The sequence below is a fragment of the Prionailurus bengalensis genome, chromosome B2 (assembly GCF_016509475.1).
Source record: "Prionailurus bengalensis isolate Pbe53 chromosome B2, Fcat_Pben_1.1_paternal_pri, whole genome shotgun sequence".
Taxonomy (NCBI): domain Eukaryota; kingdom Metazoa; phylum Chordata; class Mammalia; order Carnivora; family Felidae; genus Prionailurus; species Prionailurus bengalensis.
In genome coordinates this window covers 43,289,840-43,434,018 of record NC_057349.1, presented here as the reverse complement: position 1 = coordinate 43,434,018, position 144,179 = coordinate 43,289,840, and the positions used below count along the sequence as shown (strand labels likewise).

Sequence of the window (144,179 nt, the reverse complement as noted above, 5' to 3'; positions counted from 1 at the left end):
CGCAGTCGGTTAAGCGTCCGACTTCAGCCAGGTCACGATCTCGCGGTCCGGGAGTTCGAGCCCCGCATCAGGCTCTGGGCTGATGGCTCAGAGCCTGGAGCCTGTTTCCGATTCTGTGTCTCCCTCTTTCTCTGCCCCTCCCCCGTTCATGCTCTGTCTCTCTCTGTACCAAAAATAAATGAACGTTGAAAAAAAAAAATTTAAACAGAGGGGAAGTCCGTTCAAGTTTATATTTTTTGAGTTTATTATTATCCTTCCAAAAATGAGGCAGAAATCAATAAAAAGGAGCATTATTGTCTCCTAGACAACAGAGAAACAGAATGTCACAAATTACCTGATCTAATGCTCCATTGTATAGATGAAGAAGCTGGTAACCCAGAACTTTTATATTTAATCCAGAGTTCTTGATAATTTCTGGAAGAGTACTTAGACTAGTAAGAGCAATGCTAATATTCAGTGTAAATAACAATGAATATGAACTCATTATGAATCAAGCATCCTGCCATGTTTTGCGGGGAGTATCTCATTTAACCCTTGCAATAGCTCAATGAGTTCATTACCATTGTTATTTTCCCTTTTACAGCCGGAGAAATGGAGGCACGGAGGAGTCAAGTAACTACCCCCAAGTTTACAGCTTATCAATACTCCCGGGCCTTTCATACACAACCACAAATCTATCCCACATTCAAATTCGTAGATATACACTCAAATAGATGCCGCTAAGCTTTTTAGGACTCTGTGTTTCGTTTTGAAACAGAACATTATTTTTGTTCCGAAAGCTCTCCCTGACCATTGTGAAGACAAAATGAGTCACAGAGAGGTGGGAGGAGCCCTAAAAGATGGGTGGTAAATGGGGCCCAAGGAGGGGATGGGAGATGGCTGACCTTGGAATTGATCAGTTAGGGGCCAGCACTTTGGAGTGAGGTATAGCTTCAAGTTCCATCATAATCTTTCATAAAAATTAAGGGTCCATTAAGCAAGTATATATATAAAAGGAAAAAGCTGAATGCAGGTCGAATCTTTACAAAACTCTATGCACATGTGTTTATCATTTCTTCTGTTCTTTGGTAAAAGCACACAAACACACACTGACTATCCACACACAGTTCTGTGCTGTTCTAACACAATTTTTTTCATATGCATATTTCCTCATGTTTCGCTTTAAATAGCTACTTGATATTCCATTATCTTGACGTATCATGATTTGCTTAGTCACCTCCCTATTGTTGACGCTTTGGATTGTTCCCAGTTATAAATAGCATCGCTATACCATTTCCAGAGCAATTTTAAATTAGGGATTTTTTTTTTTCCGATCCATATTCCCAAGGGTTTAATTCCTGTGTCAAAGTGCACAATATATCGGCTCTTGCTGTATCTTGCTAGGCTGCTTTCTGGGAAGGTTAAAAGATAAATTACAAGTCCATATAGCATTGAATCTTTAGCATTCCGTTTTGCTGATTTATCTACCAAACAATGTCATTAATCATTTTAAGTGTTTTTACCACATCGCTGCCACCACCCCTGCCCCCCTGACATCATGACCACTCCCATTATCGTTACCTTTGCCCAGACAACCAAAAGCAGCACCATTAGTCATCAGCTACCTTCACCATCAATACCATCCCCATCGTCATCATCCACCCCCACTGTCACCATCACCTTCAAAATGCCACCACAACACTGTCACTGACATCACGGTCACTCTCATCTACAAAACGGCCACCCATACCTCCATCACTCACTACCGCCATTACTTTTATAACCGCTGCCTTCCCCATGACCAGCTATTGTCACCATCATCGTCCCTTCCCCATGATCAGCTATTGTCACCATCATCGTCCCCATCATCACTATATGCCACCACCATTACTAAAGACATCGAGCATGTGCCACATGCCGTCCTGAGTGTTTACTTACACTAACCGTTCCGGGCTCACAATAACCCTTCTAGGTGTATAATGGCCCCTTGTTGCCGACTGCAAAACTGACGCTGAGAAATTAAGACTTTTGGTCCAGGATACTGCTGGACCATGGCAAAGCCGAGATCCGTATCTGTATTAGTCAGACTCCAAAGCCCATTCTCTGTAGCGCCAATGCCTGCACTTACTTTAATTGACGTTCTGTGGTCTTTCAAAGTCCTTTCGTCTACATCTCTTTAGTTGCTATTCAGCCTGAGCGTTTTTCCATATGGTGCTTTATTGTCTACATTTCCTTGTGTGTAAACCTTCCTATGACCTCATTTTACATGAAAGCTGAATATTGACCTCAAATGATTAGATCAATTCCTGATTTTTTTTCCGATGGTAAAACTTTTCTTTAACATTTATAACATATACGCTTCCCCCCCCCACACACACATATTTTTTTTTATTTTAGGGAGCAAGTGCAAGTGGGGGGGGAGGGGGACAGAGAGAAAGAGAGATCAAAGCGGTGCTCAATCCCAGGACCCTGGGATCATGACCTGAGCTGAAATCAAGAGTCAGATGCTCAACCGACTGAGCCACCCAGGTGCCCCTTCTCACTTATATTTTATCTTTTAAGCTCTTTTGGTGTTTGGATGTTATAACATCTATTTTATGTCTAATTATAACATTAGAGAAGCAGAAGTGTTTCTCCCTTTTTTAGTTGGAAAGAATATGCTTATGTTCTCCTAGTTTTCTTATGTTCATCATTTTGTTTCGACCAAAATTTATTATAAGTATATGATATGAGGTATGAATCTAATATATTCTCTGTACTGTGATTCGATTGTGCCCACGTACTGAATTATGATTATTTCCTGCATTGTATTTTTTTTTCATGTAGTAAGTTCTTATAATGGTTTTAATTTACTTTTAAAATAGGGGCACCTGGGTGGCTCAGTCAGTTGAGCGTCCGACTTCGGCTCGGGTCACGATCTCGCGGTCCGTGAGTTCGAGCCCTGCGTCAGGCTCTGGGCTGATGGCTCAGAGCCTGGAGCCTGCTTCCGATTCTGTGTCTCCCTCTCTCTCTGCGCCTCCCCTGTTCATCCTCTGTCTCTCTCTGTCCCAAAAATAAATAAACGTTTAAAAAAAATTTTTTAAATATATACTCTATCTCATCATTTCTTCCTTGCTTTTAATCTAATATCACATAGTTTTGGTAATTGTCACTTGTTTTAAAATCTAGAAAATAAATCTTTCACTAAGCCTTTTGGAAAAACTTTTTGGTTATTTTTTCCTGCTTGTTTTTCTGGAGAAATCTTAAAATCAGATTTTATAAAACATACTATGGAGACTTTAATTGTTATCATATGAACAGAGAGTTTGTTAACTTTAAGAATATTCGATTTTGCATTCATGAATAAGATTTAATTTCCCATTATTCATAGTATTATTTTTCCTTTCAAAATCATTTTATTATTTGGAGCTAAATTATTATCTAAGCAGTTAATTGTATTTTTATCATAAGGGTATATAGATTTTACAGCAATATGAAGTGATTCATCACCTAAGTATCAGGATACAAGTAATTTTAGTGAATTTATCTTTTCCAGTGCATCAGGTTTTGCGGTAACTGCAAAATCTAAGATAAACAGTTCAGATACCATAACAATTTTTTCTGCCACTTGAAAAGCAACATCCAAATTAGTAAAAACAATGACATGTTCTTTAAAGCCAAAATGTTTCAGAAAGGCAGGGCCTCCAGACCAACTAATCTGGGAAAAACAGAGTCTCCCGGCACATGGATATCCATGAATGTAAACCAACTTTGGACGAGCACGGTAGGGCTGAGTTTCTGGAAAACTGTCATGTGAAGTGGGATTTTGACGCCACTTAAACTTCCTTTTCTCCAAGTTCTCTCCTTTTCCATTGTCTGGGGCTCCTGTGTGCTGACTTTAGCAGAGAGTAGCAGTCAAGACTGGGGTGTAAGTTGGCAAAATCATCGCAAAGATGGGCCCCTGAGAAGTTTGCTCCCTTTCTTCCAGAAATAGAGCACTGCCCCCAGGCACTAATGGCATCTTGGGGTTTTGAGGACCCACCTGGGTGAGCCTCTCTGAAAGGTAGGGTTATTAAGCTTGGAGATTAGATTTTGCAGTCACAGCAGAAGTAGGTGAGTCCACCACTCATTTACTTCTTCAACAAATATTACTGAGCCATGCAATCCACTAACTGTGGATAAAACATCGTGGTCTCCATTTTTTTAAAAAAAATCTATCAATATGAAAAGGGAGAAATAAAGGCATTGGATCGGGTTTGTTCCTAGGTCCCTTTCACCTTAGAATTAAGATGTTTGCTATCACAAAATAGGTACTTGAGAGGCTGGGTCAATGAGCTTTGCCAAATGAAAAACTGATATTAGTTAGTGAGCCCTATGAGGCCGAAAGGTGCTGGGCTGGGTCTGAAGACCCAGGTCTCGGCCTCTGAGGCTCCTTGTCACTGGGTTAATCTTCTCAATACAATTTCAGTGTCTTCTACCCACGGAATGACTTGCCTTTTGGTGAATCGGTAACCAAATACCCGTCCTTCCTGTGATTCTCCACTTATACGTCCCCTGTACTTTTTTCCACTCAGGGATGACCACATCTTTACTGCACACCCAGGGTAGGCAAGAACTGCTCAGCAAACCAAGGAAGCCCTCGGATGTCAGTGCGGTTCCTTAGATTGTCTATCTGCTTATTTATTCATTCCTTTTGCTTCCATTAATTTCTTACAGAACACTGCTTATGTGCCCACACACACCTTTTCTGCCCCAAAACACAACGGAAGTAATTTGTTCTTCCAAGCTTGCCAATTATCTCATTCAGTGTATAAACTGTGATCAAAAGATTGTGCTTTTGATTTTTTTTTATTTAAAACAAATTTTTTTAATGTTTATTTATTTTTGAGAGAGAGAGAGAGAGAGAGAGAGAGAGAGAGAGAGGGCATGAGCGAGGGAGGGGCAGAGAGAGAGGGAGAGACAGAATCCGAAGCAGGCTCCAGGGTCTGAGCTGTCAGCACAGAGCCCCATGCGGGGCTCGAACTCACGGACCGCGAGATCATGACCTGAGCCGAAGTCAACCGACTGAGCCACCCAGGTGCTTTTGATTTTTGAACCAAAATCAGGTTTTGGATATCCATTGTACTTTTGATTTTTGAGCCAAAATCAAGGTTGGGATATCCATTTGCAGAAGAAGTCCTTAGTACTGTTGTGAGTAAAAGAAGAAATAATTAATAGTCACCAACCTAAATGACAGTGATGATCTTCTTATGGAGGCATTTCTTGAATATTCATGAAGGAAGCAAAAGAGACAAAATATAGCACCTGTAAAAAATGTTAAGACCTTCACAAGATATACAAATATTGAATCATTATACTGTATACCTGAAACTAACATAATGTTACGTATCAATTATATCTCTGAAATTTTTTTTAATGTTAAGAGCTGAGGTTAAATAAGAGTTGTTAAACTAAGGATGGAAAATAATTTTTTTTGGTATTTTTTCCCTGCTTGTTCTTCTGGAGGAGCCTTAAAATCAGTTTTTTCACCTTTTATAGAATATACTATGGAGACCTCAGTTATTGTCTTAGTTGTAATTTTGGAGTAAGGAGACGGACAGAGAATTTGGAAGGCAGGAATGCCCAAGACTAAGATTTCCCGTATTATTTTCAAAACAAGCTTTCGCAACCGTTATCCTGCAAAACCCATAAGGTTTATAAAGGTTGAACACTTGGGAATCCACTAATAAAATAATTGATATTCTGCAAAGCCACTGAGTTTGTTCAACACCCATTCATTTGCTTGACAAATACTTCCTAAGCATGATTCTAGCACTGTCTGTGCCCTGGGAACAAATGAAAAAAGTATGAAACATCGTCCTTAACCTCAAAGACATGGTGGTGCAGTTGAGGAGATAAGATTTACAGAGCGAAAGGACAGGTTTATAAAAGAACACAGCTTAAGATTAAAAAACCAGGGGCGCCTGGGTGGCTCAGTCGGTTAAGCGGCCGACTTCGGCTCAGGTCATGATCTCACGGTCCGTGAGTTCGAGCCCTGCGTCGGGCTCTGGGCTGACGGCTCAGAGCCTGGAGCCCGTTTCAGATTCTGTGTCTCCCTCTCTCTCTGCCCCTCCCCTGTTCATGCTCTGTCTCTCTCTGTCTCAAAAATAAATAAACGTTAAAAAAAAATTAAAAAAAAATTAAAAACCCAGGATGCAAATAAATAAATTGGAAAAAAGTTAAAGTAAGTCCCGAATGAGACAACTAAAAGAGACCGCAAGTTTCAAAAGGAATAAATCACTGTAGGTTGAGAGGGTCAGAAAAGTCTCCCTGGCAAGGTAGGGCTTTAGCATTTGAACACAGGGAGGACATAGGCAAGGCCATGAGTGGGGAAGTTATTGAAAACCCACCCCAGCTATGACACAGCCCCTCCTGGGTCACCTGGGGCCCCAGTCTAATAAGTCACTTGACTAACTATGCAAAATGGCCAGTGACTTCTGCCCAAATGGCCACAGTGAGAGCCAGGGATAGAGGCAGCTTGTGCACAAGCTCGATGCAGATCCACACTAGAGTTTTCAAATGCAGTTCTGAGACATTCAACATCTAGAGGCAAGCAAATCTAACTCGTGGGAGAGACGGAGGCATTGATAGGGGAGCTGAGGCAGTTATGTCATTTAAGAGGAACTGAAGCATGGGAGGATTGCCAGGTAGCCATTAAACAACACGCTTGTGTAAACAATGCATTCTGAAACAAATGGCTACACCTGTCCTTTATCAAAGTGCCTTTTGCTTAAAGGAAAACATCTTCTGCTTCATTAGCTCTTTTTCCTTCTTTTTCTTTTTTAAATGTATAGAGTTCTAATTATGTGGGGTTTTTTTTAAGTTTATTTATTTTGAGAGAGCGAGAGTGAGGGAGTGGGGGAGAGGCAGAGAGAGAGAGGGAGAGACAGAATCCCAAGCAGGCTCCACAATGTCAGCACAGAGCCCAACGCAGGGCTTGAACTCATGAACCGTGAGATCATGACCCAAGCCATAGTCAGATACTTCACCGACTGAGCCACCCAGGCGCCCTTCTTTTTTCTTCTAATATTTGTCAAAGACTCGAAAATTTCTGCTGTCTTTTGAGGAAGAGGTCACAGCACAATATAAAATAGGGAGGAGGAGGTGGCCATTAGGAGCCAAGACACCTGAATTGCTGGCCTGGTCTTGCCCTTGATATTCTTGTCTTACCTTAGGTCTTCCTCAAACATGTCAACGTCACCCTGAAAAAGTAATAACCCCTTGTGTTAACATAGCTTTTATGGCGATGTTTTCTGCTTATTGTTAAAACTGGCTCTGCAGATGTCATTTAAGCATCAATGGCGATTTTTTATAAAGCTTCATTCTTATTAAACAGATATCCTGGCGGTGATCAATCTACTGGTTACAATGATGGTCAGCACAGGAAGGGCAAAGCAGGAAAGACTCTTCCCGGACATAGATCATCTATAGATAGACACATCTATGGGTAGAAATTTTATTTTGCAAAGTGATGCTAGGCTTCCACTCTTTGGTATTTCTTCCCCCTTCTCTATTTGGTGTCTATGTGGAGCTTTCAGAATCAAAACTTAAGTTTCCTAGCCTGATATTGTCAAGGACACCCAGATGTGTGCAGACTAACGGTACAAAGGCTGTGGAGAGCCACAGGAAAGTATCCGGCCCCCAGTTTCCTGGCCCCACCCTCAGATTCAGTGTTTGTGGGAAGGGCCCAGAGAGATGCGTTTTTAAGAAGCTCCCTAAGTGATTGGTTCAGACTGTGCTAGGAAACTCCTCTGGTCCCATACCCTTTGGGACTGCTGGTCTTTGTGTCATCAATGGCCTTCTCCTGGGATGCACTTTTAAAATGCAGAAAAGACTGCAGCCTGACTCACTAAGTTCCTCTCTGTGGGCAGACGTAAGGACAACAGCAGTAGGCAGGTCTCGGTGTGTGTTTATTAAATGGACAAGAGGATGGGGCGCCTGGTGGCTCGGCCGGTTAAGCATCTGACTCTTGATTTGGTCTCAGGTCATGATCTCACGGTTTGTGGGTTCACACCCTGCATCGGGCTCTGTGCTGGTAATGCAGAGCCTGCTCGGGATTCTCAGTCTCCCCCTCTCCCTCTGCCCCTCCTGCACTCTCTCAAAAATAAATAAATAAGCTTAAAAAAATAATAAACGGACAAGAGGAAAGTAAGATCTGCTAGTGTGAGAGTTTGGCGAAGGGATGAGGGTTCTGAATCCAAGGAGTCTCAGGCTTTGCTCAGGTCACGATCTCATGGTTTGTGTGTTCGAGCCCCAAGTAGGGCTTGTGCTAACAGTACAGAGCCTGCTTGGGATTCTGTATCTCCCTCTCTCTGCCCTCGCCCCCCCCCCCCCGCCCCCGCCACTTGCTCTCCTTTTGTCTCTCTCTCAAAATAAATAAAACTTTTAAAAAGGAAAAGAAAAGACACCTGTGGTAAAAAAAAAAAATGCACAAAGTAAAAATTGTAAAAAGTAAAAATTGTAATGTTCTCCCTCCTAATCCAACTATTCCGAAATAACCATTATTCACAGTTTAGGTGTAGCTTTCCAGACAATATATATAAGATTATATATATTTTACAATGAAAACACACATGTACTTTTCCATAATTTGTTTTCTTTTTCATTTAACAATATATCCTGGCATCTTTCCATGTCATGGAAAAGAACTCCGTGTATGTTCTTTTTGTGATATCCTTCATTGTATGGATGTACCCAACGTACCTAATCTATCTTCTGACGGACATTTAGTCCCCTTCTAGTTTTTTCTTATTTCAAACAATGATGCAGTGAACACCTTTGACCCTTTGTTCACTTAAGAGTTTCTTATCAATGGGCCTGTTGAGCCTTCGTATGACCCAACTATGTCTTTAAATTTGACAGATAGCTGGGGCACCTGGGTGGCTCTGTCAGTTAAGCGTCCGGCTTCGGCTCAGGTCATGATCTCACGGTTTGTGAGTTCGAGCCCCGCGTCGGGCTCTGTGCTGACAGCTCAGAGCCTGGGGCCTGCTTCAGATTCTGTGCCTCCCTCTCTCTCTGTCCCTCCCTTACTTTCACTCTGTCTCTCTTTCTCTCTCAGAAATAAATACACGTTAAAAAAATTTTTTTTTTTTTAATTTGATAGATAGCTGACCTCCAAAAGGTTGTACCAATGTAAGGTCCCTACTTGTATGGCATATTTGCTCACAACTTTTTTCATGAGTCCTTAAAAAGTTTTACCAATTAAATAGTGAGAAAATATCCCATCGGTACAATTTCAGTTTTGTAGCTAAGCGGTGTGCTTTTTCAGATCCTTCTTATCCCTGTGTTCCTGTGAATGAACTGTTCATATCGTTTACCATGGAGTCAAGGCTCACTTTTGTGTTGCCAAACACTGTGCTTTCTTATTTTCACCGTGGCATCTGTGGCGAACAGCAAACGGTCATGCGCCACAGAGAGCAAATCCACGGAGCGGGGGAAGAGCGAGGGAGTCATTTTCCACTTACTCAAGATATCAGAACCAGCAGCTTATTAAAAACCACCACGTATATCGTTCGGCGTGTAAACCTTAAGAGCTGGAGCAAAGCACAGTGACTGGAATGAAATCCGATCTCAAGTTATTTCTCAAACAAATGAGTGATTGTCGACAGACAGGCAGATCTAGACACATTCTATGCGTCTGGCTCTGTGCTGGGCACAGGGAAACACACGTAAGAAACACCGGTCCTTCTTTCAAAAAGCTAGAAGATCTGTTGGGCTGTGGCTGCGTAAAGTGATAATTACAATGCTAGAGGTGATTAATGGAGGGATGAGTGGATGTCTTCTGTCCTTGAAGGTCTTAAACCTAGAAGGCAGCAGATTCACAAATAAATAATTTCAAAGTAATAGTACAACAGTAGAGATTTGCATAGGATGTTATTGAGGCGTGAGTTTTTTTAAAAAAAAAATTTTTTTTAATGTTTTATTTATTTTTGAGACAGAGAGAGCATGAACGGGGGAGGGGCAGAGAGAGAGGGAGACACAGAATCGGAAGCAGGCTCCAGGCTCTGAGCCACCAGCCCAGAGCCCGACGCGGGGCTCGAACTCACGGACCGTGAGATCGTGACCTGGCTGAAGTCGGACGCCAACCGACTGCGCCACCCAGGCGCCCCGAGGTGTGAGTTTTAAGGATGAGAGAGAGTTAGCTGAGTGAGGAAACACGAGGAAAGTCAAATAATGGAAACAAAGACATGGAGGTATGGGACAGCAGGGTGTGTACTTAGGAAAGCAAACCATATTAGGATTCCCAGAATCTCTGGCGCCTCGGGCCAGAGGAGTCCCGATAGGCAGATAGGTCACGTCATGCCAGGGAGTGTGATCCATGCTGAGCTGCCGAAGGGTTTCTTGCATGGGCTGGGTGATCTGCCGAGCATGGTAGCTGGCTCACCCTGGCTGCCAGGCGGAAGGTCAATTTGAGGAGCGCGGTGGGTGGCCAAGACAGAACGCAGTCAGGAATGTTCTATGACCATCTGGGCATGAAGCAATGCAGCTGCAGCTTACAAGGATGAAAAGTGGAGACATTTGGGTAGGGACTTGGTAACTAATTGGATTGGGGATGATGAAGGAATTAAACAAAAATATGGGCTTGGTTTTGGTTTGGGTGACTGGAGAGATGACGGTGTCACTGACCGGGAAAGAAAATACAGGGTAAGGAGAGGATGTGGGGAAGAAGGTTATTAGTGTGGCATTTTGGAAATGTTGTCCTTGAGGAAACACCCAAGGGGTATATTCCTCAAATAGTTACATATTGGGATGAGGCTCTCAGGGAACACATGAAGGCTAAAAGTTACAATCTGGGAATGAAGGAATGAATTCTGGATGGCATTGGATTTCAAGGCAGGGGCCTTCATGAGCCTTACCCATAAGTAACTCATAACCAGGCACAACATCAACCTAAATTTATTGTCCCTTCGAGGGCCCATTACAACTGCAGATCTGGATGGATTTGTGTCACCCAGATCCTTGAAGTCCTTTTGATGCTAACAGGAGCAGGGGAGGCCAGCAGTGCATTCTTACTGTTGAGTGAGGATGAGCTACTCACCCATCAGTTGTTAGAGTGTCCTCCCCAGAGATTCATTTCACAGCCCAGAAGCAGCTTGCTTGTTATGGTGGAAGGAAAATGGATTCACTGATATGGGCTGCAAGGTCAAAGCCAAGGACACTCTTCTTTGTGACAAGATGGGTTCCCCCGAGTAACAAGATTGGGGAAAGGGTCTCTTTTAGCCCTTTATCAGCATGAGTTAGTTTCCTGTATAATATTTGTCAGCTTGAATGACCCAGAGCCTAGCTTTCAGGGAGAGACAATGCACCGTATAAAGGCATCAAGGTACATCAGAGAGTCACAGAAGCCCGTGCGGGCACTGCCACTTTTCAGTGCAGAGGACTGGGACAAGTTATTCCTCCTCTCTGAATCTGAGTTCCCTGATCTTGTTAACATGGGGGTAACAAGAAAAATATCTGTTCTACTTTTTATGGCCGTGACAATCGTTAAATAAGAAATATTTCTAGAAGTTTCATGCAAATGCTAAGATTGTTTGAAGATGCCAGACAGAAAGCCTACACTTTGTAGGCCTCCATGTAAACAGTTGTCAAGTGTGTGTGAACTATACTCAAGTTGATTCGCTCATTTATTCAACCCACTTATGGAATAAATGCCCACTGAGTGCCTACTCGGTATGAGATACGAGGGATAAAAAGAGAATGGACACTCTGACTGCCAAGTGATCTCTCAGCACAAGGGCAAGGGGTCTTGGCTAGTCAGGACCCACATGATGGGCACACATACATCTCTATAACAAGAGGGAAGGAGCAGAGGAGTTGGCTTTGACTTGAGAACTTGGCCAGACCACTTTGGCCAGGCTGTTCTGTATCCTCTGCCCTTTAATATAAGGACTTTGACCAGAGAGCTGGTGCCGTGAGTAAGGCAGAGCTTAGGTCAGCAGTTTGACCCTCTGGGCCCTAACATAGGGAGGCTTCATTAAGGTCATTAAGCCTAATGTCTACTGATGGAATTACCCTGTGATGTGTCGAAGGGAGACAAATGATGGACTCCACGTTCAGCTTTTATCATCCTGGGATTTAATTTCTCAAGAGAGGAAAAAGTGACAATGGTTGTGTTTACAAGATTCCAAAAAATCGGGGCGCCTGGGTGGCACAGTCGGTTAAGCGTCCGACTTCAGCCAGGTCACGATCTCGCGGTCCGTGAGTTCGAGCCCGGCATTGGGCTCTGGGCTAATGGCTCAGAGCCTGGAGCCTGTTTCCGATTCTGTGTCTCCTTCTCTCTCTGCCCCACCCCCGTTCATGCTCTGTCTCTCTCTGTCCCAAAAATAAATAAATGTTGAAGATTCCAAAAAAGCAAGGTAAAAAAAAGAATGGATTTTAACGGAATTGAATGGATTTCAATGCAATCTTCTATCATAAAATGACTTAGATAAAACCTCAGCCTTTGGGAGTGGGTTTTGCCATCTTGCAAATGTCTTTGCCTGTCGTAGATGCAGCCAGTGAGCAAAACCAAAGCGTGAGGGACATTGAAGTGAAAAGCATATATTGCAAAGGAGTCTTAGGTTAATGTCTGTCTTTGTACAAGTGTGAATTGCAACCCTTTCCAAAGTGTATTTAACTAAAGAAATTCTGAAGCATTATAGAGCAAGAGAGAGCGTGATTTGCTACCAACTCAGCGTATATTCAGTGGTGCCACCATTATTTCTTTACGATATAACTTTTTCACCGAATGAAAGCCTCTGGGCACATCTTCTCCAAGAGGGTATTAATATTCTAAAAGTTTGTCAATATAATTATGTAGGAAAAGGTAAATCTGGGACCCCACGGCACGGACCCCTAAAGGGATACATGGAGGAATTCAAGCTAGATCTTTAGTTTCTCAAGCATGAAAAACTTTATCCTACCTAAGGGCCCCTCACACATGCTGTTCACTTCTCTTTTCCCTTCTGTCTTCAAATGACCAGCCCCTTTTTATCTTTTAGGTCTGAGCTTAAATGTCACTTCGTTAGATAAGCTTTCCCCATGCATGGCCTAAGCGGGGTTCCCTCATCTTCCACTGTGATTCTTTAGCATTGAAACCCAGATTCCCAGAAAGTATCTATCACATTTTATAAGTATGCATCTATTTATTTGTTCACATGTTTGTCCTATCTCCTACCCTGTATTGCAAGGCCCACCAAGCAAGGGCTATCCACAAGTGTTTTATTCCCCAAGATACACTCAGTGTCTCCAAGAATATTTGGTGTGTAACAGGTGGTCAACAGAAACATGATGTGGAAATGATGAATTACCTCTGACCATCGCTGACTTGGTGGGAGAGGACTCATTTGGGAGGCAGCTGGTGTGGACCCAAGTGTACATCTATCTCCTACTCTGGTTACGAAAATTTTGGCAACGAGCATCTTTTCTCAATACTGTTAGGCTTATTTCAATTCTGTGTTTTTACAAACACGTTGCACCTCTTCAGCTAGAAATGGGGCGAAGAGCAGGAGCACCCCTCTGTTGTAGGCACTGTGAGCTCCTTGCAACAGAGGCTAGGGCTCACTCACACATTTATTCCCCAGCACTGAGCACAGTGCCTGGCATAGAACACGACCAAGGTATGCTTGGCCGAAGTTAGCCAAAATGAGATATTTGAAGTGCTTTCTGCTTTCTCTCCAGGAGAAGGAAATTGAAACAATTCTAGACAAGCCTCTGATTTTCTGTCCATCAAGTTTTGCGGCAGTAAGGCTGATCTTCCTGGGAGATCATGAAAGATTGCACAGTTGGGAAACATATATGACAAAAAATAGAATCAAAGCTTTTTTCCTGAATGTAGATTAAAGAGAGCCACTTGTTACAGTGCTGCAGAGATAAATTTCTTCTGTATCTGCCTAGTTATGACCAACTAATAAGGCATAGAAATGTTGTATTCTGTCTCTCTGAGATCCTAAAATAAGGAGACATATGTATACAAGGAAATAAATGGAAAGAAAAAAAAAGACTAAAATAGAGATATGTTTTTAGACTTCTAGAGGTGCAATGGACATATATAGCTGCCCCTACCTTTAGGATAGGTTATTTTTAAAATAACAATTTGGTGGGACGTCTAAGTGGTTCAGTTGGTTAAGCGTCCAGCTCTTTTTTTTTTAATTTTTTTTAACGTTTTATTTATTTTTGAGACAGGGAGAGACAGCATGAACAGGGGAGGGTCAGAGAGAGGGAGACACAGAATCCGAAACAAGCTCCAGACTCTGAGCTGTCGGCACAGAGCCGGAAGCGGGGCTCGAACTCACAGACCGAGACATCATGACCTGAGCTGAAGTCGGGCACTCAACCGACTGAGCCACCCAGGCGCCCCAAGTGTCCAACTCTTGATTTGGGCTCAGGTCATGGTCTTACGGTTTTTGAGTTTGAGCCCTGCATCCAACTCCACGCTGGCTGACAGTGTGGAGCCTGCTTAGGATTCTCTCTCTGCATATATATATATATACACACACACACACATATATATGTGTGAATATATACATATATATGTGTGTATATATACATACATATGTGTGTGTGTGTGTATATATATATATATATATATATATATATATTCCCCTCACGACCCAATAAATAAATAAACTTTAAAAAAAAAACAATTTGGTTAGATCAATTCTACCCATTTCCAAGAAGGAATTTGCAAGGTTCTCAAAAATATTCTATGCCATTCTGGAAATAATTCCTTATGTAGCTTGAAGAGCTGACATTAGAAGAGGGAGACAGTCAGATAAAGGAGAGAGGCCATCCAGCGTGGTCAGAGTAATGACAACAGGGTATATATTCCATTCTCTACCTGGGGGCATTTCTTATTTTGTCATTTGAATGTTCCAGTAGCTGACCTTCAGCCTTTACTTGGAGCCTTTTGTCTCTCTCTCTCTCTCTCTCTCCCTTTCTTTTTATTCATTTATTTAATTCATTAATAATAAAATAATACTAAATAGTCCTCATTCATTGAGGTCATAAAAGCAGACACTTGGGAGTCAGACCTGGATTAAAATCCCAGCTCTAGAGTTTTCTGGTTAGCTATGCTTACTAACTAATCTGTGTGTATCAGTTTTCTCTTCTGCCCAATGGAGCCATGATAGTAGCTACCTCGTGAATAAGGTTGGAGTGAGGGATTAAGTGAGAAACTACCTCTGAAACACAGTGCTGTCTTACATGCATTTGTGGAGAGGCAGCTCTTTTGTTCTTTCTTTACAGGATAGTCAATATGCTGCATGAATTACACGTATTCATAAATAATATTATTTAAACTTTACATTAACTTCAGGGAAGGTACAGTTACCTCCATTTACAGAAAAAGAAATTGAGGTTTGGAAAAAGAACAAAATAAAAGAAATTGAGGTTTGGGAGGGTTGATCATCAAGGCATAAGGCTAGAAAGTGACAGAAGCCAAGTCTTGAGTTTGGAACTTTTGGATCCAAGTCCTGTGTTCTTTTCACTATATAAGACATTCTCTGTTGAAAAGTAAGATTGATGCGTGGAGTCATAATTTTATGATTGTATCATTTATCTTATTGCTTTAAATTGACACACGGAGCTTCTCTGCAACTCTGCCAATTTCTGGACATATTTTCACTTTCATTTTGTATTTTGGCTTACAAGCCTGGAAAGACTAAATAGTGCCTATATAGAGGGTCTGGAACTTTAAAACTATGACTTATTCATCTTAGGATGCAGCCTCCTTTTTAAAAAGGCATCACTGTGCTGTTGATTCCTATCCACCTTACAAGAGCCCTGAAATCTTTCTTCTATCATGTGGACCACTAGTCACTCAACAAGTCACTCATCTAGTCACTCAAACAAGACATCAGAACTTGGGTTTCCTTTCTCCAGCTTTTGGCCCTCGTTTTCTCTCTGTTGGCTTTACTCTCAATTATACTGTCTTAGCAATGGCTAGATAGCACAGGCAGCTCCAGGACCATATCTTAGTTTCTCCGTAAGTCCAACAGAAGGAAAGACTGACTCTTAGGCACGTTTCTGACAAAAGCCCCAAATCTGAGCAAAGTCTGAGCTGTTTTTATTATGTCGTAATGAGGATTCATATAACGTCTTCTAAGAGTTACAAAGCCTTAACTAGCTTTGCTAGTTAACTAGTTAACTATGTTCTCTTAACTAGAGAACATAATTACAGTTTTAAGACATGATTCTTCACAAACTACACTGTAAATGAGAATGTCATGAACGCAACACTCAGTAGCTTGCTTTGCGAGTCTATTAGAAGACCTTTTTTTTTTTTCCATTTTAAAAACAGAAAATTGGCCCCAAGTTGATCATGTGTCCATTTTGGACGAATCATAGTGCTCACAGGGAGTCAATGCTCCCATTGGCCAATCCAAGTTACCTGCCCAATCAGGAAGCTCCGCTTGAAGCTAATGGGCTGTGAATGGAACAGGTGCAGATTCCAAAGAAAATTCGGGGTTCCTTTAACAAAAGGGCAAATGGATTCTAGTTGTCAATCATTATAACAACTCTTCACTTTTCCTTTCAGAATTCTAATCTGCTTGGTCATGGGCATTTTCCCACTTCCCTCAATTCATTCTGCTCCCACCCATGGACAAGCTGACTTCCACACCACAAGATTCCTTACCTTGCTTCTCTCCAGCCTGGGTCCTCTTTAACACCATGCCCTTTTTTGATCTCTCGTCAATTGTCAAGATGGGCTTGTTGGCCAAAAGAAAATGAGCTGTGTGTATAAAAGTAATATGGGTCAACATATTTTGGGGATTTTGTTACAAATGATGTATTTGAATTATTATTAATTATGTATTTTGAATTATGTATTTATCCTGGATCTGGCCCAAGGTTTTTAAAAATATACTTATGTAATAGTTGTATTTTAATGTGATCTTGCTGTGACTAAAGTATGAACTTTGCCATTAAGTGAGACAATTACCAGAGCAACAAATCTTGCCAAAAATTCATGGTGATGCAACAGAACATGACCTCAGATCACTTTTCCCTGGCCTCTTGTCTCCCACAGCTTTCCTTTCTCTAGGGGCTCCGTATTTTTTTTATTTTTCATGAACCACATTTTGGTCCCTGCCTCTTTTTTCAGCTTGTCTCTGGTGTCTCTTAGGTTAAGCAGAGTGAAGAGGGATTCTAGAATCCCCAAATCTAGCCATTTCTTATCCAAAACCAGTTATTCACTGACTGCAATTCAGGAAGCAATTTCTAAGTCTCTAACATCACCCCAGCCTCCTCCACATCCATCCTGCTTCTCACATACAGTAAAGCATGCTGGTTAATAAAATGGGCTTTCACAATGGAGAGACCCGGGTCAGAATACCAGCTGTGTTGTTTATTATTATCTGTGTGATCTTGGACAAGTTACTTAATCTTTTTAAGTCTTTGCTTCCTCATTTGTGAAATGGGACTGATAGCACCTGTCTCACAGGGTTATTTATAGAGATGAAGAGAGCTCATAAGAGATTCAGAGCTTCAGGCACATGGTGGGCCCTTGGTAAATGTTGACTATTATTATTATTATTACAAACTCTTTTCCATGTTTTACTTCAAAATTAGAATCTTTACAAACCCCCCACACTGTAATGTCCATTTTAGTGATGTCAGCCTTTGAGTTAATATAAGTAAGGGCAGAATCTCTAGTGGAGGAGGAGGCTGTGAAAGAAAGTTCCAGTTATTCATTAATTCATTCCACCAACAACTATTTTCTTGAGCATGTACACTTGTACTTGAATTATCAACAGTTTGTTTGATAAGTGGTTTTTGTTTGTTTAAAAGTGTATAGCAAGGAACTGTTATGTTCTGAGGGTCATGCAAAAGAGACATAAAACTGCATTCCTGTCCTCAAGGGGACTTTACTTTTGTGGAAAAGTCCTGACTCAATCCATGAAGGAATAATGCAGAAACAAAGACTGCTTATCATCAGGAGGTGATGTGCACAATGCGTCTTCTTAGAGGGTTCTAGAAAGCGTATGAGCAGTGCTCCCCAAAACCCTGGTGGAGAGAATGAGTAATGCGTGAATCAGTGGGATGAGTGAAGGTTGTTGACAAGGACCCCTGGCTTCAGTCCAGCCCACTCCCAGGCTCTCCCCGGGAGTCTGTAGGCCGACTTCGGTGGGGACAAAGATTACTGGTAATGTTAGGCACGCCCAAGAGCACGTTAGTTTATAAAGGGATAGATAGAACTAGCAACCCACCCTAATCCCCCTCACAGCCCAACCAGTGACTTCATGGGATTGTAACTCCTCCAGGACTCACCTCCTCTTGTCTACACCCACCTGGTCCTCTCACAGAGACACAATGTAATTGATGCTCCTGCAGCTGCCATCAAAACTTACTTGCCCCCTCAGCTTGAACCTCAAGCTCTTGGGATTGTCTGAGAGATTCTCCGTGAAGAACGTAAGAGTGGAACAATCTAAGTCTCATAGAAGTAGCTGCTACCCTGGGCAGACTGAGTGGGTTCGAGCGAATATCATTAGGTACGTAAAAGTTGGAGCTTGTATCTACTGATGTTCTTCTACTCTGGCACTGGGCAAGGTGAACATTTCTACCAAATCTTCCCCAAAGGATCATCATTATTTCATACTGAATGTCCTTTTACCACATACACACACTCGCTCTCAGTCTAAATATGCTTATTTTGCTGTTTCATTTTTTATTTCAATGAAAGTTCTTTCTATTTTACTGAATGACTATACTTAGGAGCACCAGTCGCATGGAACAGAGAGCCGTTTTATAGATCTGAAGTCAATGGTAAGATGAGATCTGAGACTAAGGATTTGAAGCAAAGAATGCGTGGAAAGGGGATGTAAAAATAAAATCTAGTGGTTTTACCTTTCTCTGCAGTTTTTAAGAATCTTGATCATTTAGGGGCAGCTGGGTGGCTCAGTTGGTTGAGCGTCCTACTTTGGCTCAGGTCATGATCTCACAGTCCGTGAATTCGAGTCCCGCATCCGGCTCTGTGCTGACAGCTCGGAGCCTGGAGCCTGCTTCGGATTCTGTGTCTGCCTCTCTCTCTGCCCCTCCCCTGCTCATGCTCTGTCTCTCTCTCTCTCTCTCTCTCTCTCTCTCTCTCTCTCTCTCTGTCAAAAATAAATAAAAACATTAAAAAAAAAGAGAATCTTGATCATTTAAAAATTTACCTACAGAAAATTCTCTTTTTTGGTTTAGAGCTCTGTATGTTTTCATGCATGCAGAAACATCTATAACCACCACCACGGACAGGATACAGAATAGTTCCATCACCTGAAAATATTCCCTCGTGCTACCCTTTGGTAGTCCCCCACCCCTCTGCAATCCTGTCAGCCATTGATTTGCTCTCCATCACTATAATGTTGCCTTCCCAGAATGTCATATAAATGGGACCGTTCAGTATGCAATCTTTTGAGACTGGCTTCTCTGACTTGGTACATACAGCTGAAATTCATCCGTGTTTTGGAGGTATTCATTCTTTGTAATGGCTAAGTGGTGTATCATTGTATGGATGTACCACAATTTTTTTTTTATTCATTTAGCTATTGAGGGGCATTTAGGTTGTCTCCAGTTTGCCCCAATCATGAATTCTGCTATGCACGTTCGTGTACAGGCTTTTGTGAGAACCGAAGTTTTCATCTCTCTAGGATGATATCCAGGAGACGACGAGTGCGTCTTATGGTTAACATATATTTGACTTTACACGGAATAGCCAAAGTGTTCTGTCAGAACGACTGTACAATTCTGCCTTCTCACTGACAATGTGCAAGAATTCCAGTTGTTCTGTATCCTTGCTACCACGTGAGGTTATCACGTGTATATATTTTTACCATTCTGATAGGTATACTGTGGTTATCATTGTATTTATTTCTATTTCTCTGCTGAATCATGACATTTATCATCTTTTCATGTGCTGATTTGCCATTGGCATGTTCAGATGTCTGTTCATATGTCTGTTCAGATTCTTTTTGCCAAGTAAAAACAACTTTTTTTAAATGTTTATTTATTTTTGAGAATGGAGAACGTGAGTGGGGGAGGGGTAGACAGAGGGGGACATAGGATCTGAAGCGGGCTCTGTGCTGACAGCAGAGAGCCCTATGCGAGATCATGACCTGAGCTGAGGTCGGACACAACCCACTAAGCCACCCAGGTGCCCCTCTTTTTGCCAATTTTTAATTGGGTTGTTTGTTTTCTTATCTTTGAGTTGTGAAAATTCTTTACAAATTCTGGATACAAGTTCTTTATTTCCTCCTTTTCTTCTGGAAAAGATTGTGTAGAATTGCTATGATTTCAGGGCGCCTGAGTGGCTCAGTCGGTTGAGCATCTGACTTCGGCTCAGGTCATGATCTCACAGCTCGTGAGTTCAAGCCCCGTGTCGGGCTCTGTGCTGACAGCTCAGACAGAGCCTGGAGCCTGCTTCAGATTCTGTGTCTCCCTGTCTCTCTGCCCCTAACCCACTTGCATTCTGTCTCTGTCTCTCTCAGAAATAAATAAACATTAAAAAAAAAAAAAGAATCGCTATGATTTCTTTCTTAAAGGTTTGGTTGAATCCATTAATAAAGACATCTGGGCCTGGGAGTTTTTTGAGTTTTGGCAGGGGTTTTTTGGGAAGATTTTCAACTATGAATTCAATATCTTTAGTGTATATGGGACTATTCAGGTTATCTCCTATTTCTTTTTCTTTTTTTTTTTGATTACAATGTTTTTTATTTTATTTATTTTTATTATTATTTTTAAATATAATTTATTGTCAACTTAGCTAACATACAGAGTATATGGTGTGCTCTTGGTTTCGAGAGTAGATTCCCATGATTCATGACTTACATACAATGTCCAGGGCTCATCCCAACAAGTGCCCTCCTCAATGCCCATCACCCATTTTCCCCTCCCGTCCCCACCAATCCTCAGTTTGTTCTCTGTATTTAAGAGTTTCTTATGGTTTAGGGTTCTCGCCTACTTCTTGAATGAGTTTTGTGTCTTTTAAGATTTGGTTCTTTTCATTTAAGTATCTAATTTATATGCAAAAAGTTGCCTATATTGTTCCTTTATTACCTTCTCCTGATTGTGAAGTTTGCATTGCTGTCTGTCTTTCACACCTGATACTGATAAAATACACCTTCTCTCTTTTTCTCTTGGCAAATCCAGAGACAAATTTATTAATTCCATTGATCTTTTACAAGAACTAGCTTCTGGTTTCACTGATTTTCTTCATTGTTTTATCTTGTTTCAATTTCATTTTTTTTCTTATATTTATTTTATTCCTTGTTGCTTTAGGGTTAGCTGGTTTCTTAAGGTACACGCTTAGACTTGAGACCTTTATTCCCTTCCTAAATGTGCATTTCTTTTTTTTTTTTTTTAATTTTTTTTTTCAACGTTTATTTATTTCTGGGACAGAGAGAGACAGAGCATGAACGGCGGAGGGGCAGAGAGAGAGGGAGACACAGAATCAGAAACAGGCTCCAGGCTCTGAGCCATCAGCCCAGAGCCCGACGCGGGGCTCGAACTCACAGACCGCGAGATCGTGACCTGGCTGAAGTCGGACGCTTAACCGACTGCGCCACCCAGGCGCCCCTAAATGACCATTTCAAGTATAAATTTCTTTCTAGGAACTGCTTTAGCTACATCCCACAAATTTTGATATATTGTACGTTCCTTTACATTGGGATCAAAATATTTTATAATTATCCTTCAGGCTTCTTTATTAACCAATGAATTTCTGAAAGTGAATTGCTTCATTTCCCAATATTTAGAGGTTTTCCAGAAACATTTTTTATTGATGTAATTGGTTCTATTATAGTCAGAGAATATATTTGTATTGTTTCATTCTTTTACATATAATGTTTGTTTTGTGATACAGAATATGGTTTATTTTGGTGACTATTCCATGCGTACTTGAAAACAGTGTGGGTTCTGTTGTTATTTAGATGGGATATTCTATAAAAGTTCATTTGGCCAAATTGGTTGTAGTACTGTTTCAGTCTTCTATATTCTTAGTGATTTTTTTTTTTGTCTATTTGTGCTATCAATTACTAAGAAAAAATTTTGTAGTCTCCAACCGTATTCGTGTATTTGTTTCTTCCTTCAGTTCTGTCAGCTTTGCTTCATGTATTTTGAAAGTTTTTTATTAGGTATGTATACATTTAGAGTTGTTATATCTTCTTGATGGGTTGAATCATTCATCATTGTGTAATATCCAACTTTATCGCTGATAATTTCCTTGTTCTGGGGTCTATTTTGTCCGATACGAATATAACCACTAACTTTCTTTTGATTAGTGTTTGCATGGTATTTCTTTCCATCCTTTTCCTTATAATTATCTGTATCATTATGCTTGAAGTGAGATTCTGTAACATTGTAGAGCTGAGTATCTTTTAAAATCCAATCCAACAATCTCCAGCTTTTAATTGATGTGTTTAGATCATTTTTTTAAATTTTTTTATTTAAAAAAAAATTTTTTTTTCAACGTTTATTTATTTTTTTGGGACAGAGAGAGACAGAGCATGAACGGGGGAGGGGCAGAGAGAGAGGGAGACACAGAATCGGAAACAGGCTCCAGGCTCTGAGCCATCAGCCCAGAGCCTGACACGGGGCTCGAACTCACAGACCGCGAGATCGTGACCTGGCTGAAGTCGGACGCTTAACCGACTGCGCCACCCAGGCGCCCCTAGATCATTTTTATTTAGTGTAAATATTCATATGGTTGGATTTAGGTGTGCCGTCTAATAGTAAGTTTTATGTTTGTTCTCTTTGTCCCCCCATCAAGCCTATTAAATTATTTGAAAATTTCTTCCCATTACATTTTGATTTACCTCTTGGCTTTTCACTACATTTCTTTATATAACTTTTATAGTTGTTGCTTTAGGAGTGGTTATGACATACATACCTAACTTTCCTCAGTCTGCTTAGAGGTCATAGTTTGCCACTTGAAGAAACCTTACCACTATATAAATCCCTTTACCTTCACCTTTATGCCATATCATTTGAGTCTGAATGTATTTAAAACCCCGTAAGACATGTGATAATTTTTGCTTTCAACAATCATACAAATGTATGGATGTTACACAGATTTACATGTTAGCCTTGCATTGGGGCCATGCTAATTTTCTCTGTACTGTTCCAATTTTAGTATATGTGCAGCCAAAGTGAGCACTAAATATGTCTTTGAAGTGCTTTCCTGGTAAATAGTTACCCCAAGCTTGCACTAACTGTGTGAAACTATGATTATCAGAAGTACAGTCTATGATCAAGGAAGTGTTTTTCTCTGGACAAAGCTGGAATAGACTCTAACCAATTATGATTTGACATTAAAGGGTACAAAACAAAGATTTTTTTTTTTTTTTATCTTGAATGAAAGCAGAATGTGGACTTAAAAACTAGAAATAGGCACGAAAGTACTTCATCACCAATGCGGACTTGTGTGTGTGTGTGTGTGTGTGTGTGTGTGGCAACATGAAGATTTAAAATATCAAAACTATCAGTTGTCTGTAGGGATGTCCAAATGGAAGGTATTATCTAGAGATTAAAAGGGAACTGGTTCATTTCCAATAAGCAGTAAGCAGTAGATGTTTAGAGAAAACAAAATGGAAGCCAACTCTGCTAGGTTGGAAGTAAGGAAAGTGGAGGTCATACCATACATTGTTTAGATCATAGCCAAGAACATGATCACACGTGTAAAGCATTTTTCATCTAAAGAAAAAAAAAACCCTCAAGGGCATTTCACGGATATAATTTTATTTACCTCTGCCACATCGCTATTGCAAATATTGTCTGCAGTCCAGAGCAGGAAGTGATGAGTCTGTGCAGCATGCAGTGAAGGTATGCAGTCATTGGCTCAGAATGTACAAGCTGTGAAGGTGACTGTTTCTCTAAAGGCTTTGGTGATGTAAGCCTGAAACCAAGGAGGAGGAGAGCAATTAGACCTCACCTCGATTAAGCTGTAGTGTATTGTGAGGGCTTGCAAGTTGGGCTTGGCGACTTCTTCAGTGAAAAGGAACATTTGTACTTGAGGTTTATGGGGAAACGGCCTGCCATAAAGGGTGGTCAGGGTACCCTGCCATCTTCTCTGCCTGTCAGACGCCTGGCCATTCAGGAAGATTCAGCGCAGTGCCTTCTGCTTTATGAGGCCTTTCTGTCTACCCACTCCCACTGTGGTGAATAATCTGTCTACATGCTGATTTATGGAGCCCAATTCATGTGACAGCCTTAGCCTTCCTTCCATGTGACTATTATCCTGAAATGGAACTTAATCTCCATTCAGACCAGGACAGTGTCTTTGTTTCTTCAGAATGACTTACCCAGCATGCACTAAATTTGAGAGAGGCAGTTAGTAGAGTAGTTGGGAGCAGAGGCTCAGTCTTTCTGCGTTCAAATCTGCCATTTTCTACTTGAATGACTAGAGGCAAGTTACTTAAATACTTTAAACCTGTTTCCCCCTCTGGAACACTGGGATAATAACACTAACTGTAAAGATGAAACAAGTTAAGATCTCCAGTGCTTTCTTTTGTCTGGTACGTAATAAGTATTATTAGTTATTTTTATTATTAAGGGATTACTTTGTTTTCTTACAAAGCTGTGAAATAAATGCATTATTTGTGAGCAAGGCAAGAGAGAGCACCAACAGGATTAGCTAGAGAGAAGGCAGAGAAAACAAATGAAAGTTGACCAGATTTCAGATGCAAAAGATTCTGTACCTATTTTTAAAATAAATGAAAGGTGGGAACGTACATTGGTACAACCCCTTTGGCAGCGTCTATTCAAGAACATTCTTGTACGCTATAACTTATAAATTCCACTCCTAAGGATATACCCAACAGAAAAGTGTCCATGTTATCACCAAAGAATGTTTGATAGAAAGTTCATAGCAGCAGTATCTACGGTAGTCATTAACTGGAAACCATGCAAATGTCCATCAATCAAAAATACGGATGTTAAGTTGTGGCAATGAAAATGAATGATTTACAACTACACACAACAGAATGGATGAATGTCACAAATGTAATGGTGTGCAAAAGATGCCAAACGTCAAGAGTATATATACTGTATTTACTGTAAGATTCCAGACAAGTGCTGTTACACGTCAAGATAATGTTTACTCTGGTGGAAGAGAGGGGTGGAGGGGGAGGAAAGGAAGAGAAGAGAGACCAAAAGGAGCTTCTGGGGGTGTAGTTAGTATTTTAATTCTTCATCTGGCGTTCCATGGCTGAGTTCAGTTCATTGAACTGGACATTTGTGATACGTGCATTTTTCCATATGTGCATCATACTTCACTACAAAACAGAGAACGGAATTTGACTAGGAAAGAAAGGAATGAAAAGAAGAGACAAGAAAAGAAAGTGGAAGAAAAAGTAAGCCTAGAAGATCAGCCAGACGCGGGTGCTCGGCTCGGGCTGCCCCTGACCAGGTTGGCTCACCCCTCTACCTTAGACGCGAGCCCTGCCCACCCCCACCCCATGTCCTACCCCATTTGCCCAGCTCTAGGATGGCTCCTCATAGGGGTCCTTTCCTTCCTTGCCCCCTCCCCGCAGCTCCTCCCCACTCTGAGCACGGCTAAGGCAGGAAGGGGCTTTCCGAGTGGGTAACGCCAATAGTAGAGTAACTTGGACGAGCTAAAGCATCCTTAATGACACATAAGACTTAAAGCCATCTTTTCTCCCCTCTCTTTTCCCGTTCGCTTGGACTCCCTCTCCCTCCCCTTACCTTTCCCATAAGGTCCCCGGGGCCTCGTAGGCGGTGCCGGCCCGGCTCGGCCGCGACTGCCTCCGGTCCAGCGGGACCCGGGCGGCGGGGCAGGGGGCGGGGGCCGGGGCCAGGGCAGAGGCCGCGCTCGCCGGGCGCCCCTCCCGCCCAGCCCCGCCCGGGCTGACCCCGCCCCGCGGCCTCCGGCTATTTTGGGCGCGTTGGCGGCGACGCGGGGATCGCTGACTGGAGCGGATCCTGTGACACCTCCCTGCAGCCCGGCACTTGTTGCTCCGGGGACCTGCTGCCATCCCTGAACCCACCTTTCCCCTCTCCTCCTTTGCATGTGATCTCTCGGGACATTTGATCTCTCAGACACTGCGGTTCCCGGCTTGAGAAACAGATCCGATAATAATAATAATAATAAGCGCCGCTCTCAAGGAGGGCCCCGCAGAGCAGGAGCAGGAGCGCAGAGCGCTGGCTCAGGCGCCGCAGAGGTGGCGCCTCCCCGGCCCGGGACGCTGCCCCCGGGCGCCGACGGCATGATGGACTCGGCGACAGCTAACGGGGACGACAGGGACCCCGAGATCGAACTCTTCGTGAAGGTAGGTCGGCGTCCCTGCGCCCGCCGCACCTGTCGCGCCTGCAGTCGGGCTCCCGGCTGCGCGGGCTCACGTGCCTGGGCGCGGACAGAGTTGGGACGCTGGACCCTCCCCAGGGAGGACAGCCCAGCCCCAGCGATCCCTTGGGTGGCTTTCCTGCGAGCCAGAGAGCCTCGCTTCGGGGCTCCCGGCTGCTGTGGAGTCAGGTGCAATCTTGCAGGTGGCTGTCTTCTTGGAGAGTTGGCCGGCCGTTTGTCAGATCCGCTGTAGAGCAAGCGGGTCGCCGCTACAGGTCCCTGCCCGGTGCGATTCTGGCTAGTCCTTAAGGGGGCATCTCAAGGTATAAGGAGGTGGCCGGAACCTGCCTGGAGCCGTGAGCGTGCCTCTAAAATTGGGTGGGAGAGAGAGCTAAGAGAGGGAAGGGAAGAAAAGGAAACATTGCCGATCCGGACAATTATCTTTGGCAAAATAAAAATAACATTTCTTCAAATGTCTTTTCTCTCTTTTGCTGAGAGCTACTAAAAAAAAAAAGCAAAGGAAACAAAGGTGTTTCTTGCTTTGTGACCTGCAAAGCAGAAAACAAACACTCCTTTGGCCAACATTACTATTATTGTCATAATCATGGTTCTGCAGGGGAGTATCAGGAAATGCCAAGGTTTGGCAAACAAACAAACAAAGAAAACCAACAACAACTACAAAAAAAAAAACCCCGGTCAACTTGGGGCAGGCTGGGATGGAGGGGCACAGTGCACAAACTGACTTCAGTCGCCTGGCTCCCTGGGCAGAAACAATCTACCCTCCACAGGGCTGTATTTCATTTGCAACCTGTAGGAGGCAAAGCATGGAGGCGGAGGAGGCGGCGTTTCCCGGTCCGCGGGTGGTGCGGTGTAAGAAAGAAACATTTGATCAGTCCTCGCTGTGGCGGGCTCACCGCAGAAGCCGGGAAACCTGAGGCGGCCGGAGAGCGGCCTCCTGGGCGGTGCGGGGAGAGTCGCCAGGCTTGGGGGGAGGGGAGTCCGCTGGCGGCGTGAGAGCCGCGGGGGGGGGGGGGCACGGGGGGGGCGCGGGAAATAGCCTTCAAATGCAAAGTTTCCCAGGAAAGGCACAGGTGACTGAGGGGAGGAGAGTTCCTTGGTGCCTTTCAGGAGTCTCCCGGCTGAATTGAAAAGACCTATATATATGCGATGGGAAAGATGTTGTTTTGAGCAAATTGCCCTTATCTCCAAGCTGATGAGAGATTTTCACCAAAAAAGGATACGATCTGCATAAACCTTGATAGCCACCCTTTGGTCTTTGGTATCTTTTGATGCCTAAAACCGAACAGAACAATCCCCAAACCTCCATCAGGTTGCGACTTGGTAAGTGGTCCTCCCCAGTTGGCCCTAGCGTACCACAAAGGTCTGTTAAATATTTTTTGGCTAGGTGTTACCTTCTTTGGGTTTATTTTTCAAAATAATCCATAGAAATTATGCCTGTCATTTGCTTTGCTGAACCTGTTTGTCTCCCCTCAGATGTGGCTCCTGTCTCCCTCATTTGGTTTCTGGGTCCCCTCTGGGCAGGATTACCAGGTCCTTTGGCAGACCCAGATAGCGAAAGAGGTCGTGTCCTCTCCAGAGCTGGGCACTGTTGGACCAAGGGCCAGGAGCGGGCGCCCTGAACCTCACCATCCAGTCCTGTGGCCTAGGGAAGGGAATGAACAGGGAGAGCTTTAACAAAGCCAGGAGGCTCGCTGCTCTCCCTGAAGAAAGCTATTCTAGGACTTTCTCAGATTTCCTGGGAGCAGGTAGTTTCATAGTGTCAAGTTCCTGAAAGCTATTTGAAACACAAATTGACTCTTTAGAGTCAGAGGAGCCCTTTGACCCACTACTAGGCACGGAGACCAATTCTACCTGCACCTTGGGAACTTCGTGTTGGCAGCTTTGAAGGTTTTTTCCATGTATACAAAAAGCTCACTGCACAGCCCTCAGTGCCCCCAAAAGAATTCTAAAATGCCTGTGTTGTTATTTGTTTTGCCCCTAAAGGAAGGCAATCCATGAGAACCAGGCAGGCCTTCATGATTAGCTCAAAAACCGGACTGATGGGAGAAAAAAAAAATCAGAGAGGTTAGCTCTTGATTCCCCCCCCCCTTCTTTTTTGCAATTCTGGTTTGTAGTTATCATTTATAGGGAGCAGCAAAGGCTGAAAAATGATTGTGAAATCAAGATCCTGTCCAGGTGATGATTGGTTTTATTTTAGGGAAACAATGTCCTGAGTTCCAGAATCAATTTACAGAATTGACATTTCTCTTAGCTCTGTGATGCTCATGAAGAAAGGCCTTCTTGTGGAGGGTGTCTGGTGCCTGAGGTCCTTCCAGCAAGGCAGGATCGGTTGGTTTCTAGGAAGCCTCTCAGTCAGGCTGGACCCCACCCAGAATCCGATGTGTCATCTTCAACAACTTTCTGGAAGGGACCTTCTCTCCACCTGGCCTGTCCACTGGGTGCGTCGTTCAAAACCTGGGTCACCCAGGGAGTTTCAAGGACACATGATTCTAGCCCACATCAACTGATTATCATCTGTTAACTATTACTGCTGCTGATAATAATAATAATAATAATAATAAACGGTAGCATTTTAGGATTTATGAAGCACATTCAAATACCTTATCCTGTTGGATCCCCAGCATCCTGTTTATGAGCCTTGGTTCCCTCGCGTGAAAAATGAAGAGAACGAAAAAAAAGTGACTCACGGGGACCTTGTGAGACTTAGCTGCTTTCTGTGTAACAACCCAGGGAAGTTTGCTTTCTGTGTAACAACCCAGGGAAGTAAGAATGATGATTCCACCTGTTTTATGGTTGAACACGCCTGGTCACATTCAGATCCAGTCCTCCTATGTGGCAGTTTGGACTCTGAATTTCTCTTTCTTTTCCAAATACCCCTGTTAGGCCTTGTACCTGGTTTTGCTGAGTTAAGCTCTTGAGGGCCATCCAAGAGGACAATTCATTGATACTTAACTAATGCATTCTAATGTGGTCACAGAATGCAGCCAAGGAGTCTGCTCTCCTTGCTCTGTACTCCTTGCAGAGAACATTGTAGTAACAACTTTTAGGAGATTACCTCCCTCACACTTTTAATTTCTTCATCAACAGTAAGAAAGCTTTGAGTAAATCAGCTCTGATCTAATGTTTCATAATCCCCATGGGCAGGACAGAGGTTTGGAGAGACAGGACATGAGATCGAGTCTTGTTTTGCTTTTAATTGGCTGATGACTGAACAAATTCCTTAACTTCTTTTTTTTTTTTTTAATGTTTATTTATTTATCTTGAGAGAGAGAGTGAGACACAGAATTGGAAGCAGGCTCCAGGCTCTGAGCTGTCAGCACAGAGCCCGATGCGGGGCTTGAACCCAAGAACCGTGAGATTATGACCCGAGCCAAAGTCGGATGCTTAACCAACTGAGCCACCCAGGAGCCTCCAAATTCCTTGACTTCTACGAGCCTTAGTAGCCTCTTTTAAAAACAAGAGGATGGTCATAAATAAAGTGATCATGTCATTTATTGTTCCGACAAAGACACTTGGTTGGAGAGTGAAAGGGGGTGCTATGAATAATTGGGCTAGGACAAGAATTGTTCGGGGTAGATCAGGATGTGTGGCCACTCTGGTTATGAAAATACTTTCACCACAGACTTGCTGTGAGGACTCCACAGGAGCAAGTAGGTGAAAGCACTTCGTAAATGAAAAGGGCTATAAACACACAGAAGTAAAATAATGATATGAATTCCATGTCAGATAAAACCTTTCCTGATCTGCAGGCCCCTGATTTGCCTTAAGGAACAAAAGCTTGGCTGCTTCCTCACTTGCAGGGCTATTTCAAGACTAAATGAGATCACACACAGCTTGGACTTTGATCATAAGGAAGACAGCAGGTTAAATTGACAGTGGCAGTGAGTGTGGTTTATAGAACGAAGAAAGAGCAAGGAAGTAAAAGCAAAACAGAAAGTGGTTCTGGGAAAACAAACACAGGATGTGCTGAGTAGGTTAGATCAAGACGTTCCTCCCATCTGCATTGATGCCTTCTTACCTAGTCTCATCCTTAGACCCCCAAAAGTAGAAAGCCACTGAGGTGGTTAGACCAATTAGCTACAAATGTCTCTTGGTGCCAGGGCCGTGAATTTCAATAGAGACTGGTGGTTCTCAACTTTGGCTACATGTTCAGATTGTTTGGGAAGCTGTAAAAACTCCCTATGCCAGGCTACTCCCTGGTCAATTACATGGATGTCTCTGTAGGGGCGTGGGACCCAGAAGCACTATTTTTACCCCCACCCCCCGGCGAGTCCAGGGTGCAGCTTTGGTACAGAGTCACTGAGTCATGATCAGAGGCAAGTTTGACTGCAGGCAGCTTTTGTCACTCTGACATAGGTGGCCTCACAAGTGCGGATTAATGTCCAGAATTTGTAACAGCCTCAGGGCATCGTGATCAGGAGTGATGTTGATAGAGAGCTCGCACCCAATCTGTGCTCGGTTAACAGATGCTGACGGACTATAAAGCCCTCTCCACAGGACTCCAGAACAATCAGTGCATGGGGTCTAGTCAAATAAGCCTCAGTTCAGCGTGGGGGAAATAAAACGGCATCCTGCTGATTGTCTGATGGAAATGACTAGTTGTTGTATTTATTGAGTGATCCAGAAGGCTCTTGACAGTGGTGCAGAGCACAAGTCAAGTCATGGTAACCCATAGTACAGTCATCTGACTTCCAGAACAGACAGGATCACATGTTGTGACATTCCCTCTCAGATCCCTGCGGCCAACTGGCTGCCCGGTCACCTTGGGCACCTTGCCTGAGCAGGGGATCATTAGGTTTTGACATCCCCTTCATCCTATTAAGCAGCTGTTTTTCTTTTCCGCTACTCCAGGTTTGGGTCTGAGGTCAATAATCCAGTGCACACATTCACCTGCCCTGCTGTGTCCATGAGGACATCTTTTCCGGAAACGCATCCATGGGAGTGCTAGGGTCAGAGGTCAACTGGCGGATGCCTCAGGCCCGTGGCAGATGGTGGGGGTGAGGGCTGTGGGTCTGCAGAAGCGAAGTCCATTCAGCTCCTGCCTCCCTGCCCGCTTGCCTTGCCTTGTTTTTCTAGGTTGCCTGGCTCCCCTCCCTTCCCCCCAGCTCCGCCCCTCCCCGGGGCAAAGACTCCATCAGTTTTGACAGTCAGGTAAAAACCTTTTCATCTAGATTCCTTTTGAGTTGCCAGGTGCTGGGCCCCTGTTGGTGGCGGCAGGAGGTGTGTTGGAGGAATTGCTGGCTTTGGGGTCAGGCCGTGGGCTCCCAGCCATGCCATGCCGGCTAGGACAGGCTGTTGTGGCTGCCTGTGCCACAGTTGTTTTTTTGTTTGTTTTGTTTTTTGTTGTTGTTCTTGGTTTTGTTTTTGTTTTTTAACCAGGGCAATACTGATGAAGGTAGTACATATTTTGTAGCGTTGCTGTGAGCATTGAATGAGCTGTGCGTGAATTGGGGCAAAAATGTAGCTTCTTCCGCTACGGCGTCCTTGGTGAGAGGCCAAGCCCATGAGCTCTCCTACCCTGGTGTATCCGAGAAGCCACAGACTCAGTCCTACCTGCTTCTGCCTCGCTGCTGGAGCTGGGTACAAACATCACTGGATCTGATTGCCTCTGTGAAGTGCTGCTCGGTATCCTGGAGGTCCCCAGGGGCCGCTGTCTGAAGTTATGTGGTTGGCCTGGCCACAGGGTGTGTGCAGATCCCTCACCAGTGGTTGGGCTTCTGGAGCTCAGTGGAAGTTGATTCCTCCCCATCAGTTGCTCCCTCATCCAAGGGAACGCCCACGTTAGCCCTGGGGGCTGGGTCAGGATGCATCAAACCCTTGGGGCGGGGTGGGGGGGGGTGCACGGGGGATGGGGGCATCACAGGCCTCTTGTGGGGATATTATTTTAAGGGCGTCATTCTCTTTCCAGTCACTGGGCTTTGGCTCACCGGGAACATGCCTATACCTTTAACCCTTAGATGAGAAAGAAGGCTCTAGAGTCTCTGACCTTTGGTTTCAGGAGGACCCCCCCCACCCCACCCCAGCAACCTTCCAGCTCTGAGTAGCCATAGCTGCTCTTCTAGAAAATATACACATGTGTCTACATGTATTATCTATCCGCACAATACAAGACGTAATAGACTCTCAATATCTGGTATTTTAAAAAATTATTACCCAGGAGACATCCTTATCTGTCTTTGTCATCAAGGCTGGGGTACTAAAAATCGTGAAGGAGCAAAGTGGGTAAGCGTGGCTTTCCTGAAGATGTGGGTCAGTGATAAAAAGATTCTCTGTCTACCCAGGGCATCCTAGACCTGACTCTGCTTACATTCTGAGGGGTCAGCTCCAACCACCGGGGAAATCTGTCTGCCAGCTCCCTGATGGAGAATCTACTTTGGAAACATATACATGTAGTGAAGTAATAGCTTAGTTCTGAGATGGGAAATTCTTTCAGCATAAATAGGATAGAGAGCCTGTTGTCAGAAACTAAATGAATCTTTTCTGGGAAGAAGAAATGGAGTTTTAACTTCTACCAGCACCCTCTCGCTCTGCTTCCGTGGGAAGATTCTTTGAACTGCATGTGTTGTAGCCCTCACGGTGAATAATAGCTGGGCCAATGGCGCTCTGTTTGGGGGTGTGCGAAAGGCACTGCAAAGCTTCTATACGTACACCGGCTTGCTAGTGCCCTTTCTTCAGAAATCCCTATTTAGGAGGATTTCGGTAAGGCCCAGGCATCTGTCTCCTTATGAAGCTATCCCTGGGTGATTCTGCGATTTATCAAAGACTGAGAGCCACTAGCCCAGACCATGGATAAATAGAGCTGTACAAATAGTGGCATCCAAAGGGCGACGTGAAGTCCAGCCCCTACTTGAAGCGTGCATTTCGCAGGGTGGACGAGACTGAGGCAAGTACACTTACTAGCGTGCATCACCCTGGATTGAGCACAAATAAACCGGGAAAGGGAGGAAAGGAATGCATTTGACCTTTCTTTCATAACTTGCTATTATCGTCTGTAATATTGTGTTATGACATTGGAGTGTCCAGTAATTTTGTTTGTTTATTTATTTATTTAAGTTTGTTTATTTTTGAAAGGGCGGGGAGGGGCAGAGAGAGAGGGAGACACAGAATCCGAAGCAGGCTCCAGGCTCTGAGGGGTCAGCACAGAGTCCAGAGCGGGGCTCGAACCCATGAACCGTGAGATCATGGCCTGAGCCAAAGTCGGACGCGTAACCAGCTGAGTCATCCAGGCGCCCCGGGAGGGACCAGTAATTTTAAAAGGTAGACATGAAGGAGATATTCGTGAGATAAAGAACTTTTAGAACTTTTGGAGTTAAGGGATTGAAAACAGTCAGTCAACCAACCAACCAATCAACCAGTTACCCAACATGCTTATGAAGCTGCCTATTCTGTGCCAGGCTCTATGGAAACTCAAGAGGGGCTGCTGGAGAGCAAGGAAGACAGGGTCTTAGGAGTCCATGAGCTTGCAGCTGAGGAGTAAAACTTCAAGCAAGCATCAGTGCCTCATGAATGATAGGAAATGAAATGACGGGTGCAGGTATAGGGACCAGCATGTCCTGAACGATGTTTCCAGGTGTAATTTGGGGATTGTGGGACCTGAGTTGTGCTTTGAAGAATGGTTAGGATTCATGGAGTGGCAACCAGGTCAGGTCCAGCAACAGAATGAGGTGAGGATATTAGGGCCCAGGGGGTATATAAGATTGTCTGAAGAGAATGGCCTATGAAGAGGGGTGCAGTTGGAAATAAGGTAGAAAAAACCTAACAGTGGGAAGGGTTGTGAGTGGCCGGTAAATGTTTTTTGCTCCATCATAAGTAAGTGGGAAGCCACCAGAAGTTTCTACACAGGATAGGACCTTAATTCGGCGCCTGCTTGGAAAGGCTCATATGCCATATCGCATGATGTGGTCGGCAGTTGAATGAACTCAAAAGTAAGAAGCCCGGGACTCCAAATCCGATTGGCCACATATTAGGTGTATGAGTGTCTTTAAGGCCAAATTTCCTCTTCCGTAACATGGGATACGAGATCATAAAGTGGTAGAACTTCTGACTTGGAGAAACCTCTTAGAAGTCATTTGTTCTGACCCCCTCTCAGCAGATAAATTCACAGTATAACATTTTAGGTTGCTAAATTCACCTCCTGAGACGCAGGTTTCCATATTTGGGATGGTGACACCACTGATGGGCTTGTTCATGATTGTCTAAGATGTTGTAAATGGACTGAGTGCAGATGAACTAATTGGGCTTGAGTTTTACAGTTCTTTGTAGCCCCGAAACCCTATGAGTCTACCATAGAGCGGCGAGGACAGGAGTGGTTGCTAATGAGAATAATCTTCTAGTGCTAGAAGGGTTTTGTTTGAGGCAAAGCCAGGTCAGTCAAGTGCCGATGTCCAACAGAGGGCTGGAAAGCCCGAACTCGGAATGGCCGGAAGGCCAGGGTGAGGGGTGTGGGTTTGGATTTCTGCTCAGAGCTGCAGCTGAAGGACTAAGTTCCCCAGAGGAGGAGGGAGGAGCGTGAAGGAGTAAAGAAATAGGGACTGTGCTCAGGAGATGCCCACCTGAGGGGGAGGAGTGAGGCCCCAGAGAAGCCGGCAAAGGTGAGGAAGGAGCAGAGAGGAAGGATGAAGGGAACTATGGGAACGTGGCTCAGAGGCAGGAAACAGCAGGGTGTCCCCGAAGAACTGAGTGTCGTGTGGCTGTGGCAAAGAGAATGTGAAGAGAAGCGGGAAGGCGACAGAAACATAAGTTAGGGTCGGATGTTGAGGCACCGCTGATGGCAGGCCGAGCAATTTGGAGCTTTTTTACAACGTAGAACGTTGCCTGTGGAACCACCTGCTGGTGGGGAGGGGAGCGCTTAATCATCTGAAGCTGGCCTGCCTGGCCCTGTCGCATCTGAGGAGACGTGTTTAAAACTCCGGCGGTCTTCACGGTGTCACAGGCCTTGTGCCGGTCACTCCACCCCCGGGTAACAACCTCTGTGGTCCTTAAGATGAGGTTATCCACCCTCGTTAATCATTATCCTCTGGTAAGGGAGGAGAGCAACAGCATCCGGCTGGAGAGAGGACGCCCGAGGTGAGGGAGGGAAGGCCCTACAGTGAATGGAGTCCAACTGGGAGCCCATTACCTAGAAGGAAGAGGAAGGGAAAACCTCGGCGTCTGTTACTATCTCTTAAAAATCCAATTTGGGAGGTTGTCATGGCAACAGAGCCAGTTTTCTCGATTCAGCTCAAGGCTCCTCTCTTCTGAACCACACGCCTCTGCTCCCCGGTGCTGACGGCGAACAGAGGCCCGGGAGCTATAGCAGGTAGGCGGCAGTTCATTTGTTCACATTTGGGTGCTGTGGCATTCTGTAGTCATTATCGTAAAATCTAGGATCCACAGCGTCTTTATAATCTGCCTGAGAAACCAAAGGAGCCACACGCCTGTGGTGATTTATCACCAATGCCTCAGAGTTTTCCTGTGCGGATAGAGAGTTCTGGGCAGGGCTTGACCACAGGACTCTGACACAGGGGAGCCACGTGGGCAAAGCTTACTCGACCTCTCCTCGTTTGGGTACTGAGTGAGCCTACCAGAGAGCTGACCTGTTTGGCAGGATACTACAAGGGACCAGTAAGAAACACGAGTCACTTTTGCAAGCCAGCGTTTTTTTTCCCTGTTGGAGTGTGAGAGGTATCTTATTGGTCAGCGTGGGCCCTGACAGCTCGGTGCAGTGTTTAGTGAATGGTTTTCCCTACTCGGGTTCCTTCCACTCTGGTCCTGCCACCCCCTTAGGGCTGCCGGCTCCTCTGTCTGGACTCCACGTTTGCCAGCACAGGGGGAGACGGCAGGAGGAGGATCCCCTGGCAGGTGTGCGTGGTCCCTGACCGCAAGTGGCCACGTCACTGTCACCCACTTTCCATAGTCCAGAACTCAAGTATCATTTAGCTGTGTTCCCAGGAAGAGGGGGAACAGGTTGGTGAACCACAAGTCATTATCTACCATAGAAATGATTTATTTCCTTGTTTCTTGCCACCGTATTACCTCATCACCCCTGTCAGGGCATCCTGCCTGCGGCCTCTCGCCCCTCCTGCCCTCCAGGTTTAATGCCATTAGCTTAATCTTCCTCAGATACTCCCTTTATCACACCCCCTTCTCTACCTGCTAGATCAAGTTCAGGTGCTTCAGCTTCATATTGAAGACCGTCCAGAACAAGCCAGCATTCCATTTCCCGACCTTCTTTCCCATACTCCATGAAAATGGTTCCTTATGTGTCTTAATAGTTTTTTATGCTTTTTTGAGTCTCTTCTCTGATTCTGTCCTCACATGTAGCCCCTTTGAGGAAGGAAGAGATTTAAGCTTTGTCACAGACGAGGTGCTTGCCGGGGTCTACGTGCTGTGTTGTTCTGCACAAGCCGAGGGAGAAACCTGGAGATCCTGATTCCAGAACTGACCAGTCCCCACCAGGACAGGGTTTCCCAGTCCTGTAAGATCACGAGAACCACCTAGGACACTTTCCAAATTTCTAGCCCAAAGTTAGGAGCCAGAGTCTTCAGGGGATGGGGCCCCAGACGTCTATAATTCACTAGTACCCCGTGATTCGGATGCACGGTCCATTATGGAAACATTGCCATAACATAACAGGGCCCCTGTGAATATCCTGATCCCAAAGAAGTGAAACTCATGGTGGACATTTAAGGCACAGTGACATGCAGACACGGGAGAGAAACCTGAGGGAGCAGTGGGCCTTCCAGCTGCTCTCAGGTCACCCCATCTTAAATATTGGCCCATGCTTTTAGAATGCACTCCACGGACTGTGCAGCTATAAAAACAGTCATTGGCAGGTTTTTTGGGTTTTGCTTTTGGTTTTGTTTTTTACCCAGCTGTTCATCCCCATCCCGGGATCATAAGGTGCTTGAAATAGACGATGTCAGGAAAGAGATTGGGGGGATGGCAGGGGGCCAACGAGTGGGAGAGACAAAGGGAAACGGACTTGACTTTGAGGTAGCAAAACCAGACCTCACTCTCCGGTCCTCTTTTGGTGCACTGGGTCTCTCTGCAGTTGTGGAAACCAGACGGTCAGTTTGGAGACTGAATAGTAATAGCCGTGGCTGTACGCTGCTCTGAATACCTTACTTGCATTGGCTGAATCCTGATTGTGACTCCCGGTTTGCAAATGAAGAGACTGCAGCTCAGAGAGACAACGTCCCCTGGCCAAGGCTGCAGAGCTAGGACACGGTAGGCATGTCCCCCAAAGACTTTTTTAAGTTTATTTATTTTTGAGAGAGAGAGAGAAAGAGAGAGAGAGAGAATCTCAAGCAGGCTGCACACTGTGAGCACGGAGTTCGATGTGGGGCTTGAACTTATGAACCTTGAGATCATGACCTGAGCTGGAGTCAAGAGTCAGATGCTTAACCGACTGAGCCACCCAGGTGCCCCCACAATTATTTTTAATCACTGATGAGTGCTCTCTCTCTCTCTCTCTCTCTCTCTCTCTCTCAAAAATAAATAGACTTAAAAAAAATAACAAAGTTAATGTCAAAGTTGCTTCAGGGGCATCTGGGTGGTTTAGTCAGCTAAGCATCTGACTTTGGCTCAGGTCATGATCTCACAGTTCGTGGGTTCGAGCCCCGTGTCGGGCTCTGTGCTGACAGCTCAGAGCCTGGAGCCTGCTTCGGATTCTGTGTCTCCCTCTCTCTCTGCCCCCCCCCCCCCACCCCTCTGCTCACACTCTAATCTCTCTCTGTCTCTCAAAAATGAATAAACATTAAAAAAAATTTAAAGTTGCTTGAAATAACATTTTCCATGTGGCAGCTCTTTATCAAGGTCTGCCAGCCCCCAGGCCATGGCTCTGATAGGGAATGAGCTGCACAAGGCAGGCGCAGTTGAGCCCTGGCAGAACTCGCAGCCTGGGAATGGAGGGGGCAGGGCACACCGGACATGCAGCGGGTTTGTGATCCTAGGGCAAGTACAAGGCTATGGGAGCTCCAAGCAAGGGGACCCGGGATCAAGAAGGCACTAAGCAAGTTTTGTAGCACGGGCAACGAAGGACTTAGGATACAACTCAGGGGTGGGACATGAGAGTCCCTGCTGATCTGAGGCAGAGAAGGGAGACGATGCCATCTACCTCTCCCCTCAACGGCCCCATGGCCAGCGCAGATTCTGGAAGGAGCAGGTGATGAAGGGACCCTAGGTTCTCCACCCCTCTCAGGACTCCGGGTCTTTCTCTCGACACCGCTAAGAACAACCGTGGAGGATCCTTCTGGCCCCTTTCCCATGCTAGGTCACCTTAAAGGGCTATCTGAAGCTTATCTAGGCCTGATGCTCTCCAGAAAACATTTTTCTACCTGTGTGCCAAGAATTACACTATCAAGGGTGAGGCACCTTTCATTCCAGAGCGGGAGATAAATGGCCCTTGGTGGGAATGCCTGGCCGGTTCACACTTGGGAGTGAAGGAGTACCTCCTGGCGTGTAACCAGCCATCAGTCAAGGAGGGGAAAGGAGTGGTTATCAGATGCACCTTGTTGATGAGGGGAAGGACAGTCTGCGAGGAGCTGGAAAAAGAGGCCAGGGATGAAGATACATGTCTCTCTGGCCATGGCTCTGCTCCCTGGGTGCTGATTTCCTTTAGTTGGGTCCAAGTGAGTAGGATAGTAACCAACTGACAATGGTTACCTTGAAGTCACAGATGAGATAGATCCTCTCCTGGTGGCTGGCTGTTTCCTACAAGGGAGTTTGTGTGCCCTCATTTTATTATTGCTGTGTCTGTAGATCCCATATATTATACGTAATACATGTTATAGACATACATTAGATAAAAAGGCTTTGGCATGTACTATATGTTCAAATAATGCTATTGCTAAATCATACATACTTAATCTGCATTTATTCCATATTCCATAGCCACCGCATAGTTATTGAGTCACAGAGCAGTACAATAGAATTCAGGGAACTTGGTTTTTGCTTCTGCTTTCTGCCAGCCTAATATTCTGGACTGGTCGCTTTGGGCTTCTTCATCCCTAAAACACGGGGATTGGATGAAATGATAGCCGAGGTCCCTTTCAAATGATAGCTGAGGTCCCGTAAAAAATCGGTTCTTTGATTCTGCTGTGTACCGAGCACTGTGGGAGGCCCTGAGAGAGCTTCCAAAAGGACTGAGTTCTCAAGCAGGTTCCCATCTACCTGGTGAAGGGTCTTGGAGCTCCCACAACCTGGTCAGGGCCAGCAAACTGCTTCTGGAAAGGGTCACATAGTAAGTGTTTTTGGCTTTGTGGTCTGTCCCGTTTGTGTCACAGTTACCCAACTCCGCCATTGTGGCGTGAAGGCAGCCATAGACAGTATGTAGAAGAGTGCTATTTCTCACTTCCCTTGTGCTTGGGAGCGGTTCTGTTCCCTTTGACGTTAACACTCGCTGCTTCTCTGGGCAGCGCTCTTAACATCTGTGTGCTGGGGCACGACCACCTGGCTGCACGGAGGTACAACAGGGTCTACCCAGGGAGGTCACCAGGGGAAAATACAGTGAAGACCTCATTTCCAAACCGGTCTTGCACAGCAAGTGACATAGGTAAGCAGTTCCAATAGGCAAGCCCCTCTGTGAGGCCTCTGAAGACTGCTCCAGAAGGTTGCTTTCGCGAGAAAGGAGAATGTTGTCTTCTGAGGCAAACATTCCCGATGGTAAACACTGGGGGCACTTTATGCCGTTGACTCCCCTGTGCCCTTGACAAAGACACTTGACCTCTCCGGGGAAGTTTTCAACCATGACGTGGATGAAACTGCATTCCTAGGCCTGCTGGATCCTGGCCTCACTTCAGATTGTGTAGATTCATGGAATCCACTTACGGTCTCTGGCTATTGTTTACTTATTTCGATTAACTTTCACATTAGTCAGTTTCACTGTGCACGTGCATCTTTGTGTGCATGTGAGTGTGCATGGGTGTGAGTGTGTGTGCATGGCCGCATGGGGTGCACCTAGGTTCCTCATATTCAAGTCTTTTCAGCAGCCTCACATACCAAGATCTGGCAGAAAATTATTTCTCCCCTGTACCAACAAGTCTTCATAAAGGGCACTTTCGCCCATCATTCGTGTTTATCCTTTGGAGAGTCCTTTCAACTGATTGCAGTATTGACATGTAGAACGCTCACTTGTCCTTCTCGGCCGAGGCCCAGCACATTTGAACACGCTCCTCACAGGCCCTGCTTCTTCAAAGCAGAAGCCAGGAACTGACTCTGGAGACCAATTCCCATTCTGCTTAAATGAGCGAGCGGGTGTTCTGTGGTTTGCAACAAAGAATCCGTATCAGTATTTCCTCAGAAAAAATTGCACAACAGAATCGTCTTTGAAGTCTTACAGATCCTTTGACATTCATTACAAAACCTTAGAATGTCCCAATAGGAGATTTAACACCAAATATTTCTTTTATAACTCCAGTAAATTCTTGGGGGTGATTTTAATAAAGGCTACTACAAACGTAGATCCAGGAACCCGGAATTAATCTGACTCATCCGGCCAGCCTGGGGTAGGCGGGGGTAGAGCAGATCACACGGGCTTCTTTCTCCACCCTCCTCATCCCCTTTAGTGTCACCAAAGCGCAGCCTTTTCACTGAACGAAAACAAGTTACGGTAATCCGAGAGCCTCCTTTAAGAACGAAGAGTATAGTAATATTAGCTAACATTTATTAAGTGCTTACGATGTGCTAACTGCTTTACACACATAATAATACTATTCCTAGTAACCCTATGGTGTAAGACGAGGAAACTGAGGCACCAGTGGGTAAGTGGCTTATCCAGATCCCATAGCTCACAAGTGTTCCTAACTTACCGCCTCCGCGAAGCAGTGACCTGAGGCTGTGTGGTGTATGGGGGTGAAGGGACAGTCTTCCCTGACTACCTGTGGGCCTTTTTACTACCTCCTTCTCTTCCCCTTTCTGAGTACTGTAACAGGCTTAGATGTTCTTCATTATACATACCCCAAGTTCACACAGAAATATTAAAAAGGAAAGTGGCTGTTAACCAACAGCCTTACCCTCAGCCTCCCGATGCCTCCCTCTCAGCCTGTGCTGAAGATAGGACCCCCGTGAAGACATCTGCTGAGCCTGAGCCCTGCTTTCAGTCAACCACATGGACAAGGAATTAGACTTGTGTCAATCCCAAGGGTGAATGCTGAGGGCTGATTTTTTTTATCATTGTTATTTTTAATGTTTCTTTATTATTGAGCGACAGAGAGAGACAGAGAGTGAGCGGGGGAGGGGCAGAGAGAGGTAGAGACACGAATCCAAAGCAGGTTCCGGGCTCTGAGCTGTCAGCACAGAGCCCGACGCGGGGCTCGAACTCACAAACTGAGATCGCGACCTGAGCCGAAGTTGAGTGCTTAACCGACTGAGCCACCCAGGCGCCCCTGAGGGGCTGATTTTAAATTTTAAGTAGGGAAGGCTGATTTTAATTTCACACACCAAAGAACTTTCTTGCACTGAGTTGTCAAACAGAACGATGGGTACCTCGAGAGAGGTGGTGAACTACCCATGAAGGATATATTTAAACAGTGGTTGGATGACTTCCACAGGGCCTGGTGGAGAAAGAATCTGTGTATTTGGGCCTAGCACATAGTCTTCAGCACATAGTAGGTGCTCATTAAACAGTAGCAATCTTTAGCAAACCTGTTCCCCCTCTAGTGGCCTGTTGTTTTAATATTCTTTTTAATTTATAGTTCTGCTGTAAACTGGAAAACATGCAAGTGGTCAGTACCTATCACGTGAAGGGTTTGTTAAGGTTTGAAATCTGCTAAAATGACGTTACGCTTTTGAAGTGTTGGAGTTACTCAGAGGAGCTCGGGAGGGGCTCTCTCCCCTGTGTCCTGGGGTTGCTGTAGCTCACACAGGAGTTGATGTGCCCATGCATTTTATCTAGTTTAAGTTACAACAAAACTGGGCCGTGAGGCATTTGAAGGCAGTTGCACTGACCTTTATTTCCGTGTCCCCTGCAAGTCTTTGCAAGGGCCAAACGTTTGGCAGATACCCGGGGAGTTTTCAGAGACTGATTAATCGTTTGTTCAATAAAATCTTGCCAGTCCTGGTGACGAGATCTAGAAAATGTTAAATATGCTGACTCTTGTCTTTTGTCCAAAGTGTGTTCTGTCCACTTACTTTAAAATAGATACGTGAACTTAATTGTGTGCAATGGCCATGTGAAAATGAGAATTTCAGAACCTTTCCTTTTATACATAATTAGATATTTTCTGCTCGTATGGCTTCTTGAAATGTTTCCCAACTCTGAAGACTTGGAAATGAGGTCATGCCCAGTGAGCTTAGACTGGCTAGGGCGCCCGGCTTTGTAATTGCCAGCATCTATTTCCTACAGGAATTGCTGGGCCAGAAACCACTCTTCTGATTGGCTGTGATTGACGGGGATCCTCTCCTGTGGGAGCTCAAAATGCCTCGTAGGTCTCTTTCCCAGGAACCAGCTAGCTTGTGTGCTGAGTGTGTGTGCATATGTGTGCGCGTGCATGCACACACGGACATGTGCACACGTGTGAACAGAGGCATTATAGAGCGTGCATTCTCACGGGGAACAATATTTCCCCAAGGGGATAAAATTGGCTCTTGTGGGGTGAAAATTCTTACTCTTTTTTGGTAGGTAAAGCACAAATATACATATAACACATAAACAGATATATAGTGTATCTGTGGTATTAAATTTTCGTGGGGGTAATGAGGGGAAAATGGCTGCAAAGTCTTCTTGGGGAAGATAATAATGAAAAAAGTTGAAAACCACAGATACAGACTTATAGCAGATACACTGATATATAAATACACATGTATTTGTGGGGCCACATGTATACAACACATACATGCATGTATGTCTATTAGGCATAAACACACATATACATAAACATAAACATATACATAAACATATACATATACACAAGCATATACATATACATACTATAGTAGATTCACCCCAAAATTGAACTGATTGAATTGGTGACAGGGACAGGACTGAATTCTGTGTTCTTTGTGAAACTTTCCGCAACTGAGGGATTCGCTTTCAACTGTCATGTCCCCCATTAAAGATCTGATGTGCCATGAACTGCCTTCCTCATTTTAACTTGCAGACACTTCAGGTAACATTGTGCACAGTCTTCAAACACAGATAATCTGTGTTCGCTGTCACTCTGTGGAAAGGCTGCCTGTTAGACATGAGCTGGATCACCAACTCACTTTACCAGACATCCACCGAGCCCCTCCCCGGTTGGTGTTGTAAGGTATCCCATGGGGCATGCAGAGATGGGGAGCTCGGCCCCTGGGTCTGAGACCCCACAGTAGAGTCAGGGTTAGGGATGGGCCTTACAGGTGTGAGCGCCCCTGAAGCCATTGAGGAACGGAGGTGACTGAAATAGCCCGAGACTGGGGAAGAGGCTGAGCTCACATCCTTTGGTACTCCCGATCCAATTTTCTCTGCCCTCACTCTCCTTTATCAACCTTATCCTGATGTTCATCTTTCCTCCTGTTAATTATTTTTGCTATGATCATGCCGTGTTTTGATTTAGAGTGCCCTGAAAATGTTTTTGGAAGTAGGAAAAATCTAATTTTTAAAAAAATGTTTAAAAAATGTGTATTTGTTTTTGAGAGAGACCGAGAGCAGGGGAGGGGTAGAGAGAGAGGGAGACAGAGAATCCCAAGCAGGCTTCGTGCCATTAGCACAGAGCCCCATGACGCGGGGCTCAAACTCAGAAATTGTGAGATCGTGACCTGAGCCGAAACCAAGAGTCGGACACTTAACCAACTGAGCCACATAGCTGCTCATAAAGTCTAAATTTTTTAATTTTTTTTTCAACGTTTATTTATTTTTTGGGGGACAGAGAGAGAGCATGAACGGGGGAGGGGCAGAGAGAGAGGGAGACACAGAATCGGAAACAGGCTCCAGGCTCCGAGCCATCAGCCCAGAGCCCGATGCGGGGCTCGAACTCACGGACCGCGAGATCGTGACCTGGTTGAAGTCGGACGCTCAACCGACTGCGCCATCCAGGCGCCCCCATAAAGTCTAATTTTTAAAAAAAAGTCTTGTTACACATTCATACATACAATACCTGTATTCGACAAGGCTGTCTAGAATCAGCATTGAGTTCCTTGCACTCCATCTCAGTGACCTTCTTGGCCATTATACTGGCCCTCTGCTCATACTTACTCCTTGACTTACTTCCATGATGTATTCCCAACCCTCCTTAGAAAGCACTCAGGGAGTTTCAAGAAATGTCGAGGAGTTTCAAGAAATGTCGATGCCTGGCCCCACTCTGAACCAATTAAATCCAAGCCTCTGGGGGGTGGGGCCCAAGCATCTGCTTGTCTTAAAACTCCCCTGGTGATGCTAATTGCAACCAATCTGGACGTTACTTGTTTAATCCATCAGGTCCCCCAAATGACTGCGCATCACAACCTTCCTGGGAACTTCTGAAAAATACAAGCCCCTGGGCTCCACCAAGGAACTTGGGTGTGGAAAGAGAACTCTGTATTTCCTGTTGCCTTAACACCAGACTTCCATGGTGTGGCCTCTGCTTCGGGACATACCATTTTCTTCACCTGGAAAGCTCGTCTGTCTCCTTTTCCTCTCTCCTTTACCTTCTTAGAAATCAGCTTTTGTTGTTTTAAAGAAACCCCTTTCTTTTTTTAATGTTTATTTTTGAGAGAGCACGTTGGCGCAGGAGCTGGGGAGGGACAGGAGCAGGGGTATGGGGGGGAGAGACAGAGGATCTGAAGTGAGCTCTGCACTGAGAGCAGAGAGCCCCATGTGGGGCTTGAACTCACAGATTGAACCGTGAGGTCATGACCTGAGCCAAAATCAGATGCTTCACCCACCAAGCTGCCCAGGCGCCCCTAAAGAAACCCCCTTTTTTTTTTAATTTTTTTTTAATGTTTATTTATTTTTGAGACAGAGAGAGATAGATCATGAACGGGGGAGGGTCAGAGAGAGAGTGAGACACAGAATCTGAAACAGGCTCCAGGCTCTGAGCAGTCAGCACAGAGCCCGACGCAGGGCTCAAACCCACGAACTGCGAGATGGTGACCTGAGCTGAAGTCGGACGCTTAGCCGACTGAGCCACCCAGGCGCCCCAAGAAACCCCTTTCTGATTGACACGCACACTCTCCTGCCTCCACTTGGTTCTTGTGCCCTGTGTCCCAGTTAATAGAATATGGATTTGCAATACCAGCTTTGCGTCTGATTAAGATAGGTGTGATTTCAGGCACACAAAGAAAAACTCCCCCAAGTTTTTCCAAATAGTGCAGCTACCCCTTGGAGACTTAAGCGGTTATTCTACTTCATCATGGGTGAAGCCTCTGAGGTCAGACGTGGGGTGGGGTGGTGAGGGGACAGGACACCTGAAAGCAGGGAGAGGAGGGCACAGAGAAGGTAAAACCAATCGGTCTGTGAGCCCTCCCTGTTTGGTGAGCGGCTACCCTGTGGCAGGTGCAGGACAGGAGATGAAGGACAGGTCCCCTTAGTGAGCTTGCTCCCTGGGAGGTACACAGTCAGTGAGTGATCTCTGTTCCTCCCTCACGGGGTCGGTGGGTGGATTGCATGAGTTAACGTCTGCAAAGTGCTTAAAATAGTGCCTGGCCTGTAGTAAGTGCTAGTCCATGTTGACTGTTGTCATTTGGCTTTGCACGTGGCCGTGCAGCTCTCGTCATGCTCTCCGGCATTAAAAATTGGCTTTACTTATTGAGGTGTAACTGACATGCAACATTGTATTGGTGTCAAGTGTACGACATAATGATTTGCTATTTGCATAGATTGTGAAATGATCACCACAATCGGTCTATTACCATCCATCACCATACAGTGTTATATATGTATATTTTTTCTTATGAGGAGAACTTTTAAGACTTACTCTCTTGGCATTTCTTAGTTAAAGCCTTCTGGCCTTGATTCCTTGGACAAACACTTACCTTGGTATTTCGTCTTATGTCAGCCAAGGCTCCTGGACTGCTGGAAGTGTTCCGTGTTGTGTCCAGGCTGGGCTCAGAAATGACAAGAATGAGTCAGGACGTCTGCCTTTGATCGGATTTGGGTTGGGGGGAGCTACCACGTCCCCACGTGCCTACCACGGAGAGATTGAGCCGGAACCAAGAGGAAGGTCTGGGGAGCCTACAAGGTTTCAGAGGGAGAGCCGCCATTTGAAGCTAAGGGTGGTGGAAGGCTTCACCTGGCATTTGAGGAGGACCCTGGAAGGAGCAGGACTGGTCATGCAAATGGGCCACACTTTGTCTCTTGGCTCCTGGAGCTGTACCCACGCATCACCCGTGCTGCCATTTCATTCTTAACCTCATGAAAGTACGTCCTCTTAGAACTGCCACTTTAGGGATGGGGAAACTGAGGCTTAGAAAGGTGGTCGCCGTCTCTCAGCATCTCAGAGCTAGGAGGAACATGGTCAGGCAGAGAGCAGCGGGGAGTAGAGGAGACACTGCAGGTGGAGGGAGCCGTGGCAAATACGACAGAGCATTGGAGTTTAGGGCGTGGAGTGGGAGCGGGGTGGGGGGGACGTCTAGTGACAAACCCGCTTTGGCTATGCCCAGAGGAGGACTGAGAATTACACCAGAAAGGTTGGTTGTCCAGATGATAATCACATGATCTGACCTTGGGCACCAGTTGTGGCACTGGGAACGAGGTCTGGGGGGCCCCACACCATGTCTGCCATTAATCCATTAATGCTGGACGCTGAGGAAGTCCAGAGGGTCCCAGGGAGGGACGTCCGAGTGGCGGGGAGATGCTCCAGCACAGCCGTTGGCCGACCCGTGCAGATACTTCAATTCGAACGGCTGGCAAGGCCCAAATATCTACTCTGTTTGTGACAGCCTCATAATGGCTATTCAACAGAAGGTAGAAGACTTTGGAGCCTGTTGTGTAGGCACTGAGAGGTGGTTTTAGTAAGTTTACTTAATGAAACTAAATAAGTTGAGTTATGATTATTGTTAATTACTGTTGTTAATGATCGCAGCTGATATTGATTTTGAGTGCCCTCAAAATTTTGGAGGGAGGAGCTTTGAGTTAAAAAACATCTTGTAATGCTTATTTATTTTTGAGAGAGAGAGAGAGAGAGAGATGCAGAGTGTGATCTGGGGGAGGGGCAGAGAGAGAGAGGGAGACACAGAATTCGAAGCAGGCTCCAGGCTCTGAGCTGTCAGCACAGAGCCCGACGCGGGGATTGAACTCGTGAACCACGAGATCATGACCTGAGCGAAAGTCGGATGCGCAACCAACTGAACCACGCAGGTGTGCCGAATTTCGAAATCAATAACGTGAAATTAAAGACTAAGTTTTAAGAAATTTCTTAAAGAATCTATGGCCACCACTTGTATTGAGCTTTAAGCTACCGAGACCTGGGTGCTGTTGCACCTGATGCCCTCGTACGTGTGAGAGCGGTTGCTGTTTCCAGATAGCATTTGAAGCCTTCTTTTAAGGGGGTAGAGATTGCCCCCCCACCCCCGCTCTTCAGTAGGTGAGCCACTGGTGTTCTTTTTGATTTTAACTATTAAAAACCCTATTTCCACAGTGATTACTTCGTATTACCTTCCCACCATCCTCTGAACTGAGTAAAACTCCTATAATTATACCTTTTTTGCAGATGTGGAAACTGAAAGCCCCCCACTCCCCGGATGAAAAGAAGAGATTAGCCCAACTTTACAGAGCAGGGCAGCAAACCAGAGTCAGGTGGCCACTGAACAGCCTTCGTGGGGACCTGGGTGTGACCAGCGAGGCAAAGGTTAGGGGAGGGCCCAGAGCGCTCCATGAGAAGTTTTCCCAGGTGCCGCGTCAGAACAGGAATGACATGTGTCTAGGGAAGCTCCTTTTTCTTTCCCTCACCCGTACATCCAACAGTTCAGTAGATGGGGTAAAGGTGGACGCTGTCTTCCTTCGATCCCAGCCTATCTGTAGGAAATGATTTCCAGAAGAGGCTCTGTATTTGTTTCCCATTGCTGTGTAACGATTATTACAAATTTAGTGGTTTAAAACCAATGCATTTTTTATGTCAGAGTTTCTGTGGGTTGGGAGTCACATCAGCTTAGCTGGGTTCTCTGCTCAGCATATCCTCTGGAGCAGAGAGCCCTTTGCAAGCCCTTGTGGTTGTTGGCAGAAGTGGAACTGAGGTCCTGAGGCCCCTGGGGCCCCTCACGGTTGCCTGCCACAGGGCCCCCTACACGGGCGAGTCACATCATAGCAGCTTGCTTCTTTAAGGCCGACAGGAGAGTCTTTTACATGCGTCTCCTGATTAAGTCAGACCCACTCAGGACAGCTTCCTTTTGATTAAATTAAGATCCGCTGATTTGGGGCTGTGATTGTATTTGCCCAAATCCTTCCCCTTTACTATATTCTGTTAGCTAGAAACAAGGGAGGGAGGGGATTGTACAAGAGCATAAATGTCAGAAGACCGGAGTCATGGTCAGCGGTGGGGAGGAGGGGTCACCTTAGGGTCTGTCTGTCATAGGTAGTTTGATCTAAGTTGCCTCTACCTGTAATAACAGCCAAACACTTCATATACACCATCTTCTCATATCATCATGACTGCGTGAGGAAAGAATTGATATGGACCCGTTTCACAGTAAAGGAACCTGAGGTGTGAGGTCCAGCCCCTGTCCCGAGGTCACACAGCTAGTAGGGACAGAACTTGGTCTTAAATTCAGGTTTGTCTGACATCAAACCAGTCAACCAAAAAGTCTCTGTGCCACTTAAGTGAATTGACAGTCTTAAGTCCTCTGAGGACACCATTATACTGGAAACTAAAGTTTTACTCTGACCTTCCTGGAAGCTTCCCCACTTTATTTATATTTCTTCCCAAGCTTAGATGAAGCGCACATCTATGACCTTGGACTTGTTGGCATCAATCCGTTTTCTGCGGAAGGAAGGACACTCCTACTGCGTGAGGGGGTGGGGGTTGTATATATTCCCTTATAACCATTCTGCAGTGTGAATGTTATTATCCAGATTTTCGCTACGAGGAAACTCAGCTGCAAGCTCAGGCAGGTTATGTGACGTTGAACTTCTTACAGTTGTTGGGAGTCAGATGTTAAACCCACCATCTCCCTATCGTGCTTTATTCCGTCAGGCACCCATGGGCCGACTCAAATCACTTTCTAAAACAAAAATCAAAGTCAAGACGGAGGGATTTTTTTGTTTGTTTGCGTCAGGCAGTTATTTGTTTAGCTGCCTCTTTAACTCCCTGACCTGTTGCTGGACTGGAAACTAGTGACTTAAACATGAGTGGAAACCACTTTAAAAAATAATAGCACAAGCCTGCTGCTGCCTACAGTGATCCAGAGGGTGAGGTTTGCAGAGGAGGGCAGAGAATCTACCTTGTTTCGCTTGATTTTTATAATACCTGTCGTATGTAAAACAGTCTGCAGCCTAAAGCATATTTGTATAGTTATATAATCGAGTTCTCCTAACGACTCTGTTCCCCATGTCCCTACTTACAGATGAGGGGACATTTCAGGGAGAGACTCAGCGTCTTGCCCAAGGTCACACAGTGCATACAAGGAAGAGCTGGGTCTACCTCCCAGTCTTTACTGCCAAGCCCTCCAGCTGTACTCCCTCTCTCATGAGCAAAGATGGATATATGGGTGGGGACATCACTGAAGAAACCATATGCATGTGAGATGAATTCCATCATGGATCTGCAGAGTTGACCCCAAAATTTAGCTGTCAACAGCCTTTTGGTAAACTCCTCAAACCACTAGCTCAGGGCTGGTACTTTTACTGTTAAACCTCCCATCCCGGAGGGCAATGTGACTTGCCCAGCTCTCTGCCCCTTGGAGGATTTGGGTACTTTTAATGGGACGCTAATTTTTCAAGGTATTTTTTTGTGTGTTTCAATATCCCTCATTTACAAAGCAGAGCCAGGCAGAGAATCCTTGCGATGAGCAAGATGGGCCTTTCCTGTTTTCCCATTTAGATTAAACTGTACTATGTGGTTTAAATGTTGACCTTGGGGCGCCTGGGTGGCTCAGTCGGTTGAGCGTCCGACTTCAGCTCAGGTCATGATCTCATGGTCCGTGAGTTCCAGCCCGGCGTCGGGCTCTGTGCTGATGGCTCAGAGCCTGGAGCCTGTTTCAGATTCTGTGTCTCCCTCGCTCTCTCTGCCCCTCCCCCATTCATGCTCTGTCTCTCTCTGTCTCAAAAATAAATAAACGTTAAAAAAAAAAGTTTAAAAAAAAATAAATGTTGACCTTGTGGATGTGAGATTGTGAAACCAGCATCCAAGATGTCAGGCACAGAAAGGTGGTGAATCTAGAAAACGACTTCCATTGATCTTAATTTTAGGCTGGGGATTTTCCTCAATGCTTTTTCCAGAATTTCAAAGCAACCCTGACTTGATTTCTTTTTTTCAGAGGTAGGATATTTACAGTACAATATAACCTCAATGGGATGCTGGGGCTACTGGCAGGAGAAGCTGGAAGGGGGTCTCTGAGGTCCTAGTGATGACAATCAGGGAAGGGGACACATCTCATATAAAAGGACACCCGGAAAGCATCACCGGGGACCGTGAGAGTATCCAGTTAGAGCCAGTCATGCTGTGTGTTCCCTCCTCCCCGCAACATTTTGACAAGAGTGAAACAAGATCAAATGCACACCAAGTGCAGTCTAGAAGAGCAGACCAGGTCCCATATGTCAGTACCTCCAGGCTGCAGAGCACTTGTACCCATGTGGGCAGGAGATTCATGCCACCCCCTGGGATGGGGAGAGCCTTGGCCCTCAGTACTGACCTTCTGTGTACTCACAGCCAGGACCCCTTAGGCTGAGACTGGCCTTCAGTTTTCTTCCCAGGGCATCACCTCCCTGCCAGCGAATTCAGGAGTGCACCACACGTTCTTTTCCCCAGTGGAGACCACAGCTTAGCAGAAGAGATAAAGCTTGGGTGTAGACACCAACAAGAATCTATCTTGGAAGGTCAGCAGAAGATAGTGCTGAATGTTGAGTTTGGAAACGGAGCAATGGCTTCTGACAAGGGAGTTATCAAGAAAAGTTTTGTAGAGTGGGAAGTGATGTTAATACATGTCTGTAGGAAGCAAATGTTTGCAGAGCTTCCCACGTACCAGATAAGTTAATGGGGTCAGATGCTTGGGTTAAGTCCACCGTACCACTCATGTTGCTATTCTCAGCGTCTTTCCACTGGCTGCCAGGGGAAGAGTATCGGGTCTCCAGTTTCATGGGCAACACAGGAGCCACACTGACTTTCAAGTGAGGCACAACCGCCGTCGATACATACGAATAGTTCGTGGAAAATGACTCAAGTAAATGCTATTCTGGAATCGTGCGCAAGAAATATGGCGCCAGGTCGTCTGTCCCTGCGCAAGCCTCCTTATGGCGGGCGGGGTCACAATCACCGCCTCATTGTAACCTAAGCATTTAAGTCATGCTACCTGCAGCCATACGGGTTGTAGTGGCGATCATATCCTTACCAGGTTCTCCACTCCATGAATGAGCAGAGGGGAAATCTCAGCTCTAAAAAGTCAGGAAAGATCACACTGCTTCATCAAGCCCCGTAGTTTCCAAGTATTTCCAAGGAATTTTTGTTGTTGTTGTTGAACTAAATCATATATAGAACCCCACTATACGAAAAAACATAGAAGAGGGTCTACTGTGGTCCACTTCCCCTTACCCGAAAGTGACCCTGAGGCACCTCTGAAAAGCATTGGAGCTCCAGGGACCGTGGTCCCCAAACCTCAGTTCATGCCTACCACTGCCCTCTCTCCTTAGGCAACAAAGTCCTTTCATCCAAATTAATGCCCAGAAGGATTTTTACTTGCCTGAGGTCACATAGCCACTTCTGGACAAAGATGGGACTGGAACCTGAGTTTTCTGACTCCAGCCAGTGCTCCTGACCCTCTGGGTGGCCTCGTCCAATAACCCTAAGGATCCTGACAACCCTGTGTTCCAATTACACCAGCGACCCAGGACCCAGCGACACAGGAAGACAATGAGAAGGTGTGTCAGTCAGGAGCTCAATGGAAACTATTGGCAATCCTCAAAATAGGCACTTGGAAGAGAGTTTGGTAAACGGGGCTGTTTACAAATGTATGACCAGGACTTAGAGGCACCATCAGGAGAGAGTAGAGGAATATATCTGGGAGAGCAACAGCAAGGAGTCTTTACCCCTCTTAGGCCTGAACCTTTACCTAGACCTAGAGGGAGTCCCTGGAAGGAGTGTGGCCTTCACTAGAGGGCTGCAGCCAACTCAGAGTAGCCTGATAAGGGTAGAGTCAGGGCAATAAACACCTTGACTTGATGCTCTTTCGGACCTCCTGTCTTCCTCTGGTGCCTCACTGGTCAAATCCATCCTTGGCAGCCAGGGGGCATGGAACCCCTTGATACGTTCCCCCACATCAGCCTCCCAGGGTCCAGGCAAGCGCGACAGGTGGAGAGGGGGTCTGGAGGGACAGAGATATCCAACACAGCTGGTTAGGAAGTTGTCATTTCACTGTTGCACTGCCTGGTCAAACATTGTTGGTTTTTTGGGGTGTTGTTTTTTTTTTAATGTTTATTTTATTTTGAGAGAGAGAGAGGGAGAAAGAGAGAGAGAGAATCCCAAGCAGGCTCTACACTGTCAGCACAGAGCCTGACTTGGGGCTCGAGCTCATGAACCGTGAGATCATGACCTGAGCAGAAATCCAGAGTCAGATGCTTAACCTACTGAGCCCTCCAGGGGCCCTGGTCAAACATTGTTTTGAGGTGAGCTTGCTTTTTACAGAAAGGGAATTATGGGAAGACGTTTATGAGGAGGTTAAGTAAATATGTATAGTTCCTGCTCTGCTGTACCAAAAGGGTATAGTGACTTTTAGATTCTTTCCTTTAAATTAATATGTGAGAGGGGCGCCTGGGTGGCGCAGTCGGTTAAGCGTCCGACTTCAGCCAGGTCACGATCTCGCGGTCCGTGAGTTCGAGCCCCGCGTCAGGCTCTGGGCTGATGGCTCGGAGCCTGGAGCCTGTTTCCGATTCTGTGTCTCCCTCTCTCTCTGCCCCTCCCCCGTTCATGCTCTGTCTCTCTCTGTCCCAAAAATAAATAAACGTTGAAAAAAAAATTAAAAAAAAAAATAATATGTGAGATTAAATCCTTATGTTTCTCAAAAATAAATAAACGTTGAAAAAAAAAAATCCTTATGTTTCTGCTCTGGGTAGGATGGATTGCTTTAGGGTCTGCTTCCTGTATCTCTCTGGACCCATCCATCACCATATGCTGCCTCACCATCCAAGTGACAACCATGCTGAACAAACAGTTCAAGGCTCCCAGAGAGCCCAGGAGGGCTCTCTCCTCTCAGTCCTGCACATGCTTCTCTCTCTACCTTGCAGGTTCCTTCTTATCCTTTTTGCCTGGACTTGGAGCCCTTGGAAGCCTTTTCAGCCTCTCTTTCCCACCCACCCTGGTATAAGTCACTTGGGGTTTCTTCAACACCCTGTGCATGGCTTTGTCACTGCTCCCATGTCATTGCCTTCTGAGAGCATGTCGAATGTTCAGTGTCTGCCCTTGAGGGGTCATGGGATCAAGGACGGCGACTGTTGACCTTATTGCCCTGGTATTAAGACAGTGCCTGACACACAGAGCTTCTCAATGGATGTTTGTGGAAAGACAAGAAGGATTTCTTGCCCATCAGTCTGCCCATGTTGGAAAACAAAGCGTCCTGGAAAACTCAATGAATTCTTCATGAGTGATTTTGATCAATAGCTGTAGACAAAGGCACTCACCTATTGATTTATATTTTTCCTTTAAAGCCCATTCTTAGAACTCCATTTTGTGAGTAGCCAGTTCTGGTGAAGGCAACAATCTCATGAAGGACTCGCGTTGCAGTGAGTCACAGGAAGAGGCATCCCGGTGACTGTCACATAGCAAATGTCTGCATGGGGTTTCACGGTTTACAGAGTCCACGCACTACATTTTCAGTCTGGACCACAAAACAAAGCTGGGGAAATGGGCAGAGTTAGCTCAAATGTCACTATCCCCAGCTTTTTGACAGAAGAAACCCATAGCTCCCAAAGTCACACGTCTTGTCCCAAAGCCATGGGTCTTGTCTCAAAGTCACACAGCCAATTACACGGCAGTGTGGGGCTGGGCCTTCTGACCTTCTGCCGAGTGTGTCCTTTCCACTCCAGCACAGTGAGACGAAGGATAGCACGGACAACACGAAAGAGCCTTGGCATTGTCTAGCTGAAGACAGTAGATCACAGACCAGAGGGACCGGAAAGCACTTAAGAATTAATACTGCTCAACCCTCTCATTGCACACAGGGATCCAATGTATGGACGGTTCCTCTGATGTTTTGTTTCTGATGTCAAGTATCTCGTTAAATTTTAGGGGGTGAGCAATTCAGTTTTTGTACTGGTTTCTCTTTCCCTTTACTGCCCTCGTAGGTGCTTTTCCCGCACTCTCTTAGAATATCTTCTCCAAGGACCCAGGTTCTGTTCATTTCTGTGAGTTATTCATTTCAAGAGCAGTTTTTTGAGGGCCTACTGTGTACTAGCCACTATTGTAGGTGCTGGAGTCTAGTAGTGAAAACATTAGACCTGATCCCTGCCTTCGCGAGGCTTATATTCTGATGGATGAAATAGATAGGACATAAAGAAGTCAGGTAATTTCAGATTATACATAGTGTTATTTTTAAAAAAAAATTTTTTTTTTCAACGTTTATTTATTTTTGGGACAGAGAGAGACAGAGCATGAACGGGGGAGGGGCAGAGAGAGAGGGAGACACAGAATCAGAAACAGGCTCCAGGCTCCGAGCCATCAGCCCAGAGCCCGACGCGGGGCTCGAACTCACGGACCGCGAGATCGTGACCTGGCTGAAGTCGGACGCTTAACCGACTGCGCCACCCAGGCGCCCCTATACATAGTGTTATTAAGGGAATAAGCAAGGGGCTAATTTATTTATTTCTTAAAGTTTATTTATTTTGAGAGAGAGAGAGAGTACGAGTAGGGGAGGGGCAGAGAGAGAGGGAGAGAGAGAGAATCCTAAGCAGGCTCCACACTGCCAGCGAGGAGCCCAGTGGGGGGCTTGAAGCCACAAAGCTGTGAGATCATGACCTGAGCTGAAACCGAGAGTCGAGAGTCGGACACTTAACCGGCTGAGTCTCCCAGATGTCCCAGTAAGGGGCTAATTTCCATGTGAGAGGGAACAAAAGACTTAGCTGAGAAGGCCACTATATTTTAGCCCCTAAGCAGGCACTAAGGAAATATTGGTTGAATGAATGTATGTGTGCATAAGTTAAAATGAATGAGTGAGCGAATAAACAGTTATTTGTATTCTTTTTAACCAGTCATCCACCCCTTCCACCTCCCCCCGCATTCTATCCTGACCTACCTGTTGCCCCTTTGTACCATTTGGTCCATACTTAACTCCATGTGACTCTTCGTCCACCCCTCCTCCTGGTACACCTGCTATCCCCTGAGGTAAGCCTGATGTGCCTCGTGGGCTCGAGCTGAACTCTGCAGAGTGCCACGTTCACGGTTCCAGCAGGCTGTGATGACACCTGCCCACGCCAGTATGTGGTGTGCAAGCACTCCTCTTCCTGTGTTGATTTCGCTTACCCGACCCCAGCCCCCTCTCAGGAGTGCAGGGACGTTACTTTCAATGGCACTTTGCTGGCTCTGTGCATGACTGAACACACCCCTTCCCAGAAGGCATGGATTTTTATAGCTTCCCACTAAGAATACTAACAAAGCCCTACCGCGCCATTGACCGCCACTCCTCCCTTCCTGCATGGCTGCATGAACTTCAGATCTGGTGGGACCAGCCTGTGGAAAAGCCCCGGGGTGGACATCTGTGGATCTAACGGGTTTATGGGGAAGTATGGGCTGTCTCTGAGTATACGCCACAGGGGTGCTCAGCTCCTGTTTTATTAGTGTTTCGTTTTCCTCCATTTCCCTGAACATGTATGCTTTCCTCTGAGCAGCCCATAAAATTAGGCAGCCGGCCTCAGTAATTCATGTTGTGCTTGAATCGTTTCTCACCTTCTACCATTCTATTCCATTCACCATTCTGTTCTATTCACCTTCTGTTTCGTTTCTGCGTTTATCGTTGTCCTTGTTAGTTTTTACAGATTCCGAATGCGTGTCTTTTAGACGGGCTCCCAGGCAAGAGACAGATGTCAGTCAGTACTAAAATCTAATCGTTGATTTCTTAAATGTCTCTTATTCTTTTCCATTTTATTTGTTTTTTTAAATGTTTTTTATTTATTTTTGAAGGAGAGAGAGAGAGACAGAGCATGAACGGGGGAGGAGCAGAGACAGGGAGACACAGAATCCGAAGCAGACTCCAGGCTCTGAGCTGTCAGCACAGAGCCCGATGTGGGGCTTGATCTCATGAACTGTGAGATCGTGACCTGAGCCAAAGTCAGACACTTAACCGACTGAGCCACCCAGGTGCCCCAAATGTCTCCTATTCTTAAATGTGTCTTATTAAAACCACTCCTCTGTGCAGCCGTGCAATCTGGGACAAACAGAGCTGTTACCTTTATCTCTGTGTGAAATCTCTCGTGGGTTGCAGAGCCTATATATATTGTCACAGACTCATCCACTGAAGCAACTGGAAGAACCTTAGAGATGAACTAGCTCGACTCATAAGGAAGCTGAGTCTCAAGGAGGGGCAGGAAGGGCTTACCTTGAGTCGTCCCAACTGATAAGGAGAGGCTGGGACCAGAATCAAAGCACCTGTGTGGTTTGTGGTCCCGCCTTCTTCACTGTTCCTCCTGCTGGTCCCATAGCCACCTCACCAGACATCAAAATTTTCCCCTTAAGTGAGATTCCCTCCTATTTCTCATTTCTTTTTATTTAAGTTTGTTTATTTTGAGAGAGAGAGAATGTGTGTGTGTGCGTGTGCACACAAGCAGGAGCGGGGCAGAGAGAGGGAGAGGGAGAATCCCAAGCAGACTTTGCACTGTCAGCACAGAGCCCGATGTGGGGCTCGATCTCACAAACCACCAGATCATGACCTGAGCTGAAATCAAGAGTCAGATGCTTGACCAACTGAGCCACGCAGGTGCCCCATATGTCTCATTTCTCACATCCTCTTTGCCTTTCCCAGTGTCTTGAGGTCAAAGCCTCAGGGGTATCCTGGACTGCTCCCCACGTTCCGTCAGGTGCCGCGTCTTCCTGCAGGGTGGTCCCCTTGGCGGATGCCCACTAAGCTGAACGGCGATGGGGAGGTGCAGAGTTGTCCTCCACCTTGGCCTGACACCCGCAGAGACCACAGTCAGGGGAACCCTCACGTATCTAGTCTTGAGTATCGACTGCTCACATACAAGGGACACTGCACACATATTGTGGTCTTTGGTGCACAATGAATCAGATTTGATTGATGATTCAACCACCGCTTGAACATCTCTCGGGTTACAAACCATAAGCCTTTGAGAAACGATGTTAGTTTTTCGGGTATTCGGGGCTCCCATCATTTAATCTGTTAAATTAAAATTTTAGCTTGTTTGGGGCCCCCTAATGAGCGTCTAAATAGTTCAGAGTGTTTAGAAACTTCAGAAATGATGTAGGACACGAAGTTTCCACTTGGCCTAATAGGTAAAAGCATGTAGTCTGTACTTGTAGTCCGCAGTAAAATGCAAAATGCAAAGGACTCTGTGCACCTCTAATAAGGGTCTCAATGTCAGCTCTTTCTGGTGTGCTTTAAATAGGATTCTGAGCTTCTTGGAGGGCCAGGGGGAAAAAAGGAAAAAGCAAAAAGCAATCAGTTATAGAATGCTCTTTTTGAGAGTGGAAGAAGCCACCTAATTTTTTGGAGGAAATAAAAATCCCTACCGCTGAATTACTTTGAAAAATAATGTTAATTGTTTTCTATTTATAAAAGCAGTTCATGTTCCTTGTAGAAAGCTTGGAACGGATAAATATGAAGACTATCACCCGTGATCCATCTCCCAAAGATACATCTGGTAGCATTTTGGTATCTTTCTTTCCAGTCTTTTGTTTGTTTAATATTGGGATCATAGAGCCTATCCATTTTAGTGTGCTCTATTCACAATGTTTTATCACTGGCTTTTACTCTTCATGTGAAACATTTTTTTTTACATGTGCCACGGGGTTCTAAGATCATTTCTCACATGATGTTTTGTATGGCGTGTGTGTATGTGTGTGTGTGTGTGCAACACTGAGAAAGTGAAGTGATTTTCACAGATTCTAACCTTAAGTGGTAGGAGCTTTTCACTACTGGCAGCCCAGTGTGGTTCAAGACAAAGCAAAAGGCCAAAGGGTAGATAGAGTGCCTGTACCCCATGGTGGATCATCCCTAATGTCACTTTCCAGAGAGGGGCTCTTGATTCAAAGCTGATTTAAGGCTTTGAGGAATCTATTCAGGCAGTTGGGGTCTTTAAGGTTATAAATAATACTTCAGTGAACTGGGAAAGAATGCGGCTTGCTTAGGGGGTTTCTCTTCCTTTTAGGGGGTCGCTTTGGACTGGAGAAGGGGAGGGTATGTCTCCTCCCCCGACTCTCAAGTTTGGTTTCCAGTCAGTACATATAATACTTTACATTCTTTACGTTGGTCCCTGGTCCACACAGCGCCGTGAGGTATGAAGGGAATGTTCTATCCTAATGTTATGAATAAGGAAACCAAGGCTCAGAGCAAGTGACTGACTAGTCCGAGGTCATAGTCCAGTGAAGGATGGCACCAGGGCTAGAATTTGGGTACTCGAACCAGGCCCAGGGTTCATTCCACCCTGCTGTGTGTTTTCTTCAGACCCTGGTGCTTGGCTCTTTTGGAAGGCCAATCCACACCCCTGCCTTAATTCTTCTCTATCCTTGACACCCGGTACAGAGGTTCTTTTTAACACTTATTTATTTTTTGAGAGCAGGGGAGGGGCAGAGAGAGAGGGAGACACAGAATCTGAAACAGGCTCCAGGCTGTAAGCTGTCAGCACAGAGCCCCATGCGGGGCTTGAACTCACGAACTGCAAGATCATGACCTGAGCCGAAGTCGGACACTTAACCGACGGAGCCACCCAGGTTCTCCTTAATGTTTCTTTAAATGTTTAATGTTCTCTTTCATTTTTGGGAGAGAAAGAGAGAGCATGAAGAGGGGAGGGGCAGAGAGAGCAGGAGACACAGAATCCGAAGAAGGCTCCAGGCTCTGAGCTGTCAGCACAGAGCCCTACGCGGGGCTCGAACTTACAAACCGTGAGATCATGACCTGAGCCAAAGTCGGACACTTAACCGACTGAGCCACCCAGGTGCCCCTATTTTTAATTTTACAGATGACAGAGGAAAGTTGGGTGGACTGCAGATCTGGAAGAGTTTGCCTGGATGGGCCACAAGAGAAGAATGTGTTTTGATTCGTTACCATTTTGCATGCCATTATAGTAACTACAGTATGCCTGTCACTAAAGCTTGCAGCGGCAGTTGATAAAAATGAGGTTTATAGTTCACTGTAAGAAGCCCAGTGTACCGTCCCAGAAAAGAGGGAAGCAAAATCCAAAAGACCATGGGGCCAAAAACAAAGAATGGAGAGGTTCTACGACCTCTGTTATTCAAGGATAGAATGACCGCACTTGCCCCATCTATTTATTTAAAATAAATATTTATCACATTTATTATAAGTGATCCCAGAGCTTAAACAGGGCTTCTTTGCAAAGGACAAAGCCCTCAAAGGAAGTAATTTCCTCTTTTGATATGTGGGCAGATCTGTTTGAACTACACTGCCCATTCAACAGTGAAAAGTCAAACAAATATGACAATAACGACATGCACCTTGCAGGCACACAACACACACCTAACACCCCGCCCCTAGAGAGAATCAACAAGAGCCCTTTGTTGTTGGTTTCCTGACTAGCTGCCTTTTATCTTATTTTAGGAAAACTCATAGGTCTGCACCATTACCATGTTCATCTCCCATTTCAGCAGAGCCTGAAGTGATTATTCATACTGAGAATCACTGGATTTGATCCAATGAAGGATAAAGTTATAATGTTTTTAAATAAAAAAAGGGATCACTTACTCCTTCCAGAACAGTGCATAAGAACCCAACTCATTCTTTTAAAACCGCTGTATACAATTTCATAACCTGGCTGCACCATACTGTAATCAACTAGTTTGTTATTGGCGGACATATGTTTACAGTATTTTGGGTTTTTTGAATGTCTGTTTTTGAGGGGGCGGGTAGTGAGTGGGACAGGCAGGAGACAGAAGACCCAAAGCGGGCTCCGTGCTGACAGCAGAGAGCCCAATGTGGGGCTCAAACTCATGAACCGTGAGATCATGACCTGAGCTGAAGTTGGATGTTCAACTGACTGAGCCACCCAGGCGCCCCATACAGTATTTTGATTTTGAGTAGTGAGTATAACAGGCCAACTTGTTAGAGTTTAGTTCACCTTATATAAAGTGGCATGTTGGTTGGCAAAGAAACCGTTTGTCTGCATTATACAGGTGGAAATCCTGAGACAGGTGTTTTCTTTTCTTTTCTTTTTTCTTTTCTTTTCTTTTCTTTTCTTTTCTTTTCTTTTCTTTTCTTTTCTTTTCTTTTCTTTTCTTTTCCTTTCTCTTCTCTTCTCTTCTTTTCCTTTCTTTTCTTCTTTTCTTTTTTTCTTTTCTTTTCCTTTCTTTTCTCTTCTTTTCCTTTTCTTTTCTTTTCTCTTCTTTTCTTCTTTCTTTCTTTCTTTCTTTCTTTCTTTCTTTCTTTCTTTCTTAGGGGTTAGCTGCAACATATTGCCTTTCTTGTATTTTTGCAGTTTTCTACACAGGCTTTGTATACTCTGGGGGGTGCCGGCAGGTAGCCTGCCCAGCTGCCTTACCGCACAGTGATGGGCCCTGGGAGCACTCGGTCTGCAGCCTGCAGGACCCCCGTTCACTGCCGACAGCATGGCAGGTTGCCATAACCTAACCTCTCAGGCCAGGGTCCCGTGGTTTCCTGGGTAATGAGGCAGGTGACTTCAGGGGGCAGAGGTTGGGGCCCGGCACAGGATGGATACATTCGATGACTCTAGGCTCCGCCGGGCTCCTCCTGGACAAGCCACATCATGGAATTTCAATAAATAATTTAATCCTGGCTCTAGTTTCAGCCTCAGCGTTCACTTTCAGCACCAGGCTGCCATTGTTATTTGCAAGCAGGCCCCGCCCCTGCACGAGTTATGGAAATTTGGCTGAGATTCACTAACAGTTTTAGAACACGGGAGGGCCAGATTACCATGTGCGGGAGTAGAGATTTTTTTTTTTTTTTTTTTAAATAGGAGCAATGTGAAATCCAGATGTGCAAAGATGTACTCTTTGAAAGAAAAAAGAAAAGCTGGATATCACGGACTTGGGCATAGGTCATGAAGGTATTTGCAGTGTTGCCATAGGCGGGCCTTTGTCTTCCAAAGGTTCTGAATACTAGCCTTCTTAAATACCAATAGGGAGAAATGGCCTAGAGATCCTTAAAAGTGCAACATTGTGATTCAGGGGGCCTGGGGTAGGGCCTGAGGATATAGTTTCCACCCAGGACCTACATTCTGAGGAACCTGATGTTGCTGGTCTGTAGGCTACTTTGAGTAGCAAGGCATAGACAGCCTACAATTTCCTCCCATCAGGAGAACTGTTTTAGGGCCATGGCTGGGAATCCTGGGGAGAGATAAAACGCTCATAATGGGACTTGATTGGGGAATGGGCTCATGTTCCATTTTCCTATGTGGACTGGGCATGGTTCGCCAGCGATAATGTCAATCTCCTGTTGGGCTTGCGGTGTTATTATTGTGCCTCACTCTCCCAGAGCACCTGCGTGTGCATTCCCCCATTTGAGCCTCACAGAGAACTTGGGAAGCACTTGGGAAGCCGTTGTTACTCCCAGTGACAGAGGAGGAGCAGAGCTTTGAGACTAATTCAAGCCACTCTGCCTTCCCCACCACAGACGGGATTGAGAGAAGAAAGGCCTTTGCTCAAAGCTAGTTAGGTAACTGCAGATGCACTAGACTAAAGTCCTGGATGATTAACACTCCACTTCTAGTACATTTGTTTCAAAGGCCTTGTTTCTCCTCAGCCCTGAGGTCTTTCCCCGAGGCTGTGGTATTTGCATGGAAACTAACTACATTTTGAACAATTAGAATGAACATGTCTGGCCCTGCACTTATCACAAGACTGAGAAGAGAAAACTAAAACAGGGTCTGTTTTAGGACTTCGTAGAAGAATCCCGTTTAAAAAAAAGATCTGATAAGAGCTAATTGGGAGAACAGAAGGGGGAAATTAAGCTTCTCATTTTAGCTTTGTCCTAGTGTCCCTCTTCAGCAGTCCTCTGCTGTCTGTGGAGAAGTGTCTGCAGAATCCCATCTAAGGGTGGCTTTATAAATAAAACATGTAATCACCAAATGACACTGACATTCTGTCCCACTGATCCCAGTTGAGGCCTCAGAATTTTCTGCATCATGCTTCTGGCATTCTCTTCCAATGGGTGAGAGATGAAGCACAAATGGAAACATCTTAGCCCTTCCTGAGCCTCCATCAAAAGATAATTTGAAGGGGCTGATCCTGAACATTTGATAGAACTCAGAAATCTATCTGCTATTCTTGAAGGTCAGGGCTTTGCATCATCCATTCTAAACACAGCCCAACAATAGCGAGCTTCCTTCCTTAGGTAGAGCTTGCAAATGAAGGGAAGCTATTGTGAATGGCTTGTCCTGGCTTACAGTGGAGGACATGGTTGAGGATTGGTCTAGAGGGCAGGGCCACGGTACAATTTTTTAAAAAAAGTTTTTTAACATTAATTCATTTATGACAGCATGGGCTGGGTAGGGGCAGAGAGAGAGGGAGACACAGAACTGAAGCAAGCTCCAGGCTCTGAGCTGTCAGCACAGAGCCCAATGCGGGGCTTGAACTCACGAGCCGTGACATCATGACCTGAGCCCAAGCCGGACGCCTAACCGACTGAGCCACCCAGGCGTCCCAGTGGTACAATTTTTAACAACCGCGTGCATCTACTTTATTGGGTACCTTCAAACTAAACAGAGATGCAGAAGATGTACTTTCGTGACTATTGACTTAAACCTATGTTACATAACCTTCTACTCCAAACCTATGGAAAGAGCAAGTTCTGTGAGAGCTGGGAACACAACGTCCCATCTTCTGAAACACCAAGTGGCTGATTTGAGGGGTCCTTTCTGTGGATCCCAGTATAATGACGTGGAAGCAATAGTAAGGTTTTTTGGTGCTTGTGAGCTTTAGTACCCCAAGAGCATTATGCCAAATTCTGAGGCTTCCAGAAAGGACCCAATAGTGCAGAACAATTCCTACACCTCACTTATTTTGGAGTCACCTGGGAGTAGTTGTGTATCTTTATAAAGGCCACTTCCATGTGTCCCTCGGAGGCATGAAGTGGAGAATTTACATGACAGTTCCTCACAGGCATGGGCCATTTCCAACTTTTTGTGTGCCCAAATAATATTGCTGCCTGAGTGAGCATAAGCAGAGTTGGCCGTTGTCCAGTCACCCTTTCATTTTTATTTATTTTTTTATTTTTTTTAATTTTTTAAAATTTTTTAAAAATTTAATTAAAAAAAATTTTTTAATTTATTTTTGAGACAGAGACAGAGCATGAGCAGGGTAGAGGCAGAGAGAGGGAGACACAGAAGCCGAAGCAGGCTCCAGGCTCCGAGCTGTCAGCACAGAGCCCTATGTGGGGCTCGAACTCACAGACTGTGAGATCGTGATCCGAGCCAAAGTCAGACGCCGAACTGACTGAGCCACCCAGGCGCCCAACCCCTTCATTTTTATAGGCAAGGATGCGGAAGGCTACCTCGAGGCAATCACTTGCTCAAGGGCACATTTGTCTTGCAGGACACGCGGGTTTTCTGACCGCCACTGGCCAGACAGAAGGCAGGGTGGGAAATCTGTCTCCGGTAACTGTAGAATTTATGAAATAAAATGCTGTAGGTCTTGGAAACATTCCTTTTCCGAGTAGAAACACAGACTTCATCTCAGGTTATGGCTTCCTGGGTGATGGCTTGGACTGTTGTGTGTGTGGTATAATTACTACGGTGAGTTTATTTATTTATTTTTTAACGGGAGTACAATAAATAGAACATTTCCTGCCTTAGCCTGCCATTTGGAAAAGCTTTTCATTTCCCCTTTGGGCCTAGGGGATCACAAAAGACAGACTCCTTTTCGATTATAGCTCGGCCTGAGCTTGAACGTCCAACTCAGCCAGGCGCGAGGTCAGATTGAGTTTTTGCAAGGCAGGGAAGACGAACGTGGGTCTCCTTGACACAAAACCTGGCTCAGCTTCTATGTCTGTAGCTGGGAGGCTGTTTTTAAAATCGGAAAAAATAATCATCCAGGACTACAATCTTCACGGTAAATTCTGTAGGACCTTGAAAGAAAGGAGATGGGTGGGCTTATGTGATAGGAGGCGCCGGCTGGTGGGAACCTCTCCCTATTGCCTGGAAGAGTTTCTCCAGACTGTGACTTTTAGCGTTCTGGTTGGGGGTGGTGAGCCAGAGGAAGGAGGGACCGGCCCAGAGGGCGGAGTGAGAGTGAGGGCAGCTGATGTGTCTAGGGCTTGCTCTCTGATGGGTACGGTGCCCCCGTTTCGCATGCGTAATCTCTCTGAATCCTCCCAGCCACCCCATGGGGGAGGAAGGACAAGGGGAGGTGGGGATTTAGCAATAGAGCTTCTCCCCTGGGGGCTACTCCCGCTGGGGGCTCAGGACCTTCCGTGTGAGTCTGGCTTCCTGTCTTTACCCTGAGTGAATCCTTCACCTTAAAGCGGAATAAACCTTGGTTTGAATCTGTATCCTGCGATCAGCAGGATTTTTCTTCCTGCCACTTCAGTATCTTACTGTTTTAAGAGACAGGTGATGACAGGTGAGCAGGGGCTCACAGGAACACTTCTAGAGATGAATTCTGGAAGGATTCAGTTCTCATAGCTCCTGTGAGTGCATCTGAATTACTTACGGTGGATGGTTTTGACTGAGATTTCAACCCTCTCCGCTCCTACTGAAGACTCCACCCCTCCAGTCGCGTCTCAGATAAGTCACTTGCGCTTTCTGGACCTCAGTTGGCCTCCTCTGAGAAATGAGGGAGTTGGGTGAGGCTTGAGGGATCTGGGTGGGGGTGAGGGTGGGGCAGCCTTCCAACAGGAAAGCCTCTTCAATGGCTTTCTGAAGTAATGTGCTGAGAATAACGTGGAAAGCTGTTAGAGGAACACTGTGGGAAGGCAAACCTTTGAAGGACCCATGAAGGTGGTTAGGGGTGGTTCTCACTTTATGTCTTCATTTCCCCTTCGTATTGCAGTGATGCCCACTGTCCCCCGGAGGTCCACTTGCCTGCTGTTCAGGGTAGAGGGCCAGCCCGAAAGTTCCATCTTCTCAGCAAACGTTTAGGGAGCCCGTGCCAGGAGCCAGTGTGGTCTGGGAGCCTAGGGCCATGCTGGATCACGGAGTTTCTCTTCAGCCAGTGGAACTCTTAGATTCAGCTGTAAGATTCAGTGCTATTTTTCTTCCCCAACCCACACTTTGGCAGTATTTTAGAGTGTCTTTTGAGATCGTCTTTTCTAATTTATCCACTTTATAAATAACAAAGCTAAGGCTCAGGAAGAGGGGGAAATTACTTGCACAAGATCACACAGTTACTTGTGCCCAAACTAGGTCTGGAACACACGCCTTTTTGTTTTGTTTTTTAAGTTTATTTATTTTGAGAGAGAGAAAGTGCAAGTGGGGGAGGGGCAGAGAGAGGGGGAGACGCAGAATCCGAAGCAGGTTCCAGCCCCTGAACTGTCAGCATGGAGCCCAACACAGGGCTCAATCTCATGTGAGATCATGACCTGAGCTGAAGTAGGATGCCCATCGGACTGAGCCCCCCGGGCGCCCCAGGAACACAGGACTTCTAATCTTCTGCCTGTTATTCCACTCCTGTCTTTTGCTTAAAGGGCTACCCAGGGAACTCAATTCACCCAGACAACCTGCAAATATCCTGGCTAGGGTCTTACCACAAGCAGCGATCCCAAATGCATAGCACTCATATCAAAGGCGAAGTTAAACGTTCCTGTAGTCTCCCCCGCTTCCAAATTAATTAAAAAAGAAGGTGCTGTTTTTGTTTTTGAGTCTTGCCTTTCCAGCCAGGGCTGAATTAATGTTAAACAGAGAATTTTAAATGGAAACCAAAGCAGCTCCGTAACAAGAAGGGCTTCCCTTTGGCCTGGGCACCCATTACGGATGCTCTGCCCTTGTAAGTAGCAGAGGTAAGAATTGACCAGATCTCACATAGGATTTAATAGGAAAAAGCCCATGTGTCTGGTTTCAAGACTCCGGGAGGCTGCTGTTGCCCATCTTCCTTCTTTCCCAGATCCTCACTCGCCTGCTTGATGCCTGGAACCTCACCATTAGAGCTCTATACCTTCTGCTTATATCTGGTCCACAATCAATGCTACATAGTTATCAAGAATTCATACTTAAATTTCAATGCTTTCAAAGTGCGCTTTAAGAAATGGAAGTAGGGAAGATGCCATGTTGGTCACGTATGGCTGAAGGGGTTAGGGACCAGTGATGGCAGGAATAACACACCCAAAGGATACAGGGACGCCCAGAAGATAGGCTTTTGACTGGTTTGTGGCCTTGCCTGTGATTGGGCAGGCATCCTCAGACTGAAGGAAGAAAGGAGAATTCCTGGGGGGGTTCCCCTGATACAGCACAAAGGACAAGGCCACCTGCTTGCAGTTGCCTACACACCCCACATTGTGTAATCGAGCCTCCAGACCTGTGCGTATGCAGCCAGTTCTGCTCCCCATGTCCTCACCCACTGCTTTGCTTGAGTAATTCCTCCTACCTTTAGGCTCACGTCAAGGATCATTGCCGCCCTAAGACCTTCCCTGATTCTCCTGTGGCCTCCTTCATGTTCCCAATCTACCTCTGTCATTATTGCACTTCGCTTATGACCCCGACGTCATCTCCTTACCTCTTGATGCCTCGACGCGGGCCAGCTTTCCAAGGAGAGGGACTAGTTCTCATTCATCATCAAAGTCCCAGGCTCCGCACCGAGCAGGCCTTCAGTGAAGACGTTTGTCTTCCACCTTGCCCAAATGGTCAGGTGACTGCGTATGGTTCAGGGTGTGGCTAAAGCCTCCTGGTGCTCCACACGGTCAGGAAAGTTGAACTAGGACTTTATGGGGCCCGGGGCGGGGGGGGGGGGTCCCACCTGTACAAGAAGCACAGTTGTATGTGGGCTAGAGGATAGTGCATGGGAAGAGGAGACATGGTTGAGCACATATGACCATGTGAGTACGTGGGCCTGGTCACAGGGCTGTCTGTCACCATCAGGGAGGACCGGCCTGCAGACAGAGATCTAGAGCAATCTTGTGTGGAGGTGCAACCATAAAGACATTAGCTGGCAAGGGAGGCTCCTGGCATTGTGGCTGCGTTGACTTGAGGTTCTCCAGACATCTGCATCCAAAGTGTGCTCTCCATTCCCTGAACGGCTCAAAATGGCGCCCTTCTTAATAGGCCTTATGCAAGTGCTGACCGTGGAGGGAGCATTAGTAGGAGTGGGGTGGGAGGAGGAGGGCTGGGATCTGAAGGCTTCTCTAGTGCAAGAGTACCAAGGAAATAGGGAACAAAAAGAGTAAGGAGGCACCTGCCATCTCCCTGAGACTCTGACTTGGTGTGTTTGGAGTGGGCCTGGGGACCTCTTTTTGTCAATTTTCTTGTTTAGCACATTCCTCCACTAATTCTATTGTATAGCCCCAACCGTGAGGACCACTAGGTCAGAGGTTGCCCGGACTGGTTGAACATTGAAAAAAGAAAAAAGAATTCAATGTTAAATCAGAATATTTGAGAGTGGGGTCTGGGCATGGCATTAAAAAATTTTTTTTAACATTTATTTACTTTAGAGAGAAAGAGTATGAGCAGGGTAGAGGCAGAGAGAGGGAGACACAGAATCTGAAGCAGGCTCCAGGCTCTGGGCTGCCTGCACAGAGCCCGATGCGGGGCTTGAACTCATGAACCGTGAGATCGTGACCTGAGCCGAAGTCGGACACTTAACCGATTGAGCCCCCCAGGCGCCCCTGGGCATGCATTTTTAAATGAGCATTAGACTTTTCAAGTTCTGTAAACCTACTTTGCTGACCTATTATAACATACGAATTTTGCAAAAAAAAAAATTCCACAGGGTCCCAGATTTAGATGAACCTATGTAATAAATTTCATGACTCAGATTTGCTGTTAGTGGCATAAGCTTTTAATCTGCCATATTTGGGAGGTTAGGGTGGATGAGAGTTATTGAGCCCAACTGAGAGGCGGGATGACAGATTTTCTGATTTCTCTAAAGTCTTCCCAGACCCGCTTGTGATAATCAAGATGCAGTATTGAAAACTCCACATTCAGACAGCCAAAGCAGAGGGCAGGACGAATAGTATCGGAGGGACGGTCGTCGCTGTCACAGGAACCCAAGCTCCAACTGTTGTGGAAGAAGCCCAACTCAATGTCAGGATATCCTGGTTTGGTATAAAGGTTATAGGAGTTGCAGGTTCATTTCATGAATGTAGGGGAAATGGATCCTTGGTCAAAAGCTGGAAGCAGTTTCTCTAGCATCTGAAATAATAAATAAAAGTATGTCGAGGGAGGAAAGCAAAATTTTGACAGTGGCCTAACTGAGTGGAAAGCATGCTTTCTCCATTAGGACTGGTATACTCTGGGGTAGGCTTAAGCAAGAAGGCATCTTCTTCAAATTAAACCCATGTGGGAAGGAGTTCTGTTTATTTGAGGCTGTAGATTTGTATCGCTCTTTGGTTTCCTGGGCTTTGGTACATTTCTAACGTGGAAGAATTCCAGTTTTTGGCTTGGCCGACTCAAGCATTGGGGTTCAAGCATAGACAAGGCTGAAGAACACAGCACGATGATCCTGTAAATATTTAGGGCAGAGGTTCCTGGATAACGAGAGGACGCACAGGCTTCCACTGGGCTTCAACAGAAAATCACCAGCAATCTGCCACAACCTGACCCTCACCTTCATCCATCCACCTCCCTTGAGTTCTTGTCTTTGGCACCTGAATGACCTGAAAACAGTTGTGTTGAAGAATGTAGCTCTGCAGAGAAACTCAGTGACCTTATAGAGAATAGACATGCATGTGCCTGTGATCATACCTACAGCTAACCAAACATACATCGCTTTCCCTGTCTCCCTCATGGTCAGTGGGAGACTGTCCTCATTTAGGGACACTTTTCCAGCCAGTGGACAGCGATCATGGTTCTTCCTGTGTTTTCTTTCTCTACTGAATGTATTGCTTCACACACAAAACCCTGAACACCAACGTAATGCTGAATTGTTGTGCCATCAAAGAGAGGTCTCCTGACTCTGTACCAGGGCATAGCATTTCACAAACTGGGATGTTTAATTAGCTCTTCCTAAATGTTTGTCTTCTGTGGTCATAATGACTATAGCTGTAAATTTATAAAGCGGATATCATGGGTTTTATACGTACTACCACTCCGTTGTATAACAACCTTGCAACGTAAATATTTCTACCCCCAATTTGCAGATAAAGAACCTGAGGTTAAGGGTGTATGTGTTATCTGCTGGCTAACATACCATCAAAACATTAATTTTGTCCGTGAACTTGGCAGTTCGGCCAGGGGGTGGTAGGGATAACTCCTTTTACTTCACTAGGTGTCATTTGGGACAGCTCAAAGGCCGGGGGGCTGGAATCATCTGAAGTCTCGCTCATTTGTGCATCTGATGGGTGGTGCCACCTGTCAGCCGAGGACTTAGCTGGAACACTACACAAAGCCTCTTCCTGTGCTCTGGCCTTCCTCATGACAAGGGTTCCCAGGACAGGCATCCCAAAGGAGAGAGGGAGTGCTGGGAACAATCTGTATCACCTTGTATGACCTGGTCTCGAGAAGTCATACAATTTGACATTGTACAATTCATCTAGGCAGCCATAAAGGCCCAGCCAATTTCAAGAAGAAGGCAAATATAAACTCCACCTCTGGAGAATATTTGGAACTAGAAATACTGCTGTAGCCACTTTGGGAAATAAAACCTGCCAGGTACAGCTGCTGGAATCATGGCTGGAATTTGAACTCACGTCTGCCTGGCTCTACACCATGGCCTTTCTACTGTACTACAGAACTCTGTGAAGTCAAGGACGCAAGCTTGCCTCTAGTGTAATGGCATTTAGTTGTTAAATATTATACCCGGGGCTATTAGATCAGACAGAGCCTAACTTAGAGGCAGAGGTTTGGATGTGGGGGGCCCCCCCAAAACTTGGCGCAGGTTTGTGATAGGAGCACCGTTCTGTCTCCTGAAGCCCAATACAGTAACTTGGACGATGTACTAAGACCACCAAATTTATATTTCTTGAGCACCTTTTGGGCTCCCAGGGCTTCATAAATGTAACTGAATGAATGAATGAAACAAATCGCCAAGTCCCATTCATGCTAATGAAAGATTTATCCACTGTCTTATTAGAAAGGGAGATCATTTGGTATTAAAAATATGAATAACAAAGAATACTACCTGACTTTTACTGATAAAATTACAAAAACCCCTCAGGTATCTAAAAACTGGAAAACTTCAATTGTAAGGAGGCAAATTCTAGATAGCATAGGGGGTGGAGCTCACAAAGAAGAATGGAGCCAAGTGGGCCCTATAGCCTTTCAACATTTTCTCTTTTCTTCTTTCTTTCTTTGCATTTCTTTTTGCTTCTTGTGTGTGTGTGTGTGTTTTTTCTTTCTTTTAAGCTCACAGGGTAAATGGCGTGTTTATAGGTCAGAGAGCCAGAGCACTGCTGACTTAGGGAGGATAATCATGTTCTTGGGAGTAGAGGAGTTCTTGAGGGCGTCACCCCTAAGAGCTGATAGCTGAGAGGGCAAAAGTCAGGAAGAGGAGGTTGTCAGCCAGGGAGCAGGAGGGTCAAATGCAGAACCGACAGCAACAGCACCACATTAAGCCACGTTCGAGGCCTTCTGAGCCTGGGGCCTCGTGCACCTGCACGGGAAGCCTGCCCGTGAAGCCAGCCCAGCAGGCCAGGGGGCACCCAGTGACAGGGAGGCCACGCCATCTTGAGTTTTAAGAAGCAGGGATAAGCAAAAGTTCTAACTATAAGAGAAAAGTCAAGTAGGAGTAAGTTACAAAGAAAAGAAAAGACAACAAAACAAAAACGCATTGCTTAGGCCCCGAAAGTGATCGAGAGAGAATCATTTTAAAAGAGGGCGTGAAGTGGAAGCAGGACAGGCAAGAGGTTTAAAAGAGACCCATTCGTTTATCCAAACAGCATGGACATGAAAAAATAGACATAAAAAGCCACGTAAGAGTGGAAGAAGGGGCCGAGAGGAGGGGCACTGGTGTTGGGTTGGAAAAGGCAGCTCTTTCCCAGAGAGTATGTGGAAGAACCCCAAGGTGTATATAGACTCAGTGCAGATTGACATAAAGCCCAAGGAAAGCTGAAGGACACTCCCAAGAGGCCGCGAGCACAGCAACAGTATGCAACACAAAAAGCTGTAGGCGTCTTTGGGCCTGAAGCCACTAACAGACCAGACCAATTACTCAGGGTCACGGGCACCATCGGCCCCTGCTCTCTTAGTCAGACACTTAACAGAGCAGCCTTCTGGTATCGCACCCACAAGGGCCTTTGGGAGGGGATATTTACATAGCTATATTGAGTTGTTTTATAAAACCATCTGGCGAGCTAAGGTGTTGGTGACAGACATTGGATTGATGTCTCAGGTAATAATTTTGCAGTTGCCTGGTGTGGTGGTTAATTTTGTGTGTCAACATTATTCTAGATATTTCTGTGCTGCGGGTGTATTTGGGATGAGACTAACATTTAAATTAGTGGACTTGGAGTAAAACAGATTACTTTCTACAGTGTGTGGGATTCATCCAATTAGTTAAAGGCCATAATAGAAAGACTGACCCCCTCTGAGGAACAGGGAATTCTACCAGCAGACTGCCTTTGGACTGAACCTGCAACTCTTCCCGGAGTCTCCAATCTGATGACCTACTCCATGAGGTTATGGACTCACTGAGCCTCTACAACCATGTGAGCCAGTCCCTTCAAATAAATATCTCTATCTCTATCTCTGTCTCTGTCTCTGTCTCTATCTATCATGATATCTCTATATATCTATCTATCTACACCCATACACACACATACACACACACATACATCCTGTAGGCTCTATCTAGGCAATCCTGACTCATACACTTGGAATTCTTCAGGTTACCTGCATAATGCTGGTTCAGCCTTTCTAATCCACTTTACATAAGTGCTGACAGTGTCTGAAGCCTCAAATGTGTACTTGTTACCTCTGTGTTTACCGAATGAAAAATGCCCGAGTGACCCCAGGGAGTGAGGCCCTAAGTGTCTGCTGAGAAAAGGGATGTTGTTTCTTCAAGGGCAGAACTCCCTGTGTTCAAGTGGACCACAAACCACCAAGTCCCATCCCTGCTAGCAGCGGGCTTACTAATTATTACACACCATTTGGTATTTAAAAAATAGTCCTGATAAGGAATACTACCTGACCTACACTAATAAGGAAAAAGTGGGCAGCTCCAAATATTGTCATTATAAAGAAAAATTCTTTCTCTTTCATGTAATGTGAATCCATTTAGTGCTCTATAGATGAGTCATTTTATATTCAAAGAAAGTTCTCTTCCTGTGGCCTTTGTCACCTTGACACTCTTTCCCATAAGATAACAATCAGCCTAGCATAGCAGAAAGCTATAAATCAGAAATCAGGAATTATCCCTAATCCTGTCATGGGACCAGACTGTGCAACCATAGGCAAGTTGTTTAACCTTTCTGGACCTGTTTCCTGACCAGGAAGAAAGAGCTAGACCATATCATCCCTGAGATCAGTTCTGGCTCTATTATTGTAGAATTTTTTTTTATCTCTAAACTTGAGAAAATTGCCTGATTATTTGAGTCTCTGAGGACAGTTTTTATGGGCTAAAGCAACAAGAAATTGAAATGTGCCATCAGTTAACTTTCTGGAGAAAATGGAGGTTTCTGTCTTCTAGTATTTCTATACTACTTTTTATTTTTAATGAAAGTATTTTTTTAATGTGTATTTATTTATTTTGGGAGAGAGAGAGAGAGCAGGGGAGGGGCAGAGAGAGAGAGGAAGAGAGAGAATCCCCAGTGGGCATCATGCTGTCAGCGTGGAACCCGACGTGGGGCTCAGTCTCAGGAACTGTGAGATCGTGACCTGAGCTGAAATCAAGAGTCGGGCGCTTCATCGACTGAGTCTCCCAGGCCCCCCAACCTTGTTGGGTTTTAAATGAATCAAAGAGCCTAAAAATCTTGCATTTTGAAGTATCAGACATTTAAGCATCTGTAGGAGGCTGGGCCCAGTCAGGAGAGAGAAACCACAGAGTAGTTGAAACAGGGGGAAGGTTCACAGAAAGTATTAACCGTGATAAGAGAGTAAGCATAACATACATGAGAATTCTGGAGCTGAAGGAGAATAGCCAAGGAAGGGGTTCAAATCTCAGTGGAGAAGTTACAGTCAGCCCAGCAAAATGCATAGAAGCTCACTGGTTTGGCCAGGCCAGAACCGGTCTGGAGTTGCTTGGGGAAGCAACCGGCCACTGTCCAGAGCTCGAGTGGCAGCATGTGGTCAGCAGTGGTGTCACAGGCGTCAGTGGGAACCAGGCATTAGCGGGGGTAGGAAGCCTTCTGGCTATGTAAGCCTCACATCTCTGTGAGAGGCTCAGTGAGTCCATTTCCTACGGGGCGCATTCGGAGCTGAGAGACAATAAACTGATCAATGATACAGGGTCTGTCAAGCTTAAATGTCATTTATCCATTTCCTGCCACTCCTTCTTGGAACCTCTCTGAAAAATCATTCCCTCTTTTGGACCTTGGTGCCCTCACATGACTTTTGGACAATTACCAGCTGCTTCTTTGTCTGGAGACAAAGCTCTATGTACCTGGTCTGTCCGTGGGCGGGGGGGGGGTGTCTTAAATCAGCAATTCTCAAACGTTGTTGGTGGCCTCTTGGGGTCGTTGAGGCTCTTTCGGGGATTCTGGGAGGTCACAACTATTTTCAAAGCAACAGAATTTCTCCCTGAGGTTGAAATTTCATGAGTAAAAGCTACTAGTGCTTGAGCAAAAATCAAGGCAGGGGTACAAACAGTGTTAGGAGTCACGTGGGTGCAGAAAAAAAAAGAGTCTCATTTATGAATGTCCTTGATGAAGCAGTAAAAAGTATATAACGTAATAAAGTCTCAACCCTTGGGTACATGTCTTTTAAACGTTCTGGCTGATGAAATGGGAAATGCACATAAAGCTGCTGGGCTGCGTTCCGAAGCACAACGGTCCTCTAAGGAATAGCACTTTCGTGATTGAGTTGTGAACCGAACCAGCCGCTTCTCTCACGGAACTGAGATTTTACTCGAAAGAGCAAGTGGCGGACAAACTGGCTCCTCAGGCTTGGTGTTTCCCAGACGTTCTCTGGAAAATCAATGAAACGAGCCTGTCATTTCGAGGATAACAACTGACAGTATTTCTTGCCAGTGATAAAACACAAGCTTTCGAGAGAACAGTAGACTACTGGAAAACCGATAACCTGCTACCACGCACTTGACCACTTCTCTTAAACTTCTCCGATGAGCTCAGTGGTGATATTACTGAATGAAATATTTTGACATTGTGTGATGAAACGTATCAGCATTTGGAAGATCTGCATAACTCGGTGAAATGCTGTTTTCCAAATGACGAATTTGTGATGTTAAAAAATCATTCATGGGTGAAAGATCCATTCATAGTGCAAGACAGATGAATGGGGTTTAGTGGAACAGAAGAACTTCATTGATAGGGTTTCAAATTCCACCTATCAACTCGGTTTTAAGAAACTATCACTCGAGTTTCGGTATGGCATTAAAGAAAAATGCCCACAATTATCTGAAAAAGCTATTAGATTACTCCTCCTGTCTCCAACTACATATCTGAGGGAGGCCAGATTTTCGTTTTATACTTCAACCAAAAACAAAAGATTGCAGAAGCCAGCTTCTATTAAGTCAGGCATGAAAGATTTTGCAAAAATATAAAACAATGCTGCTCTTCTCACTCAATTTCTTTTCTTAAAAAATACTTCCTTTATATTAAAATATGTTATTTATTTTAACATACAGTATGTTTCTTATTATTACTGTTATGTTTAAATCAATAAGTATTTAAAATATTTTTTAGCTTTCGTTTATAATACAGTAAATACAAAAGCTCTTTGGGATTCTCAACAATCTTTAAAAGCATCTAAGAGTTCTGAGATCATTGGGGCACCTGGGTGGCTCAGTTGGTTAAGCATTCAACTTCGGCTCAGGTCATGGTCTCAAGACTCGTGAGTTCAAGCCCTGTGTGGGGCTCTGCGCTGACAGCTCGGAACCTGGAGCTTGCTTCGGATTCTGTGTCTCCCTCTCTCTCTGCCCCTCCCCCACTCATCCTCTGTCTCTCTCAAAAATATAGAAGTATTTAACAAATTATTTTAAAAAGAGTTCTGAGACCACAATGTTTGAGAATTGCTATCTTCAATAAATCTCCACTAGTCACTTAAATTTATAAAACTATAAGAATTTGTGAGTGCGACGGTGAAGGCGGAGAGGAAGGTGGCTGCATTATTCAAGGTCACAGCAAATTAGAGGCAGAGATGGGTTTAAAACAATTATCTCCTGCTATAGTGTGTCATACAGCCCAAACTTCTTCCTCAGGACACTCTTCAGAGTTCCAACATCAGAATTTTGAGCTACTCAAGCCAAAAAAAGGGAGTAGTACCACCCTCCCCTCAACATGCAGCCACTTCTTGTTGCTGAGGACAAAGTAAATAAAACATTGCCCATGTTTTGGGAGGACCCAAGCTCACCATTTACAGGGAGAGACTATATGAAAGGCAATATCTCATAGTATATAATATGACTTACCTGGCACATAACATAATGTATATTCATACAACCTACATAATTACATTATACGGTTATTATCTTATGCGATATTATATATTATGTAAGTTCTATTATATATAGCATATAATATAGTAGAGTGTAACTTATAGTAAATACATTCACTATAGGAAATAGGAAGTACTTTGGGGTCATAGTTGGCTGGTGATTTTGTGCATGTGCACTAGGCTAGTGGCAAAGCAGAATTGTGAGGGGTGCCTGGGTGGCTCAGTCGGTTAGGTGTCCGACTTAGGCTCAGGTCATGATCTCACAGTTTGTGAATTCGAGCCCCGTGTAGGCCTCTGTGCTGACAGCTCAGAACCTGGAGCCTGCTCCGGATTCTGTGTCTCCCTCTCTCTCTGTCTCTCTCAAAAATCAATGATACATTTAAAAAAAATTCAAAGCAGAATTGTGAACTTGGGAAGATTGCCGTCAGTGGTACCCTGTTCTCCTGACACTCTCTGGCTTGCACTGGTTTCCTAGGATTTCATAACAAATTACCGTAAACTGGGTGGCTTTTCACACACAGAAATTCTTCTGGAGGCTAGAGGTTTGAAATCGAGATGTCAGCAAGGTCACATGCTCTCCAAAGGCTCTAGGGAAGGATTCTCTTCCTCATCTCTTCTAGCTTCTGGTGTTTCTGGCAATCTTTGGTTGTTCCTTGGCTTGTAGATGAGGGACTCCAATTTCTACCTCTGTCTCCACATGAAGTCTTCCCTTGCATATCTTGTGGCCAAATTGTTCTCTTCTTATAAGGACATAAGTCAGATTTAGAGCCCGCCCTAATCCAATATGACCTCATCTTAGCTTAATTTCCTCTTGTAGAGACCCTATCTCCAAATAAGGTCACACTTACAGGTTTTGGAAGGACACAGATTCAGTGTGTGTGTGTGGGGGGCATTATTTAACTTACTACACTGCTTTTGTGCCTGCCTTCTGCCCTCATTGTTCAGAGCCTCTTTGGGCCATCCATCACATTTTCCCTCACACTTTTCAGGGCCTGGAGTCCCATTGAGTTTCACCTGGCTGTTCCCTGTTTGTGTTTTGAGTGGTTGCCACAAGTTCCCTTCATTGAACCCATGAGTTTAACCACGGTTTATCTGGGCCGCATAACTGGTGAGCTGCCAAAGAGGAAAGGGAGAAGCTGAACAACTCAGTAGGAAAACAGAAACAACAGCAATAACAACAACAAAGACGAATACCCGGATTGAAACACGGCCTAAGAACTTGCGTAGACATTTCTCCAAAGGAGATCCAGATAGCCAACCGGTATATGAAAAAATCTCAGTGTCACTCATCATCAGGGAAATGCAAATCAAACTCACAGCGAGATATCCCCTCACATCAGTCAGGATGGCTACCATCAAAAAAAGCCACTGACCCAACCAGCATTGCGGAAGATGCGGAGAAATCGGGACATAAGCGTGCTGTTGGTGGGAGTGCATTTGGAGAAGCCACAGTGGAAACCAGTATGGGGTTCCTCCAAAAACTAAAAATAAGACTGCCTATGATCCAGCAGTCTCCCTTCTGGATATTTATCCAGAAGAATTGAAACCGGGATCTTGAAGAGACAGTAGAACACCTTTGTCTTCAGGGCAGCACTGTTCACAACACGCAAGAGGTGGAAAGAGTCTAAATGCCCAAGGACAGATGAATGCCTAAAGAAACTGTGAAGTCTATTTTAAGAGGCCTTGAAATAGAAGGAAGTTCAGAAAACTTGACACCAGGGAGGAATCTCAAGGACATAAGGCTAAGAGAGTTAAGTCAATCACAGAAAGACACCTACTGCATGATTTCATTCCTGTGAGGTCACGAAAATGGTAAACATCATAGAATCAAAGCGAGGAGCTGCGGTTGTCAGGGCCCAGGGTGGGGGAGAGGGAGACGAGGAGGTGCTATTCAACGGGAATAAAGTTTCAGGTGAGCAAGATCAATGAGCTCTGGAACTCTGCTGTGCAACGCCGTGCCTGTAGTCAACAGTAATGTATTGTCCACTGGATGTCTTAGGGGCTAGATCTCGTGTTCGGTGTTCTTCCCACAAGAAAGGAGAAGAAAAGAGAGGAAAAAAAAGAAAACGAAAGAGGAAGCTGAGAATCCTCCCATGTTGTGTTTATTGCTTCTTTGGCAGTTTTCATTTACCGGGCCCAGTATCATAGTTTAGGACACTAGTGAAAATGGGGGGATCTGCGAAGGCCAGGACCCTGTGCACCCTCCAGCACAGCTGCGTGCACGCGGACTGAAGGGTGGGGTGCGTGCGTACAGCCTGAGCACTGTCACCTGCAGCCCTGTGACCTGGGGCCACCCTGTTAACCTTGTCTGGGTCTTCAGATTGGACCACAGGCGTGGCGGCAGGAGCCCTGCATCTGGAGCCAGATGGCCTGGGTTCAATCCAGGGATCCTTAGGCCAGTTATTTCCTCTCTCTGTGCCTCAGTTTCCACATCTTGCAAAAGGGTGATAATAGCCCACTACATAGGCTTCTCATGAGAAATAAGTGAATTCATATTATATGTGAAGCATTTCGAATAGTGCCCGACAACGCAGACATCAGTTGTTACCATTACATGAGTTTTCTGTCCAGCCAGTAAGAATTCCAATATTTTACTGGTTCCTCCTTCAATTCCCTGTCATTGCCCCTCCGCATTCCCACCAGAGCTAAAACAGGTGACAGTATATGGATATGACTTTTGGTTTTGTTTTTTAATTCTTGTCACTTATAGTGTAACCGGCCCTAGGGAACAGTTCCTTTGTCAGGATGTCTTAAAGGACCAGGAACCAGGTACCCGTTGAGTGAGTGCTTCCTGGGAAGGTCTTAGGGGGCTGACATCATAAACGCAAGTTAGCGAACCAAGCTGTTATTAAATTCACCGTTGCCTGTCGGAGTGTGGCTTTATCGGTAACTTTAGCTCTGTGGGTAGGTGTGGCGCCCACGCTGTGCCCTCCCACCTTTCAGATTTTTGAATAACGGAGCCCATGGTGTCTCAGCTGCTCGGGAGTGGGTCCGTTTCCAGCACCAAGGAAAAGTGAGAACTGAATAGGGATGGGGCTTTTGGTGTCGTTAAGAGAGAGGTAAAATAACTGTAATTTCATAGCAATTACCTACAACCAACACCGTCAAAGGCGCCAGTTTTCCGCGATAAACCTGAGCCTCTGCTGGGAGCAGTTTGCGAGGCAGAAATAAGCACACAATTAGGCTCTCATGTATGAAAGACGGCGTCACCCCCTCCCCACCCAAATGCCACAGCTGAACAGACCTCAAAGGGGAAAATTCGCGTTGCATTTTGGGAGTGCATTTTTTTTTTCTCCCTCCCTTAGAAAAAAGTCTTAATAAGCCCCCATCCCGGGACCTTTGGATTGTTTGCAGCTTTGCCGGGAAGCCCGGGGGCCTTCACTCCCCTGGCCCTCCCTGTCCTTGGAGGAAGGCACTCCAGCCACCTCTTGGGGCCGTGGTTTCCAAGGCGGCTGCTAGCAAACTGGAGTGAGTGGGTGATTCCCCCTCTAGGCACCATGTCAGGGGCCCATAAACCACTCGGTGGAAACGAATCACACAGGGATCGGTTCCCCGACCTTTTTGTTTGTTCATGGATGTGCTGAAAATGAATTCCTTATAAAATTCACGTCTCTGTAGCCCGCTCAGAAATAAAGCGAAACTTGCCTTTCAGTTGATTAAAAAACAAAAACAAAAAAGCCATGCTATTTTGAGGAAGGTACTGAGAAAGGGAGATCTAGTGAGCAGAATTATGCAAACACTCAGTAATGCTGTTATTATCATTATACAGTAAAACCTTGGTTTGCGCGCCTAATTCGTTCCAGAAACACCCTTGTATATCAAAGCAAATTTCCCCATAAGAAATAATGGAAACTCAGATGATTGGTTCCACAACCCAAAAATATTCGTATAAAAACGATTACGGGGGCGCCTGGGTGGCGCAGTCGGTTAAGCGTCCGACTTCAGCCAGGTCACGATCTCGCGGTCCGTGAGTTCGAGCCCCGCGTCAGGCTCTGGGCTGGTGGCTCAGAGCCTGGAGCCTGTTTCCGATTCAGTGTCTCCCTCTCTCTCTGCCCCTCCCCCGTTCATGCTCTGTCTCTCTCTGTCCCAAAAATAAATAAATGTTGAAAAAAAAAATTAAAAAAAAATAATAAAATAAAAAAAATAAAAACGATTACGATACTGTAATATAATACAAAATAATAAAGAAAATACCAAATATAAAGAAAAATAAACAAATTGACCTGCGCTTTCCTTTGAAAACCTTCCTGGCCGGTGTGAGGGAGATAAGAGAGAGGAGGGTTACTGTGTAGGACGTCTTTCACTATCACTAATGGAATCACTGCTATCTATTGGCTCAATGGAATCTTCTTCTGCATGGGGGCCATTGTATACGCTCACTTGGATGTAGACTACAATACAGTATTAATAAACACTTGTCATATACTGTATTTAATGTAACTGGCAATCAGGCAGCAGAGGAAAGGGGCTATATCCGCAGGCAGCCTGACCTACAATGAAGCAAAACATTCCTGAGCTTCCTCTTGTGTAGAAACGCAAAGAACCGTGCATAGGTGCTTTGAAGTGACAAAACATACACTAGTGCCAGTTGGGGGCATCTTCCAACGTTCTGAAACATCACTGATTTTCTGCCACACGCTGGCCTGAGACTGAGCATCCGGCATGGGAGCCGATCACCCACAATCCTGCAACGAGAAGAAGAGACAGAGAGAACCATGGGCTCAGTTGTGATCATGTGACGTTCAGCATCACGTACTACTCGTATGGCAAGACGTCACTCATTTATCAAGTTAAAATGTATTAGAAATGTTTGCTCGTCTTGCAGAACATACTCTCAGAACAGGTTACTTGCCATCCAAGGTTTTACTGTATATGTGTTCCTGCCTTATCCACCAGCCAACTCCACAGAAGGCCATAAGCTCCTTGACCAAATGCATTTTTTAATCTCCTGTGTAATTTTCTCCAGTGCCTTGCACATAATCGAGAGCCAATATACAGTTATTGAGTAAAAGAATAGTTTAACAAACGAATGGCTTCTTGACACTGAGGTAAAGAACCAGTACTAAAGGGGCTATTGATTAAAATCTTGAGTCTGCTGTCTGGATATAAAGAGATGGGTTGAAGTCTGAGGTATTTGTACTCATGACATAACCATGGAGCAACGACCAAAGGATAGAACAGAGTAAACCAGGGAGGAACATAGTTGGGTTTGGTATAGCCAAAGAAAAGTATTTCTAATTGTTAGAAGTACCCTCAGAATGGACTGCTTTGAGAGATATAAATTGTTGGTGAGTGGAGAGATTCAAACACGAACTAGATGATGACTTGGGGGGACAGAAGTTGGTGGTCTAACATCATTTATATTAGACTATGTGATGTTGAAGGTCTCCCTTTACCCTGAGATGGTTCTATGGTTTCAGAAATTTATGAGTACATACTTGCCATACTGGGAACTCAAATTCAGTTCAGTCCGTATTGATTGAGTCCTTACCGCGTGCCAGGCATTGCCCTGCAAAGATACTAGGAAGACAACAGTAAGATAGGGCAACTGCCCTTTGAAGTTAGACTGGTCAGGGCTTTAGTAAGTCCTCTGTATATTCCTTCTTGCTAACATGTACATGCCGATTCAAGACTCTGGTTCTCTTCTTTCTAGGCCGGAATCGATGGGGAAAGCATCGGCAACTGTCCCTTCTCTCAGCGTCTCTTTATGATCCTGTGGCTGAAAGGAGTTGTGTTCAACGTCACCACCGTGGATCTGAAAAGGTAAAAAATGCTGTATTAATGAGGGGTACCTTTGGCTGCAGGACCAGAGATCTTTCTCTTAAGGGGGGGGGGGGGCACAGCTTGCCCATGGCTCCCAGCAGCCTCCTGCTCACACCTCATTGGCCAGACCGTGTCTCAGGACCCTCCCCCACTTACAGGAGAGACACCCGGGACTGCACATTTCTCTGCCCAAATTAACAAGATTTGAGTAGCAAGAAGGAAGGAATGGATATTGGATGTGCAACTATGAGTGGCACAGAGATGGGCACGCATATCTAAAAATCCAGGAGTCAGCCACTCCAGTAGTGTTAGTGCCCCATCCTGGCGGACCCTAGCGGGACTTCAGGTGTAAGAGGCTGAATTTCCAGGGGGTGTTGGGATCTGACCATTTCCTCCGCTTTGTCCCCAGTTTTAGAATTCCTTAGTGTGAGCCTTCTGGACCATAGGGTGGGACGCAGAGTCACTCGTGCAGTTTTAATGGCTGTTAAAAATACCAGGCATCATTCACTATCTGGAGCCACACGCATTTCAGTCTTACATCCTGTTTCCTGTCTTCCGCCTGTCCTATCAATGAGCTCAAGGCTCACTCTCTGAGCGTTTATCATCCACCTCTACCTTCTTCCCTGGCCAGTTTAGCATATTCTCCATGTTGCCTTTGTGTAAATTATTCTACACCCAGAACCCTACCATCTAGAAATATCTAGAGATATTTCCATTTGCATTTTCTATTATCACTTTAAAATTGAGGGGCGCCTGGGCGGCTTAGTCGCTTAAGCATCCGACTTCGGCTCAGGTTTGTGAGATCGAGCCCCATGTCAGGCTGTGTGCTGACAGCGTGGAGCCTGCTTCATATTCTCTCTCTCTCTCTCTCTCTCTCTCTCTCTCTCTCTCTCCCTGTCTCAGGCCCTCCCCTGCTCAAGCACTCTCTCTTTCTCTCAAAAATAAACAAACATTAAAAGATAAATAAATAAATAAAATTTATGTGTCAAAAATTGTTATCTGTCGTTCCTCCTTTGAGTTGGGCTCCCCTCCTGAATTCCTGGGTTCTTCCGTCGTCTAAGCACTGGAGAGTTTCCAGCTCCCTTCTTTTGCCACCTCCATTGTCAATCAGTTGCCAAAGGCAAGGCATTGTCCCTCTGTGCTGTTGCTCACCTTGGAGCCTTCTCATCTGCTCCCAAAGCCCAAAGCAGTGGTTCAGGTCCCACCACTGCCAGCCCGACTGTTTCTTTGTTCTTCCAACTGGACTTCTCCCTTCCGGGTTCTCTTTTTTTCTGATCCATCCTGTATATTATCCGAATCTTATTCTTCCCCAAATAGTTCTTTAATCATGTGGCTCCCCCACTCAGAAAACCTTCTGATCCTTCCCATCATCTGCGGAATAAATGTAGCTGCAGCTCTCTGTCTAATCTTCGGCCCCTCCCAATGTTGTTTCCCGATGCTTCTCTCGGTGGCCTCTCCATCTCTGTCAGGTTGGACTGCCTTTTGCCCCGTCCCCTCTGGCCTCCAGTCCCTGGCTAGCATGTTTCCTCGGCCTCCTGGAGGCTCTCCCGCCTTCCTGAATGGACAGACTGGTGTTCAGCCCCCCCTCCCCCGGATTATCATCTGCGAAAGTGCACTTGCAGGTTTGGCTGGGGATCAGAATGGGAAAGGAAGCCACCTCAGGCATTCCTCAGATGCTTATATTGCTGTCTCATATCTGTTATCTGACCCTGCCAACACCCACTGAGGTAGGCCAGGCAATATCAGAACTCCAGTCCAAAAGATACGGAAACTTTCTTACTGCAAAAAAAAAAAAAAAAAGCAAAAAAAAAAAAAAGCAAAAAAAAAAAAAAAGCAAAAAAAAAAAAAAAAGGAAAGAAACAAGAGACAAAGAAAGAAAACATGTATATAGCAAAGAGTTAAGGACCTTTTAAATGTATGATATGGTGAATATGAATTTCTTGTCCTGGCACCACCAGTTATCGGCTGAGTGACCTTGAACAAGGCCCTTCATTTCTCTGAGCTTCCGTTTCCTCATCTGTACAATAGGGATAAGAGCACTGCCTTGTATAGGGTAACTGTGAGGATGTAGTGAGGCAGGCCGTGGAAAGCATTTACATCCACTATTGTGCCTGGCTCGTATCAGGAGCAACACCCACAGACTGTTCTTAGCATCATTCCTTCCCTTGTGGAACTGATGATGCAGTCAGAAAAAGAGGGCTGATCTATATTAAATAGGCCATAAATTAGACTTGGTGACATGGAATTAAATGCTAATGTCGAGTGTCATCCATAAATGCTGAAGAGGGTCAACAAGGACAGAGGACCGTAACTGACCAGCAGGTCACTGGCCAAGTCCACCTGAACAGTGACAGCTATAGGCAGCACTCCTCAGCGATGCCAGACTCCAGAGGCCATTGTTCTCTCGAGTCACAGGAAAAAAAAAATAATTTCTGTATCTTTAAAAATTTTTTTTAATGTTTATTTATTTTTGAGAGAGAGAGAGAGAGAGAGACAGAATGTGAGCAGGGGAGGGGCAGAGAGAGAGGGAGACACAGAATCCGAAGCAGGCTCCAGGCTCCGAGCTGTCAGCACAGAGTCCGACGCGGGGCTCGAACTCACAAACCGCAAGATCATGACCTGAGCCAAGGTTGGACACTCAACCCCCTGAGCCACCCAGGCTCCCCAGTTTCTGTATCCTTAAGCCACAGAGAGGTAGTGGCTGACAAATACAATGGGTAGAGATTTCCCCTCCCAACGGAGGAACCCAAGCATTTTCTGCCTGTGTCAGCTCTGGAGAACAGGAGGAGCAGGTAAAGAATGTCCTCTCATTGTCCAGATGAGGGACACGCACCAAGTAAACAAAGGGACCAAGTAGATGAGATTTTAAAAATACTTCTGGTCGCAGCCGCCTTAAGGAGTTCCAAGTGTCACACAATGCAGCTGGAGAGGATGTGTGTTTGGGCAATGATATGGGAGTAGCACCCTAATTGAAATTCTTCCCGTCCCCTCCCAAACTGATTACGCCCGCCAGGAATTTGTTTCATTACAGACTCCTCTTCGCCCTTGTGTACTTTTCTTCTGTTCTTCCCTCTCGTGTTTTCCACTCCCACAAGTGTTGTGTGCTCTGCGGGAGCATTTGGGGTGACTCGGATGTTCAGCCCTGCGCAGGGAAGTGTCTTTTGTTGTCCCTCCCCTCCCTTACTGTTTCCTTGCCTCATGCCCACCCCATCCACCACCCCCTGCATCGACTGGTCCTCCTCCCTCACTTGCATTTCCGCCAGCTGGTGGAAGCATGGAAACACACCCTTGGCACCATCAGGGCCCCCGGGCCAGCCCAAGGCCACTTTCTCTCCTGTGGCCCATACCCTTAACGGTGCAGAAGATCTTTCTTAGCATAAAAGTGTGATTGGATTCATTAATTTTTAAAATGCTAAAGCTTGGGATTCTGTACAGTGCATTTTTGTTAAGCTGAAGGGTGAAGGAACTTTTGAAAGCAAAGCCCAGCCTCTGCCCTGGGTGTTAACATCTTGGCGCTCATTTGGACGGCCACCTGCCATTCCTTGCTGATTTTTCGGTAGGACTCAGTTCCTTCATCTTGACTTACTCTCGTGACTTCCACCGGACAGACTCGCTGTCACACCACATCCCTTCAGAGCTGTCTCCACCCTCCCTTGCCCTACACCCCCCCACCACACGTCTGTTCTGCCCACAGAAAGGCTGGACGGCCCAGGGAGTGTCATTGACAAGTCGCAGGTTGCCCCGAAGGTGAGGCGCCCTGATGTAAGCCACCTCCTGAATCTCGATCTCTCTGCAGAAAGCCAGCCGACCTGCACAACCTGGCCCCTGGCACGCATCCGCCCTTCCTGACTTTCAACGGGGACGTGAAGACGGACGTCAATAAGATTGAGGAATTCCTGGAGGAGACCTTGACTCCTGAAAAGTAATGAGCTGCTTACTTCCGAAGCTGATGATGGGCCGGGGTGGGTCCGTGTTGGAACTAGAAAAAGCATGGCGTTAGCTTTGAGGAGGCAGATGTCCAGCGGAGCCGCATCAATCCAGAGCCTCTTTTCAACCCCAGAGGGCTACCAATCTCAAAACTGCTCCACAAAGTCCAACTCCAAGGGTGGATACCCCTGTGAACAGGATATGCCTCCTAAGGAGAGCGCCGGGAAGGGTGTCCCCCCTGTCGCCCTAAGTGAGTCCTCTCCAGTTGAAGGGTGTCCCTCTCCGTCCCCCTAAATGACTCCTCTCCAGTTCACTTTGCCTGAAAGACCCCAACCGAGGGCAAAGGCTCCCCCATTTTAGAACGAGAGCTGGGAGGCTGACAAAATGTGAATAAGCCAGGAGAGCGGTAACCCCGTGACTTAAAACCACACCCAAGTATGAATAGGAGTCACAAACCTGACGAGGTCTGGTTGGAGCCCATATTCAAGGATTAAAAAAGACTGACTCCTCTTCTTTAATCTTTTTTTTTTTTTTTCTTTTTGAGAGGGAGAGAGAGAGAGTGAGGAAGGGGCAGAGAGAGAGAGAATCTCAAGTAAGCTGTATAGCTCTATGCTGTCAGCGCACAGCCTGATGTGGCCTCGAACTCACAAACCGTGAGATCACGACCTGAGCTGCAAGGCAAGAGTCAGATGCTTAACCCACTAAGCCACCAGTGCCCCTAGACTGACCCCTGGTCTGAAGTGAGCCCCAGGGGACATGGTAAGGAGGAGATCAGAGGGCTGACTGTAGGCTTGGGTAGACAAGCTGTAAAAGAGGAATAAAGGAAGGAAGGTGAATTCTGAAAATCGATGGAAACTAGACTTGTTGGCTATACTTCATTGTAATCAGGGATTCAAACAATCACACAGTTTTGTTTTAACTAGAAAAAGACTTCTATAGGCAAGGCACAGACTCCATCCTGTAGGACAGCCACTTAGGAGTTTGAAGCGAAAGTGGTTAGAGCCCATTTTCAGGCTTACGTCGGGGCTGGGGAGACAGGAGGGCAGAGGATGGAAAAGCTGGAGGTGGAGAACTCAATTAGGAGGAGCTACTTGGTATCAGCCCATGGAAGACAGACCAGGTGGCTGAGCTAAGGCAGAGGCAGTGAACTGGGGACAGAGAGGTACGAAGGACCTCAGTATTTACTTAGCACATAAAATAACTGTGATTTGACCACTGGAAATCACCATCTTGCATTTATTTTAAAGTTGTATTTATTTATCAATACTTGTATAGCCCTAACTGTGTGCCCTGCGAAATGGATGCTACAGTTGCCTCATTTTTTTAAGTGTATCTAGAGAAAGAGAGACAGAGACAGAGAGAGCTTTTGCACAAGCGAACGAGTGGGGGAGGGGCAGAGAGAGAGGGAGGGAGACAGTCCCAAGCAGGCTCGTCTCACGACCCTGAGATCATGACCTGAGCTGGAATCAAGAGTTGGACACTTAACTGACTTGAACCACCCAGGCGCCCCACCAGTCGCCTCATTTTACATTTGGGGAAACTGAGGCATAGAGAGGTTGAGTACCTTGCCTAAGGTCACGCATCTAACAAGTCACTGTTAAATTAAAACTCCCAGTCACGCTCTGAATAAGCCTTAACATTTCTACATTCCTCCTAAAGGGTGTTCTTTGTCATTCACGTTGGGACAGTTGATTTTTTTAATTTTTTTTTTTCAACGTTTATTTATTTTTGGGACAGAGAGAGACAGAGCATGAACAGGGGAGGGGCAGAGAGAGAGGGAGACACAGAATCGGAAACAGGCTCCAGGCTCTGAGCCATCAGCCCAGAGCCCGATGCGGGGCTCGAACTCACGGACCGCGAGATGGTGACCTGGCTGAAGTCGGACGCTTAACCGACTGTGCCACCCAGGCGCCCCTAGGACAGTTGATTTTCACACTGAGAGCGGAAAGCTGCCTCAAGCCCATTGGAAGCAGCTGAGTGTAGACCTTGAATGAGCTCATTAATTAAATCAGCCATACCCCCCTTCTCAGGACACCAGCCAGCCACTTTGCTGAAAGGGTCCCGAGAAGGCTCAGGGGCCACCCCCCTCCCTCGGGCCTCCCATCTCCTCACTGGTGCTGGTTTGAAATCCCACATGAGACAATACATGCTGTTTGCAATAACTAGACAGGGTTTAGACTTTGCATGGGAGACCCAGGAGGGGATGTCCAGGGCGAAGCTATTTTCTTTGGCAAGTGAGACCCACACTCAGGAGTGACCACTTGCGTCAAGGCCAGTGGGGAACGCGAAATGGAAGCGGTGGGGAGCAGCGGGTCCTACCGGGTCCTCGGCCAGGCCCGTGGGTGGAGGTATGCAGCCCTGGGCTGGGCCTGCGGGGGGCTGCGGCTTGCTCTCCTGGTTCAGTCGTGTGCTGTGACCCCCTCGGATGTTCCCTTTCGGTGTGAAAGGATGACCCGAGGGCCCCTCCTGCACTTTATGCTCACCTTAGCCAGGGTCCCTCCGCCTCAACCGGCTGTGCCTCTCTCCAGGCTGTTTCTCTTACTCAGGGGTCTCCTGTCTACATCCATAGTGGGACCAACGGGGCCCATAAGACCCCCGGAGTTACACTCTTCCAGTGCACGTGTACATTCTTCCACGGGAGGACCGTCATCAGATTCGTCATCGTTTCATCCTTCTAAAAAATTTCCATGATCCAACTAGAGCTAAGCAGGGTTGGACGCAGACGCTGCCTCCTCTCTTCCCTGTCCACCCCCATTACCTGTCCCGAGTTCTGCTTCCTCCATGCTCTTTTGTGCGTCAGTGATGCGACAACCCACCACACCCAAGTAGCGGAAACTCAAAACCGTTGCAATGCCTGTCTCCCGAACTCCACCAAGATGGAGGCCGTAGCGATGAGACCATCAACCCCTCCAGAGCCCCGAGGAGTGTCCTTTAGATGCCTTTCTATGGGTTAGACGGGGGCAGATGCCCCAGTTACCTTCCAGTAAATGCCACCTAGCCGGGACCTCGGCACCACAAAGGGAGACCTGCTATTCTACCCACAACAAGCCGCAAGCCCCTGCTGGCTTCCCGCTGCCTGGATCTGGGAGGCCCCAGGAGAAGTGCAGCCTGCCTCTCTGATTCTCTAGGGGGCAGCAAACCCCCCATAACTGTTCACTGAATGCCGCTCTGCCATGTGTTTTTCATCACACCACTGTTTGTAAAAGCTGCCAGAGAGCCAAGGCATTGTGGTAGCCTTTTTCCCCTTAGCTTTATTTTTTAAAGGAAAAAACCGCATGCAAACACTCCAACCATTTTTTTTTTTTTTTTAAATCATATTTGGTATTTGGTCCCACAAAGCATTTGGTGTCAAAAGGAATTCAGGAAGTCTCCAGTAGTTTCTAAATGAGACTCACTTCCATTTCTTCCCCAAGACCGGCCCAGTTAATGCTCAACAGGGAAGCCCCGGGATTAGCGTTGGCGATTGCTGTTGAGGCATGCTGGGCCTCACCTCTCACCTCTGTAGAATGGCCAGGGTTCAGAGGATCCAGAACTGAGAGGCAGGAGACCAGACTCTAGCCACCTGTCTATAGGGCTTGTTTGTATGGCCTTGGGCAAGCCTGTCTCCCATTTTCTCACGAGGGGGTGAAACTACATAGTCTCAAAAATGCCTTTCAGCAGAAGCTCCGTGATCCCATGAGGGTCTCAAAGCGCTTTACCTGAGCTGGTTATTATTTAAAATAACCCTAGTGCATAGATGGCTGTGCTAAGAGGTCAGGAGGGGAAACAGATAATGGAACATGGCGCAGTATGTGGTCAGTCAACTAGCAAGAACGCGTTGGGTGTAAGCAGGATTTGGAACATTGCCAGAATTGGGAAACACTCCGAATTCATGAGTTTAAGAAGTGTTGAGGGATCTCTCACAACAGTGTAAAACAAGAGTGCCTTTTCTCAACCCTCTGGGAAGTAGAGAAGCCGCCTCAGTACCAACGACAGGATGGCACGGTGGCTGAGAGGATGGGCTTTGGGGTCAGAGGGACTTGCGTTCTAATCCACACCACTGGGTTGTGCCACACTGCAGTAACAGATTAGCCACAAAATCTCCGTAGCTGAGCAGAGTGCAGTTTATTCCTCACTCCAGCAAAGTCCAAGGGGGCAGTATGGCCCCCTTCCATATTGTAGCCTTTGGAGTACGGGACCTCCAAGGCTCCTTCAGCAGAGAAGAAGTAAGAAGGTTCCTACCAAATGTTTTTATTTATTTTTTTATTATTATTTTTCTAACGTTTATTTATTTTTGAGACAGAGAGAGACGGAGCATGAATGGGGGAGGGTCAGAAAGAGAGAGGGAGACACAGAATCGGAAACAGGCTCCAGGCTCTGAGCTGTCAGCACAGAGCCTGACGCGGGGCTCGAACTCACGGACCGCAAGATCATGACCTGAGCCGAAGTCGGACGCTTAACTGACTGAGCCACCCAGGCGCCCCCTACCAAATATTTTTAAAAGCCATGGTCGTGAGTGGTTACATCACTTACCCTCTCATCCTATTGGCCAGAATCCAGTCACATGGCCCCAATCTGCCTGAGAGGTAGAAGCTGGGAAATGCAGAGAAGCATGTGGATATTTAATCTTTCATTCTCAAATCTCTAAACTAATGATCGTAATGTTGATCTCATGGGGCTATCATTGAAGATAATACTTCTTAGCCTAGTGCCTGACACTGAGTAAGAGCTCATTAAATGGCCTCTTGAAGCATTAGAAAGAGAAGCCAGTCTCCCTTTTTGGTGACTGTTTTCCAGATGCAATCATAAGGACCTTTGTCTCAAAACCACAGATCCCAAGGGATGTCTTTTAATGACTAAGCCAGACCCTGTGTACCTCTAAAAATCATTTGCTTAATTAGCAGAGACGAGACAAGCCAGCACACAAAGATCAGAAGAATCAGAAGCATTAACCTGTTTCTCAAGTGAGGATTTGGTGAGGTGAGGAAGCAGAAATAAAGGGAAAGGGAGAGAGGAGGTCCATCCCCTTTTCAGCTCATTAGAAAAAAGACGGTCAACACTCAACTGCCAGGAGAGACCCTAGAATCAGCTAAGGCCTCTTCATGAGGGCAGGAGAATTGTCTTTCTTTCTCCAGTGTATCCCCAACCCCAGGGACAGACAGGGCCTGCTGGATGCTTAATGCATGTTGGTTTTATTGTATGGGCCCCTTTTGCTCAGTGGCATGGTCATCTCTGAAGTGAGATGTCAGTTGGGATCCTAAGCTAGTCATAGCGCATATATATATACATATATATATATACATATATATATGTATATATTTATAGCATATATGTATATTTTTTCCCACTAATATGTACAAAAAATTTTTTCTTATGAGAAGCCAACTGTTTTACATCCCAGAATGAAACTTAAGTGCTTGTCTGAGATGAATGCATTTGAAATACGATCTCTTAAAAATAGAATGGAGAGAAATTGTCATCAGTTAGAGCAGGGATCAGCAAACTTGTCTGTAAAAGGCTAGATACTAAGTCTTTTTGGCTTTAGGGGCCATAGAGTCTGTGTCACAATCCTGCTGTTGTGGAGTGAAAACGGCCACTGACAACATGAAATGAACGGACGTGGCTATGTTCTGATAGAGCTTAGGAACGCGGAAATACTATTTTTCATATTATTTTCACATGTCACAAGATACTGTCCTCCTTTTGATTTTTTTTCAGTCATTTAAAAATGTTAAAAACTCTCCTTAGCTCATGAGAGGTATATAAACAGATATTGGGCTGAGTTTGGCACATGGGCTGTAGTTTACTAACCCCGGAGTTAGAGCAGTTCATCATCTCTGATTGTCATTAGACCACATCACAACCTTCAAAGATGCTTCTATGAATGAAACACTATTTCTTACTTAGCCTTTTAGAGAAACAGAATGTATTTTGTAGCCAGCCCACTTCTAGGCATATAAAAAATATGGTATAAATATGGAACTGCATTGAATGTACTTAACATCCTGGATAGTAAGTAGCCTTCTCAAGTCTAGTTACCGAAATCGGTGAGATTAATATTTGGATACACATTTCTCACAAAGACAAACTTCAAATGGGACAGTAAGCTATGCAGTAAAATCTCAGTAAATCATAGTGCTTAGAAAACTGGACAATATTACCACCATGGCCCTTTGTTATCTGTCTTAGATTTGGTTCTATCTACCCATGTTGGGCCCACGCTGATTGTGAAGAAATGGTCACATTGTTTCAAGTCTGACCGAATGATGGCATAAAGCAAAGTAAAACAACAAATCCAAACAAATAGTCCACTGAAAATGCATTTTCCAGGCCCTTCTCTCTTTACCTTATCAAGCAAAAACAAAGAGCCCTTGGTAGTTATTAATAATAAAAGCAATCAATTCTTTTTTTTTTTCTTTCAGGATCCCAAATAATGTTTTTTAAATATGATTTATTGTCACTTGGGCCAACATACAGTGTATATGGTGTGCTCTCGGTTTCGGGGGTGGATTCCTGTGATTCATCGCTTACATACAACACCCAATAAGGCAATCAGTTCTAAGAGCATGCCAGATTCCACACGCAAAGGCCAGAATAGGGAAGGTTGATCCTAAGTTCAGTATCTTGGATTACCTAGCATCTTGCAGGAAACGGTGTTGTGCCCACAGTTATAGCAGATGAATCTGATAATTCCCGGTGTACTCAAGAAGACCTGTGTGCTGAACTTGTTCAGAGCGCCCTCTGCAGGTGAACAGAGAGATTTCATTCATGGTGCTCAGCCAGGCTGGAGGGAGGGCTTTGGGGCTTTAAGGGTAAACAGTTGAGTCCGCGAGAGGGCACAGGACAAGGCCCTGAAGAGCTGGGCTTCCAAAGTGAAACTGCCTGGGTTGGAGTCCCGGCTTTGCTACCTAGCCGTGTGGCCTCAGGCAAATTGCTTAACTTCTCTGGGCCTCATTTTTCTCATGTGGAAAATGAGCCCGATAAAAGCAAAAGTTTTGTAAAGATAAATGACGAATACCCATAAAGGGGCTAGAACAGTGCCTGGCACATAGCAGGCACTCAGTACAATGTAGCTTTTGCTGATATCAGAGAAGTGATGTGATTGACTATGAGGAACACTGCTCCAGGGGCAGGCCGGATTCTCAGGGTCCCCCAGCCATTTATTACCCATGGGCCCTTGTAATGGCCATTTTACCTCTCTGGTCTCTGGTTGCTTTCCCTGTAAAATGAGGACCATAATGCCTCCTGTATCTGCCTGATGGCAGAGGGCTGGACCCGGTGACCTTCCGAGGACTCTTCTCATAGCAATATCTGAGATTAAACAGCCGGCTAGCATGGCCCAAGAGTGGACGGTCTTACCTAATGGGCCACTTGAGGAGTGGAAGGAAGGAAGGAAGGAAGGAAGGGGAGAGAGAGAGAGAGCGAGAGAGGGAGAGGGAAAGAAAAAGAAAAAAAAGAAAAAGAAAGAAAAGAAAGAGAGAAAGAAAGGAAAGGAAGAAAGAAAGAAAGAAAGAAAGAGAAAAAGAGAGGGAGGGAGGAAAGAAAGAAAGAAAGAGAGAGGGAGGGAGAGGGAAAGAAAAAAAAAGAAAAAGAAAGAAAAGAAAGAGAGAAAGAAAGGGAAGAAAGAAAGAAAGAAAGAAAGAAAAAGAAAAGGAGGGAGGGAGGAAGGAAAGGAAGGAAGGAAGAAAGAAAAAGAAAAAGAGAGGGAGGGAGGAAGGAAGAAGGAAGGGAAAAACAGAGCAACAAGTAATTTTTAGAGACTCTTTGGTTCATATTATTTAACACGTTAAAAGAAATTTAAAAAGTATTTTGCTTTTTAACATGAAGCAAACAGCGAGCAGTAGCCGGCTATTTATGCAGAGATCACAAAGGTCCACATAACTGTGTAAGTACGCATCTGTCCCCCGTCTCCGTCCACCCCTGCCTGGTCGCACACGTAAAACGTCTGTGAAATAACATTTCTGAAAAATTGGTCTGAATTGGTCACTTGGATGGTGCTGAGGGGGTCAAAGCCGCGGATTCCCACACAAGCAACCTTACCTCGTCCAGTTTTAGAGCCAATAGAAAACAGTCCTAACTCCGGGCTGCCTCATGTATTCTTCTGGCTTCACATGAACGACTGTGCAGAGGTGAGAGGCTGGGTCATTGCAAATCTGTCTCCACGCCTGGAAATAAAACCACTGAAAACACTTGTGCTATTGGAGGCTGGTGCTTTCCACACCTTTTCCCCTCACACAAGTAAGAAGTGTGCGAAGGAGGCACACCTGGGGGGCTCAGTCGGTTAAGTGTCTGACTCTTGAGTTGGGCTGAGGTCGTGATCTCATGGTTCATGAGTTCGAGCCCCTGGTCAGGCTGCATGCTTAGCACAGAGCCTGTGCCTAGGATATTCTCTCTCCCTCCCTCTCTGCCCCAACCCCACCGCTCTCTCTCAAATAAATAAACATTAAAAAAAAAAAAGAAGTGCATGGGAAGGATATTTCAGAAGAGGACCCACGGTACCCTTTCTTTTGAGAAATGGTTTCCAAGCTTCAGCGGCAAGGTGTTTAGTATCCCCTGGCCCCTGGAATTAATTAGCTCAGTACAGTTAGGATTATCACCACAAGCCTGGCAGTGGCTGGTTATTTTAATATGATTTGGGAAACCTCAAGGACCCCACCTGGTGTAGAGACAAACTCCTCTAGAATTTTGATTAGAGTCCTTTTGTTTGTCCAAACGCTGTTTGGTCATCTCTGAAGAGGGCACGACCCAGGCCCTCTGAAGGGTTTTTCTGGCTCTCTGCCCACAGACTGTGTCCTACCCCCCCACCCTCCACAGGCAACTCTCCCAACCTCACTGGCCTCTGTTTTCTCTCTCTGCCCATCCGCCCTAGAGGATAGGTGTAAGATCCCCCAAAAGATCTGTAGATCAAACTAGAAACAGGGATGTTGCTAGTCATTTGGGGTAAAGGAGCTCCAAGTTGTCACTGATTCTAGAACACCATGCCTTCCATTCCAGGTACCCCAAACTGGCTGCGAAACACCGGGAATCCAACACGGCAGGCATCGACATCTTCTCCAAGTTCTCTGCCTACATCAAAAACACAAAGCAGCAAAACAATGCTGGTGAGTGGCTCCCTTCCACCCAGAGCCCCTGGCAGTAGTGACCTCTGCCCTGGGCACCTCAGGTACTTAGGGCAGAGAAGCGCCTGGAACCAATGTGACTTGCTATTCGCCCACACCCGTGTCCCCTGTGACACAGGGGCTGTAGATCCTTCTTTTTGTCTGGTGCAAGAGAACGGCCCGTGGCCCTTTCTGCTGAATTTGGAGGGAGGGATGCACTTTGTGTTCTGAGCGTGCCTTACCGCACATCATAATGGTCTGCACAGAAGGTTCCTGCCTCGGCCATGCCACTGTCCGTTTGTGCCACATTCATAACCCTGCCTGTGTTCTCAGGAGGCCCTGATTGGAACCACATATTCCAACTTCCTTCCAGTCCCTGAAAGCTTGCTCAAGGAAGGAGTTGTGCAGAGGCCATGGTGGGACGGCAAGCAGAGCCTTGCCCTACCACAAGTGCAGAGGGTGCTGGGGAAGCCACATCTCAAGACCTGGTTCATCCTCCATCTGGCCTTGGCTACAGAGCCCAGGACTAGTTTTCTTATGAGGCCTTCTCGGAGGGGTCCGGGCGCCTCATTTAAGCTCAGTGCACTTTAAGTCCCTCATTTGGCCTTTCCTTTAAGAATTCACCGAAGCAATTTGAATAGAACTCACACTGAGCTCGGGTAACACTTGAAGAACTGTGATAGGCCCCGGGAGGAAAAAGAAGGATGAGAAAGTTCGCTTGCCTTCAAGGGGGAAAAGGAACACCTTAAGGGTGGGAGCCTGGAGCCCAGCACAGAGCCAAACAGAGCAGGGGCTTCATGAATCTTTGTGAATGAGTGGCCATCAGAGGAACACACAGTGGACCCAAGCAAGGTGGGAAACGCTAGACGCTTTAGGAGATCAGAGGAGAAAGGCATCTTTGGGGACAAGGTGACCAGGAGGGGCAGCCATGCATGCAGGGAAAGGGAAGAACATTTTGGCAGGAACAGAGTTGGTGCCGTGGAAAGTAAATATTTTGGTTAACAGTTACTGAGGACCTGGGTGGTAACAGGCACAGACTAGGTTCTAGGAAAACCAGAAACAGATACTTTCCCCATCTTGAAAACCTGGCTGGTGCAGAAGAAAAGGCTTAAATTCACAAAAAGCCAAAGAGCAAGAAAAGAGGCAAGGGAGTCTGAAGAGCTCATTAGCTGCCATGGGGAAGGGGAAGCAATATTTGCCAGAGGGGTTCCAAGCAGGAAGAATGTACCCCAGGGCCTTTGAGAAAGCTGCTTTGAGGGGGTTTCCCCTGGGTCATGACGGTTAAGGGGGAGTCAGTTGGCTGTGACTATAGGGAGGAGGTGGGAAAGTGCCAGTGACAGAGACTGGGGAGGGTGGCCAGAGCCTGAAGCGTCAGCCCGGGAGGTTGGGTTTTATCCTGTGGGCCACGCCAGCCATTAGAGGTGCGTGAAGAGGCGCCATAAGGAGAGTGGCCTACGGGGAGAAGAGGAAGAAGAAGGGATGTGGAGATATTTTAAACATGCTCCGTGCTCTTGTTGGTTGAGGCCCTATTTGGATATGGGATCTGCGCAGATATCATTAGTTAAGGGTCTCGAGATGAGATCATCCTGGGTTTAGCGTGGTCCCTAAATCCAACCACTGGCGTCCTTGTAAGAAGGGGAGAGGGCACACAGAGAGCAGGGGGGTGGTTCCTGTGAACATGGTGCAGAGATTGGAGTGCTGTGGCCAGGAGCCAAGGACGCCTTGGGCCACCACAGCCTGAAAGAGGCAGGAAAGGACTCTCTCCCCCAGCCTGCCCCAGAGCCCTGTGAGGGAGTGTGGCCTTGCTGACACCTTGATGGTGGACTTCTGGTCTCTAAAAGTGGGTGAACAGATTTCTGGTGTGGTAAGCCGCCCAGTTTGCGGTGCTCTGTTGAGGGCACGAATGTGGCCCCTCACGGCCGTGTGTGCGAGGGCAGGTCGGGCTTGCCTGGCTGGGGACCCGAGACAAATGGGCCAACCAGTGGTTCGTGCTTGTCCCCCCGGGGCCGGGACTGGCTCTCAGCTCTCAGCTCCGGTTTGCAGATTCTACATCCAGGGCCCTTTCCTCTCAGCCACAAATACCTTCCTTCATACTTGTCAAAGCACCCTCGGGAGGATTCTCTCATCTGAGCCCTCCAGATTTTTCAAGTTACAAACAGTATTTACATATTCTCTGTATTTACAGTTCTTCTATCCCCAAACCCAAAGCAGCAGTTTCCACTGAACGTCATGTATCAATTTCTTACAAACTCAACACTCTCCAATTTTCATTGTTTCCACTTCTTCTCTTTCACCCTGTTTTTCTCTGGGTCGGGTTTTGCCTTCCTGACTCCTTCTCCCCCTGACTCATTTGCGCATTTCAGGGCTCCGGCATTTCTGCTGTCCCAGGGAGCCCATCCCCTTCACGGCCCTTTGTGCCAGTCTCTTCTCCTGCCTTGAGCTAGATGCCATGCATTTGTTCCTCCCCTGTCACCATAGCTTGGCCACCCCCACCCCTGCCCTTTTCCTTTCTTTTTCCTTCCCTCCACCCTTATCCCCGAGTTACGGTCTACTGGGTCCAAAAGTTCTGAGGCTTAGCAAGCCAGAAGCCAAGGCAGAGAGTAACACCATGGTCCACCCCATGCGGCCCCTTAACCTGGAAGACGGTCCACACCCCTCTCTGCTTTATCCCAGCTGTGGCAGGCAGCCCCTCGTGACAACTTCAGCAAGAGATCCCCGGCTTCCTCCGACATGCCTTCCTATACCGCTTTCCCATTTTTCTCTTTGGATCTTCAGCTCTGCATCTATTTCTTCAATGTCCTGTCTTCAGATTGGCCCTTATATGTTTTCAACTTTTTTTTTCTCTTGAAAAAAGACTTCCCTCCCTCCCCTCTGGCCCACCCAATACCTCTCAGACCCCATATATACAAGGGCCATGGCTTGTTCCTTTCCTGCCCTCATGACATCAAAGTGTGAAAAAACCCAATACTGTGACATCGTCTGCATGCTGGGTCATCTCTCCACTCCCACTGCCATTCAAAATTTCCCTGTTTCACACATTAAAAGTCCCCAGCTACTGAGACCCAGACCCAATCCAGGGGAGCCATCCCCAGCTAGCACACAAGAGAATTCCCCCCCAGTTTGTAGACACAGTCATTTATTCACTCAACAAACAGATGTCATGGAGTGGCCACAAGTCAAAGCTAATGTTTCAAGAGCTTTTCTTGGGGCCCCTGGGTGGCTCCGTCGGTTAAGCGTCCGACTTCAGCTCAGGTCATGATCTCGCGGTCCGTGAGTTCGAGCCCCGCGTCGGGCTCTGGGCTCATGGCTCAGAGCCTGGAGCCTGCTTCCGATTCTGTGTCTCCCTCTCTCTCTGACCCTCCCCCGTTCATGCTCTGTCTCAAAAATAAATAAACATTAAAAAAAAATTTAAGGAGCTTTTCTTGTATGCCAGGCACTGTACTAGGCTCTAGAGTTGTGAAGACAGATGAGACAAAGTCTTTGCCATCAGTGAGCTAACCAGGGGCTGTAAAACATATAAACAGGAGATTACTGGCCAGGGTTGGAATTCTAGGTCTGCTGCGTCTAGCTGCACAACCTCACTAGAAAGACTTCTCTCAGAGCCTCTGTTTCTGCATCTGTGAAATATACTTTTTTTTTTTTTTTTAACGTTTATTTATTTTTGAGACAGAGAGAGACAGAGCATGAACGGGGGAGGGGCAGAGAGAGAGGGAGACCCAGAATCGGAAGCAGGCTCCAGGCTCTGAGCCATGAGCCCAGAGCCCGACGCAGGGCTTGAACTCACGGACCGCGAGATCGTGACCTGAGCCGAAGTCGGACGCTTAACCAACGGAGCCACCCAGGCACCCCGAAATATAATAATACATCAATGTCTTCATTGCCACAGAAGGCAATTAATAGCATATCCCAGGTTTGTAATGCAGACTCATTTGCTTTATCAGTCGGTGCCTGTAAATCTTTAAGCACCGTGCCTGACCCGTGGTACATGCTCATCGAATGTTCACTTTGGGTCTCGCTGCTAATTGAACAAAATGAGACCAACACGAATATCGGCATCAGACGCTACCGCCTTAGCTCATACTCCCGCTACCCGCAACCAGCACGTTCAAATCTCCGGCTCGTGTCAGCTCATTTCCACTTGTTTCAGTGTTTCCCATTTTCTTGTTGCATTTCCCTCCTCTCCGCAGGACACGTCAAAGAGGGTCCGTGAGCTGGCTCCACCTGTTACACCTTCGGGATTGTTACGTTTGACCCCGAAGCCCTGGTCCTGTGCTCTGTCAGGTTGTCTATCACTGCTCAGCCTCCTCCTTCTGTCATGACCCGATCCTGGTCCCCTTGGTCTGCTGAGACCTGATTCCACCTCCACGCCCCTCCATGCTTCCTTTCCAAACTTGTTCTTCACTCCGCTTAAAGGTAGCACTGACTTCCTCATCAGAATGTCCCAAGACCCCCATGGAGTAAGGTCCTACGCGAGCTTACTTTCTTATCACTTGGGATCCCCACTGCCACCCTGGCTCGTGGGGGAACCAAGGACCCTACAGGCAACGGTGTGGTGGTTCCAACTTGCAGCCTCTGGCATCGGCCGCCCGGGGCTCAGACCCCAGCTTCGCCTCTCTTCTTGCTGGCCTTGTGACACTGGGCCCATCATACCGACTCTGTGTGCCTCGGTTTCTCATCTGTAGAATGGGCACAATAATTGTATGTACCTCAGGTTATATATAACTATATTATTTTGATTACAATTACACATAGTTAAGTCCATGAGTGAGAAGAGCGGAGGACTAGGGACAACATGAAGGATCACCCATACTTATGGGAGGGCAGCAAGAGAGGAGTCAGGGAAGAAGGTTAAGGTCTAGCCAGGGAGTAAAGAAGGAGGCTAGGAAGGGTAGAAGACGGAAAAGACGCTGAAGATGAGGAAGGAAAGTGTTTTTTTGAAGTTTATTTTTTTATCTTGAGAGAGAGAGTGAGCAGGGGAGGGGCAGAGAGAGAGAGAGAGAGGGAGGGAGAGAGAATCACAAGCAGGCTCCACACTGCTAGTGCAGAGCCCGATGGCAGGCTCAAACCCACGAGCCATGAGATCATGAGCTAAGTCAAAATCAAGAGTCCGGACGCTTAACGGACTGAGCCATTCAGGCGCCCCCGTTTGTTTGCTTTAAGAGTGATCCGTGGTATGAAATGCGGTGCACAGGGTCACGGGAAGCCTCGTTGTCGCACACGGCTGCCTGGAGCAGTCCTTGGGCGGCTTCTCTGGATATATCCCCTTGGCCTGCAGCTGCCCATGTCTCAGATCCTACACCACCAGAGAGAGTCCGGGCTGGCCAGAGGAGCAGGGCCCTTCTCCTTTGGCGGGGAGGGGAGGTCTGCACAGGAGGAGACCAGGGGGGAATGGGATCCAGAGCTCACCGGGAGGGAGCGCTCGTGGCCTGAGAAAGGACATCTCAGGATGGAGAGAGCAGCACTGGGCTTGGATTCGGCTGTAGGAGCCCCTGCTCTGAGCCCCTGCACGGTGCATTTTCAATCCAGCAGGGGCAAGTAGCTGGTTCAGTATGGAAGGTTTACAGCAGAAGGACCGGGGGAAGGCGCCAGCTTTGGCCATCCCGTCTTCGGCACACCTGGTGACCCACCTGGTGGTGAGGTGTGACCGGCGGTCAGCTCTGTCCCCACCCCGATTGCCATGCTGCTTCCCCGAGAGGCAGAGTGCAGCGGTGGCCTGGCCTCCACCTTCAGCAGCGCTTGGGCCTACATCGCTCACGTCCTCCACCTCTCTCTGCAAGTGTTGCCTCCTGGACTTACTGCTTTCACCCTCCTCTGAGATGCCACCGCCACACGTGGAGGTCCGGTGACCTGGCGGCAGCCCCGACCCACAGCTCTGGCTCTCCTGGCTCCCGTACCCCATCCTGCTCCGGCACCATGCCACGGGGACATCGCTGCCTCTCTGGTTGTCCCTTCCCTTGAAGGGTTTCTTTTACACCCTCCTCAAACCTGTCTCCCTCACTCTGTCTTCTCCAAGAGGACCTGGGCTTTTCTCTCTGAATACCCACCCGTCTTCCCTTTTGCATTCCGAACCTTCAAACTGCCATTTCAAGACTCTTAAAATCTCTGCCCAACCCCTGGGCTTTCAAGAAACTCATTTTCGCTACTTACCCTAATCTGGGGGTAAAATACTATGTTTAAAAAAAATTTTTTTTTAACATTTATTCGTTTTTTGATAGAGACAGAGTGTGAGTGGGGGAGGCGCAGAGAGAGAGGGAGACACAGAATCCGAAGCAGGCTCTGGGCTCTGAACTGTCAGCACAGAGTCTGATGCGGGGCTCGAACTCATGGACCGTGAGATCATGACCTGAGCTGAAGTCGGACGCTTAAGCAACGGAGCCACCCGGGCACCCCAAAATACTATATTTTTAGTTTACTTTTTCACAACTTCCCTTTTTCCTTATGCTTTATCCTATTAAGTCTACAGGTTTATTTCACTTTCTGTATATACTGTGCACTCTAGGCGATTGACAGGAGGGTCTAATGTGCATCTTTAATTCTCTGTTAGTCACTATTTAAACAAAATTTTTTTAATGTTTATTTATTTTTGAAGGAGAGAGAGACAGAGCAAGAGCAGGGGAGGGGCAGAGAGAGAGAGAGGGAGAATCCGAATCCGAAGCAGGCTCCAGGCTCTGAGCCATCAGCACAGAGCCCGATGCGGGGCTCGAACTCATGAACCGTGAGGTCATGACCTGAGCTGAAGTCAGACGGATGCTCAACCGACAGAGTCATCCAGGGCGCCCCTCGGGTTGTATTGTTATGTACTTTTCCCCATTTTCTTTTTGCACAGAGAGGGAGCAGACATGTGTATGCACGTGGACTAAGACAATCCAGTATTTCTCCTGTTGCATTCACACCACACCTCCCATCTCCAATCTCGTGCACGTGCCCACTTCCCCGGGACTCTCTCCCCTCCTAAGGGCTGTACAAAGCCTCACACCCCGTCTCTTTTATCTCGTCCACACCTCCTGTGAAGCCTTATGGCTTTCCCCGGCCACATTTGCATATTCCTTTTTTAACTCCTCTAACGCATACTCATCACGCTGCTGGTACCCCACATTTCTGTGCCGAATGGTGTTTTTCCCAATTTGCATGATTTCCGGCTTTCAAGGCTTCCTTGGAATCCCTTCGTCTCTTCCCCGGTCAAGTGTAGCATTGTCTTCTATTTTTGTGTCTGTGTTCTTCCCTCCGATGAGCCGCCTCGTTATCCTCAAATGTATACTCCACTTGCTCAGGAAAGACTTCATAACCGCTCCCAGAGCCCATGCGCAGCAGAGCAGCACAGCAGAACGAGGTGAGGAAGAAAAACAAGGCGGGGGGGCACCATAAAACAGAACTCAGGGTGAGCTTAAAACAGCCAGTTCCGAGAGCCGCACACACACGCAGACCGCAAATCTGGCTCTAAACCTACCAGCGGACAAAAGCCAGAAGGGACCCCCCGGTCAGCTACAGTTGGGTTCTCCCAGGAGACAAAAACCTACCAACCTCCCGGAAGAATGACAAATTTTATTGATTTGAGGACTCCGGGCTTGGCGGAGCTGTTATTTTCATTTACTTTGACCTTTGGCCTCCTTTGATTTCCCTTTCCTTTGTCTGTAGACAAAGCTGTCGGTCTCTTCCCTGCAGGCATTGGCCCCACCTTGCCCCTGCCCCGACCCTGCTGGTGTGTATTACCCCTGAGATGTATTTTCTTTTTTTTTTTTTTTCCTCTCCGCTCTTGAGGAGCAGGAGAGAGCTCTTTGCAGCCTCAGGCCTGTGTCACCAGCTTGCCTACTCTGTTCCATCGCAGCCTGCCCGTGCCTGTGTGTTTTTATCCTCACTCTCAGGCTCCTGGGCTGTGTTTGCAGAGACAGGCCCCTTTCCACTCATGCAAGACCCTGTGCGGCCCTAATACTCTTCCTAAAGTACTTGTCCTAATAAAATACGTCCGACTTCCTAAGCAAAGTCCTAAACGCCTTCCCCGGGTACCTGTGATGTGCTGGATAGAGTGCTCTGTGTTGAGAGCAGGGTTTCACACCGGAGGCTGAGCTGGTGCCCTCGTTAAGTTATAAGAGTAGTGGCCGTCGTTTTCCAAACTCAAGATCAGATGTCGAACAAATTGCCCTCATTGAAAATAATCAAATTAGAAGAAATTGGTACCGTCCCAGAAAATCCAGGACACATGTCCCCAAATGAAAAGCACCTGTTTGGGGCTTAGCCTTCTGTTCTCCCTCCTCCCCAACCCCAAATCCAAACCTGGCTGCCCCGCCACAGAGGGAGGGAGAGTGTATCACGGCTTCCTTCTTGCCGCCTCCTGGCCCCAGATTCTTGGCTGCAACACACAAGTTGCCGTTAGCCGCGGAGTTCTCTGAGCCGCTGTCGTGTGTTTACGAATAAGGGCGAGGGTTTCCTCCTTCCTGAGGCTCCTGTCAGCGGCTTCACTTCCAGGGACCTGGAAGCCAGCAGTGGGCTCTCCAGGTTGATTCTGAGAAAGTGGGCAATCCAAAACCACCTATCATGAAGAGGACCCCTAGAATGTCCCGGAAAACTCTGCGAGCTCATCTCATCGTTGGGATGACCAGTCCCACCTGACCGACGTGTGATTGAATATCGCCACGATATCAGTTGCTCCCATCCTGCCCCCCCCCCCTTCCCTTCATCTTCCCCCAGAGCCCTCACGGAAATGTGACCAAGCCAGCTGCACCTGCTTTCCCTGCCTCTTCCTTCCGTCAGGCCCGAATCTTTGAATTGTCCTGTCTTCTCTTCTAAGAGGTGATGTGGTGGGCCATCCATGCTCCTGGCTGATGCTGGTGGAAAAAGAATCTGTTTGCAACACTGGAAGTTTTTCCTTCCCTTGCCATGTCCCCCGTGGTTTGTGTCCCCACGAGCTCATTCCCGTCCTTCCACCTCACAGCCTGCCCGGCTGGCTGACCACACCAGCAGACAGGCTCGTCTTGTAGCCACTGTGCACGCGCCTCCCTATCCCAGTGGCCAGGTACCTGCTTCCTAACATATACCCGTCACTCCCTTAGACCATCTCCATTTGATATATGGAAATTGAGGCTCACAGGCGCCACCCCGATATTAAGAAACTTGCCATTAAAATTGTAGAATGGGCTCCCAGCAAAAGAAGTGAGCGTCCCATCCACGGACAGGTACAAAAAGCAGCCGGACTTTTGAGGTGGGAGCTGCCTCATCTAAGGTGTCATCTAGGATAAGACCTTACTATTTTAACTACCTGTGAGAAACAATATGCTTAACATTGTGATGGTAAGAAGCAGTATGACTTCAGAGATGTCAGGTGTGAAAAAATGAAACGTGGTACGTGGGCTATTCCCAGAAATGCTGGTGGAAAGAAAATGACCTGAGGTCAGCATTACTTCTGGATCCCTCTAGGCTAGCTGTCCTAACTCCACGTCCGGGAACGTGTCTGTGGTGGCTGGAAACAGGTAGCACTTACCCCTTGGGTTAGGGTTCGGCGCACGTTTTCTGGAAAGGGTCAGATGATAAATTCTGCAGATTTTTCCAACACTGTGGGCTGTCACAACTGCTCAGCTTTGCCTTTGGAGTGAGAAAGCGGCCACAGACAACACGTAAGCAAGTGAGTGTGGCTGTGTTCCAGTACAGCTTTGCCTGTGGGCACTGACCTTGAATTTCTCGTCATTTGCAGGGGTCATGAAGCGTTATTCTTCTTTTGAATTTTTCCAACCATCCCCAAATGTGAAAACCATCCTTAGCTTGAGGGCAGTGCAAAAACACCCAGTGGGCTGAATTTGGCCCCTGGACTATACCTTGCTGACCTCTGTCTCAGGTAGTCTCAGATTACAGTAGCCAGTTCTCTTAACTTCTATACTTCTCAGCTTCCTCGTCTATAGTAGGGAGATTATAATAGTGTTCTTTCTTGTAGCGTGGTCTTGTTAATTGAATGAATTAATGCATTAAAGCCCTTAGGGCAGTTCCCAGCACACCATGGGCACCAATATACGATAGCTAAAGCTGCCACGACCGCTGCTGCTAGTTTCACAAATCCTCTCCCAAATTCCCTCGTGTCCACTCTCTGGATTGGGTAGCCTGGCTTTCGCTGTGATGTAGAAGCATGTGCTGCCCTCTTCTGGCGGTTGGAGGAATCAGCGCCAGAGAGGGCTAATCCTTTTTAGCCTAAGGATTTTCAAGCATCCTCTGCATAGAACACAGTTATGCCCAAACTGGGGGTTCAAGACGAGGCCCAGGTCTCCCTTGGGGATTCAAAGCCATCTTCCCTTACACCCAGAGCAGGGCATGTCCACCAGACCCAATGGATCCTCCAGAGAGGTCGTTGGTTACCTGGTAACTTACTGTCCTGGTCCCATCTTTCTCCCTTCTCTCTTCCCCTTCCGCCACCTTCAGTGTTTACCGTTACGAACCTCCTTGACCTAAAATGGGAAAATATTTGAAAGGATTCAAAGCGGTCTGGGAGGACTGTTAGCCCAGAACTAACAAGCCTCTTATCAAAGGCCCTGTGCTTTCTCCCAAAGCGTCCTGAAAGCCAACTACTCTTGGGAGTGAGGGTTGGGGAGGTGATGTGGAACGTTTCTCTAGATTCCCCAGGATGTGGCGAGCCATGTTTAAAAGAGCGTGTGTATTTATTATTCCAAGCCACTTCAATCACAAGGTGATTATTTCCCCTTCCTCTTCCTCCCTCCCAACCCTCAGCCCCATATCCCGGTGGGCCCAGTCTTTCCAAGGGGATGGGCACGGCCCCTCCTCTCATTCAATGTCATGCTCTGAGGGGAGAGCTAAGGCAATGGGAAGAAGGCAGGAATGTGAGTTCTAATTAGTCCACTGAGAACGAGGAAGCCAGTGGGGTTCCATGTCTGTTCTATCAGAAACACCGACCTATTCTTTGGAGAAAGGTAGCTATGTCCCAACTCGGGACAGCTGGTTCCCTGGAAGAAGACCTCAGCCCAGGCTGTTATCATGGTGGAGGCTCCTGGGTGGTCCCCAGACCACCACAGCGGTGAGGATAACGAGGTGACTGTCTTGCCACTTCCTCGTAAAGCAGCCATTGCTGTCTCATTTCAAAAACGCCTCTGGTCATAAAGGAACCCTTCAGCCTGCCTTCCTTGGCCACCCCTGCGTGCAAGTAGCCAACTCAGGATATTTTGTTTGTTTGTTTGTTGGGTTAAAGTTTTGCTTTGATTAGCATTCTTAACAAGGAAAAACAAATAACCTAGGCTCAGTGGGACCCACGTCCGAGGCTTGGCACGTCCTGCATAGATGTGCCCCCTCACAGGCGGTGGGGTCCTTGAGGCTTAGAGCAAGAGGGAGGGGAAGGCGTGAGTAGTTCCTTCTGGCACCTCCCAGAAGTTGCCCAGAGGATTCCTCCAGAGGGTCTTTGATTTGGTTCATTATTGAGGCGGATGCTGGCCATTTATAATTTAGCAAATTTTGCTTCTGAAACGAATCTCTGGAAGGCGGTTGGCGGTGGGGTTGCATGTGGATGGGGCCCGCTCGGGGAGGGGCGGGGGAGGGGGGCAGGGGCCGGGTTGGGGGGGGGGGCAGGTCCTGTGTGGGTGGGCGCATTCATTAGTGCAAGGAGCCCGTGTTCGCTGTGTGGGCTCCCCGGCCGGAGTGGAGGGGAGTGGAGACCACCAACACCATTCCATGTGGTGGAATTTCCCGCCGTCTGACCAGAACGAGTTCGCCTGGCCTGGCCTGGCCTCAGATCAAGGCCTGGGGAGTAAAGGAACATTAAATGACTAATTTGAACGCGAGTTAAATGCTCTTTCACCTCTGGCTACCGTTACCTCATCCTGTGCAACCGACACCTCTTGTCTTTGTGCAGTTTATACGGGGGAGCTAAATACGTTTCTCTCTCTCCACACACACGGACACACACACAGACGGCTGTTGTGTGTTCTGATATTTCCAGGTACTAGCAGAGGCCTTTACATACTTCCTTAAATAAACAGGACGTGTGTCCGTTAATCTGAAAAATGTGCTTGCGTGCGAAGTTGTGTTAGTGAGAAGACTTGACACGGGTCTAACAGCTGTACTGTTAAGCATAACGGTGTGTAGCCCTCAGAAGTGCGGCAGTGTGCGCTTTAAGTGTGTCCGCACTTCATTGTGTGTGTTCGAGAGACAGAGAGAGACAGAGCATGAGCGGGGAAGGGGCAGAGAGAGAGGGAGACACAGAATCCGAAGCAGGCTCCAGGCTCTGAGCTGTCAGCACAGAGCCCGGTGCGGGGCTCGAACCCACAAACCGTGAGATCATGACCCGAGCCGAAGCCGACCCTCAACCGACTGAGCCGCCCAGGGAGCGGCTCAGGAGTACTCTAGTTGGTTATGCAACGTCTGTACTCATAACCTCTCCTCCGTCATTAGAACGTAGCTCTGAGGGGAAATTCTCTCTCCTCTGTTGACTCTCGTTGGAGAATGGCTCTGGGGAAATTAGCATCTAGACTGGGTTTCCCCATTTTGGGGAATGACAAGATGTGAAATCCAGGTGGCGTATTAAACTTTCTCTCGCGAACTTCAAACACCTCAATCATAAACTCTCCTTGCCAAATTGGTCACTATCTCGTCCAGGCAGGATGGACAACGTTCTCTCTGTTTCACACAGGAAAAGTTGGGGTGTGGAAAATTTGTTCCGGAGACATGAGGGAGCCATGATGATCACGGGACAAACCAGGCATTTCTCAGCTTTGAAACTCTTTTGCGGGGCGCCTGGGTGGCTCAGTCAGTTAAGCGTCCGACTTCGGCTCAGGTCACGATCTCGCGGTCCGTGAGTTCGAGCCCCGCGTCGGGCTCTGGGCTGATGGCTCAGAGCCTGGAGCCTGTTTCCGATTCTGTGTCTCCCTCTCTCTCTGCCCCTCCCCCATTCATGCTGTCTCTCTCTGTCTCAAAAATAAATAAACATTAAAAAAATTTTTTTCTTAAAAAAAAGAAAAGAAACTCTTTTGCTACAGACTAAGTGATGCTGAAGCATAGGAACTGAAGCCAAGGGGTTATAAATGCAGTCTGGTATTCTGAATTTATCAGTTATTTAGATAATTCGTTGAGGGGGGCGGAAGGTTGCCACACAGAACTTTGACTTTAAAACTCCTAACTTTCTTTAAAAATCTGCTCTAGAGCTGTCTTTCCGGAGGGCACCCCACACCCCCTCAAGCCCATGCGTGAGTTTCGTCTGAGTAGACCCATGAGCTAAAGAGACACGTTTAGGACTTATGTGCCCAGTGTTTGTCGTGTTATTCAGGATTTTTAACTTGAATGCATGTTTGAATCCCCTGGGGTTTTGGTAAAATACAGATAATGACACAGTGGGTCTGGGGTGAGGCCTGAGGGCTCCCAGATGATTCAGTGTTGATGGTCCAGGAGGGAGCTTTGGGAAGCAGGGTTCTGAGCAGCAGTCTCCATGAGGACACGTGCTGTGTGCGTCTCACTAGTTACTGTCTCGAGAGCCCAGCTCAGCATCTGGCCCACAGCCAACGTTTGTGAGCTGAATGAACGCATCATCTCCCAGACACTTCAAGAAGCACCTGTGCTGTCTGCTCGGGTACCCAAGAGACGTTCGATAAAAGGGTCTACCCGGCCTCATCAATGTCACGGCCATTTCCTCCATCTGCTTCCTGTTCCAGCTTCACCTGTAAGCCTGTCCCATATCCCCTGCCCTCCATTCTCGTGGCTACTTTTGAAACTTCCCAGCGTCTGCTTGGTTGATTCTGTCCTATGACCAGAACTCTCTCTGAGCTGAAAATACATAATGTTCGTATCACCTTTGTTATGCTAAATGCAGCCTTATGGTGGGGGGTGGGGGGGGTGGGGAAGAACCACATTTAAAACCAATCAATAAGAACAATCTGACCCACGTTTTGTTTCTGTTTTGGGGACCTCAAAGACAGGTTTTACTCAACACTTTGTCTACGCCTGGCCCTGGCCTCAGTCCTCCCTGTGTCACCGGGCAGAGAGGGGCAGGCTGGTGGGGACCTGTCCGCATTTGGCTCTGATGCACCCCCAGGAGGGCATGCCAGGCCAAACAAGTGAAATCCCTTCATCCATCCCCGAGAGACCGAGGGCTACCATTACACAAAGAAAGGGAACCATTGTAGGCCCTCTAACGAGATAAAGCAGTTGCATAAGCATATAGACACATATAGAGTTACATTTTAGGGGCCCTCACCTTTCCTCAGACCCTACTGAATAGCTCATTCTTTCAACAAACACTTATTCAGTACCAGGCACTGCACAAGGTGCTAGAATAATAATGTAATAAAGAAATATTGACGATATCTACGTGAATTGGCAAGGGCAGTGCTTGGCCACATATAATAGAAACCTGATTACAGACACCCAAGCAAATATTTATTTTATTTTACTTAGCAAAAACCTACATAGCATTTTACTATGTGCCATGCCCTGCTCTAAAGCACTCTTTCTAAATGTTTACTTCTTAATCAGAGTTTGCTTTTCTCACATAACAAGAAGGCCAGAGAGTAGAGAGGTCCAGGCAGTTGTAGCTGCTCATAGAAGTCATCGATCTAGATCCTTGGAGCACTGATTCTCTACCGTTAATGTGTGACTGTCATTCTCATGTCACAAGATAGGTACTCCACTTCCGGACATTACGTCCGAGTTCCAGGCAAGGGCAGCTGTGTCGGTCTTTTCTCGCCCAGAAGCCCATCCATAAATTTCCACCTTGATCTCATTGGTCATAACTTGGTCATTTGGCCTTCTCTAGTAAAAGTCTGGGAACATAAGTATTTTTGACTGGGCACGTGACTACGAAGAAATCTGGGTTCTTTTAGGTACCGGGAAGGTGAGAGTGAATTTCTCCATACAATTCATTTTCAACAGAAGGGGATTTAAAACACACACACACACACAAAACTACCGTGAAAATATCTGATCTGGCCATGCCAAAAACAAACAAACAAACAAAAACTAGTATTTCAAATTCTCCGTTGGGGTTAACCAAATCTGAATCATTACCCCACGGAGATTTTAAGAAACAGAAATGTAAAGTTGCATACTTAATCTGCAACACTCTTACCTCAAACTTTAGAAGATGCAAGTTAAAGTCGTGCAACTAAAGCTTCTCCCCACAGATTGTAAGCCGTGAGGGGGCAAGTGGGGGCACCCAGAGGACTCCTCTGAGCAAGGGCGGGGGAGGGTGGGTATTACTGTGGTATATCTGGGGAATTCTGCAAAATATCAGTCGCCCCCAACCCGTACTGAACTTACCCTCTAAGGTTGCCTGTTGCATGACTGTCAGGAACAAGGCTCACTCTGGTGGGACTGTGGTTACGACAGCAAAGTCAGAGTGAAAGGGCCAGCTGAAAACTCAACAAAAGACTGCGTAAATCATCTGGGGTGGCTTCCTCAGGGTGGAGGACAAGTCAAGCACAATGTTTACCAAGCAGGCTTTTTTTCTTGCAATTCTAAGAACTCACCAGCTTTTTTGAACACTTTGTTTCTTACACATCAGCAGCATCACGCCTTGCCCATAAGAACCACACGCTGAGAGACGAAGGTAGTTCTAAGTCTCCTCCAGGCATCCCCCATGGCAATCCTAACAAGGTGTCCCTCGTTATGATCTCTGTTTTGCAGAGGAGGAAACTGAGGCACAAGAGGTGAAGTAGCCCACCCAAGTTAGTAAATGGCCGAGTGTGGATCCCCACGCAGGCCGCTGGTCCCGCAGTTGTGCACCTGACCTGTATACATGAGACATTGAAATAATTCATTATTTAACATGCACGTGGTGCTGAGTTTTCAAACAAGAGTAGGTAGGTCATTTAGGAAACGGTGATCAAATCGGTTCATAAACCACGGAACAACTACCGTGTGGGTTTTCCAAATATACTACCAACCCCCAGCTTTACTTGGGGAGTCGTGACTCAACATCCGCGAGAGGCGAGGGACACCAAACCTGGCCCACCCACAGAGGGCGCTGGAGAGGGACGTATTAACAACTGAAAGAATGGGCGGCTGGGGGAGAGTTTCCAGACGGGATAGTGACAGAATGACAGAAACCAGTAATTATTTAAATTTAGAGCTGTGGTGGCTGCGTGACGATTCTTAAATTTGTCAATGGCTCTTCTACAAAAGATGTGGGCATTGGAGGATGAACTAAATGTGGCTAAGTCACTTCAGCCCGAGCGTTTGCAGGGAGCGTTGAGAAAGAACATGCCTAGGTCCCAACGCTGGACCGAGAAAGCGTCTCCCTTGACTCGTTCATTCCCGATGTTCGATGTTTGAACATGAGGGCTGAGCCTAATCTATGGCCTGATAGTTAAAAATAACCTGTTACAAAGTAGCCATAAAAATCTAACAGTTTTCAGCCTGATTCAGTCTGCTACATAAACTACAACCAGCATTAATAGCTTCAGTCAGCATTTATGTCGTTCTTTCTATTAGCACAATGGTTTTTACAACCATTTATGAGTTTCTGGAAAGCCTAATAGAAAACACACATGCATGTTATACGTGTTCGCTGTGGAAGATGCAGTTTCCGCTGCTTAAGGACAGGCCAGGAGGGGTCGCCACCGCCCCGTGGCTGAAGCCTGGGCAGGGCTCCAAAGGGGACCACATTCTCTCTGGGTTGTTGCAGCCAGCTCGCACCCTCCCCGGGAGTTTCTGAAGCTTCCTCTTTCCACTGGCCCCAGTCTTTCTCTGTCTCTCTTTCTCTTCCCGTTGATAAGTTATCACTGGGGGGAGCCTGCAGGGTACAGACTATGTACACAAAAGGAAACTTAAATTTGAAGACATAAGTGATCATCTTTCTTTTCAAATGTACTGTGGCTTTTAGATTTAGAAAATTATGTGAAGCTGGAAGTGTCTATATTATGCATACCTCCCTTCCTACGTAACAACAATATCTTATGAAAGGCATGCCAAAAAGTCCTAAATTCTTTACCATGCTGGTTTTTTTTTTTTTTAATATGTATTTATTTTTGAGAGAGACAGAGTGTGAGCAGGTGAGGGGCAGAGAGAGAGGGAGCCACAGAATCCAAAGCAGGCTCCGAGCTCTTGAGCTGTCTGCACAGAGCCTGAAGTGGGGCTCGAACTCACGAGCCATGAGATCACGACCTGAGCTGAAGTCAATTGCTCAACCGACTGCGCCACCCAGGCGCCCCAACCATTCTGGTTTTTTAAACACAGCTAGCTAATTGCCAAAGCCATGCCTTGAAACACACACACACACACACACACACACACACACACAGTTCATTTGTTGTCGGGAGTCATACTTCTAAACATGGGGGCAAATATTGGGTTGATTTGTGGAACTGTATAAAAAAGATGATTCTTCACCATGATCCCCTCTAGGGCTTGGGGAAGAAATCGTTCAGAGGATCTTCTCTCCTTCAAGGAAAAATCCCTTACTACCTTCAAAATACATCAAAGAAATCTATAAACCCATTTGCTTGGTGAATCTTTCCACCAAGGTGGGTAAGGGGCATCCTACAGTGTCCTATACCCCAGTCCACCTTATGGTAAGACCTGAATCCTGCCTTGGGACTAGAGAATCGTTTACTGACCACTTACTGGAAAGAACCATGGGAGTTTGCCATTTAATTCACCCTCCCATTCAAGGCCGAAGTCTTTTCTAGAACAAACAAATAATACCCATGGCCGCATGAGCTAGACTCCTCTTAAGCTCAGCTGACATTGCAAGAGTGAACAGTAGGGAATCTGTTGAAGTTGCCATTGCGTTTTGCTTTCTCATAAACCACTGTTTGTCTTTCCACCTTTCCTGTTCTCACCAGTGCCTAGAAACGGAGGCCTGGGAATTGCTTCCCACAGGGGAGCCCCTGGGTCTTTCACAGCTAGAGCCAATTTGACAACATCCTCCTCTCTGGCCATGAGGCCAAGTCTAGTGTTGGTCTCATGCCAAAGGTGGACATGAATTCTCCCAACTATCAGACCAAGTAAGTGTGACACATCCCTGTAGCCTGATTTTTGTTAAGTCCCTTTATGCACCAGAGTCTGTAGAAGAGGCTTTCACAGCAACTTGTGAATAACCATAATCAGTGCAGGGTTCAAACTCAGATCTCTTGAAGAACAGAGTGGATGTGCAGACATTTCAGGGAAGCACAGTACAGGGCCACCAGCCCCTCCCTGTCCCTTCCCTGTTGATACCTGTGATGTGTTAACATACCCAGAGGACCCAGACACAGGAGAGTAGGGCTCACCAAGCCTGAAACAAACTTCCGTTCCCATCTTCTACGACCCTGCTGCCTTTTTTTGACCCTGTGGTCGACGGACCAGGCGAAGATGATACTTTGAGAGACAGAAGGACCATGGGGACCCACTACCACTTACCTGCTATGTGTTCTAGACGGGTCGCTGTGGATCAGAGGGTGTGAACCTCGGTTTCCACCTGCTTATAATTTTGCCTTTATGTGCCCATTCATACTTCATGTAACCCAAATATAACAGGGCTACATTTTCTGTCTTTAAGGACTTGGACAACACAGAAAAGCTCTATGACTTCCAATTCCTTAAACTTGAAAGATGAATATAGATCTTTATGGAAGGTTTCTTGCGGGGGAGGGAACTACACTGCCCAGCCCAAAGCCAAATGTCCTAACTACCCCTCTCCACCTTAGAGCATCCTTGTCCCTCCTTAAACAAGTCCTCTTTATGAGCATTTATGTTCCTGCCCACCCTACCTGCACCTCCTTTTTTCCCACCACGGTAACTCTCCTGAGCCTTACTGCTGCCCCAGCCTCCTCCTCTTGCTTGGATCGTTGGCCCTGGACATCTTGTCTAAAGCCATAGGACCTCACTGTTTCTAAAGAAAGGCTTCTTCCTCCAGAAGGGCGAGGGAGAGATGATATGACATTGTTACCATTTGATTTTGGGGGTTCCCATCACATTATCATTCAGGTTTAAAACTATCCAATGTCAACAAGGTGTGGCCATCTTTGTGTTTTCTCTCCAAGAATATGTGATGGCCAGAGAAATCTCCTTTGTGGCCTCCCTCAAGCCACAGCTATGCTTTGTCGTCGTCGTTTGTTATATCGACATGATCTCGAAAGAGATGAAGAGAAACAACTTGATTTGGTCCTCCAGCTATTTCCCAATATCTAGATATTTCTTTCTTCATAGGCAAAACCCAAATGACTTTCTGTCTTTTCACCCAGATGTTCTGCTGTCACACAGACAATGTGACAGCATTGGCCCTGAGTGCAGACAAAGTTAGTATCTGTTGCTGAGAGATGACGGGAAGGGTCCTGGTAGGCTCGCTTCTCAGAGATAGTAACTCCTTCTGGATCCACTGATGGTCATTAACAGTACCAAGAACTCCAGCGGAAGTCAAGCCGTTAATAGAAGAACACAGATATTTTATCAAAGGAGCCGAAGGTAGGACGTGAGGGAGTAGCCACACTCTTGATTCTAATCTGTCCTGAGGATCCACTGGCCCCGTGAGAGAGAAGAATTCTACAGAAGGAATTCTAAGGAAGAAAAAAAAAAAAAGCATTCACTATTTAGCTGCTGATTCAAACTAACATTTCCATCAAGATAGTGGCCTCACAAGCCAAGCTGTTATCTCCGAATGTTCTCAGTTCCTTTATCTCTCAGATTTAGCACATCAAGAACCGTATCTAGAGGACTTGACTCCTAGAGAAGTAGTCTGTGGTTGTTAGACTATTTGACCTAGGAAAACATAGAGGAAAGCCTTCCCCCTCCTGGCCCAGGGGATTTGGGGATGAAGGAAGAGAGAGAGGTGGAAGGGCCAGGGGCCTAGAGTCGTATCTGGGAAACCCCACATGACACTTTGCTCAGGTAGCCTTCCAGGGCTTTGGAGGGAGCCCAACAGCCTACCTGTGACCACCACCCAAGGCTCAACATCCCCAGCCTTACTCTGGAAGGGAGTGGAGGTTTTGCTGAGGAAACGGTAACTGAGCAGAAACGCGGGACCTGTGGTAGCTTCCTAAAGCCTTCCACCCACTAGATCCCAGGACCCCTCTCTCCCCAAGGCCATGAGGTCACAGGAATCCCACCCTCCTTTACTCAGGGAGGAGAGCACAGGTGATGGAGACTTTCTGTAAGACTGAGCATTCTCATGTCAAAGAGACTGAGAATTCTTTTTGAGAGACCATTTATTACATTGGACTATGTTGTAATCCAGAGTGGACTAAATTAAAGTTGTTGTTTTCCCATTACCCAGAGGTTGGGCCTTGTAAGGAAGGCAACAGTAGTGAAAAAGCAAACAAGGTGCAATTTCAGTACGTATCCTGGGAACAGTTTGCTTGTACATATGTGTGTGCCTGGGGAAAGTCTAGGACTCACTTTTTTTTATCTGCTAAATGGGTATGAATAATAATGCCCATCTCAATAGCTTCATTGTGTACTTAGATGATAGGTCGCATAAACATCCCCAGTCTACTTCAGAAATTCAGCTAGTGTATTTCTTGCCGGTGCTGGATCAGAGCCATGAACGAGGCACCGCGGGATAGATAGAGGGTCCCTTGGCCTGAGGCCAGCTCCCAGTAGCCATGATCTTCTTCTCCATGGGAGAGTGGAAGAGACACCCATCCAGGCTGCAGCCGGTGATCAGAGGTGGTCCCCTGGTTCTTCCCTCTCTGCAAGTTCACATGCCAGAGAGAAAACACGTGTTAGGAGCTGAGGGTACAGGAACCTGGGCCCACAGAGCTGCTCCTGTCCTTTCAAAGACCACCTTTGACATCTGTTCTGCTCTAAGTGAGTTCTGAGCCCCAAAGAGTCTGCGTGGCTGCTTGCTGATACCCCCGCTGCACAAGGCATGCCAGCAAAGCAGGGTTGAGCCGTGCTTGCAAGAGCTTGCTGGAGGCTGAGCTAGAGTCTTGGCTCCCTAGTCCTCATTCAGCCTCCATGCCCTGGTAAGAGTATATTATTTTCTTAGCTCAAATTGCCGTTTCCAAGTCATTATTTCTCTACGACGAGAAAACAATATTGGTTCTTATGTAATATCAACCTCAATGAATCTGGAAGTGATCATGGAATGGGTGGATTTTTTTTTCCTCCTTAAAAAGGAGAAAAATAAATTTGAGATTGTTTGCATATGGCTGAGAATATTTATGAACTATTCCCCTTGCTTCCTCATCACATATTTTACCCAGCACATTTGTGTGTGGTACAGAATAAATCTTTACAGGAAGGGCGGGTGGAGAGGGCAGAAAGCAGTTAAAGGACTGGGTACCCGTCAAGTGCCTGGGACGTGGTTGGTCCTGGGTCTCAGGGTCCCCTGGCCTCAGGCTTACTTGCTGTGGTCTGAGGGTTGCCCCATCCTGCTGCTCAGAGGAAGTCTTTGGCAGGGAGGGTTCCAAATGCGAACACTGAAGGATTACCGTCTACTTGTCACTCTGGTTTCTCTTACGTCCCCTGCGCTGTTAGCAGAAAGGTCAACGCCTGTGCTTTCATGCCCTGGGTACCGTCAGCCGAAAGAGATAATTAAATTCTATGGATGCCAGATTGAGCCAGGGTCAGAGGAATAAGTTGGCAGGTAGGAGGGAAAAGGACTGGCAGAGAAGTTCTTGGTGCTGGCATCTGGTATTCGATAATAAGGGCAGTGCGTTAGCACAGACATGTTGCGTCTGTTTCCCTCTGGCCGTGCCCCTTACACAGCTCGTCACCGAGAAGGGTCCCAGGGGAGTGTAAGGGACCGGCTGTGGCTGTATGTTAAATCGGGAAGAGAAGCAAGGCTCGGGGCTGTTGATTCTCTCCTCCAGGGACCGGGCCTCAGAACTGGAGCTTCTGAGAATCTCTCACGGTCTGCCGCACCTTGGATTTTTGAGGAAAGTACTGGTGGCGAGTGTGGGGGTCAGGGACAGAGCGCAGATGGCTGCCATATTTGGTATTGCAGTCATTAACTGCTGTCCCAGCATGGGGCAGGCGTAGTCTGAGGCACTTTTCCCTGCATAAGCTGAGCTAGTCCTCGCCCCGGCCTTACAAAGATTAGCGATCTTCCTCTCACAGTTGACATGAGAAAACGGAACCTCAGTGAAGTTGAGGAACTTGCCCAAGGTCACCCTTCTTGGTAAGTTCCAGGATCAGGGACGTTCCCAACACTTGCGGGGTCTGAAGCCAATGGAATAAGTACAAATAAGGAATCAAAAAAAAAAAAAAAATCGAGCTCAAGGCCTTGGAAGGGGCCCATGTGATTAAGGGAACTGAAGCTTTCACCTCAGCAACGTCGCAGTAGATACACCCTGGGGAGGGTCAAAATTTAAACACAGGGTTAGCTCCAGGTCACGTGGCCCCTTCCCTGCTGCCTGGTCTCCTCTTCTTTCTACCACGGTTAGCACCAACTCCCCCACCCCCTTCACATTCCTGATCAAAATTACACAGACTCCGGTATGAAACTGAAGCTCCGAGGACATCCTCAGAACACGCCCACTTGGTATGTTACATACATGTCAGTTACAGGATACGACAACAGCCACGCCCACTGCCGGGCTTTATTCTTCCACCTCAAGAGCTCGTTGAGAGATAGTTGATACTTATCCAGAACCGCCCTCCCAAGGAGCTCCAGTTGCTGTGCTAGGCGGCTTTTGCAAATGTCATGATAGTTCCCACGCTGGGCAATTTGGGCACAGACTTCTGCAGTGGCCTGCTCCGGTCTCCAGTGGGCATTTTAGAAGTGCAATCAGCAGTGTTTCATTTCCCATCATATGTCTCTTTCCCTTGCATTGCTATCCATTGGTCAGACTTCAACAAGCACTCCTCTATTTGACTTTTCCTATCTCCATTATCATCAAGATTTTGTCAGAATCTCCATAACTGAAAGGGAGGGAGGGATTTAAGGGAGCAGACAAACCCAATATAGATCACAAGTGCTTTTGGTGGGGGTGGGGAGCATAATAACTATTGTTTGGTACCCACCCTCTGCTCCTGCCCTTGAATAGGCTTGCAGTCCCATCCTAGTCTAGACAATTACTAAAGGGAATACAAGCATTTTTCCCAGCCCTGCTCACTATTCTCCCAAACTGGAAACACAAAGCAGATGATGAAGTACAAGTTCAAATGCCACACCAGGGAGAAGGAAGTATTGAGAAACCACGTCCAACCTCCAGCCTGTTTTCAACATTCCAGTAAGCGTTCAATTGATTTATCTTGGGCTGGTGTCATTTCATTGTCTCAGACAAAGGCCTTCTATGAAAAGACAAACTTGGGTTGAGGGAGGAGTGGCTAACAGAAGGCACATTTGGGAAAAAGTAAATAAGAGTACAGTCCTCTGGGCTCTTCCTCCAGAGGGAGCATCCCCCTTTCATCTGCTAGAATTAGCATCAAGACTGGCTGGTGACCCGACCTCTGTCCGCTTCTGTCCTCTGAGTTCAGGTGGCCAGTGTTCTGTGCCTGGAATAGACTATGAAGTTCTGGATGGAATGGTTCTGAGTGATAGTGACTTCTGGCTGTTCTTTTGTTTTTGTTTTTTTTTTAATTTTTTTTTAACATTTTATTTATTTTTGAGACAGGGAGAGACAGAGCATGAACAGGGGAGGGTCAGAGAAAGGGAGACACAGAATCTGAAACAGGCTCCAGGCTCTGAGCCGTCAGCCCAGAGCCCGACACGGGGCTCGAACTCACGGATCGCGAGATCATGACCTGAGCCGAAGTCGGCCGCTTAACCGACTGAGCCACCCAGGCGCCCCATCCGGCTGTTCTTTTAAATATTTTGTTCTGCTCTTGTGGCTAAATTAATTACTCGGCAGGAAATTACTGGGACAAGACTGTAAACGTCATCCACCACATGATCTTCCTTTGGACGTTCATTCTTTGAGCTGTGTCTGTGACAGGTTTCCACGCAGCTGTGACTGGGCATTTCTGGTGCACTGGCCCTTCCATTGTGGACATCCCTGATTTTTAGAACAACCTTCTCTAGATTAAACTCAAGTAGGGCTTTCTGGTATGCATTGGTCCTGTAGGGGCAACACCAAACAGGTGGTTTACTTTCCTATGTCAGGTCTTCCTGCAAACCTTGTCGCCTTCCCTTCTCAGGTTGGGTTCGTCAGTGCTTCCATGGTTAATGCTTCTGCAAAGTCTGGTGCATATCTCTGTCCTAGGGATTTTGCACAGTTGTTATTTACTTAGTCAGGAGCCCTTTCTACAAAATTATTATGTGGGTTGATTGTGGAATATTGGCAAAATATAGAGAAGCAAAATAGAAAATGAAAGTTAACTGTCGTTATTGTATCTACTGGAGATAAGCACTCTAAAAACTCAGACGTATATCCTAATGGTTGTATTTCTGTATTTATGTTTTTTCCACGAATGATTAGCTAGTATACATTGCTTGGTTAAAGTTTGCTTTTTCTGGGGCACCTGGGTAGCTCAGTCGGTGGGGTGTCCGACTTCGGCTCAGGTCGTGATCTCATGGGTCACGAGTTCGATCGAGCCCTGCATCAGGCTCAGTGCTGTCAGCACGGAGCCAGCTTTGGATCCTGTCTCCCCCCCCCCTCTCTCTGCCCCTCCTCCACTTGCGCTAATCTCTCTCAAAAATAAATAAATACTCAAAAGCTTTTTTTTTTTTTAATAAAAAAAAAGTTTGCTTTTTCAGACCATTTAGTCCTCTTCCACTGCATTGGATTGGTGACTGCCGGGTATTCGGTAGTGTGTGGGGAGCTGGCCGTGTGACAAGGGGGACAGGATTTGGGATGAGCCCCTTTACTCCGAAGTCCCTGCAGTTGTTGCCAGTGGCAGGAAGGTCCACTAAAGATACTTCTTTTGCTGTTTCATGCCAGCCCTTGAGAAAGGCCTGACCAAGGCACTGAAGAAACTGGATGACTACCTGAACACCCCTCTTCCAGAGGAGATCGACGCCAACACTTGCGGGGATGAAGACAAGAGGTCCCGGCGCAAATTCCTAGACGGGGACGAGCTGACCCTGGCCGACTGCAATCTGTTGCCCAAACTCCATGTGGTCAAGGTAAAGACCGCTCTATCTGCAGGTGGCTCGCTGTATCCAGGTCCGCCATAGGCCCGGTCACTTGTGTGGATGAGTCAAGGACAGTGCCACACGGCCGGTCCAGAGCCTGGGCTCTGAAGTCATACGAATAGGAACCCAGAGTCAGCTTCCACTGCCTGGTGGCTGTATAGACTCTCTGAGTGTCAGTAAAGCAGGCATATATTACTTCCTCCTTATTCTCATTCTTACTTCTTGGCTGGGAGAGTAAATACGGTGTGACAGTGCCTGGCATATTGTAAAGGCTCAATACATAGTAGCTCATTGTCATTTCATGTATGAGAGAGAGAGTGAGTGAGGGCACTTCTTCCTTGTCTCTGCCTCCTGGGTTCTCACTGGCCACACCCCCACATCTCTCTGAAGTTGCTTCATGTGCGAGCCTTCTCATTCCCTTCAGTAACTCCCTAGGGCAGGCATATAGCATCCTCCTCATCTATCAGTTGAAGAGCCGGAGGCTGTAAGAAGTGACATATTTTCTTGTCATGGTTGCACTCACTGGTCAACTTCATCACCCCGTGTAATCCTGTCCTATAAGAATCGGAGGATCCGAGAGTTGGAAAGAAGGGAATTCCAAGGTCATCCCAAACCATCTCCCACCCCAAACGGGACCACTTTCTGTGTGTCTGTGACAGGCTTCCATGCAGCTGTCACTGCACCTTTCTGATGATGAAGAGTCCCCTGCCTAACGAGTCAGCCCTATCCCTTTGGACAGCGTTGATTATTAAAACATCCTTATATTGAGCCCCATCAGCCTCCAGGCCACCCTTTGTATTCTGGAACAGCATGGAACGGGACTGCTCTGTTTCATCTCGTTTGAAGACAACAGTAGGGTGCCCCAACATTCTCTCTCTAAACTGATGCTTCTTCTTACCTCCTTTCCCGGCCCTCACCAGCCTAGAGAAACACACAGTGGGATCGTGCAGCTAGACCGTCGTCTACTCCCATACGTACTCGTATCGTACGTCTCAGGCAGTCAGCTCTGTGGGGATAGTGGCTTCTCCAAGCATGATGGTGGGCGGGTTCATGGTGGCCCTTTCATAAATACTCACTGATTGGCCATTTCATCACTTAGCTTGTGACTTTATCATACCCACTTTCCTTCTACCCTTCGTAAAAAGAATCATTTATCAGCTGGCTATCTGCCTATCGTGTTTCAGCTGTAGCCCTGAGCTGGAAACGCGGGCCTCCCTCCAATCAGAGCACAACCAGCTTGAATTGCGATCTTAGCTGGGCAAGCGCCATGGGACTTGGTCAGAGCTGGAGACTGGGTGGGAATCATGCATGCCGTTACCGATAGGCTGGGAAAATGCAGCCTATGAATATGAAGGCACTTTGGGTTTCGGGGCCAGGCCAACGGTTACTTATAAGTCCACCCAAGCTTACACGTCTTTGAAGTTGTTAATTACTGCATGCGCCACCACAGTCCTGGAAACGTCTTTTATTCTCTTTTCCCGAGGAACAAGCGGCACCCTTAGGGATGGTGTGTTTCCAGGTCAGCCACACTGCGTCAGAGCGGTGTAACGGAAGGACCCCCATTCAGAAAGGCGTGAGACCCCCACGCTAGTCCTGACAGGATGAGCTGGGGCGAGTCATTTAATCTCTTTGGAATTCTTTTTTCTCATGCCCCAATGAAGAGATAGGAAGTATATTCCTTCTTGCCTCTTTCTCTCTCTTCTTTCGCTCTTTTCTTCTGTCTTGAAGGATCTCTTGTCAAATAAGGTAAACAAATGGATCTCCCAGGCCCCGTGCTTCATCCTTCGACTCCTCCAGTGCCTCCCCAGCCCTAAACGATGATGCGACGCCCGTGTCCTTGGAGAAGCTGGGGATCGGGGCGGGGGGGGGGGATGGCGGCCTTGGAGGGGACAAGGCTGGGCCTCGCCTTCTGTCTCCTCATATTTCTGCTGATCCAGCTTATCAGATCCCAGAGACCTGGCAAACCCCCGACATGAAGAAAGAGTGAAGGGGGAGCCAAGTCAAGTTTGGCTTCTGATGCCAAAACCTAATCTGGGCTGTGGGAGCTAACTGTTTTCATATGAAAGAGCAAATTCAGAGCAGGAGCGTGGAAGTTCTGTGAACGTCAGAGCTCCGTGTGCGCATCCCCGCCTGCTCTCTTGCGCGTGCGTTCTCCCTCCCTCTCTCTCTCTTGCCTGGCTCTCGTTCAGGTTCATCTTCATCCCGCCTGAGAGCCTGGTTTGAACTCGTGCTGTCTGGCTCCCTTCTAGTCCTTGGCTCCTCAAGTCAAACCGACATGCGAGGAAACAGCCGGTTCCGTGGCCAAGGCTCAGGGCGTGCAGATCCAGGCAGGGAGGGGCATGGCGGGCCCTCTCTCGGGGCCACTGGGACCCCTGCCTAGCACAGTGACCTGCTTCAGCCCCTGAAGCAAACAGGAAGGGAGGCATGAACACAAGTCTATGTCCATAAATTGCTTTTCTGCTGTTTTAAATCTCACGTCATATCCTTTAAAAATGAAAACAGATCCCAGCACGGAGGGACTTGAGGCCGCTCTGTCGGTCAGCGTGTGACCCGCGGATCCTGCAGGGACTTGCTCTTGCCGGGGCAGGGACAGCTTCTTCTCAAAGGCTCTTGGGCAAACCCAAGGGCCCTCACCCTGCGGTGAACAGGGGAAGGCCAAGGTGAACGGGCAGTGTCTGTTGGACCCGGCATTGGCTTATGGCTGGTGTTCTTCCAGAGGACTCAGATTCCATCCCCTTTGCCTTTTTAGCCACACCTGAGCCGGACACAACATTGTGGGGATGGCTTCTCCAGTGACCACACCAGACCAGTTATCTTAGCCAAGAGAATTTAATTTTTTTTCATTTTAGAGAGAGAGAGAGATGAGCCGGGGAGAGGGGCAGAGAGAGAAAAAGAGAGAGAGAGAGAGAGAGGATCTTAAGCTCAGCCTGACCTACGCTCAGAGGATCTACGCTCAGCATGGAGCTCGATGCAGGGCTCGATCCCACAATCCTGGCATCTTGCCCGGAGCTAAAATCAAGAGTCGGTTGCTCAACCGACTGAGCCACCCAGGCGCCCCACCAAAAGAATTTAATAGGAAGAAGCACTAAGTACTGAAGATCTAGGAAGGCAAAGTGTACCATGACATTTCACCAGGATGAGGCAGCTACAACCCCCAGGGCAGCAGAGGTAAATGGAAGAGGTCAGAATTATCTAAACTTGGAAACTTAGATGAGGGGCCCCTGCAGAGCTGAACCTTGGACCTCTGGGGTGGGGCGCTGCTGAGCCAGCACTGGAGGCGGAGGTAAGAGGACAGTCCAGAGGGGTCACTGTCGTGCGCTGGCCTCTCTCAGACGGGGTGATGCACGGGTTCCACTAGTGTAGGCAAAACAAGAAAACTGGAGTCAGTTGCCACTGCGGGAGCAAAGGGGACTGAGAGGAACAGAATGCCTAGGAAGGGAAGGGACTTCTCTTCTCCCTCCTCCAGCCTTGCAGGCTTTCTCTCTAGCGCCCCCTCGTGACAGAGCCTCACAGGGAGTCACTGGCAAAGCAGAGAGGTGATTTGCAGAGTCCCTGCCCCAGCGGCTGGAAGAAACAAGCCCAAGGGTGGTTTGGAGATCAGCAGCTATAGCTGAATAACTGGCACATGAGGGATTCTGAGTATAGCAGTTCCCGCATCATTTGCACAGGGTTCGGTAGCCCCGTGGAGAGGACCGCAGATTAGAAGGGAAGGACTGTCACAGGACTAAAAGGCACGGCCTAAGGAACATAGTCAGTGATACTGATAGTGTCCTGTGGTGACGGATAGGAGCTACACTGTTGCTGTGCACAGCACAGCATAGAAACTTGGCTGCATCACAGGGTTGCACACCTGAAACTAATGTAACATTGCACACCAACTACACTCAAATAAAGAAAAGAAAAGAAAAGAAAAGAAAAGAAAAGAAAAGAAAAGCAAGGACCGGAATAAATATTAGTAATGATTACTCAGTAGATGTTGGTCGAATTAATTCATTTCCTGTGTAATGTTGCGTAAGCCATTGAATCTCTTGTGGCTTCAGTTTGTTCATTGCTGAGGATCTCTGGTCTTTAAAAGTACGTGTCTTACGTTTGACTCTAGAAGATGCACTCTGATTTGGGATAACTGAGGATAGTAAAGATTCCATACAACTGTTTATGGAACCTTTACTTAGTTAACTTCCCTTTGCCTTACTTTCCACATCTGTAAAAATGGGAGTATGATACACTCTTCCTTATAAAGTTATCTAGAGATTTCAAGTAGCTTGCAGAGGGCTTAAGGTGGAGCCTAGAGCAGGGTGCAGAGTAGATAAGTATTTGCTAGTGTCGCTGTGCTCATAAACCGTGTCATTGAGCTTATCAGGCAGTACAGAAATGAAGAAGTTGTGGTTCCTGTCCTCCTCCTGCTCACAAGCTAGAGAAGAGGGAGAGGATATGAAAACAGTAATTGCAATTCAGAATAGAACAGAGCTTAGTATGTAACAGACGTTCCAAACTGAAGAATAGAGAGGGGGAGATGCGTGCTCCTTGGGAATGTGGTCAAATCGATGAGGCTGAGCTTTTTCTGCCCTCCCTCATCGTTGCCCTCACTCAGCACAGCTCTCTAGGGGACCCTGAACATCACGGGCATCAACATGAAGGTGAAAGTCCAGAGTAGCTGAACTGGGGTGGCCGGCGGGGGGGGGGGGAAGGGGGGGAGGTTTTCTGAGTGGGAGGATCCCAGGGTCAGCAGTCTGACGACCTCTCTAAAAAGAAAGCGAGGGAAGGAGTCAGAAGTCAGTGCCTTAGGAGAGAGGCTACTCTTTATTGTTCCCACCCTAGCCCCCCAAGGGCTCGAGGCAAGAACGGCTAATGTGTGGACCCCAACGTACAGTGACAATAAAGGGGGCCCTGTTAAAAAAAAAGTGGTCAGAATTTCCAGATGGTGACAGCAGAGCATTAAACCAAGAACAGGGGGCGCCTGGGTGGCGCAGTCGGTTAAGCGTCCGACTTCAGCCAGGTCACGATCTCGCGGTCCGTGAGTTCGAGCCCCGCGTCGGGCTCTGGGCTGATGGCTCGGAGCCTGGAGCCTGTTTCCGATTCTGTGTCTCCCTCTCTCTCTGCCCCTTCCCCGTTCATGCTCTGTCTCTCTCTGTCCCAAAAATAAATAAAAAAAATAAATAAATAAATAAAAATTAAAAATTAAAAAAAAAGAAATAAATAAGCTTAGATAAGATGACAAGGAGGCAGTGCTTGCCAGCTTGTGTCACAGACACTTTGCTGATGGCCCCCTGTGATGCCTGCTGGGTTTCCTCCCAGCCCACATGGTAGGTCAAGCCACTTAACTCCTCAGTGATTTGCTTTGCCCGCTCACGCCATCTCTGTCCTGCCGTCTGTGTTGTAGATTGTGGCCAAGAAATACCGCAACTACGATTTCCCGGCTGAGATGACAGGCCTGTGGCGGTACCTCAAGAACGCCTATGCCCGGGATGAGTTCACCAACACCTGTGCGGCAGACAAGGAGATCGAGTCGGCCTACGCGGATGTTGCCAAGCGCCTCAGCCGGTCCTGAGCTCGGCCACCTTGCCCCACCGCTCCAGCAGAAGGACTCCACTTCTCCCAAAGGACTCCGGCCTCACACACTCCTCTTCCGCGTTGCCTCGGGGACACTCCTTTTTGTAGCCGGCCGCCTCTTGCTGGCCTCCTGGAACCCCGGCCTGCTGTCTCTTAGGAAGGTCAGCGCCGACCCCATCTGATCGTGCAGGAATCTGCAAGCAGAAATGATAGAAATAGTCAAGCTCTCAACCTTTGGGCCGGGCCTGGGTTCCGTGCATCTGGGGTCAGTGTTGGAGAACCCACGTAAGGGACCGTCACTGCCCCCTCCGCCAATATCAGAACCTCTCCTCAGCTGCATTAGGAAAACGTGCGACTCTGTGCCCTCTTCCGCCCTCCTCTTTGTTGGGAACTCCACGGCCAAGGACAGATGCCATCGTAGTTCTTAGTAGAAACAGATCCGCTGCGTTTGGGGGAGATGGAGAGAGTGAACGGAGGACAGGCAGGCTGGGGATTGGGCCCGTGACAGACACACCTGCAGTCCCTCACAGCGTCTTGACACCTGCCGTCCCACTGGGAGCTGAAGACCAGATTGGAAAACCACTTCAGGCGTAGTCTCCGCTTGCTGCCGTGCTGAGGGCATTGCGATGCCCTCGTGTGTCTGGCTGACACCAGCCTCTGTTTTTACACTGTCCAGGCCTTTCGAGGAAGGGAAGTTGGCATGCAGTTGCAAAGCAGAGTGACTGGGAAGGGCCAGAGGAGGAGCGTCAATGCCAAAAGGACCACGGGGTCTGCCAGCCATGGATTTTGCTTGCTTTAGGGGTAGTTGTTTTGGTGGAGATGACGTTTGATCCATGAGTGAATTTCAGTCTTGGAGAAAGCAGATGGGGGGGGGGGGCGGTTGGGTGAAGAAGTTCTTCATGAGGCTCCATGTTCCCTGGCAATCTTTCAGATAGGTCTTCTCTCTTATGATCTCCCTAAGTCTTGAACTGCTGATGTTATATATCACTGCGAACCCTATAACAAAAAAACCAAGAATTGGCCAAACATGACTTTCCAGGTCCTTCAAGTTGCTCCTGGATGCGGGTCTTGGGTCTGCTAGCTGGGCGCTCCTGGCTGAGTCGGCTGCAGCCTCCATCGGGTGATGGGTCCATTTGGGAGGTGGCATGGTCATGGAACACCTTAGGAAGAAAGTCCATGGGCCTTTCTGACTGGGAAACCATGTGGTTTGAACTTGAAGAAAAATATGTGCCCCATCTGGGCTAATTTTCCTGCCATCTGACTCACCTGCCAGATGAAAAAGGATATTTTTTAGTTGGTATTTCTCTCCTTGGTCATTCTCCTTGAGTGTCACCTCCTTCAAAGCTCACCTGGCTTGAGCCTGGGAACCCGGGCAGAGGAAACTCAGGAAAATGAGCTAACCATCGGCCCCCTATCCTGGTGAACACCCTATGAGAAAAGCCACCTGCTACAGGATGAGGCTTCCAAGTGCTAGAAAGCCTCAGGAACTGGCTCATTGCTCAGGAAGGGTGGCAGGACAGCATGGGGCCTTTCCGTGAAGACATCCGTGCATCTTCAACCCGGCAGGCCCCAGACCCACCTGCCTCCAGGGAGCTCTGGAGAACAAAAGTGGCACACAGATCTGAGCATTGGGGAGGAAACAGGGGCGCCCCTAGCCCACTGGGGAAGAGGAAATTTCTCAGTAGGACATTTTATTAGCCCGAGAGCTTTGCAAGGGCAGGAGGAGTCGATTCATTTCCACCCCTAAAGGAACCTTCCCAGGGACTCCCCGGGAACTTAGTCCCGAGACATGTTTAAAAAGGAGAATGCTGAGGAAATGGCCCCTTTTACTCTACAGTAAAGCCCCAGACTGGTCTCTTGGGAGATGAAGTCTTGAATGATCCCAGGAGACTTTGAATTAGTGTAAATCCTGTTGTCCCCAGAAACCCCTCCCTGAGTTGACCAACACAGGCATGATGACCTAAGAGGCAGTTTACTTTCCAGAGACCCACAGTGGGGCTGTTCTTGAAGCAGGTAGGTGTTAGCATGGCCAGCGCGACAGAGAAAACAGGCCACCCGGGGGGGGGGGGGGATGGCTCCCCACACGAGTTGTCGGATACTAATGACTGATTTGATTGTCAGAATTCAGCGTCGGCGAGTCTTTAAAAACAAGCCAAACCAAATCAACATGGTTGTTTCTAGATATTCCTTCTGTGGTTGACTTAGTTTTACATAAATATTAAGGCACGAGTTTGGGGGGGCAGTTACGTGATCACTTATAAGCATTTAACACAGGGGGCAGAGTTATAGATGGAAAGCACTTCTGAATACTTGATTCAAGAATATCTTTTTTCTTTCAACAGTAAATTACTATATAATACGACTATTGACTGAGAGCTTTAATGTCTTATGACCAGATTTATTAGAATATTTTTAAGTAACAATAATATTATCTTCTGATCACTTTTTTCCAAAAGAGATTTGCCTCCATATTCTTCAGCCTCCCTGAAGAATCTTGGCCATAACCTTGTTATATACATGGCAAATCATCTTCCAACATCCGTATGGTGAGGTCCTTAGGTGTCTCCAGAACCAACTCAGGAAGTATTCCAGGTTTGCAGTGTAGACTCCAGAGTTTTAAGAGGAGGTCACCCTTGTCACTGGTCTTGAATGAATACTGATCCTTCAGAAAACATTTCATTGGCATTTGAAAAGGTTTGGGATGAGATCCTATTTTGTTTGGGATTTATTTTTCTTCTTTGGTTTCCGTGTCACTGTTTTATTTGATTTTTATGGGATAGCATGGTGGGAGGCAGAGGCAGAAAGAAGAACCCAACTTAGAATAACTGTGTAGAATTTACCCATCTGTCAGGCTGGGCTGCCTCTTAGGATGGCCCAGAGAGAAGGTATTGGATAAGATTTTAATAACTTTATAAGATGGGCTGGATAATGGTTCCTTCTATTGTGTGTCTTTATCCCCTGATAAGGGAATTCAGATGCCTGACAATTCAGAATCACAGGCTGTGAAAAGTGAAAACCACTTTTATTTGGTCATACAATCTTGGACGGTTTCAGCTTCCCAGGAAATGCCACCGTTTTTGGTGTTCACATCCCCCGCTGGTGGGGCCAGCAAGGATCTTGGCCTTTTCATTAGAAAAAAGGCTTCACCAAGAGTGAAGTTTCCTGAGCTGCACATGCTAGCATTTATCAAATGCAACAACGGAAGCTCTTCACGACATCTGTGCCCTCTGGCCACTCTGCAGGCAGACGACGCCAGCATCTTAGAATTGTTGCAAAATGGATCATGCCCGGAACAGACCCTGCAGATCTAAGAATCCCAGGAGGCTTAGACAAATAGAATTTAAAAAAGGGACAGAGTCAGGAGGGTGTGTTAGTAAGAGTTTTCCGTGGTGAGAAACCATTGAGGTCTGTGTCTAAACATCAGTTGGTTTAGAGGCAGCAGGAGATGTAGTTGACTCACCACTATTGCCAGTGGCCAGGACCCTTTTTGATAGCAGAGTGAATCAAGATGCCAGTGTCTCTCTCCTTGGAAAGATGAAGCAGTATTAAGTCGTTAGTAGAACTAAGTTCATTGATTCCTAAGGGATCACTTCGTCGTTTTTGATATGCCATTGAAAAGAATTGTAAGCGTTAGAGAAAGAAGTATGCATGTGGAACATCTGGAGCTGAACATCTTTGGGCTTGGAGCCCTTTCTGCAAACAAGACCATTGTCTTCTATCCAGCGCTTTGTAGCATTCAAACCAAGGAACGTGTGCCCCCTTCATGAATGCCTGTTCCTCGACCTTTGCCAATATTCTTCTCGCAGCTTAGTTTCAGGATGCTTTCCTTTCATCATTCGGTATGATCCAAAGTGTGGATAATTTTGTCTAATGTTACCTGAGGAATTAGATCCAATGTTCCCCTTACCAACCAAAAATAAAATGGAAGATTGCTTCATTATAGGGTTTGGGCTAATCTGTGTTTCGCTAAAAGCAATCTGTTTTTTTTTTTTTTTGAAAACCATAGTTTTAAGGATCCAATTATCTAAGATATTTTATGTATAGTTAGAGATTTCATATTATCGATTATGCCTATACTTAAAATATATAATATCCGGCAGACGTTTGAATTTGTCTTCCTTTCCTGATTTCCTGTTTTTCCCATTTGGAAAGCTGGGGTGTAGCTAATTTAGCAAAAGATGCCTAGCTTTTATAGAAGGACAAAATTTCATTTTAGAAAGACACTCCAAATGATGGTCACTTGATTTTCTCAAGACCTTTAACTGTGGTGATAAAGTACTAAGACATGCTTTCAAGCCTTAATAAATACAAGTTGCCTTTTAATGAAGATATTGTTGAATGTTTTCTTCATGAATCTGAAGCAGTTAGAAATTTGTTTTCCAGTCTTGATTGGTATTGGCTGATTCAAATAAAGTTGGTTTATTTTCAAATACTACAAACGCGATCCTCAGACTGCTTATTTGAGGTGGGGATTTCCTATGCTGTTCTAAATGAGAAGCGTGAAATACCCTTTTTTTTTTTTTTCCAAATAAGGGTTATTCTGTTTTCCCATTATAAAAGAGAATATGTTCATTATTCTTAAAAATCAAAAGCAAATAAAAAGAGGAAGCGGGGAAGGAAAAGCAAGAAGCTTGTGACCCAGTCATCCAAAAATCAAGTTTTATTTTAGCAAGAATGAATTCGATTCTATTCTATAGAACGTGGGCTGGGTCAAGAAATACACTGACGTTTCTTCATGTTTCTCACTTCAGTTGCCAATCTGTAGGGTCACACTTGGGGGTAGGCAAACAGTGACAATCCAGATATGATTTAAGGAGTACTTTAAAATACTGGTTCACCTGCACCCAAAACTCTCTCTTGTCCCCCCCCACCCCCACCCCCGCCGGTTACCTAGCCCTGTCAGGGTTCGTGGCCCTAATTTCTACCCCTAGAACATCACTGACTCTAGATTAGGGTCCCCAGAGTCTTTAGTAAGTTTTACCTGAAGCCAGCATGAACACCCAACGGGACCTCTATGAGCATTCAGTTTCCTGGGTCTTTCCTGCTCTGTCAGAATAGCCTCTCCTCACCTTGGAAGGGAGGTAACACCCAACTCAAGGAACTCCCATCAGAGGTGGCCTGTCGCTCAGAGTAGGTGTAGTTGATGCTGTCGATGGTGTCCCTCCCTCCTGACCATCCCCTGGCTTCCTCAGGCAGAGCTCTGATTGGGTCCGGGGCCTTCCTCCCCACTCCTTCCTACTCCCTACCTTCATAGGACTCAGGTAGACGTGGTTCCAACCGCAGTTCCAGGGGGTGAATCATGAAGGGTCTGATCCTGTCCTTCCGGCTGTGGTTGACTTCAGAGTGGGTTCTTGACCGAGTTCCACCCAGGATTGTGAAAGGAGATTGGTTCAGGAACTTCTGAGAAAGATCTCCTTGGTCTGAAGAAGTGACTCCCTAAGTCACTGCCTCTGAGGCTGCTCCTGGATGCGGGCGTCAGGCCTGGAAATGCTGCCACCCAGGGAGACCATGAGGGGTGTGCTTCAGGCAATACACCGCATTCTCTCCCAAGAATGGAGGGAGCCTGCCTCCTAGAATGGACCACTGAGCTGCTGAATCAGCCAACCCTGCTACTGGCTCTCACTCTTCATTTCCTGTTCCGTAATGCATCCTAGAGCATTGAAGGGTGTTTGTATGTTTGTTATTACAGGCAGCCAAAGGCATCTTAACTGGTGTCTTAGCCAAGTTTGTTGTTGTTGTTGCTGTTCTTGTTTGTTTTTTAAGTGTTTGTTTATTTTGAGAGAGAGAGAGAGAGAGAGGCGAGACAGGGAGAGAGGGAGAGAGAAAGAGAATCCCAAGCAGGCTCCGCACTGTCAGCACAGAGCTCATCGCAGGGCTTGGTCTCAGGAACGGTGAGAACGTGACCTGAGCTGAGATCAAGAGTCGGACGCTTAACTGACCAAGCCACCCAAGTGCCCCACCGCTGTTTTTAAGAGTCAGTTTGGTCATCAGAGTGCCCAGCCAGGAGGTGTTCAGTGTTCCCATTGTTGGCTCCATAGGTTGACCAAGAGCTGAGAGCACGGGAGACTTCATTTCTCTGCATCTTGGTTTCCTTAATGGCGCAGTGATGAAATCGCGGGGCACATGAGTGGCAGTGCCTGTGCCTGGCATTAAGGAGAACAGAGTCCTGTTCCAGAGAACCTGCCAAGAAAGTGCCCTTGGGGGACAAGAGTGTCTCATTGTACTTACAAGTGTCATGAGCCGTGTCTCTTTCATGTTTATGTCTACTAGCTAAGATCCCCAGAATCCCCAATAAGTTTTACCTTGTAGGAAAAGAACTAGGGTATCCGACTGGAGGAGGGTCAGAGTTGAAAACAGCAGGTCCGACTTGTAATCCTAAATCCATCACTACATTAACTCTGTGAACTTTCTGGGCCCATTTCCCCAAGAGGGTTATGAAAGTTCCTTATTTGAGGTGATGAGATCCTTGATGAAGAGTGCTTATAGGTAATAAAGGGTTATTTCAAGTGAAAAGACATTTCAACCAATTGGAACTATCAATCTATTAGAAGGTCTCATTGTGATCCTCCTTAATGGAAGAAGCTGATCACCAGAAAAGACTTGGGTATTTGGAACTGGTGGATTGTTTTTTTCTTTTTTTTAATGTTTATTTATTTTTGAGGTGGGGGAAGGAGGAGCAGAGAGAGGGGAGGACAGAGGATCTGAAGCAGGCTCTGTGCTGACAGCAGAGAGCCCAATGCAGGGCTCGAACTCAAGAACCGTGAGATCATGACCTGAGCAGAAGTCAGACGCTCAACTGACTGAGTCACCCAGGAGCCCCCTTTTCTTTTCTTCCCTTCCCTTTCCTTCCCTTCCCTTTCCTTCCCTTTTCTATGTTGATTTATATGAGAGAGAGAGAGAGAGAGAGAGAGAGAGAACAGGGGAGGGGCAGAGAGAGAGGGAGACACAGAATCAGAAGCAGCCTCCAGCTCTGAGCTGTCAGCACAGAGCCCAACACGGGGCTCGAACTCACAAGCCATGAGATCATGACCTGAGCCGAAGTCGGACGCTCAACCGACTGAGCCACCCAAGCGCCCCTCTTTTCCTTTCTTCTAAAGTAAACTTCAGTTGGTCTTGGGATCAATTCACATGTATGTCACTCTCCTATCTTTTTAGTTCACATTCCATGAAATCGATATCTATGTGCAATGAAATGACCCTGGGGAGCTGCACTTTGCGTCATTAAGCTGCAGAAAATAAAGCAGATCAAATTTTGGTAAGATTGTCAATAAGAAGTATGGAAATTAAAAAAAAAAAAGTTTGAGGGGCGCCTGGGTGGCTCAGTTGGTTAAGTGTCCGACTTCGGCTCAGGTCATGATCTCGCGGTCCGTGAGTTCGAGCCCCACGTTGGGCTCTGTGCTGACAGCTCAGAGCCTGGAGCCTGTTTCGGATTCTGTGTCTCCCTCTCTCTCTGACTCTCCCCCGTTCGTGCTCTGTCTCTCTCTGTCTCAAAAATAAATAAACGTTAAAAAAAAAAAGTTTGAGTTTAACCTCCTTTGACTAGGATATCTTGATAACCCAAATGAATATATGACGCAGAGACTGGACCATGCAAGACCCACGATACAAATACTGTAATGGGGCCAGCATAGAATGAAGTGCTCCCCCACCTGTGGAGCAGTGCTTGGTTGCATGCCATTTTGTGTGTTTGGAATTGTACCTGTGTGCTAGTCGCTCCTCACCACCCAATTAAAACCCAAGCTCCTAAAACAAAAACACAAACAAAAAAACCCACAACTAAGCTCTTTTAAGGGACGGAATGTCAGCTATCCAATGTTTGTACCACGCCTCACCTTGTCTAGCACTCAGCAAATATTATTTGCTCAAAAACATCCGTTAGTGGTTCACTGGAGAGGTCATGAGTCAGTATTCTAGGCTTCTGGGTTCACCTCATATCTCACAGTTCATTTCCCCGACACCCACTGCACCAGCACTCTGAAGAGGGGGTGATAACTGTGAGTCTAGGAGAGAAACAGGCATCTGTGTTGGTTAAATACGCTTCCAATATACTTTTGACCAATGGGGCCTCCTAAGCAGTCTACACAGCATTTGTTTGTCTGGCTGAAAAGATGGAGAGTTGCCTGATGCTTATTGGATTGCACGGTTGTGATTAGGGAATGGTTTAGCCACTTTCCCAAGCTGGCCACAAAATTCTGCATAGATGGCGTGTTATATTTACAAGAAGACTAGATGCTCTGAAGTGAGGGTGACTCTGGATACTATAGTTCTGGCATAGTCTGGTTATGTATGAGTTAAACAGATAAATCTTTTTTTTCTGAATATAAGTTCATTAGAGAAAATTTAGAAAATACAGAGAAACAAAGAAGTTAATACCTATAATCCTTCCATCCAGAGATAACCACCTTTTTCTAAAATTTTTTTTAATGTTTATTTATTTTTGTGAGACAGAGAGAGACAGAGCATGAGTGGGAGAGGGGCAGAGAGAGAGGGAGACATAGAATCTGAAGCAGGCTCCAGGCTCTGAGCTGTCCGCACCAGAGCCCGATGGGGGGCTCGAACTCATGAACCGTGAGATCGTTACCTGACCTGAGGTCGGACGCTTAACCGACTGAGCCACCCATGGGACCCCAGGGATAACCACCACCTTTAATGTGTAAATGATTATCTTCCTAGACTTTTTCTAGTGAGATAGAAATATAAACGTGAATATATTTTTTTTCACCAAAAGAGAGCTGTGATTAAGAGCTAAAACCACTGAACTTTCCTGTCTCTATGATAAGCAGTTATGAGTAAAGCACTTTTTCCTGTTTGTCTGCCAAATAATACTGGGACCGGACAAGAATAGTAACAAACTTGTTGCTTACTTATTTAGACCAGCATCTTACTCAACAGTATTTGCTTCAAGACCTTACCTTACTGTGACCGCCAATTCAAAATTATTATGTCATCAACTGCCCAATCATAACCAGCCCCTTACCTGGTGAGACCCACCTTATAGTCACAGGACTCTGGCTCTGAAACCATGTAAATGTCCTTCCCAACCTCCCTCCTCTAACACTGCTAAGACTCTGTCAAAGAGGTGTTCTTTTTGATTGAAATCAATCTAATAAATGTAACTTTTTAAAAATCAAGTCTTTCTGGTGTTTTTTTCTTGTTTGTTTTGTTTTGGTAATTGTCAACTGGCATGCTGCATACCATTTTTCAGTGTTTTTTTTTTTTCCCACTCACATATCGTGAACATCTTTCCATGTCCCTTTTCCATAACATCTATAACATCATTCTTGTGTATCGTAATCTATCTAATCAGCTGCCTATTATTTGACCTTTAGGATTTTTCTAAGTTTTTAACTCATCATCAATGCTATAATGACGTTCCAGTAAGCTAGATTCTTCATTACCTCTATTTTCCCTGTAGAATTGACTTCTGGAAGTGAAATTAATCAAATGGCATGCATCTTTTAAGACACCTATTATGTGTTACTAAATTTGCCTCCAGATTGTTCTAAACTCACTCTCTTATCAGAAGAATACGAATGCTTATTTTCTTACATCATTGCCAGTATAGAGATTCATCCTTTTTCGAGTCTTCTCAGTTTGAGAAGTGACATGCTCCCGAAGTTGTTGTCTACGTACCCACTTGCTGAGGATCTCTCCTAAGTGCACAATTCTACTATTTTTTTTACTGTCTTTAGGTTTTCTTTCTCTTAGAAGGGAGTGTGCAAGTTTCCTCCTCCAGTATTTACCTACTACATATCCATGAAGCTGCCACATCATGGAATGAGTCGAGTATAAACTGGTGTATTTGCTCCCCTTTGGACTCCTTGGTGTATTTTTAAGTAGAACAGAAACACGTAGAATTCCTTCTTTAGATCAAATGTGAGGGAGTTTAAAAAGACAAAGAAATACTTTTGGCGACATGAGGATTGCTACTCTAGATCAAACTCAGTTTATACCCTGTCGGTATAGCCTTAAGGGTGTTAGGAACATGGTGAGAAGCTGTCTATGGATATGTGTGGGAGGGGCAGGGTTCCTCTCTGACTTATGGCTTTGGAAACATTAGCATTGGACTTGGGAAGAGCTATTTTCTGCCAGAAATTTCTACCAGAAACTCATTGAGCTTTTGGCCTTCAGAGTAAGGTCAGTCCCGTCCTGAGGGAAGATGAGTGTGGATAAAGTGAATTGAGAGAAAAATGGTGAGTCGGCAGGCCCTGCCATGGGATTTATGGGAAGTGTGATAGAAAAGTAAATCGAGAAAACCTTGAATCCAAGTCTGTATTTCTAGGGTGATGGTCTCTAGTGTACGATGGCCTCTAAAGTAAGACCCAATAGACAGGCAGATCTTCAGTCTTTAATCCCAGATTAATTAATGGGGAAAAGAGACGTCACATTCACCTGGAACCAAAAGACTTTTGGAAAATGGTAGCCTTTATTTTTCCCTTTTGCCCCCAGCCCATTCTCATGCATCACACAACTCCTTGAGCACAATCTCTTATCACGGTGTCGGTGATTCTCGGAGAGATTCTCAAAAAACCAAACCAAGATGGTCCTAATTATTTGGCTCTGAATCTATCAAGATGCCGTATAACCTGAAAACAAATGTAGAAGAAAGGGGATGAATGTAAAAGAGCATGAGAGTCTAACTGAACCATTACATAATTAAGACCACCACAGGGCCAAGTTCAACAACCAAAAGAGACATGGAGCCCAAAAGCTATCATGTGGTTATTTAATTCTAGAAAGGGGAACTAAATGAGGGTGGTGGGGGGGGGGTGGGTAATGAAAGGAGCAGTTAAAAGGTAAATTGCCCACTAGAGACTATTGCAATATGCTTTTTTGGAGTACCTTGCAAGGAGCTCCAAAGTCAATAATAAAAGATTCTATAAATGCATCAAGGCAGAAAGCCAACTAGATAATCAGTGAGACCACTTGACCCAGAGCTATATTGAATGATAAAATGGAGAGGCAGTGGTTTTTCTTTGTAACTCTCTAAAAATGAAGAAAGACTACAAGGACATCTTCACTTCCTCTTTTGAAGACATTGCCCTAAACTCATGGACTCCAACTCAAATAGGATTGGGGCAACAGATGGCAACAAGAGGCATCCTGAGGTGGGGAAGCCGCTGGATAAAATTTATGTCCAAAAAGTGGGAATAAGTTTCCCTAAGAGGGGCTGTAAAATGCCCCATTTGAGTAAGAATCCAACCCCAATTGCATTCACAGAACATTGATTCTCAGAGATACCAGCCCAAGGCTACTGTCGAAAAGACCAGAAAAATGCTGGGCTCCTCTGGAACAGTACTGGCCACGACACACAAAGCTTTGTATTTCCTGGTGCAAACCCAGGGTGTGGTCACTTCTGTCTGCGGTTTAGACCGACATACGCCAAGGAATATTAATGGTGGCAATAGCCACCATGTTGAATGCCTACCCTTGGGTCCTCACATGCTAAATAGTATGTATTGCAATGATCTCGAGCTGTCACAACATTCCCATAACGTAATCCATTTTGTATTTACAGAAAGGCAATCTGAGGCCCGTAGCCATTAAGAACATTAAGCAACATTAAACAAATTGCTCGTGTTCACTAGCCAGTAGGAACTAGGATTTCAACCCAAAAGACTGACAGCGGATCTTACAGGTGACGAAGATGAACTGAAACAAACAAACCGAAAGAGTCTTCCTCAATCTGAAAGGCAGAGCTGAAAGATCACACCCAAAGGAATGAAAAGCCTCCTGACCTGCTCACCAGGTGGAGGTGTGAACCAGGTATACTTAGCATGGGAATCCCTGGAACATCGAAAATTAAAAATATACATTCCTTAACAACGTATGGTGGAAACTGTTCTGTAGACGTTCATGAAGAACTTCCTCTGGTGTTTGTGTTACAGGTGTACAATTTTTATTGTATAGATGTTCCTTTATTTGTTGCTTTATTTGTAAATAGTTTTGAACTGGAAAAGAAAAACATGCACAGTAAAAGGAAAGTTCAAGAAGAATTGCAAGAAGAGGGCGACCTTACTATTGCAAACACCTGTCACCCACTTCCCAGAAGACACCACTGTTAACAATTTCTTACATCAACTTCCAGAAATTTGTAAATTTTTTTTAATGTTTTATTTATTTTTCAGACAGAGAGAGACAGAGCATGAATGGGGGAGGGGCAGAGAAAAAGGGAGACACAGAATCGGAAGCAGGCTCCAGGCTCCGAGCCATCAGCCCAGAGCCTGACGTGGGGCTCGAACTCACGAACCGAACCGTGAGATCGTGACCTGAGCCGAAGTTGGACGCTCAACCGACTGAGCCACCCAGGCGCCCCTAGAAATTTTTAATGCTCACACACACACACACACACCACATTGCACCTCACTGGAAGAATATAGGATATGTGGGTGCATATACATGCATCATATTTATTTTATCAACAAAAGGGAGCATGATTTTTTTATCCTGCCTTTTTTCACTAAATACAAATATCTTTTATCAATACATTTCACATCTTTTGTAACATCTGCAGTGTTTGACTGTATGAATGTAACTTAATTCACTTAACCAGCCTACGTTTAATAATCAATAAGGTCATTTCCAGTCTTTTGCCATTGAAATAATGCTGCAGCCAACATTCTTGGTGGTATTTTTGAGAATACATGAGAACATACCTGTAGGATAAGTTCCTGGTGGTAGGATTAGCAGATCTGAGGGATATGCATTTAATTAATTTATTTTCATTTTCATTTTATTTTATTTTTTATTTTTGTGTTAAAAATTTTTTTTAAAAATGTTTATTGATTTTTGAGACAGAGAGTGACAGAGCATGAACGGGGGAGGGGCAGAGAGAGAGGGAGACACAGAATCGGAAGCAGGCTCCAGGCTCTGAGCCATCAGCCCAGAGCCCGACGCGGGGCTCGAACTCACGGACCGCGAGATCGTGACCTGAGCCGAAGTCGGATGCCCAACCGACGGAGTCACCCAGGCGCCCCTTCATTTGTATTTTAAACAGAACGTGCATTTGTGTGGCTCAAAACTTAAAATAGTGTAACAAAATAAATATTGGAAAATCTCACCACCCTATCCCTCATCATTATACTTCCTTCGTCATCTGTAAGTAAAGATTTTATTAGTTTTTGTGAATCCTTCCAGATTGTTCTTTATTCAATTGAAAGAAAATGCAAGTATATATTCTTCTTATTTATTTATTTATTTATTTATTTATTTTTGTTAACATTTATTTTTGAGAGACAGAAAGAGAACATGAGCGGGAGAGAAGCAGAGAGAGAGAGACACACACACAGGATCCGAAGCAGGGTCCAGGCTCTGAGCTGTCAGCACAGAGCCTGACGTGGGGCTCGAGCTCACAAATCGTTGAGATCGTTGCCTGGGCCCAAGTCGGACGCTTAACCGATTGAGCCATCCAGGCACCCCGCAAATGTATATTCTTATCCTTTCCCTTCTTCCGTTACCTTGAGTACATAATACATACATTGTCCTTTTACATTTTTACTTAATGTACCCCCGGATATTTCCGTATAAGCACATAGGGCTTATCCTCATTTTTTTATAGCTTCATACCATTCCATAAGTATAGATATTCCATAACTTAGTTAACCCCCTTTTGATGGACCCCAAAGTTACTTCTAAATTTTTGCTACTGCAAACAAGGCAGTACATATAAATATGTACATACATCCACAGTGATGTATGTACATTCATACAGTTTCTATATATAACAGTGCGTTATATATATATACATATATATATACATATATATGTATGTATGTATATATATACATATATATATGTGTATATATATATATATATAAAACAGTGTTATATATATATAACAGTGCGTTACCAGTTGGGTTAAAAAAATAAGGGAAAACAGAATTACATATCTGTGTTGGCAGGCAGGTTTTTGACAATCCCTTGAAAGGATAAACAGACAACATAATAGTGTTCCTTGCTGGGAAGGATGGGAGGTGAATGGAAGGGAACAAGATAGGAAGGAGGTTTTTCTCTGTGCACCTTTTTATATTTTATTATTTAGGTCATGTGAATATGGTATAGTGCTGCATTCTGTACCTGTTTTGGATAATGCGTAATATGTATCAAAATGTGTTTATGGCAGGTTCAGGCGAACTCATATGTTATTTTTTAAAACGGGCCATTCAGGGCATCCACAGGCTCTTGAAACAGAGTTGTAAATGTCCATACGCTTCTTTTCCAAATCCATCCCGTCTCTGCTCCACCTGGCTTGTGGTACAACCATCAGCATAAGTTTTCGTGAATTTTCTTCCCCAGTTGCTTCATTTAATATTGCTAGCATCACCCCTTTTTCTGAAACCCTAGGAATATTAGAAATACCATTTAACATGGGGGCACTTGGGAGGCTCAGTTGGTAAAGTGTCGGACTCTTGATTTCGGCTCAGGTCATAATCTCGCAGTTTGGGGGATGGAACCCGGCAGCGTGGAGCCTGCTTGGGATTCTCTCTCTGCCTCTCTCTCTGCCCCTCCCCCGCTCACAGTCATGCTCTTGCCCTCTCTCTCTCTCTCGAAATAAATAAGACATTTAAAAAAAAAAGTATCTTAAAAAAGAAAGATATACGAGTTAACAGATCTTTCCTACAGAGTTAAATTAAGAAATGTTATTGATAGGGGTGCCTGGGTGGCTCAGTCTGTTGGGCGACTGACCGCAGCTCAGGTCATGATCTCACATTCCGTGAGTTCGAGCCCCGCCTCGGGCTCTGTGCTGACAGCTCGGACCCTGGAGCCTGTTTTGGATTCTGTGTCTCCCTCTCTCTCTGCTCCTACTCCACTCACACTCTGTCTCTGTTTCTCAAAAATGAATAAGAGTTAAAAAAAAAAAAGAAATGTAATTGGTAGAAAATACCCATATGACATACAGATCCAGCATTGGGTGAGGAGACAACATATGGCTGTAGAGAATTCTCTGGCAGCCTGGGTTTGCCAAGCCCAGGCGAGGGCCCACGGGTGAGATGGGGCTACATACTGCCTTGAGCCTCAAGCTCCGCAGGTTCCCAGGGGTGAACCCTCTGGAACTGTTCTCACTCAGTCCACTTCTCTAAATTGCTACTTCTGTGAATGCCCAGAAGTGTCACCAACCAAAACCCACCACTTGGACCTTCCGAGAATTTTAGGACCACACTGGTGCTGCCTTGTTGGTTTGTCTTTAACCACCACCTTCAACAAGCCATGCTATAATCAGCAGGAGGTACAGGGGGTGGGGAATTCTATCCATTAATAAGTAGATCATTTTCCTTCCTCCTCTCAATATTTTTTTACCCCCTCCCCTAACGTCTTCCTATAACAAGTCTTCCCCTGTGGCTTCCCTTTCCCTCAGGCTTACAACCACCCTCTAAATTTGGATTATAATTTTATTGCATGTGAGCTTGTAATACATTATTTAATGTCTTATGTCTCTCTTTGGAATTAGAGCAAAATATTAAAAAGCCATTGCCTCTTTTAGAGGGCAAACCCAAAACCGAAGTGACAATAGGTTCAAGATTCCAAAGCCTTCCAGCTACTCATGTGATAAGTTACAGCAGTTGTAACTTTGCTTTTTCATATATCCACATGTTATGGGTTGAATTATGTCCCCCCAGAAGATGCGTTGGAGTCCTAACCCCCAGTGCCGGTGAATGTAAACCTTATTTGGAAGTAGGGTCTTTACAGACGTAATCGGGTTAAGATGAGGTCATACTGGCTTAGGGTGGACCCTAATCTAACAGGACTGGCATCCTTATAAGAAGATGACAATTTGAACACAGACACAGAAGGAACACGCTACGTGAAGACAGAAGCCAAGACTGGAGATAATGCTTGCCACAGCTGAAGCCACCAGAAGCTGAAAGAGACAAAGTAGGATTCTCCTCTAGAGGCCTTGGAAAAGCATGCTACCACTTTGACTTTGGACTTCTGGTCTCCAGAACTGTGAGAGATAGATTTCTGTTGTTTTAAGCCACGCAGGATATGGTGCTTTATTATGGAAGCCCTGGAGGCTAACATACTGTGCATCTGTATTCGCAACCATGTCCTGCCCGTGGCCCCTCTTGATCAGAGCCCGCGTGCTCCCACCCAAACCGGCACGTCGCTCAAGCATCTTCAGAGAGGCCGTCTGCTGCCTCAAAGATGGGATTTCAGCATTTCACATCCTGCAGCCTGAGACAAAGTTGCCTGCCCTTGCCACCTCCCTGACATTCCCTGAAAGTATTCAAGAGCGTCTGCACCGAAGGGGGCACAGGTAACGTCCCAGGGACGCTCGGGAAGATCAGAGGTCTGGCTCCATATCATTACTTTGCGCATCATCCCACATCCAAAGGGCTTCCCAAATGTCTCGCCCCAGCTCCAGGCGTTTGGAAAACACCTTTCTTTGCCTCCCTCCACCTCACTGTGCGAGAAGGCACCCGCCAACTTTGTCCACCCCAAACGCCTTTGAGCTCTGCAGTGACGAGAAAAAGGCAGAAAAGGCCCATTTTCAAAGCCGTTTGCCTGAAGAGCACCTGGAGGACTTACCTGGCAGGTTCTTCCTTCAGATTTCCTTTCAGGTGATCGAGGATTTGGCAGTGGGGCACTTGGCTAATCCTCAAAGAACACAAATCAAAACACCCCATTCTCCTGCCTCATAATTATGTTATCTAGTTACTCCCCTCGAGCTGGCGATAAAAGGAAATCTACAGAGTGGGTGCTCGACAGGTGGCCTTAAAAGGTTTAAATTGCCACTTGAAGCTGGGCTGATGAAAGGGGTCTGTGCAGGTGTGACTTACACGGACAAGGACAGGGTGGGGGCCGCTCAGCGCACACCCAAGGGTGGAGGGTTGGGCAAGCGTCTTCCCTGGGGTTCGCCTTCCGTTACTGACCCGGACGCTGAGGCAGAAGCCTGGGCAGCGTCAGGACTGCACCTGGGAGAGGTGCTGAGGAGTTGGCTTCCTCACGCCGTGTGGTGCCATCTATGAATCTAGACCAACCCATTTTCGGGACTTATTCTGAAGAGACCCACAAGAGCCCCTGTGGTAGTCAGGTTACAAGGCTGATCTCGCTGGGAGCTCGTCTCCCAGGTTCTCCTCGAGTCAGCTGGGCCCACTCTTTCGAACCCATCTTAAGAATATCCGTGTTCCCCTGTTTTCGTCTCATGGAATTTTTCCAAAGAAGTTCCTGTGCCGTATCGGTTTACTTCCGATGGGGAGCCCTGCTTCCTCACCAGGGTCATGTTTTCATCATGTTTTCAGACCTTCGAGGGCCTCCCATCCCTCGTGGGCCATTTCTACATTTGAAGCTTCTCGACACGGCTGCATACGTGTTCTTCTCGGGCCCTACTTGAACGCCTACTTCTGAGAGTCTGCGGCAGACATCCTAAAATCACGGCGCTCCCTTAGCTTTTAGGAGCTCTAGAATGAGAGGGCCACTTTCCCCTGGATTTCTGTGACTTCATGTCATTGGCCTTGTTTGTGTTTGAAATTAGATTCAGAGGCAGTAACCAGGGAGTTGCAAGTCCCTCCCATCTTTTCATCGTCTCCCTGTCAGATTCGTGTCAACAGTGGGGAAGCATTTTCCATACACCTTCACTGACCAGACCCCACCCTCTCAATCAGACCTGTTTCTCTGGGGAAACAACGATTTTCTGTGGACATGACGGGCACAACATTGACTAAAATACTTAGGGGAGGCTAATACTTGGGTTAGATAGTGGGCAGGGGTGGGATGGCAGAGTCTCTCAGTTAGACTTCTCAACTGAATGGTCATTGTTTTTAACCCTTAATAAAAAAGTTGAAATTATCGAAAAATGATTTCATGAGATACACAGCACTTTTCCTGGACTTTTGACCGCTTATCACATTTGGGGTGGTTATAAATCATTCATCTCTGAAGAGGTGAAACGGCAAGGGGTACATACATGATCCCCAACGTGTCCCCTCTCCCCAAAAGTGCAATTGACACAGTTCAGTTTTCAATTCCATTTCTCGTACGTCAAGCCATATTGTCTTCCTTAGTGATTAAGCATTGGGGTTCTCATGTATTGGAAAAGGTGGTCTAACGGCTGTAACCGGTAACTGCCAAATCTCAGCGCTTAATGAAATAAAAAGGTTAATTTGTCATTCAGGTCGCAGCCCAGCTGCGGTGACTGAATCCCGAGTGGTCTCATGGCTACGGCATTTGCCTGTACCAGAAACTGGATTTCTCAGCCTTCCGTGTGCCAGGAGGGGCCATGTGCCCGGGTTCTAGCCAATGGAAGAGAAGGTGAGTCTTTGGGGCTGCCTAGAATTGCCTTCCGTAACAAAAGAAAAAGCATTTTCTCTTTTGCCTCCTTCTTCCAAGTACTGCTAGGGATCTGATGTCAGCACGCAAGATTTTTTTGCCTAGAACATTTCAATGCTACACTGTCTCCCGCCTCCAGTCTCTCTTCTTCCCCTCCTGCCTTTACATCGTGACTAGTCATCCTATAAAAACAACCGTCTGATGGATCAGCTCACTTCTCCTTGCAAAAAAGCCTGCTTCCCTTGCCTGAAAATTAGCTCCAGATGCCGATGTTTACGGATAAGGTGTATCATCCACCAGAAATACGCCTGGTTCTGGGGCAGCATCTGTTGACATGAGGCAACAAGCATGTGGATACAAAGCCAGCGTGGTGAAGAATGGCCAAGGAGAGGGATGGAAGGAGCTCAGGCCCCTGGAGGCATCACTGAGCCACTGAGCCAGTCTTAGACCCTCTCATTACGGACCCAGAGACTCCTTATTATGGGAGATAATTAAGTCTCCTCTTCTGTTGTTGTTACTTGCTGAGTTGGACCCTTCATGGTCTGCTCCCAACCTAACCAG

General features: G+C 46.4%; 1 protein-coding gene and 1 non-coding gene across 2 annotated transcripts; one reads left to right on the top strand and one right to left on the bottom strand.

Annotated features, from left to right (window-relative positions):
* Positions 1-23,002: 23,002 nt before the first annotated feature.
* LOC122490671 lies at positions 23,003-23,110 on the bottom strand. Its single transcript, XR_006299212.1, has one exon. It is a non-coding gene; the product is annotated as a U6 spliceosomal RNA (small nuclear RNA).
* Positions 23,111-25,903: 2,793 nt separating this feature from the next.
* CLIC5 (chloride intracellular channel 5) lies at positions 25,904-129,786 on the top strand. The gene is made up of 6 exons (XM_043591579.1): positions 25,904-26,240; positions 81,775-81,884; positions 85,681-85,806; positions 94,785-94,891; positions 119,608-119,792; positions 125,182-129,786. Exons 1-6 carry the CDS (start codon positions 26,178-26,180, stop codon positions 125,347-125,349), a joined length of 759 nt encoding a protein of 252 aa, XP_043447514.1. The 5' UTR covers positions 25,904-26,177; the 3' UTR covers positions 125,350-129,786.
* Positions 129,787-144,179: the final 14,393 nt, after the last annotated feature.

Coding starts and splice junctions, on each gene's coding strand:
- CLIC5 (XM_043591579.1), top strand. CDS start 26,178: ATGATGGACTCGGCGACAGCTAACGGGGACGACAGGGACCCCGAGATC. Junction 26,241..81,774: donor AGATCGAACTCTTCGTGAAG/GTAGGTCGGCGT, acceptor TCTTCTTTCTAG/GCCGGAATCGATGGGGAAAG. Junction 94,892..119,607: donor AAAGCAGCAAAACAATGCTG/GTGAGTGGCTCC, acceptor GTTTCATGCCAG/CCCTTGAGAAAGGCCTGACC.